The sequence below is a fragment of the Oryx dammah genome, unplaced genomic scaffold (genome assembly GCF_014754425.2).
Source record: "Oryx dammah isolate SB20612 unplaced genomic scaffold, SCBI_Odam_1.1 HiC_scaffold_3, whole genome shotgun sequence".
Classification (NCBI taxonomy): domain Eukaryota; kingdom Metazoa; phylum Chordata; class Mammalia; order Artiodactyla; family Bovidae; genus Oryx; species Oryx dammah.
In genome coordinates, this window is record NW_024070187.1 from 55176791 (window position 1) to 55305993 (window position 129203).

A 129203-nucleotide genomic window follows, 5' to 3' on the forward strand; every position below is an offset into this window, starting at 1 on the left:
TTTTTCCTAAACCAAGTAATTAAAAATACATTGGTAGAAGGAGAGCAGAGGTTAAAAAAAGTCTCAGCCCTTCATAAAAATGTGTTGGTATATTTTAGAATGAAGCTGCTAACCACGTTACTCTCTGTGTCTCTAACAGTGCCAGACATGAATATATGATTTAAAAGTTCATTCACCACTGACCTCATGTGCTGTATGTATACTGGTGACTGTAACTTCCGTGCCATCCATGTCTGCTGTTCTTACTTTAGGAAATAAGATCCAAATATCCTGTTTCTCTGTCTGAAAAGGTAGTGTTTTCAGTTTTTTTTTTTTTTTAAAAAAACACATTTTTAGAAAAGATCTCTATCGGCCATTTGATCATTTTCTGTGTGTGAAAAATGACAAGCCACCTCAGTTATGCTCCACAGCAGGTGCACAGACCTTCAAAGACCCAGCTCTCAAGTCTGCGTTTCCTTCACTCCACATGGCTTCTGCAGCATCCTGTGTAATGGTTTTATATTTTTTCCTGTGGAAACACTCATACCCACACTACTGCAAGTTCAGCCTGGGTTAGCAATCAGAATACATTGTGTCTTCCCAGTACGTTTTGCAAGCATATTAAGGAGACCACGGCTGTCATGCTTGACTGAACTTTGCTTTCTTTCACTTATAAAGGAACTACTGCTTATGCATTCATTCAGCCATGAATGCTTGGCTTTTTCATTACAGTTACTAGGACACTAAAAAAGGAAGGTTTTTTGGTTTTTCATTCATCTTCAGAAAAACAAGAAAATAAAACAGCCCTGGAAGCAGTACTTGCCTTTATACCCAAAGGTGGGGACAATTTTTTTACTAAAGTAATATTTTAAAAAAACACCAAGTTAATTCATTAGATTAGCTTCATAAGTGCAGAGAACACTTTTAAATAAAAAGCAAAACATTTATACAATCATCAGATAGGTAAATGTTTTGTTGAACCAGTTGAATTCAATAGGAACACTTATATATAAAGAACTTATAGTTTTGCTTCCATTGCCCCTTTCCAAGTATGCTTTTGGACTTACTCTGCTCCTGCCCCTGAATGAAATATATGGCTGGTCCTTAAATTTTTCTGAACTGTGTCAACAACAAGAACAATCTAGTGAATGTAACAAAAAAGTGCGGCCTGATCTAGCACAACAAATTAATTCCTGTATTGTTCATTTATTATAAAACATATCGTCCTCAGTCACCACTCCCTTTTCCACCATTTGGCTTCAGGTCTGGAAGCCTTCCTTGGGGTGGTTGGTAGGATCAGAAGGGTAGGATTTTTCCCCCTCACTTCGCCAGCTGTTCCATCAGACCCATCAAGGTTCATGTCAATGGGAAAAGGAGATTGAGAGGAAGGGTGGTGTCTTAAATGGTAGGTGCAGCTGTAATTTTCTATCTCGCTCTCTTCTAGTTCTCCCCAACTCTGTACCCACTTCACCCCCAACCCTCAACCACTGCTGGAATCTGGACTCTTACTTGCTGCTCCTGAGATGTTGGAGATAACGTCCTCTCAGCCAGCAGCTTTTGACATCCCCTCCTCAGCCCATTTTGGGTTAATTGAGTTTCTCTCTTTCAAAAGACTTAGTCCCTACCTCAAACTTCTTTCAGACAGTCCACAGCCTTTAGCGAGGTTCAGACACAGCTGGCACTCACTGCAAACATGTGAACTGTTGTGCTGCCTTCTTCAAAGCTAACTCTAACTACGTTACGTACCACAACTAACATGATGAGAATAGTGTACGAGAGCCTATGGCCAAGTATATCATGTAGTAGACACAAGTGATAAAAGGAACATGCTACTACATCAACAAGGCTGGGGTCTTGCATTTTTGCAGGAGTGCATGCATGTGAGCATGTGTGGGTAACATATGTATTAAATATTACCTATATGTACAATGGACATGAGTTTGAGCCAACTCCGGAAGAGAGTGAAGGACAGGGAAGCCTGGCATGCTACAGTCTATGGGGTCACAAAGAGTTAGATACAACTTAATGACTGAACAAAAACAATATGTTTTATTATTGGGGTCATATTTATCAACTCACATGCAATCTCAACATATAAGCCCTCTCCCTTAATCCTCACACCAACCCTATGAATTGGATTTCAGTATTAGCTTCATTTTATAGATGAGATACTTAGAGGTTTAAGAATTTAAGTAACTTACTCAAAGTCACACACTTTACAAAAGGTAGAGCTGGAACGCAAGCTTCGTACCACTATCAGATGTATAGGCCTAGCTCACTGTAAATACTACATAAGGCCATCTCCCCTTGGGCCTGGAGTATTATTAGCTTGTACAGTGACTGGAGCTAGGCTATTAAAATGGACTCTTGCATCCTTAGCCAAAGGTTTGCTTGGATAACAGACTTTAACGACAGCTTTCATCCCTGTGTTACTGATGGAAATCTTTCACTGAGCAAGGTGTGACTTGGGTACAAGCCTATACAAGACTGTAATCATCCCATTAAACAATACAAAACAATAACAACCCAAGCCTTCAAAGTAGTCCACCCACTCCCTCACACACCTTCTTAAATATTATATCAATAATAAAGGCAATGATGTCTTGATTCAAATTTCTTCTGCACAGTTTATGACATTTGTAATTTAGTTATGATTTCTAGGATGCATGCATTTTGAATTCCAGTTTTCAAAGTTCCTTGCGGCAACTTTGAACATTAAAGGGAATCTTACTACTCATGAAAACTTGTGAGGGGAAAAAATATGTTTGGTCAATAAAATTACCAGGCAAGTCATTGACCAGCCACATTACTAATATGATGAATTCAGAGCAAAAAATAAGTTTCTTGCTATTAGGCCCATTCAGTGGTCCAAGGCCCCGCTCAAGCAAATCATAGAATTAACATTTCCAAACTAGAGTTTCATAAAAGGTCTAAATAATGTTTTAAGCTACTGGACCAAGTAAATTTGGAAAACACATCGATCAATATTCTCTCCTAGAGTTTTATGACAGATGTTATCTTATTAAAGTATTCATGGGACTCCTGCAGGAAAGAAACCTGTTTAATCTTGATCAACTTAGCATTTCCTAAATTTATTTGATCAGCAAAACATCTTTTTGTGTGACACCTTTAGTTTATGGAAACATTTTCAGAACTTTTAGAAAAGCTTATCCAGTGTAATTAGGGAAATTGTATCTGATAGATAATGCTCAAAGAAGATTACTGACTATTGCTTCTTGCAGCAAAATTATCAAGAATTTTTTGGTGGACATGGTTTAAGGAAATAATCTTTAAAATGCTACCAGCATGCACACATTCTAGACATATGTTCCAAGTCCATAGACTTCAAACTGGAAAGAAGTTTGGAAAACTTCAAAGAAAATTATAGCGCCTCCAGAAGATGGACTTGAAAAAAAGTTCAGCCTACCTTTTAGTGAAAATGAAACAAGATGTCTTTATGAGTAAAGTTAAGATTTTTACTTAAAAATCAATAGCAGAATCCAATCCAACTCACAACCAAAGCATAATAAAGATCTCTAAGTTCTATACTGTGTTGTTGTTGTTCAGTACTATATTATAGAAAAATTTAACATAAGAAATTTGTGGATGGTAGCAAATGCTCATACAAGCTCCAAAAAATCTCACTGACATGGCCTTATGACATAACTAATTTAACAAGTTTAACTAGCAATATAACTTCCAAAGAAATTCTTGAATTTCTTTCTTGGCCTTATTTGCCAAAAATACATATATATCAGTATGTATTATATATATATATGTATAAATATAATATATCAAAAGTAAATGGCTCAGTGTTTGAAGACTAAAATTTTCCCACATTTTGCTTGTTTTAACAAATACACACTACCATATAGGAACTTACCACCTAGCTAGAAATAAGCCAATTTTGAAAAAAATCTTGTTTTCATATGGCTTCCACTGATATAGTTGTGATTTCTTTTAAATTTTTGTTTTTTTCAATTCCTTTTCTTTTCTTTCTTATTCAATAACCTTTTCAAATGTCTTCCCAGGTATTCATTTTTCATTGAGAAGAGTATTCCAAATATCCACAGCTTTCTTTTGATACTATTTAATGGCTTTCAAATCCCTTTCACGTGCAATTTTCATTTACTTTGTAATGAATGCATATTAATGAAAACTACAATGTTTTCTTAGAGATCTTTGAAGCTCAGCACATTTCTTCATTTTCTTTTGTTTAACTAGTGAAATCCAGGGGTTCCGATTTATGATCTTTCTCACTGATGGCAGTTCTCATACTCTGGATCCTCTAAAGCACAATGTGTAACTACTACACTTTTTCTAGTAAGTTCTTTGGACCCACAAATACAATTACCAGGAATGTAGGCCTTGAGTTTCCTTGAAGATCACGTACACATATTTTTCAACAAATAAGGGAGAAATTTATTCTTTTTCAAAGTTCTAAAACTTGAAAGAAATTTTGATGTTGAATCCTAAGAATCACAGGCCATACAAGTATTTTCTACATTTGTAGTAGTGGTCTTAGATTAAAACTTAGGTATTTTTCACCATTGAATTTAAATATGTCTGGGCACATCTAGAGGTTCTATGCTAGCAGTTTCGAACATCTTTCTGTAATAGAGGACTCCTTTGTGCAAATGAAATCTTCAGAGGAAATGAAAATAAAACATAAAACCGATGACACTCTGGCTGAAATAGGGCAGGGGTGGGGGTGAGACTCTGCCTCTGTGGGAACGTGGGTAATTCTAAGCAGTTCCCTCTATCAGTGACACAGACTGCCCTGCAGCTCAGCCCCATGACTCAAACTTCTGCCATAGGGAAGGATGTGCCATCAAATAGACTAAAAGTGAAAGCTGTTCCCCATGTGTTTAAGAGCTACTGAGAGCCCAGCACAAAAGTAACATCAAAGAAAGCAGCCTAGGAGAATGGAAGCTATATTATGCTGGGTATTTTTAGAACTAGGGGTGGGCACAGTAAAGTGAGTGGCAGAATGAGTAGAATGTTAGTCACATCTGGAACTTCAGGGAGGACCTCACCTTCAGTGCCTGTCAACAGGACCTGAGTATCGTAGCTATAGAGGCATTAGCAGCAGATATCATAAGGACCTGGGAAGAAGAAGGAAAAAACTGTATATAACCGGCAATAGCTGAGAGGATGTTTCTTGATGACATTTACAACTTACCTTGGAAACTCTCATAAAAAGCTGAGGGGAAGAAAAAGGCAAGGAAGGAAATATAAGCCCCCTTTATTTGCTGGAAGCCATATAATAGTGATTGTGACAGAGTCCAATGAGTAAAACAATTCACATCAAGAGTTTCAAGGAAGAGTTACTGCAAGGAATGATGATGTAGGCTTTGGAGGCCTTCAGAGCAAGAAGGGAACACTGGGGTAAATTCAAGAGCTAATGAAGATAAGCAACTACTGCCCCCAAAGACTCTGGAAACAAAATGGAAACACAGAAGTTACCAGAGTAGCAGCTTAGAGGTGAGGCCTCACAGAATGGAGGCTCAACCTCTGATAAGGAGTCCCCTTTTGCTGATGTGGTTTCACTTTGGCATGTGATGGGACTTATTCTGGAAGTGCCAAAAGGAGTGGGAATAAACAGTCTGTCTGGGAGTAGATTACTGCTGCCAGACAGTGCTTAGAGAAAAAGCAAGAAAGAGGAGGGAGGTCTTCTCTGCCTTTCCTGCCCCATCCTCCCATCCTCTCTAGTGACCCCTATTGGCAGGACCAAATAGGACATCAAGCTGGCAAAACTATCATACAGAAGCATATGGAAGGATAAAATTAGGGTAAAAACACAATAGGTAAATAGTGCAAGCACAGAAAAGAACAGTGTACAACTATAATTATGGACCTATGTCCTTTTCCCAGGTTGGCGTGACCACACAAATGGTGACATTTTTTTCCTTATTTGATTGTCTATTGTTCAAAATTGGGCTTCCCTGGTGGTTCGGCTGGTAAAGAATCCGCCTGCAATGAGGGAGACCTGGGTTCGATCCTTGGGTTGGGAAGATTCCTAGGAAAAGGGAACAGCTACCCACTCCAGTATTCTGGCCTGGAGAATTCTATGGACTGTACAGTCCATGGTGTCGCAAAGAGTCCAAGAGACTGAGTGACTTTCACTTTCATTGTTCAAGGTTAAAGTTGAAAAGCATAAAAAAGATAAACTGTCTCATAAAAATACTCTCAGGAAAAAGTTTCATGTAAATTATGGCAAAGCCATCATTTTTGAAAAATATTTTTCAACATTCAATTTTATATATTGATGTAGTAATATTAAATTAGCACCATTCAGTATCTTGAAGATACACTTTACAGGCAACTTTAAACACATTAGGGCTTCCCAGGTGGCTCAGTGGTAAAGAATCCACCTGCCAGTGCAGGAGACCCAGGTTTAATGCTTGGGTCAGGAAGATCCCCTGGAGGAGGAAGTGGCAACCCATTCAATATTCTTGCCTGGGAAATCCCATAGACAGAGAAGCCTGGTGGGCCACAGTCCATGCAGTTGCAAAGAGCTGGATGTGACTTAGCAACTAAACAACAACTAGACACATTAGAAATTAATTAATATTAGGGACTTGACTGATAGATAATGCCTGCTCTTAAATTTTCTTGACTAAGGTGATATCCTTTGCTTTTTAGGTCACAAAAATCTAGGATCCTAACCAGATATGATTATAGGTGTTCATATTTATTTAAATTTTTGGACAACATTTTTTCTGCACATATCACACTGTGTAACAGTGGGATGTTTATCTATCTAAAATATTATCATCATCACTTTTTGGATATTCACCACATAACAGATACTATTAAAACACTTGGAAAACTACAAGTGAGAAGCTTTAAACTGTAAGGGAATTACTTTAATCTCAATAGCTTCTAGATAAATTTTCTTTTTGCATATTTGATATTTGAAACAAATGGATCATGCTTTCTGTAATCTAAAACACAGGATATTAGACTCTGAAGCTTCATGGTATACCTCTCAATCCCTAGGCTAGGCCTCACTTGACCATTCATTTATTTTGCTATTACTCTATCAGGGCAGGTTCAGGCAGGGCAGGAGACTCACTAAGTGTTCTCGGAAAAGGAATTAACTATAAGAACTATACTTTACAATTGTGGGAGGAGCTGGGGAAGTGAAAGTCTGGAAGGGAAACTTTAGAAGATAAGAGAAGTTAGCAAGCTATCAATCTAAGAAGCCAAGTACATCCCATTACTAAAATAGACCCATAAAAGGGGATCCCATTGGGGAGCTTTATGGAATGTTCTTTCTGTGGGTCTGCAGCCAAGAGTTTCCGGGTATACATGAGGCCAACTTTGATATTCAGGGCCAGTAAGCTGTTAGAGCAGAGGAGAACTAAGACAATGCGGCAACCCACTGAACCACAACTTCATCTATCTGTTATCTTGTCTGGCTGCAAAACAACTTTCAGAGTAAAATCTGTGGCATCACTTCCAATTTGCCAATGTCTTGCAAGTTCTTCTCTTGGTAGGGGGACCAGACAGGTGAGGGGATTCTGGGAAACATAGTTCTCAATTTAATAAGGGTGATGTAATAGTCCATTGCAGCCAGTTCATACAAGAAACTCAATAAGTAATCTTCTGTAAAAGGGGAATAATAACAGGGTGTTTGTGACAATGAAATGACAGAATGCATGTAAAGATTTTAATAGTGTCTGCCACCTGGTGAATATTCAAAAATGATTGTCATTATTATAGATTAAACAGATAAAAATAGAAAGTAGAATGATTAACTCTGCTCAAGGTAAATTGAGGCCATTATATGCACATTGTTTTGGACACCCTTGGACACCCTTCACCCTTGGAGAAGGTGTCCCTTGGATCTCTGACTGCTGAGAGTATAACTAACTAATGGACCCAGCTGCTAAGCTTTGAAACCTATCGCTTCAATTCTCTTAGGCTCACACCTTCCCACTGGCCTCCAGCCAATGATTGGGTGTGGCAGCAATACTAAGGCAGGTCTGCTCCTAGGAGACAAGAAATTCCTCTCACAGTAGAGACTATTCTCAAAACCTACCAGATGACCGTGATGAACTTTCTTTAGAACTGCAAGGCCCATCTAGAAGCAGTACTTCTCTTTCCTCCCTCCATCTCTTCCTCCTTCCCTCCCTTCCTTCTTTCTTTTCTTCCTTCCCTGTCTCTCTTCTTCACCTAAGGTCAGACCAAGTTTCTTCCAGCTCCTTCCCCTTTTTTCTCATTGGAAGTTCCCTGAATGCATTTCTAGCGTGTTTAATCTGGTACTGGTGTTTGCTTCTTAGAGGACATAAACTAACACGCACGCAAAAGAAAAACCTTAGTACCTTAGGAAGATAAGATGTAGCACCAAAAAGTGAAGAAAGGAAAAAAATTAGTAAATAGATTAATTTAACAAGCTAACCTTCATAATTTTATTACACCACCAAAAAAAGCTGCGTGAGTATTAATTCTAGACTTTCTTTACAGAGTTTCAAGATAAAACTTTGTGTTTCTTTTTAATTCAATATTTTGAGAGCCCTTTCAAATTATTGTCCTTCTTGCTTAATTTAACAGAGACAAGCAAATACTCATTTCTTCAACTGCTTTAACCTCTACTTCTGTTTCAGTAGAGGTTATTGGTAATATGCATATCTAACAACTACTCCTAAGCTCAGTTCTTTTTCCATAGTACACTTTGATATACAAATATTTTCACTGATATAAGAACCATGAAGAAATTTTGATACTTTTTCAAAGCCTCTTTTGAAGAATTGATCATTGTTTTATCCTCTTTACATAAATATCAATATGTCAAAATCAGTTAGGATTCAGTACTAGAAGTGTTTTATATATCTTCTTTCATCTAAAAATAAAACCACTAGAATTCATCCCACCATAGCCTTGATGGCGGAGAAGCTCAATGTTAAGTTCAATGTTTAGGAATGATCTTATCTTTTTCTGGTTAGCAATGATCTTATCTCTTTTGTAGTAACTTATTTTCTTTTTTGCCCTGAGTCTCTTATATTTTTTCTGGTTTTATTTATAATGATCATATATTCATGAGTTTAACAATCCTAAAATATCTGAATTTTGGTGGGGAGAGAACTAGATAGGCCATAAAATTTTAAATACTTTGTATATTCCAAATACACATCTATTTACAAAAATATGCTCAGGAAATGGAGCCTCATCAAGCATTTTCTCTCAGATTAGATTTGCATGTTATAAAATCACAGAAGAAATCAAAAAAGAAATCAAAATATGCATAGAAACTAATGAAAATGAAAACACAACAACCCAAAACCTGTGGGACACTATAAAAGCAGTGCTAAGAGGAAAGTTCATAGCAATACAGGCATACCTCAAGAAACAAGAAAAAAGTCAAATAAATAACCTAACTCTACACCTAAAGCAACTAGAAAAGGAAGAATTAGAGAACCCCAGAGTTAGCAGAAGGAAAGAAATCTTAAAAATTAGGGCAGAAATAAATGCAAAAGAAACAAAAGAGACCATAGCAAAAATCAACAAAGCCAAAAGCTGGTTCTTTGAAAGGATAAATAAAATTGACAGACCATTAGCCAGACTCATCAAGAAGCAAAGAGAGAAAAATCAAATCAATAAAATTAGAAATGAAAATGGAGAGATCACAACAGACAACACAGAAATACAAAGGATCATAAGAGACTACTATCAGCAATTATATGCCAATAAAATGGACAACCTGGAAGAAATGGACAAATTCTTAGAAAAATACAATTTTCCAAAACTAAACCAGGAAGAAATAGACAATCTTAACAGACCCATCACAAGCACGGAAATTGAAACTGTAATCAGAAATCTTCCAGCAAACAAAAGCCCAGGTCCAGACGGCTTCACAGCTGAATTCTACCAAAAATTTCGAGAAGAGTTAACACCTATCCTACTCAAACTCTTCCAGAAAATTGCAGAGGAAGGGAAACTTCCAAACTCATTCTATGAGGCCACCATCACCCTAATACCAAAACCTGACAAAGATACTACAAAAAAGGAAAACTACAGGCCAATATCACTGATGAACATAGATGCAAAAATCCTCAACAAAATTCTAGCAATCAGAATCCAACAACACATTAAAAAGATCATACACCATGACCAAGTGGGCTTTATCCCAGGGAGGCAAGGATTCTTCAACATCCGCAAATCAATCAATGTAATTCACCACATTAACAAATTGAAAAATAAAAACCATATGATTATCTCAATAGATGCAGAGAAGGCCTTTGACAAAATTCAACATCCATTTATGATAAAAACTCTCCAGAAAGCAGGAATAGAAGGAACATACCTCAACATAATAAAAGCTATATATGACAAACCCACAGCAAACATTATCCTCAATGGTGAAAAATTGAAAGCATTTCCCCTAAAGTCAGGAACAAGACAAGGGTGCCCACTTTCACCACTACTATTCAACATAGTTCTGGAAGTTTTAGCCACAGCAATCAGAGCAGAAAAAGAAATAAAAGGAATCCAAATTGGAAAAGAAGAAGTAAAACTCTCACTGTTTGCAGATGACATGATCCTCTACATAGAAAACACTAAAGACTCTACCAGAAAATTACTAGAGCTAATTAATGAATATAGTAAAGTTGCAGGATATAAAATCAACACACAGAAATCCCTTGCATTCGTATACACTAATAATGAGAAAGTAGAAGAAGAAATTAAGAAAACAATTCCATTCACCATTGCAACAAAAAGAATAAAATACTTAGGAATATATCTACCTAAAGAAACTAAAGACCTATATACAGAAAACTTTAAAACACTGATGAAAGAAATCAAAGAGGACACTAATAGATGGAGAAATATACCATGCTCATGGATCGGAAGAATCAATATATTGAAAATGAGTATATTACCCAAAGCAATCTACAAATTCAATGCAATCCCTATCAAGATACCGGCAATATTTTTCACAGAACTAGAACAAATAATTTCAAGATTTGTATGGAAATACAAAAAACCACGAATAGCCAAAGCAATCTTGAGAAAGAAGGATGGAACTGGAGGAATCAATTTGCCTGACTTCAGGCTCTACTACAAAGCCACAGTCATCAAGACAGTATGGTATTGGCACAAAGACAGACATATAGATCAATGGAACAAAATAGAAAGCCCAGAGATAAATCCACATACATATGGACACCTTATCTTTGACAAAGGAGGCAAGAATATACAATGGAGTAAAGACAATCTCTTTAACAAGTGGTGCTGGGAAAACTGGTCAACCACTTGTAAAAGAATGAAGCTAGATCACTTTCTAACACCACACACAAAGATAAACTCAAAATGGATTAAAGATCTAAATGTAAGACCAGAAACTATAAAACTCTTAGAGGAGAACATAGGCAAAACACTCTCTGACATAAACCACAGCAGGATCCTCTATGATCCACCTCCCAGAATTCTGGAAATAAAAGCAAAAATAAACAAATGGGATCTAATTAAAATTAAAAGCTTCTGCACAACAAAGGAAAACATAAGCAAAGTGAAAAGACAGCCTTCCGAATGGGAGAAAATAATAGCAAATGAAGCAACTGACAAACAACTAATCTCAAAAATATACAAGCAACTCCTGCAGCTCAATTCCAGAAAAATAAACGACCCAATAAAAAAATGGGCCAAAGAACTAAATAGACATTTCTCCAAAGAAGACATACGGATGGCTAACAAACACATGAAAAGATGCTCAACATCACTCATTATAAGAGAAATGCAAATCAAAACCACAATGAGGTACCACTTCACACCAGTCAGAATGTCTGCGATCCAAAAATCTGCAAGCAATAAATGCTGGAGAGGGTGTGGAGAGAAGGGAACCCTCCTACACTGTTGGTGGGAGTGCAAACTAGTACAGCCACTATGGAGAACAGTGTGGAGATTCCTTAAAAAATTGCAAATAGAAATGCCTTATGACCCAGCAATCCCACTGTTGGGCATACACACAGAGGAAACCAGAATTGAAAGAAACACATGTACCCCAATGTTCATCGTAGCACTGTTTATAATAGCTAGGACATGGAAACAACCTAGATGTCCATCAGTAGATGAATGGATAAGAAAGCTGTGGTACATATACACAATGGAGTATTACTCAGCCATTAAAAAGAATACATTTGAATCAGATTTGCATGTTATATATCACATAATGAGCCTTTTGAAGTTCCAAGAAGTCAAAATTCCATCCAGTGACCTGACATCATGAAAACAGATTCTTCACCAGTCAAAAGAGCTAATTCATTATGGGGGAAAAATGATGCTAAAAATATCTGCATTGTCTTAGTTTTGCTGAAACTACAACCAGTTCAAAACATACTTTTTTTTAATACATTGTATAAAACAGATACTATAAGCAATAGAGAATACTCTTAGTTACAATTTGGAAGTAGAGGAATTTGTTTTCTTTCAAGCATAACTGTTAGCAATTACATTATTCTAGCAGTCAAGATAAACAAAGCAATCAGATCTGAAGAATTAGGTATTAACGTTATTGTGAAATATCAGAGAGTCTTTACATGCTGCAACAGGCTGGGAAATGGTCTTTTACCTGTAGCACAAAGATAAACTCAAAAAAATACATAATAAAGACAGATTATATAGTATTAGAAGTTGTTTACTTATGTCTATCTTAAAGAGTTGGCTAGCTAGCCTCTTCTAGTAATCTAAACAAACAGGATATATAAGTCACACAATTGAAGATCAGATACATGAGGGATGGGACTTGGGTCACCCAGTGCCTAACACACAATAGATGCTTAGAAAATATTTTTTAAATGAATGAACATGTTTGAAAGTTCAGTTCATTTCAGTCGCTCAGTCATGTCCGACTCTTTGCAACCCCATGAATTGCAGCACGCCAGGCCTCCCTGTCCATCACTAACTCCCAGAGTAAACTCAAACTCATGTGCATTGAGTCAGTGATGCCATTCAGCCATCTCATCCTCTGTTGTCCCCTTCTCCTCCGGCCCCTATTCCCTCCCAGCATCAGAGTCTTTTCCAGTGAGTCAACTCTTCGCATGAGGGGATCAAAGTCCTGGAGTTTCAGCTTTAGCATCATTCCTTCCAAAGAACATCTAGGACTAATCTCCTTCAGAATGGACTGGTGGGATCTCCTTGCAGTCCAAGGGACTCTCAAGAGTCTTCTCCAACACCACAGTTCAAAAGCATCAATTTTTTGGCACTCAGCTTTCTTCACAGTCCAACTCTCACATCCATACATGACCACAGGAAAAACCATAGCCTTGATGAAACGGACCTTTGTTGGCAAAGTAATGTCTCTGCTTTTCAATATGCCATCTAGGTTAGTCATAACTTTTCTTCCAAGGAGTAAGCGTCTTTTAATTTCATGGCTGCGGTCACCATCTGCAGTGATTTTGGAGCCCAAAAAGATAAAGTCTGACACTGTTTCCACCGTTTCCCCATCTATTTCCCACGAAGTGATGGGACCAGATGCCATGATCTTCATTTTCTGAATGTTGAGCTTTAAGCCAACTTTTTCACTCTCCTCTTTCACTTTCATCAAGAGGTTTTTCAGTTCCTCTTCACTTTCTGCCATAAGGGTGGTGTCATCTGCATATCTGAGGTGTTTGATATTTCTCCCAGCAATCTTGATTCCAGCTTGTGCTTCATCTAGCCCGGCGTTTCTCATGATGTACTCTGCATAGAAGTTAAATAAGCAGGGTGACAATATACAGCCTTGACGTATTTCTTTTCCTATTTAGAACCAGTCTGTTGTTCCATGTCCAGTTCTAACTGTTGCTTCCTGACCTGCATATAGGTTTCTCAAGAGGCAGGTCAGGTGGTCTGGTATTTCCATCTCTTTCAGAATTTTCCACAGTTTATTGTGATCCACACAGTCAAAGGCTTTGGCATAGTCAATAAAGCAGAAATAGAAATTTTTCTGGAATTCTCTTGGTTTTTCAATGATCCAGCAGATGTTGGCAATTTGATCTCTGGTTCCTCTGCCTTTTCTAAAACCAGCTTGAACGCGTTTGTAAGTTATCTTGCTCAATTTAGGATTTGTTGTTGTTGCTGAGTCAATAAATCAAGTGCAACTCTTTGCAACCCCATGGACTGGAAGCACACCAGGCTTCCCTGTACTTCACTATCTCCCTGAGTTTGCACAGGCTTCTGTCCATTGAGTCAGTGATAGCTTCCAACCATCTCATCCTCTGTCACTCCGTTTTTCTCCTGTCCTCAGTCCTTCCCAGCATCAGGGTCTCTTGCAATGAGTCGGCTCTCCACATCAGGTGGCTATAATATTGGAACTTCAGCTTCAGCATTAGTCCTTCCAATGAATACTCAGGGTTGATTTCCTTTATGTTAGATAGGTTTGATCTCTGTGCTGTCCAAGGGACTCTCAAGAGTCTTCTTCAGCACAATTCAAAAGCATCAATTCTTTAGCTCTCTGCCTTCTTTATAGTCCAACTCTCACATCCATACATAGCTACTGGAAAACCATAGCTTTGACTATATGGAGCTTTGTTGGTAAAGTGATGTCTCTGCTTTTTAATATGCTATCTTGGGCTTCCCTGGTGGCTCAGACAGTAAAGAATCTGCCTGCAAGGTGGAAGACCTGGGTTTGATCCCTGGCTGCAGAAGATCCCCTGGAGAAGGGCATGACATCCCACTCCAGTATTCTTGCCTGGAGATTTCCATGGACAGAGGAGCCTGGTGGGTTACAGTCCATGGGATCACAAAGAGTCAGACACAACTGAGTGACTAACACTTTTACACTTTTCACTTTCACTAGGTTTGTCATAGCTTTACTTAAATGGAGCAAGCGTCTTTTAATCTCATGGTTGCAGTCACCATCTGTAGTGTTTCTAATCCCAAGAAAATGAAATCTGCCACTATTTCCATTTTTTTCTGCATGTATTTGCTATGATGTGATGGAAGCAGATGCCATGATCTTTGATTTTTGAATGTTGAGTTTTAAGCCAGTTTTTTTCACTCTCCTCTTTCACCTTCATCAAAGGGCTTTTTAGTTATTCTTCAGTTTCTGCCATTAGAGTAGTATCATCTGTATATCTGAGGTTGTTGGTATTTCTCCTGCAGTCTTGATTCCAGCTTGTGATTCATCCAATCCAGTATTTTGCATGATATACTCTGCTTTTAAGTTAAATAAGCAGGGGGGAAATAGACAGCTTTGACATACTCCTTTCCCAATTTGGAACCAATCCTGTTCTAACTGTTGCTTCTTGTTTTGAACAGGTTTCTCAGGAGGCAGGTAAAGTGGTCTGTTATTCCTATCTCTCTAAGAGTTTTCCACACTTTGTTGTGATCCACACAATCAAAGGCTTTAGCTAGTCAATGAAGCAGATTTTTTTCTGGATTTTCTTTGTTTTTTTCTATGATCAAATGGATGTTGGCAATTTGATCTTTGATTCCTCTACCTTTTCTAAATCCAGCTTGTACATCTAGATGTTCTCAGTTCACATACTGTTGAAACCTAGCTTGAAGGATTTTGAGCATTATCTTGCTGGCATGTGAAAGGAGTGCAATTGTATAGTAGTTTGAACATTCTTTGGCATTACCCTTCTTTGGGATTGGAATTAAAACTGACCTTTTCCAGTCCTGTGGCCACTGCTGAGTTTTCCAAATTTGCTGGCATATTGAGTGCAGCGCTTTCATAGCATCATCTTTTAGGATTTGAAATAGCTCAGCTGGAATTGCATCACCTCCACTAGCTTTGCCCATAGTTAATGCTTCCTAAGGCTCACCTGACTTCACACTCCAGGATGTCTGGCTCTAGGTGAGTGATCACACCATCGTGATTATCTGGGTTGTGAAGATCTTTTTTTATATAGTTCTTCTGTGTATTCTTGCCACCTCTTCTTAATCTCTTTTGCTTTCTGTTAGGTACTGGATATTTCTGTCTTTTTTTGTGCCCATCTTTGGAAGAAACATCCCCTTTGTATCTCCGATTTTCTAAAAGAGATCTCTTTTTTTTAGTCTTTTAGTCTTTTCCATTCAATTTTTTTCTCTTCTATTTTTCTGCATTGTTCACTTAAGAAGGCTTTTATATCTCTCCTTGCTATTCTTTGGAACTCTGTTGGGTATATCTTTCCTAATTTAGGATTTAGAACAGAAGTAATTAGCACTCACCAAAATGGATGGATTTTATTTCTCCACAATGGATGGAACATACTTTAAAATGTGTGTGTAATTATGTATGTGTATTTAGATGCCAGTGACATTATACAGTCGAGGTGGCTGATGTTGTTCTCTTCTAAAATACTAAAAATGAATGCTCAACTTGTGGGAAATCCTTGAGTGTAAGCTTACAAAATGCTAAAAGCTCTACTTTAGCTTGGTATTGAGGTTCTCCAAAGAACATATCTCTGAAAACCTCAAAAGGAAACAACATTATACAGAGCAGGCACAATCAGTTACAGCACCACAGCAGCATTTTTCTGAAGTTTATGAGAAATTCAAAGGCTTTAAATTTGAAGATTTAGCTGAAAGGGGCTATAGGTAATTGTTTGACACTGTATACTTACACTGGTTTGCATTATTTGTATTCAAGAAATTTGTTGTTTGAGAATAAACAGGGAAAAGTGTCATGTAGGCCAGTAACATAGAGTATTACAAACCTCAGGATTCATGAGAAAAAGAAGCAAGTCCCCTGGGGATGGTTTCACCAGAAGTTCTCCTGACTTATGTACTCCCAGTTCATCTGTGGTTTCACTGTTCTTTCTACAAGTTGGGACTTTGCCACAGGTTTGACTTTGCACCTAAGGATATCTCAGTAACATCTACCATTCCAGTTGCCTGCCTGTGCTATTAGCTGTTTCTTCCTTTTGTTTCCTTGTCTAATCCATAGCACTAACTCTTTTAAAACCCTGTTTAATACATGGCTAGCTTGCTCTTTTTTTAATTTTAATTTTTTTAACATCAAAAACATTTTGTATTGGAGTATAGCCGATTAACAATGCTGTGATAGCTCAAGGTGAACAGTGAAGCAGGGACTCAGCCATACACATACATCTATCCATTCTCCCCCAAACCCCACTCCCATCCAGGCTGGCACAAATTTGATCCTTATCAAATGGAATGTTAGTCACTCCTACTACATTTTTAAGATCCAAAGGAACAAGAGCTATCTTTTAAGCCACCCAGATATCAGGGCAATGCTTAGCATACAGTAAATCCATGTTAGTTGATGGAAAGGCAAATAGTTCACATCATGGCTTCCTTCTCTGTTGTATGGAGATGTACAGGTCGATGGTAGGGCTTCCCAGGTGGCGCTAGTAGTGAAGAACCTGACTGCTAATGCAGTAGATGTAAGAGACTTGAGTTCAATCCCTGGGTTGGGAAGATCCCCTGGAGGAGGGCATGGCATCCCACTCTAGTATTCTTGTCTGGAGAATCGCATGGTCAGAGGAGCCTGGTAGGATACAGTCTGTAGGGTCTCAAAGAGTCGGACATGCACACACAGGTGGTCCTTATATTTATTCAGCAGAGGTTTGGTGATGAACACCCAGTTTCTGTAGATTATCATTGATCTTGTCTTGCTGCTTGTGCTAGTCATGGCTCATAAGTGATGCTGATTACAGTTGTTCCAAAATGGGTCACAGTATCTACTATTGACCCAAATTTCACAGCTAAATTGTAGGGAGGATATCACCACTACCACATTGAAATAGTTAGCATGTGTGGAAGCCAAAGCTGTATTCACACAGCAAACTGTCTCATAAATTCACTTGCCATGTTATATTCTGTTTCTTTGTTTATTTTGTATCATACAAAAGGGTATTGCCATAGCTGTTGGATTAAGTAATGCCTCAAAACATTAATCTTCAAGGTCATGCAAATACACTATTTCATCCTTTGTGAAAAGTTGATAAAGATTTCAACTTCTGTAAAAATCTCCTGTATATTCAAAAATAGCTCTACCATGGATCACCTCTTCTCTCCAAAAAGCATATTAAAGACAGTTTCTTGTTTTTGTTTTTTAAAATTCCTAGCATGTCCCTTGCTATCTCTCCTTGAAGCACTCTGCTTTCTGGGTTCTTAAGAATGTTAAGATTGTTTTCCAGGTATTAAGCTTACAGCTTGTTGCTGAAATGAGAGTAAATGAAGTACAAAAAAATATTTGGGAGTCTAGTACTTCAGAAAAAGTAGAATTTCTTACTAAGAATATTTTGAATGTGTAGAAAATGCATATTTAAAAATCTTCCAGCTTATTTCATAATCTAAACTCTGAAGGCCCCTATATTTCCAGTTATTGGATTAGTAATTATCAGTTCTTTAGAAATTGTTCCATTTTTACTATTCTAAGCTATCATTAACATTTTGAAGATTTAACAGATGAAACTGTGGTTTTTAAAAAGTACCCAAACAGAGAACTCAGTTCTTTCAGGGATGAATACATTACTTCCTTTGTACATTGAAATAAAAGAAGTCCTCTGATCTTGATCATTCGGACATATTCCTCCTAGTACTACCAGTCCTTCTTAGTACATGAATAAGGCACTGAGAAATTAACTCCTTCAAAACCTAAGGAACCCACTTCCCATACAAAGGCGTTGATTTACTGTACCATCCTGTATAATCAAATGACTTCATATAGCATCTTTACTGAAATGCAATTAAATTAATAACCCCCCCAATAAACCAATAACCTGGTTTATTTTCTAGAAGCAACATAAACATTAGAAAAGTACAAATCAATTTTAGACTAAGGAGAGATTACAACCACATATTTGCAGCCAAAGGAAGTATGAGAGAGATGGTGAGGAAGACAAATGAGAAAAATGGCATACAGCATTGATTATTTATTACAAGTTTTGCTTTTAAAACAAAACTAACATTCTTAAGTAACACACACAAACACACACACACTCACACCTGATTTTTTAAGACCTGCTTTACAAACAGCACTCTTAATGTCTTTGTAGGTAGCAGCCAAGAGTTAAATAAATAAATAAATAAAAACACTCTCATCTTGTGTTAGATAATACCACAGAGAGTATTTCTAACTTCAGCTTTAGCTTTTTGTCTACTGACTAGACCTATTTAAATTTCCTAACCTTTTTAATGAGCTCCAAAAATAAATGTATATTATAGAGAAAACTGAAGCACGCTCACTCTTTACAGAGAAATGACACAGAGAGGGCATTTATGCAGTATGTAACCTAAATAACCTAGATCAGATTTAATTCAATATGGGAGCCTGGGATTACATTAGGGCTGTTATCTGGGTCTACCAATAACTGTAAGAGCATCTTCAAAAGGTGGTACAATCTTGGCTCATCTGTGTCCTAACAAAGAATGAACCCTTTGTGAGAGCAGAATTCATTTTTGTTTTCAATTTTTAAAAAATCAAATGACATTTACTTAAAATTTTATAGCTATTTCTAAATAAAGAAATGAAAATTTTAAAAAAATGATGCATTTCTGACAGTGCTCAGAAAAACAGAAAGAACTATTCCCAATGACTGCCTTTCACTGCGCAAACCCAACACTTAGGTGGAGAGCTACCCAGAAAAGCATTCCATAGAAGCTTCAATTTTATCACCACAGATTCAGTCTTAAAAAATTCAAGTAATGCTGATGAGGAAACTCGCAGACCTGCCAAGACTCTAGTGCAAATGGGTTTATCCAAGTGATTTTTGGCAGATGATTCAAGGCAGCAAAAGAAAAAGAACAACACGGAAGATATGCTGAAAGGGAGAGGTGAGTGGGAAGCAGGGCCACAGAGAAGTTGCCAGTGATTATTTCATAATAAAAATGCTTGCCTAGAGCCAGCTATGGCTGTTCCTCCCACCCACTGCCACTCACCGAGATCCTAGGGTGCCTTGAACCTACTATGAGAGCAATGAGGAGGGGTAGTGAAGCAAAATAGAAAAGTTGGTAACACTTTCCTGCTGCTGAACCTGGTTAACACCTGTAGTGGATACAAATAATTTAACACAGCAGTTGATTGCATAAGATCAAATATGTCAAGATAACAATAGTCTAAGTGTAGAGAAAGTTGTGGTTCTAAGGAACTCGATAATGTCCATTTATAATAAAATTTACTTCTGAGCAACAAAGACCTATGAGGATTCAACGTGTAACTTAACTGATGGACACTGGTTGGGGAAGATCCTCAGGCAGTTCCAGCTCAGGCAAATTTAGTTCAAAGAGTTCAGTTACTTCTGAAAAGCAGCAAATTGGGAGCCTCTTAGTATGCTTTCCCCACTTTATAAAAGTGCCCAGCATGCTGAGGGTGCAGTTCATGCTGAAGAATTAGTTTCTTGTAAATTTATTTTTACAGTGTGAGGAATAAGACTTCTGATGATGATAATTCTACTTTCAAAGAGATGAGTTCTGGAATGTTAAGTCTAGGAATAAGATCTGTAAGAGATGCCAGAGTGTGGGTAGAAGGACATTCTGTGGAGGTAATATCTAGAATAGCACTGATCTGTTCCTTTGGTGGATTTCCTTGTGACTGTCCAGAGGAGAAGAGGGAAACTCGAGGTGAACTTAAAGGGTATATGTAGTGTCAACATATATCAGACCCTCCCTTTTTCTTTTTTTTTTTTTTAATATCACTTTTCTTCTTTCAGTTACTTCTTATTTCTCTTTACCAGAACTACATTTCAAATTTCTAATTATACCCTGGTAGAAATCGAGCCTTCAGGAAGGTATAGAAACTCATTCTAAACTGGGATACCACACGCTACACGGTAGCAATACACCTGGCACACCCTCGTTTGAAAATCTGTCTCTGAGAATTTTGGCAGAGAAGAAGGCTGTCTAGTTCTCATCTCACACGAAAGTTTACTTCATTGGTTTCATGTCATAGGCCCATGACTGTATAGAGTCATAGTTTTCATAAACACAACAATGACTCAACAGAGAAAGGTTGCAAGGTATAATTCAAACACTGATTTCAGAGGCCACTAAAAGGAGAGTTTTCACTAACCAAAAAATTAACACAGTTATAACATTGTGAATAACACAGTTCCTGACACCCTGAACAAACCATTTGTCCTATATAGTGACTGTAGAAGTCACCAATAAGAACTTTCAACACTAAACCTTCAGGTATGAAAAAGCATATTAAAATCAATAGTTACTGCAATCAATTGGTAAAGTTTGGGAATTTACTTAAACACAAAGGAATGAAATGATCTCTGCAAGTATGTTGGCTATAGTTTTCAAATCTGGTGACTTAGTTTGAATTAACTCCTTTACTGCTACTTCTCCTTAACACATAAAAATAACAAAAACGAAAGATAAGCTTCAAATTTATGAGGAAACTGTTATAGCACCATTTTTGTTGGCATAATTTAAAAATTATTTATTTTAATTGGAGGCTAATTACTTTATAATATTGTAGTGGTTTTTGCCATACATTGACATAAATCAGCCATGGATGTACATGTGTCCCCCATCCTGAACCTGCCCCCACCTCCCTCCCCATCCCATCCCTCAGGGTTGTCCCAGTGAACTGGTTTGGAGTGTCCTGTTTTATGCATTGAACTTGGACTGGTGATCTATTTCACATACGGTAATACACGTTTCAATCTTATTCTTTCAAATCATCCCACCCTCTCCCTCTCCCACAGAGTCCAAAAGTCTGTTCTTTACATCTGTGTCTCTTTTGCCGTCTCGCATATAGGGTCATCGTTAGCATCTTTCTAAATTCCATATATATGCATTAATATACTGTATTGGTATTTTTCTTTCTGGCTTACTCACTCTGTATAATAGGCTCCAGTTTCATCCACCTCATTAGAACTGATTCAAATGTGTTCTTTTTAATAGCTGAGTCATATTCCATTGTGTATATGTACCACAGGTTTCTTATCCATTCATCTGCTGATGGACATCTAGGTTACTTCCATGTCCTAGCTGTTGTAAACAGTGCTGTAATGAACATTGGGGTACATGTGTCTCTCAGTTTTGGTTTCTTCAGTGTGTATGCCCAGCAGTGGGATTGCTCGGTCATATTTCCAGTTTTTTAAGAAATCTCCACACTGTTCTTCATAGTGCCTATACTAGTTTGCATTCCCACCAACAATGTAAGAGAGTTCCCTTTTCTCCACACCCTCTCCAGTATTTGTTGTTTGTAGACTTTTTGATAGCAGCCATTCTGACTGGCGTGAGATGATACTTCACGGTGGTTTGATTTACACTTCTCTGATAATGAGCATCTTTTCATGTGTTTGTTAGTCATCTGTGTGTCTTCTCTGGTGAAACGTCTGTTTAGTTCTTTGGCCCATTTTTTGATGGGTCGTTTATTTTTCTGAAATTGAGCTGCATCAGCTGCTTGTATATTTTTAGATTAATTCTTTGTCAGTTGCTTCATTTGCTATTATTTTCTCCCATTCTGAAGGCTGTTTTTTCACCTTGCTTATAGTTTCCTTTGTTTTGCAAAAGGATTTAAGTTTAATTAGGTCCTGTTTATTTTTGTTTTTATTTCCATTACTCTGGGAAATGGGTCATAGAGGATCCTGCTGTGATTTATTTCAGGGATGTTTTACCTATGTTTCCCTCTAGGAATTTTATAGTTTCTGGTCTTACATTTAGATCTTTAATCCATTTTGAGTTTATTTTTGTGTATGGTGTTATAAAATGTTTTAGTTTCATTCTTTTACAGGTGGTTGACCAGTTTTCCCAGCACCACTTGTTAAAGAGATTGTCTTTTCTCCATTGTAAGTTCTTATCTCCCTTGTCAAAGATAAGGTGTCTACAGGTGCATGGATTTATCTCTGGGCTTTCTATTTTGTTCCATTGATCTATATTTCTATCTTTGTGAGGGCATAATTTTTGAATGAGTTTCTCAGTTGTTTCTCAGTTGTTTTAATTTGTATGAAAATTATTAACAAGGAGTTAGTTGCCTATGTCAGAGAAGGCAATGGCACCCCACTCCAGTACTCTTGTCTGGAAAATGCCATGGGCAGAGGAGCCTGGTAGGCTGCAGTCCATGGGGTCGGAAAGAGTCAGACACGACTGAGCAACTTCACTTTCAATTTTCACTTTCCACTTTCATGCCTTGGAGAAGGCAATGGCAACCCACTCCAGTGTTCTTGCCTGGAGAATCCCAGGGACGGGGGAGCCTGGTGAGCTGCCGTCTATGGGGTCGCACAGAGTCGGACACGACTGAAGTGACTTAGCAGCAGCAGCAGCGGTTGCCTATGTGGTCCTTTGCTGCTGCTGCTGCTACTAAGTCGCTTCAGTCGTGTCCGACTCTGTGCGACCCCATAGACGGCAGCTCACCAGGCTCTGCCGCTCCTGGGATTCTCCAGGCAAGAATACTGGGGTGGGTCGCCATTGCCTTCTCCAATGCGTGAAAGTGAAATGTGAACGTGAAGTCGCTCAGCCGTGTCCAACTCTTCACAACCCCATGGACGGCAGCCCACAAGGCTCCTCCATCCATGGGATTTGCCAGGCAAGAGTACTGGAGTAGGGTGCCGTTGCCTTCTCCATGTGGTCCTTTAGTGAAGCCCAATTGTTAGAACTTGTGTAAAAAAATAAAGCATTTGCAACTTTTATGAGATAACTGGAAATCTGAATCCAGATCAAGTATTTGATGATAGTAAGAAATATTTTTATTACATTTTTAGAAAATATTATGATGATTTTTAAAGAATTTATATATTATTACATTTCATCATTATCTTAGTCATCAAACATTTGTTGACCTTCTGCTGTATCAGAGGCACTGTGTCCCAGATGAAGTATTTGATATTGGGCAGAACCAGGTGGTAGTTATTCCACCTCTGAAGATTATGCCCTGCCCATTTAACTGCCTCTAACTTAAGTTCATTCTTGAACACTTGCCACTGAATTCCAGACATTTTCCATAATAACTTACTCATTATAAAGTCAATAAAATACGTGTTAGCTGTATGAAGTAACCCATTTGACATGAATATGTTATGTCAGCCTTAATATCATTGCCAAAGGACCTATAGTGAGTGTAACATTTGGCCTCAGTTCTTTTTAAATATGTAAATTTGGCTTATCTCAATGTGCATGTGTATGTGTGCGTGTGTATATTATATATATATATATATAAAACAAAATAGTATGACAACACTTAAGAGGACAATAACACACGCTTGCCTCTTACCCTCTTTCCAACCCACATATTCAAGGGTCTGTCAATGCCCTCCAGCCAAAGGCTACCAGGAGCAGACCTTTAATTGAACAGACAGGGCTTATTACTCATTTCAGTGAGGGGGAACTCACACCATGAGGAGCCGTGGTGTATCTCATTTAAAGGGTATTGAAAGGGATTTATTATAAGACTGGGGCTTTTGTTGGGAAGATCCCCTGGAGAAGAGAGTGGCTACCCATTCCAGTATTCTTGCCTAGAGAATTCCAAGGACAGAGGAGCCTGGTGGGCTATAGTCCATGGGGTCACAAAGAATCAGACCTGACTATCTATTTTACATACAATAGTGTGTATGTTTCCATGCTACTCTCTCCATTTGTCACAACCTCTTCTTCCCTGTCTGTGTCCATAAGTCTGTTCTCTAGGCCTGCATCTCCATTGCTGCCCTGCACAGAAGTTTATCAGTACAATCTTTCTAGACATGCATTCTCTGTCTGACTTATTTCACTGTGTATAATAGGCTTTAGATTCACTCACCTCATGAGAACTGACTCAAATGCACTGATTTTTAATGGCTGAGAAATATTCCATCGTATATATGAACCACCGCTCCTTTATCCACTCATTGGTCAATGAACATCTAGGTTGCATACATGTCCTAGCTACTGTAAATAGTGCTGCAACGAGGGTACATGTGCTGCAGCTGGGGTACATGTGTCTTTTTCAATTATGGTTTTCTCAGGGTATATGCCCAGTAGTGGGATTGCTGGATCATATGATAGTTTTATTCCTAGTTTTTTTTAAGGAATCTCCACATTGTCTTCCCTACTGGCTGTATCAACTTAGATTCCCACCAACAGTGCAAGAGAATTCCCTCTTCTCCACACCCTCTCCAGCATTTATTGTTTGTAGATTTTTTTTGATGATGGCCATTTTGACTGCTGTGAGGTGATATCTCATTGTAGTTTTTAATCTGCATTTCTCTACTAATAGGTGATGTTGAGTTTTTTGTCATATGCTTACTAACATCTGTATGTCTTCTTTGGAGAAATGTCTGTTTAGGTCTTCTGCCCACTTTTTGATTTGGTGGTTTGTTTTTCTGGTATTGAGTTACATGAGCTGCTTGTATATTTTGGAGGCTAATCCCTTGTTAATTGTTTCATTTGCTATTATTCTCTCCCATTCTGAGGAATGTCTTTTCACCTTGTTTGTAGCTCCCTTTGCTGTGTGAAAGTTTTTAAGTTTAATTAGGTCCCATTTGTTTATTTTGTTTTTATTTCCATTACTCTAGGAGGTGGGTCATGGAGGATCTTGCTGTGATTTATGTCATAGAATTGTCTGTCTATATTTTCCTGTAAGAGTTTTATAGTTTCTTGTCTTACATTTAGGCCTTTAATCTGTTTTGAATTTATCTTTGTGTATGATATTAGGAAGTGTTCTAATTTAACAGTTCAGTTTTCCCAGAAACACAGAAAGAGAAATTAAGGAATCAATCCTACTTACCACTGCAACAAAAGGTACAAAATACCTAGGAGTAAATATACCTAAGGAGACAAAAAAGCTGTATACAGAAAACTATAAGAAACTGATGAAAGAAATCAAAGATGACATAAACAGATGGAGAGATATTCCATATTCCTGGATTGGAAGAATCCATATTGTGAAAAATTACTATACTACCAAAAGGAATCTACAGATTCAATGCAATCCTTATCAAATTACCAATGACAGTTTTTACAAAACTAGAACAAATATTTTCACAATTCATATGGAAACACAAAAGACCCCATATAGCCAAAGCAATCTTGAAAAAAAAAGAATGGAGCTGGAGGAATCAACCTTTCTGACTTCAGATGATACTTCAGTGCTACAGTCGTCAAGGCTGTATGGTACTGGCACAAAGACAGAAATAAAGACCAATGGAACAAGATAAAAAGCCCATAAATGAACCCATGCATTTATTGGCATCTTATCTTTGACAAAGGAAGCAAGAATAAATAATGGAGAAAAGCTAGTTTCTTCAATAACTGGTGCTGTGAAACTCCATTGCTTTTGGAAAAGCTACATCCCTTAGTAGTTTCTAAAGAAAGGGTATAGAAGAGGCAAAAGCTTTGATATTTGCATACCTGAAATATGGCCTTTCTCTCCCTGCACACTTTTAAAAAGTGTGTTTTCTCTCAGCTTTATTGAAATATAACTGACACATAACATTGTGTAAGTTTAAGGTGTACAGTATGTTGATTTGATGTACTTTTTACTGTGATATGATTACCACTATAGTCTTAGTGAGTAACTCCACCACATCATATAATTATCATTTCTTTTTTCTGTCCCTGGCTCAAATGATGTCTTGAGGAAAACAGAATTCTGAATTAGAAAGAGGTAACTCTCAGAATATCAAAGTCACAATTGAGTGTTGCTTTTGAAAAGTCCAATGCCTTCTGATTTAAATGTGACCTTTTTTGCCTCTTTGGAGGCTACTAGTATCTTTGTCCTTGATGCTTTGAATATTCATAATATTTAAAGTAATATGAATAGTCATAATAATATGACTAGTTATGATTTTTTCTTTTTTCAATCTGTAGTTCTGATCCTATAGTTTCTTCAGTCTGGAATATCAGATACTTCACATGGGGAGTTTTCAATTCTTTAATAATTTCTTTCTTTTATTTCCTTTTTCTAGGACTTATATTAACTGAACCACTTAGATTGAACCATTAATTTTCTTAACTTCCTTTTCTTTTTACTATTGTCTTTTTGTCTTTTGTTTGACCTCTGGGATATGTTTACCCATATACCAGCTTAAAAACTTCCTGTTCTATTTTAACTCGTATGAGGTCTTTCTCATTATCTGAGTGCTTCTCTTTTTTTAAGAAAATCTTTTCTTATTGTGTGGGTGCATTATCTTCTCACATCCTAGATACTGAGTATTAATTATAGATTTATTCAATATTTTCTTCTCTTTCCTGTACTGGCTCTATTATTTCAAGTTCTTTGTGTTTGCTTTAGTCTTCAGCAGCATGTAGGAGGCTTGTTTCAAATGCCTCACCCCCTTGACTGATATTCCATACTCAAAAGTGAAGCTTTAGGATCATTGTTTGGAAGGTTTTACATACTTAGATAGGGCTTCTGACTGAGTGCTTCATCATGGACGACCTAACAGGAGCAGGGCAGTCTACTGAGGGTGAGGAGAAGGGGGAGGAGCACTCAACATTTCCTATGAACTGGCCTTTTTATTGGGGTATTCAGTCACTCTAGAAAACAAACTTCTAATCTTCTGCCTGAGAGGTTAAACTTGCTGGCCCTGTTCTTGGAGCTGAGCAGAAGAATAGAGTGGGACTTCACTTTCTAAAATTTCACTTAACCCTTATTGTCAGAATGGCACTCCCTTCCAGTTTTCTGCTCAGCCTCCTGCCTCTGCTGCAATTTTTTCATAGAGAACATCTCTAGCTTCCGATGGGTGGAAGAGAGACTGTTGCCTGACTATTTGGGGCAGAGAGGAGGGATCTTGGTATCAAATGGCTCCCCAAACTGAATTTGAATAAAACTTGTTTACATCTCTAACTTCATTCTCAGTTTCAGAGCCATTCGCTGCCTCTAATTCCTGGACTCTCCTGAGCTTCTACGGCAAGAACCAGTCTATTTTCCACCATATAGGGACAGTCTTTGCTTGATTAGGTTATTTACAACTTGTCCATCTGCTTCTGATCTTCCAAAAGTTTGTTGACGTATTTTCTCTGTCGTATTCTCACCATTTTCTTTGTCCTTTGTAGTTTACCTGTTGTTTTATCTTCCTCAGTGGCATTTTAGGAGAAAGCAGAGATAGAATATGTATTAAATCTACATTGTTTAACCAAAAAGTCTTAGCTTTTATTTTTACCACCTGTTTTACAGACATTTTAAAATTGATATGCATTGATAATTCTGATATTTAATTGCATTTCCCCAGGACAATAAGTTACTGGGGAAAGTAAAAACAAAACAATCATTTTTGCCTTCTCTTTCCACTCATCATCCAGTTGTGAGAACTTGCTCTAAATAGATAAAAGATATTCAATAAGAGTACTCAAATGGGGAAAAATTAATGTGGGCTGACTGCACCAAAGTTTGGGGTCAGTAACTACATAGAAACTCAAAGAAAATAACAAAATCATATAACAGAACTAATAGTGTTGCTAACATCTGATGTATCCACAGCTCCCCACCATAAACTAAGTGGAAAGTAGCCAAGTTCCGTATACTTCGAAACTTTACTGTGCTTCTCTCCCGCCTAGCATCAGTAGGCTGTCTGGTCTATTGCAAAGTTATATTTCTTCAGTTGTTCAATGAGTGACTGTCCTACTTACTGGAATTTCCTCTATACTCACTTTGATACTTTTGTATGAAGAACTGGAGTCTTTTCAACCACATAATGTTTTGTATGAATTCAAGACTGCATACTAATTCCTTTAATGTCAGTGGAAGCACAGAATTCTCAGTAGAGAAAGTATAGTAGTCATGCTAATCCATTGTAAAGCCCATCAAGGTGAATTTTTTGCAGTTAACTTCTGTGGGTGTCACAAATCTTGATTGCAAATGTCATTTCTTTCCATGGTTAGTGACATCAATTAATTGAAAACAAGATGCAGGAACATGCAGATGCTTGTTTTAATGAGTAAACACAGCAAGCGTGGCCTGTGGTAGGTCTCACCTTGCAATAGCACATATTTTGGGGAAGCCAGACAGAACAAGTTTAGACTTGAGGACAGCAAATGTCAATGAGGCTAAGGCAAATGTTTGGGCTTTTTCCCTTCTGACCTGAGAGAGTATTTTCCAGCATATCTAGAAAGAAATAAATGTATATTGGTTCAGTGATTTAGCATTTCACTATCAGTTTTATTCAATACTTAAAATGTACATGGTGTAAATTCACCATTAAAGTCTTCTGTTTTCAGGGGTTCATTCACTTCCTATTCAAACATGCCAATATTTTTCTGACCTCTCCTAAATTGATTAGATATTCCAAAGAATTGTCCCATGCTATCTCAAAGATGATAAATCCAAAATTAATCAAATCACCTACCTATCAAGCTGAATTTTTTTCTCCAAATTCCTTGACTCATTTGGTTTACTATCTGTTCAGTCACCTAAACCAAAAGTTTCAATCATACTCCATTACCAAGCAAAGTTTTATATCAGTGGCCAAGAAATGTTTCTCAAGTAAATAGATGACTGGGTTTTCAATACTTTCTGTTCCTCTTTTTATAAGTGATGATTTAGAAGTTATAATTCAAGTCAGGTTTAGTCACTCAGTTGTATCTGACTCTTTGCAATCACATGGACTGTAGCACGCTAGGCTTCCTTGCCTGTCACCAACTCCTGGAGCTTGTTCAAATTTACGCCCATTGAGTTGGTGATGCCATCCAATCCCCTCATCTTCTGTCGTCCCCCTTCAATCTTTCCCCAAATCAGGGTCTTTTCCAATGAGTCAGTTCTTCACATCAGGTGGCCAGAGTATTGGAGTTTCAGCTTCAGCATCAGTCCATCCAATGAATATTCAGGACTGATTTCCTTTATGATTGATTGATTTAATCTCTTTGCAGTGCAAAAGACTCTCAAGGGTCTTCTCCAACACCAAAGTTCAAAAGGACCAATTCTTCGGCGTTCAGCTTTCTTTATGGTCCAACTCTCACAACCATACATGACTGCTGGAAAAACTGTAGCTTTGACTAGATGGGCCTTTGTTGGCAAAGTAATGTCTCTGCTTTTTAACATGCTGTCTAGGTTGTCATAGCTTTTCCCCCAAGGAGCAAGCGTCTTGTAACTTCCTGGCTGCAGTCTCATCTGCAGTGACTTTGGAGCCAAAAAACATAAAGTCTGCCACTGCTTCCATTGCTCTAGTTGTAGTCCCTCTACTTCAAATCTCCTCTCAAAGCATCACCTTCCTTTGCCTGCACTGTTGCTGCTCTAACATGGACTCTCAAGTCACTTCATTCTTGTATGTCTACCATCTAAACCATCTAACTCCCTAAAGCATAGATTTTACTATAGATTTACTTGGTTCAAAAATATTTAATGTCTCTCTTTTGTCTGCAAAAACACAATTCCAACTTCACTGCTCTCCATACTTATTTCTCTTACCACTTCCCAGACTCATAAACCCTCTTCAAAAGCCATCCTTTCCTCTTTTGGATCATACAATGTCATGTCTTACTTCCCTGCCTCTGATCATATTATTTCCTATGCTGGAACATCCCTTCCCTCTGTTGTGAAGGCTGCTCAAATCCTGCTCATCCATTAGCTCCTAATTAAACATCTCCCATGCTTCTAATCTGGAGAAGGAAATGGCAACCCACTCCAGTACTCTTGCCTGGAAAATCCCATGGACAGAGGATCCTGGTAGGATACAGCCCATGGGGTAGTAAAGAGTCGGACATGACTGAGTGACTTCACTTTCACTTTTCAGGCCTCTAATCCGAGTGAAATTTTTACCCCTCAAAGCTTTGGGGATACTCTGAATTCACAGTTCTGCTCTAATTCTCAACACAGTCTAAGCTGATTTCAGTCATCTTTCCGCCTTTCTCTGAAGTTCCCATCATGTAGATAGTACTTGGGCCACAGTAAATGCTACAGAAAGTTCTCAGAATTGGGCTCAAATTGCAGCCATATACACAACATTATGCAAATTACATACATATTTCAGGAGTTAAAGGAACAGAAGTCACTGAAAAATAAGATTTCCACTGGAGAATAAGCCCACACCTTTACCCCACCCCTCACCACCCCTTCCCATATCACTCTTTTCCTTTTCCTCAGCCTCTTCAGACCACAAGAATTCTTGGGCTGTACTTAGGCCTGCAGTGGCATTCACTCTTTCTTCCCTATTTACTGGGCTGTATTTTCACATCTCATCTTCTAGGTATTCTGAGTGTTGCTCTAAGAACTCTGGTGCTTAAGATGAGACAAGGCAATGACCATGGGAGGGAGGGCAGAATTCAGGCTGTGCTTTGGAAGTTTTCATTTCATTTCAGAGTCTCCCAGAGAACAGGAGCCTGTCTGGAATGTACTGCCTTCTGCCTCTGGTGCTGTGCTCTCCCTGATGAAAGGAGGGGCTCAGAGAAGAGGTAGCAGGCTGCTCTGGGTTTCTCCTCACACCCTGGACTCCTCCCGTATCAAGTCCTATAATGCCTTGGCCTCATGTATAACGTGCCAATGGAGGGGCAGGCAGTAATGGGAACTTGCTGTGAATGAAATCTAATTATACACAGTGGAGATTTCTCACTAGTTAGAGAAAGCCACTCTTCAGGTTTGCTTTCTTTTAGTGAAGGAGCATTTTATCCAATTAGAGAGAAATTATCAAAGAGGAAAGAGGCCAAGTACCTATCTTGATCTCACTGCAGACGTGCCATAGAAGAAGGCACTAATTAAACTAATCTCCTACCCAGTGGTAATAGACTCTGCTCCAGCAGAGGAATATTTTTTTAAAATTCTTTATGGTAAAAATATTATAAATATATGCTAACTAGAGATAATCATAAGGACTCCCACATGGAACTATATCCAGCTTCAACAATTATTAACCTATAGCTAATTTTACTTCATCTATACACTACTGCCATGATCTCAGATTATTTTGAAGCAATTCAGACAACATATTAGCTCATGCATAAGTATTTTAGAGTATCACATAGAATTATTAGCAATGTTATTAACTTAGTTTACCTTTGATTAATAGACTTCTCATCCTACCACAGAATCCACATTTTGTTGCCTTAAAATGTGAAAAATACATGGAGCTTCCAGGGTATATCAAAACTGTAAAACTTACATGGCAAGTGGGACTGTGTGAGCTAACTCTGTCCCTGTGGTTTACCATTCTGTACACAGTGGCATCCAGGGTGTTGGAATGCCCCTCCTTTGGTCACCTAGTAACTTTTCACTGGTCAACAGAAGCTGAATAAACTATTATGTTGCAGGAAAGTGCTTGGCGAGCTGACTTGGATCATCTCCTAGATTTTAGAAGAAAAAGGAAAATCCATAGCCAAGATTAAATTTGCTAAACCTTTAGGCTTTGCTGTCAGGAAACATTCCACTCTTGGAGTGTAAGATGGATGCAGAAGACATGGGCTCAGGTAAACTAGGCCATATATTGAAGCAGATTTGGAGACAAAACCTGATGCTAACGCAGGTGCTTCTGGGTGAAGACCACTGTGAAAGGGCTGGTGGGGCCACTTGGATCGCCACGGTGGTCTTTCTGGGTCAGGAGCTCAGTGGGGCCCTTCACCAACTCTTGGAGCACACTGCAGGGACTCTGCGCTCCACCTGCCAGCAGCTGTATGCACTGCTTGACAAAGAGAATCATTGTACCTGGAGACAAGGCAAGTATTTATTTATTCTTTCTCTAAAAAATATTTATTAGCCACTCTGAGAGGGCTAATGAGCACACAGAGGCTAGGTTAAGGTCCTTATGAACGATTTGATGTGCACAGTAACACAACTGCACAGTAACACAAGGAACATTGAGGACAATCCCATTACAGACATACAAATGAAGTGCCTAAACAGTCTTCAGAAACAGATGAGACCACATTTTTTCAGGTGGAGAATTTTGCTAAGACAAATGCAGCATCTAACCTGAGGGTGAAGGAATGGATTGGGTTTATGCAGTGAGAACTTGGGCACCTTGAAAGAACATTCCAGGCAGAGGTGTTATCAGAAGGATCCAACACTTAGAAGTAGGAAAATATAGGCTTAGTTTGAGGAAGTTTGATCAGTTTTTCCATATTGAAATATGATATTTTATTTTTAGACTTATTTGAACTTGAACTTGCTAATCGCAAAAATATTGGGAAGTCTAAGGTGGGATGGAATATGAAATTATACCCCCAAGACACACATAAAGAGAGGTACAGTTTCTTGGGAATAAGCTAAGTACAGCATGGCAGGAAGAATGTGGTATCCAATGCCTATTATCTCAGACAACAGTTACTCTAGATAAGAAGATGGGCATCACGAAATCCAACTCTAAATAACACAGTGTCAAGGCAGGTGGGCAGATCTCATCAATTGGGAATCCAGGGAAGATAATGCTAAAAATTCAGTCAGAGAGCAGATAATGGACATTGAGGGAAATCTGTCCAAAAGCAGCATGACCCAGAGACCCTCAGCTGGAACTCAGAGACAGGAATTGAATCTCTAGAGAGAACTGAATGTGATCCTAGGCAACATATGAAGACATGATTATTCATGGAGAATGATAAGGTCAGCTCCTAGAAGAGGAGTTCAAAATAAAGACTGGTTCTCAGATACAAGACAAAAAAAAAAAAAAAAGTCAGAACTAGAGCCCCGTGATAAGGTTAGACTAGTTGAAGATGCTCTTGCCTAGAAAATCCCATGGATGGAGGAGACTGGTAGGCTGCAGTCCATGGGGTCGCCAAGAGTCGGACACAACTGAGCGACTTCACTTTGACTTTTCACTTTCACGCATTGGAGAAGGAAATGGCAACCCACTCCAGTATTCTTGCCTGGAGAATCCCAAGGATGGGGGAGCGTGGTGGGCTGCCGTCTATGGGGTCGCACAGAGTCGGACACGACTGAAGCGACTTAGCAGCAGCAGCAGCAGCACCAGTTGAAGATGATTTAGTGATGACTTTGAAAACACTGAGCTATATGGCACCTTAAATTACATATTCCTGAGTTCAGAGTTGAATTTTAAAGATTAGAGAGTTGCTAAGCCTATAAGAAGCCATCGGGTGACCCCAGCTGTGAGGAGAGGAGGAATGAATAAATAGGAAAATAATAAGAAATAGGGATGGAGTGAGAGACTATGTCAGATCAGATCACAGTGAGGGTTTACACCAGAGCAAAGAGGTTTGACTTGGTTTATTAGTTTTTAAGTAGCCAGGTTCCAAAGAGAATTGGTGTCATTAGAGCTATTCTTTGAAAGGCTTATTTGAAAATTGTCAGTGATCACAAGCCCAGCAGGATGAACAGTGTGAACCTAATTAAATCATAATAGCAAACAAAGTACTCAACAAAATATAGCATCTGCAACAGCAGAAATAATGGAGATATGGCACGCCTGCTAACCAAGCCTATTTGAAGCGTTCCACCAAACTTCAGGCAAATCATTATAAATAGATCACTGATAAAATATATAGTACATTCAAAGAAGAAAAAGGATTTTCCAAAAATCATACCAAATGAGGAATGAATGAATGGAGGGAGATGTTGACTTCAGTAGGACAGCATGTCATTGGAGGCGGCGGGGGGGGTCATGATACCTTCAAATATTCAAAGAAATTTCACAAGCAAGAGGAATTGGATTTACTCTTTGCTCTTATGTTAAAAAGATAATTTGTCCCCAATTTCTAGATGTGTTTAAAAAGTTACAGTTGAACAAATGACTTCTTTAAGAGGGATACAGGCTTTAAAGCCTAGTAAGGGTCTTACACACACAAGAGTCTTTACAGATTTCTAGGATAATTTCTCCGTAATTTATTACATGTCAGTAGAGAAACATAATGTGGTTTAGTTTTGTATTTATTCTTTTTATGTGTCTCTGTGTGTATTGTGTGTGTAGAAACCATTACGTTCATAGACTGCCTCATGAAAATAAATGAATATTTGGGGAGCACTGCTACATTTCTAAAGAAAGAAGAAAAGGAGATGTGTAATTTATGCGGCATGCATGATGAATGCACTCCACTGCAGACAAAGTCCGCCATTCAAGATATCAAAGCAACAGACATTGCTGCAAGAGGGGAACAAAATGTCATAGAAACAGCTACTGTTTCTCCCACAAATGGAGAGGAAAGTCATTACACAAACCAGGTCCAGTTGAAAAAGAATAAAATACATAGGAGTTCAGAACTAGTGGAAAAAGAAAACAATACATCATTGAATGGAGATGTAACAGGGCAAGAAGAGTCACAGAACAAAATGTTCCCAGATAATGCAGAAAATAAAGATGATAAACAAATAGAACACATGACTATTGAGAGCATAAATGGCAACAGGGAAGAGTTGCATGACATAATCCAGACAACAGAAAGAGAAATTCAAGAGATCTCAGAAAGCCAAAGAGAAGAGATTACCACATCCTCAATAACATGTGATAGCGCCAATAAATGTGTGAATAGTCTTCCCAGTGACTCAGAGAGTCTAAAGCAAAAGAATAACATAATGGAAAAGGAGTAAGTAAATACAATGTAAGAGGTGCTTGTGTACGCCTACTTATATGTGTTTCTACTTGTATATAAAACAATTTATGCACAAATAAATTTTTATATCTATATTTCATATCTCCAAAAGATATTGGCAATCATAACTGTTTATGACTCCCATAAAAATTTATAAGGCTGGTATTACTAGTACTGTTAGTTTCTTACAGCTTCCAGAAAAAAAAAAATGCTTCTTTAATGGAAGAAGGAATTGACTGTTTAAGAAAGTGGTTAAAATGAACAATTGTCCTGAACATGGACAGTTTCCTAAGTCAGTACTCTTTAGATTATCATGAGGAAAAAACAACTAGGAGACTGCAGAGTTCAAATATTAGAAGAGAATTTCCTAGCCTCTGATTTATTTTATGTATATTTTCAAATTCTCACATTTATTTTATGTATTAATATAAATCATTGTATATCTGTAACCTGTGTCTGTAGAACTCTGGGAGGGCTCATGCATAAGCTTTGGGAGATTCTTAAAATTGAATATATATTTTCACAACTACTTTATATCCTTGGAGATGGTCTAGAGCTGGCTCTAGACAAAGAGCCCATGACGTCAAAAAAATATGTTGAAATTGACTGGTCTATTTTATGAATCATCGCCCCTATACAAGGTAATAATAATCCATATTTCTCTAAATAAAATAAAATATTCACAAGCTATAGTTTCCCAGTAAAAATAAGACTCTTAGAAGACAATGGGGAATAAAAATATCATTGGTTTAGAAGACAGATAGACATAAATTTATCTCCTGTTTTATTCCATACTAGTTCTGTGACCCTGAGCAATTTGTTTCATTTCTTAGACCCATTTTCTTATTTGTAGAAATTATGTATACTTCCTGGGATTATTTGATAAGATCAAAGGAGAAAATCATCTAAAGGGTCTAGTACCTTGTTGCTTGGCCGACCTTCACTCTCAGCTAAACATCTCTATGTTGATTTATTTCACCACCACCAACCCTCACTTTCTCCACCACACACACCATCAAACATCACTTATCCCATCTGTGCTCTTTCAGACACACAATACCATTTCCAGGACAACACCACAAACGAGTCTATGGTCTCAGGCAAGTCATTTTGCTCACTTTGACTTAGTTATCTCATCTATAAAAGGAAAGGGTTGAGCTCTGAGGTTCCCTACATGTCTGAAAGTCTGGTCAATTTCATAGATGTCACAGGAGCACGTTCAAGGCATGAAAGATCCTCCCCCCCCCCCCCCCCCCGCCCCGCCCCGCCCCGCACCCCGTGCCCAGGTTTGAAAGACTTACGCTTCTGAAAAACAACTGGTAAAAGCAGTCAATATGCAGTTCCCATTTCACTTGAGAAAAACATTAACACTTTGTATCCTCACTTTCAGAAATGACTCAGTGCATCAACTAATGAGTCACTGCTGAACCTCTCCCTCTAACACCTCCTTTAGGTGTTCCTTGTTGGTGATTTCCTCTCTGTGGCAATGTAACCAATTTTGCTTGGCTTGCATGTTTCTTAAGATGACTACTCACTGAAGCTCCTCAGGCTAGGAAACCATGGTGCCTCCAGAAAGATGAGTGTCATAAACAAAACCTAGTTTGGAATCTGTTGTGATTCCTCCCTGGAGAATATTTTTTTAAAAGTCTCTCTCTTTCAGGGTAGTTGTCCTAGTGCATACAGACTCAAAGGGAAACAACACTGGAATAAACCAATATGATTATTTTGGTGGCTGGACTAGATCTGCTTGATTAGATCTAGGGGAAATGGAAGCATTAACAGGTCTCCTCGCTCTACTTTGTCTGTCAGTCTTTCAGAAGGACAGTGTATTGAGTTGGGCTTCCAGAGCAAAGAAGAGAGTCAGTTTTGAAGTGATACAAGGCAGAATCATTGCACCTTCCATTAAACAATGTATCTAATTTTCTTAAGTACCATTATCATCATGATTAGAGAATATTCAAACAGACCAATGACTTGAATAACTTTCTATTCCTTCTAACTGTATGGGTTCAGAATTGTAAATATAAACAAATAACCTTCTCTTCTATTTCAACATATTTTTTAGATTTCTGTGTTACAGGGCACTTTAAAGTTAAATTTATTAATTGAAAATAGTTAAAACCTGATTATTTTAGAACTGGGTATTTATGCTGTATTTCATAAAGATCCTTTTCTTTTTTAAAAAAATATTTTTTAAAGATTTTCTTATTTCTCTTTGACACTATTTATGTTTCAGTCATGTCACTGGTAGGAAACAAGAAATAGCAAGAAGAGAAGAAGTGCAAGCTGGTAGCTATAATGTAGAGATTTAATGTTTATTGAAAACTCATTTTATGTTAATTCACTATTATAAGAAGTTGAAACATTTAATCTCATTCAATCTTCACACTATTGTGTATTTGATATTTGTTTCCGTTTATAATGGATAATGAAACCAGTGTTTTAGAATCATTTGAGGAAGTCTGATATAATAGACAGTTTGAGCTTTTGTGTTAAAGATAGATGGATTCATTTATTGACTCTACAACTTACTATCTGTGTAATTTTCAGAAAGTTAAAATTTCTAAATCTCAGTTTCTTTATTTATAAAATAGTAATGACAGTAGGATATGCCTGACCCCATAGCATGGGAATTTAAATGAAATAATGTATAGCACAAAACCTGATCATATAAAGAGCTAAAATATTATTAATAGCTATTTTAATAATTATTATTGATGTTAAAGATCAAACAGTAAGTAACTAATATCAAATTTGAATTCAAATCTATAAGATTCTAAAATGTGTGGCAAAGCTGATGGTACAGAAAGTAAGAGTAAAACCAAATGTAAAAATAAGCTTTTGGATTGATTCTTTGAAGACTGTGAATATTCTGTTTCTATTCACCTTGATTAAATGTACATTCACAGTACTTTTATACTTTCTCAATTTTTCTTAAAAATGTAATATGCATCATCACTTGATTTATGACAATAAGACAATTCCAGGACTATATATATATATATATATATATATTTCCTTTCTTCAAAATTTAGAAAACTATCCAGGTATTAGTTTTTGATTTATCAAGAAGTTTCAGCAATCTTCAGATTTATATTTGAAGTGAGCAAAACTGAGAGATGAACTGACCACCTAAATAATAACTGTGATAACAACAATAATAATGGATAACTTACATGGTACTTACTATGTGCCAGGCATAGCTTTTAAATCACTTTCCTGTATAATTGTTCATTTAATACTCACAGCCTTCATATGAGACTGCTATTATTTTTCACTATTTTACAGTTGAGGAAATTGAGGCACAGAGAAGTTATGTATCTTGCCCAAGGTCACAGTGTCAGAAATGGGAGAGCTGGGATTCACACAGCAGTGTGACTCTAGAACTGGTACTCTTAGGCATTTCACTATATAGTTCATGAATCAACTAACTGAAAAACAATGATGTCCGCTTTCCCCCTGCAGGTATCTTGATGTGCTGAGTGATGATACTGTCCCCCAAGTGTCTTGTTATATTACAGCACCAGCCTATGTTCTACAACATTTACAATGCAGGATAATTAATAGCATGAGTTCTTTAATAGTGAGTGAGAATGAAGAGTTGGTCAGCAATGTCATCACTGTGGAGGGCTCAGATACGGAAAAGAGAATTCCATTTCCAATATGCATTGCGATTCCATTTACTGCACGTTACAGGGGAAATTACAGAGATATCATGGTGAAAGTGTCTGACATAAACCTTCAATCAAGTTATCTAACTCCAAATTCACTGGAAGGAAAGAGAGGAAATTACAAGGTTGGTCAATCCTTGATTACACCTATATTTGCTCTTTGACTCTTCTTCTAACTAATTACTCAGACTACCAAATCATTGTATAGATACAATTGCTTCACTGGTAAAAATAGAAGGATTGATGAGATTATGCTGGTCAATTCATGTGTTATTTTTGTTTGTTTCATTTTTCTATACATAAAGATCAAACAGCAGAGCTTTTTGGTCAAATTTGGGAGTAAAACACTTGATTCTAGGAACCAGCAAGTGTTATATTTTTGCCTGGAAAGCAAAACCAATGTCATTGTTTAATTAGCTTCATATCTTAGACTAGTTTAGACTAACATTTTTAATGGGATGAGCTTCTGTTTAGAATCTCTAGATGACAGTAGCTTTATTTTTATCATTCATGGGTTGAGAAAATATTTGAGTGTCTTTGTGTGCTTGTATGTGTGTATGCACTGAGATAAATCATGTTTAATATAAATCATGTTTAGTATATATATGGAAAACAGTAAATGTGGTAGTTAGGATATGGATTGTGGAGGAAGACTGGCTTGGGTGTGAAGTTTGGTTCCTACATCAGACTTTGGTTGCTTGCAATGTCAACTTGAGTAAATTATGTAACCTTGCTATGACCCAATTTTTTCATCTAAAAAGTGAATACAATAATAGTATCTACCAGGTAGGGTAATAAGGATTAATGAGAAAATACACTCAAGATGATATAAGGAAGCCCATAAACACATGATAGTAGTTAATAAACTATCACTAATATGGTAGACTTTATTATAATAACTCTAAAGTCATCTATTCCATTCCAGTCCCAAAGAAAGGCAATACCAAAGAATGTTCAAACTACTGCACAGTTGCACTCATCTCACATGCTAGCAAAGTAATGCAAAAAATTCTCCAAGTCAGGCTTCAACAGTACATGAACCAAGAACTTCCAGATGTTCAAGTTGGATTTAGAAAAGGCAGAGGAACCAGAGATTAAATTGCCAACATATGCTGGATCATTGAAAAAACAAGAGAATTCCGGAAAAACATCTAGTTCTGCTTCATTGACTATGCTAAAGCCTTTGACTGTTTGGAACACAACAAACCTTGGAAAATTCTTCAAGCAATGGGAATACGAGACCACCTTACATGCCTCCTGAGAAATCTGTATGCAGGTCAGGTAGCAACAGTTAGAACTAGACATGGAACAATGGACTGGTTCCAAACTGGGAAAGGAGTACGTCAAGGCTATATATTGTCACCCTGCTTATTTAACTTATATGCAGAGTACATCATGCAAAATGCCAGGCTGGATGAAGCACAAGCTGGAATCAAGATTGACGGGAGAAATATCAATAACCTCAGATATACAGATGACACCACCCTTATGGTAGAAGGCAAAGGGGAACTAAACAGCCTCTTGATGAAAGTGAAAGAGGAGAGTGAAAAAGCTGGCTTAAAACTCAACTTTCAAAAAAACTAGGAAATGGCATCCGGTCCCATCATTTCATGGCAAATAGATGGGAAACAATAGAAACAGTGAGAGACTTTATTTTCTTGGGCTCCAAAATCACTGTAGCTATGAAATTAAAAGACATTTGCTCCTTGGAAGGAAAGCTATGACTAACCTATACAGCATATTAAAAAGCAGAGACATTACTTTGGCAACAAAGGACAGTTAGTCAAAGTTATGGTTTTTTTCAGTAGTCATGTATGGATGTGAGAGTTGGACCATAAAGAAAACTGAGCGCCAAAAAATTGATGCTTTTGAACTGTGGTGTTGGAGAAGACTATTGAGAGTCTGTTGGACTGAAAGGATATCAAACCAGTCAATCCTAAAGGAAATCAGTCCTGAATATTCATTGGAAGGACTGATGCTGAAGATGAAGTTCCAATACTTTAGCTACCTGATGTGAAGAACTGACTCACTGGAAATGACCCTGATGCTGGGCAAGATTGAAGGCAGGAGGAGAAGGGGATGACAGATTTGGTGATTTGATGGCATCACTGACATGATGAATATGAGTTTGAGCAAGCTCCAGGAGTTGGTGATGGACAGGGAAGCCTGGCACGCTGCAATTCATGGGGTCGCAAAGAGTCCGACATGACTGAGCAACTGAACTGAACTGAATGACAGGCCATCTGTGGTGACAAAATCATATGCTTTGAAGAAAGAATACATGCACAATTATTAAACTGAGCATAGAGTCAATGGGAACTAAAATTTGAAGTTCTTCTCTGGACCACTGGAACTTATTTTTAAATAATTAAAATTATGTACTTTTCAGCTTTATATAAGTTGTCATTATTTGTAGACGAGGGTAGGGAATAAATGTAAAAAAATGCCATACATACAAAGAATTCTTGACTCATCTCTTCCTCTTCCAATTTGGGTCTTTTCTGAGTTATAAACGAGATTATACAGTTGAATATGAAAGCTGTGCCTGTTCTAATTATTTACTCCAATTCATGCAACTAAGACATTTTCTATTCAGTCTAAGAAGTCTGTAAGTAGCTTGTGACCTTTTACCATTGACCTATCCAAGTGACTATTATAATAATAACAAAAACTGTTCATAGAACATATGCTTTTCACCAAATAGATAGGAAGGTGGTTAATAAATAGTGCAAAAGAAAAAAAAGGGAGAACATTTCTACTGAGAAAAATAAAAGCATACACTTTTCTTTTAATAGTTTTCTAATGGTAGTTATCCCTATATTTAGCTTAAGAAAATTTAAACTCTGGATTCCTTCCAAATTTTTATGTGGTTCATACGACATTTAAGAAATCTAATTCTGGAGTCAGATAAACCATCATCAGAATTCTGCTCATGACACTCCTCTGCTTTAAAATCCTTCCGTTTCCCGACTATCTGCCAAATATACTTTTTAACTGCATGGCAACCATCATGAGTTCCGAGAAAACCTTTTTTCTTACCTCTCACCATTTTCCCTCTGGCCAATTAAGAACATTCATCATGCCGTGAATTTTCCCAGCAACAGATTCATGCAGAGATATTGTGAAATCTCTTCCTTAGTCTGTTTTCAAATGATAGATTATTTTCCATTGTGATTGTCCCTGAAATGTTTGTGTGTGTGTCTGGATGATTATCCTCTCATGCCTGGGTGGAGCTCGGCTGGTGTTTGGGGAAGCATTGAATAGACCAGATTACTTCTAAGTCCTCCTCTTCATTTTAAGCTTTGGTGATTATATTGAGTAGATAATTATGTTTTCATTTATGTACACAGTTTCTTTCTGTGTGATAAAAAAAGCATGAATATGTCCTTGCATATATGCATTCCAAATTTAAATGTCACTATATAAAAAAGAAACACAAGTGTGTCTCTTTGCAATCATCTGCTCCCCCTGCATGGAAGAGAGAAATAGAGAAAATGACTTTATCAGGAGGTTATGAATTGTCAGAGGAAGGAATTTGCTGACAGTACAAGTGCGGTAGAATTTGTGTAAACTACCCAAATGATGAAATTTTAGCCCTCGGAATTTCTAAAACTGTTAAACTTTCTGGATAGAGGCCAGTGCTTAAAGTCCATTCTGCTAAAAGAGGATAGGATTCCAAACATGATTAATATTTGTGGAAACACTAAATGTGGTTGCCCATTATCCATTTACCTTTTCAGGGAAATAATTTAAATTTTAAAATATATTTATTTCTCTTTTTTTTCTATTGTGTGGTTTGAATTTGAGAAACTCCTAGTAACTACTTCTAGTTTATCTCACGAAAGGACCATCCATTTGGGGTTAATGAATAAATTCTCAATGACAGGAACAGTATATAGCTGTTGTTTTTTCTTTTTTCCCCAGAAATATACTTCCAGAATAATGCACTACTAATGTGTTTTAATGTCATTGTCTCAATATCCTTCAATCCACACAGGGGACCTGTGCTGAAGTGAAAGTTTACAAGTTGGGGATGTTTTCTGTTGTGTCTTGTTTAAAGAAAGAGTCTTTTACAGTAACAAAGAAAGGTCTTACTCATAAGACAAGCGTGGATTCCCGAATATCCTTAAATTACCCTCCAGGAGTTTTCAACTCATCAGTGCTTGTACAAATAAAGGTAAATATTAAAAACTGGTGAGGCTTTTTTGTGGGTTATCAAACTTTGTCCTAAAAGGGAAGAAGATACAAATATTTAATATAGCAATAAATGAATTTTCATACTTTTAATGACCTAACTTACAGAGTCACTAGTGAAAAAGTGATGGTTTAGAGCATATTAAATCTCTTTCCCAAAGAAATCCCTGACTTATTTTAAAGCCTTTTCTAGCTATTTTTTGTGTTGTTTTGTTGTATTGTTTATGATATTTGTTGACAAAAAAATGTTGAATATCTATGATAGAATTAATGTCGGACTTTGGGGCTTTCATATAATTCAAGAATTCCACCTGAGAGGATGTTTAAAAAAGAAGCTAATCAATTAAAACATTTATGATTATGAATATTTGGTTATATTTAATTATAAAACAGTTCTTTGGGGATGAGGATTTAATTCATACAAGCATTATTTACAAGACGTACAACTATGTATCAATATACATTTTAGAAAACATATTTCCTCAGTATTTCCTAACTCTCCCTCATGCTTTCCTAATTTTTCCCAGTTGTTACCATAATGGATAAGAGAAGAAAAGTCAGGAAGAAAACATATTATAAATAATTGATTCATAAATATTTTCTATAAACTGTGAAATTTTGAAATCATGCTAGTTATTTTTATTAGCGCTTCTTATGTGAGAGGAAACAAATAAATGTAGTCTTGTTTGTCTATTTTCTGAAGATCACTTGATCTAACAATAGTTCTAATTAGAAATTATGTAAAATGTCTATGTTGTTTTCTGGGTCATTTTGTTGCCTACAATTAAGAGTGATCTCAGTTATTTATACCATAGAACAAGAAACCTAGATTTTACAAAGGCTTTGTAAAAAGAGGACCAGTTGTTATGATCTTTCATAAGATAGTATTGATTCTAGCCAACAATGCAGAGAAAAATGTATAATACTATGTTCTAGTAAATTTTTAGAAAATTGACTTAGACATGTGCTGATACTTTGCATCTTCTGCTATTAAGATACAGCAATGTATATCCTTTATTTGTCTTTGGTTAGGTTCAACCAGTTGACCCATCTCTGGTGGCATATTTAAAAACTCAGCAAGAGACTTCTTACTCAGTATTATCCACAAGCCCTGTGATTCATATTCAGCACCCATCAACACATCCTTTTCAGAAGCCAGTCACTGTATTCCTACCTTGTTCTCCACACCCTGACAAAAAAAATCTTGGATCTGAAATAGATCATAAAAGAACAGCTTGTACCACAACAAACAGAATCATACCTTTATACTTCAACAGGTAAGTTTGACCCTAATGGCTCTAGTTGACTTGATGGTAAACAAAGAAACATGATTAAAAGTGTAATCAGATATAGTTAAGTATCACCATTGAAATACGATGAAATATTTTTAATATAGAAATAAAATGTGGACCTGGAAGGGTAATGGTTTTAGCTGTCATGGGTCCAAAAGTATGCTATGAGAAAAGACTGACACAAAAGAGGCAAAATTAATCCTTGCTTTCAAAAAATTTATGATATGGTTAATTACAAAGATGTGATATGATGATTTTAATTTCTATATTTAAGTGTTCCATTAATGTAGAAAAAAAATAAACTGATCTTTAAAAAAATAAATTTGAGTCTATATTTGCCACATAGGCAGTTTCCTTTCTGTCCTAATTTTTATAATTAAAAAAATTCCCCACAAATGAGACTAATATACATAATGAGTTGCCAGCCAGAAATAAAACAGATATGACATTTTAGCAATAAATAGTGGGCACTAAATAATAGTTGGGGTTTGCTTGGTGACTCAGTGGTGAGAGAATCCGCCTGCCAATGCCTACCAGTGTAGGAGATGCGGGTTTGATCTCTGGGTCAGGAAGATCCCCGGGAGAAGGAAATGGCAGCCCACTCTAGTATTCTTGCCTGGAAAGCCCCATGGACAGAGGAGGCTGAAGAGCTACAGTCTGTGGGGTCGCAAAAGAGTCAGACACAAGTTAGTGACTAAACACACACACACACACACACACACACACACAAATAGCAACCGTAATCTTTGTTTCTGTCCTTTCATTTAATAGTTTGGTTTTTTTTCCTAATAAGAAAGGTAAACCGGAACCTTTACATTCTTTGATTCTGAAGACAATTTTTCTCTTTTTGGAGAAAACATTAGAGGGAGAAACAACTTCAGACAGAAATAATAACAATTATTAACTGAGAAGCTAATTTTTTAAACCAGATTTCTTATGTATATTATCTCATCCAATCTGCCCACCACCTCACCTTCATTTTATCACTTGGAAGTCTGAAACTCAATGAGACTAAGAACTTGTATTACAATTATCTGCAGGTTGTACATCTGAGGATCAATCTATCACAGGTAGATAATATTTTTTAAAAATTCTAGCAAGTTCCTCAAGTCAAAACTTGAATATGCCATGCACTGGCAACTATTTATATACCATTTACACTGTATCAAGTATTATATTTAGTCTTGAGATGATTAAAAAGATGTATGTCTAGGTTATGTGCAAAGCCTACACCATTTACAAAAAGGACTTGAATATCCATAGAGTTTGGTACCTCTGGCAGTCCAAACTATATGATTATACAGTAGAAGTGAGAAATAGATTTAAGGGACTCGATCTGATAGAGTGCCTGATGAACTAAGGACTGAGGTTCGTGACATTGTACAGGAGACAGGGATCAAGACCATCCCCATGGAAAAGAAATGCAAAAAAGCAAAATGGCTGTCTGGGGAGGCCTTACAAATAGCTATGAAAAGAAGAGAAGTGGAAAGCAAAGGAGAAAAAGAAAGATATCAGCATCTGAATGCAGAGTTCCAAAGAATAGCAAGAAGAGATAAGAAAGCCTTCCTCAGCGATCAGCGCAAAGAAGGAAAACAACAGAATGGGAAAGACTAGAGATCTCTTCAGGAAATTAGAGATACCAAGGGAACATTTCATGCAAAGATGGGCTCGATAAAGGATAGAAATGGTATGGACCTAATAGAAGCAGAAGATATTAAGAAGAGGTGCAAGAATACACAGAACTGTGCAAAAAAGATCTTCATAACCCAGATAATCACAATGGTGTGATCACTCACCCAGAGCCAGAAATCCTGGAATGTGAAGTCAAGTGGGCCTTAGAAAGCATCACTACGAACAAAGCTAGTGAAGGTGACGGAATTCCAGTTGAGCTATTTCAGATCCTGGAAGATGATGCTGTGAAAGTGCTACACTGATTATGCCAACAAAATTGGAAAACTCATCAGTGGCCACAGGACTGGAAAAGGTCAGTTTTCATTCCAATTCCAAAGAAAGGCAATGCCAAAGAATGCTCAAACTACTGCACAATTGCACTCATCTTACACGCTAGTAAAGTAATGCTCAAAATTCTCCAAACTAGGCTTCAGCAATACGTGAACCGTGAACTTCCAGATGTTCCAGCTGGTTTTAGAGAAGGCAGAGGAACCAGAGATCAAATTGCCAACATCCGCTGGATCATGGAAAAGCAAGAGAGTTCCAGAAAAACATCGATTTCTGCTTTATTGACTATGCCAAAGCCTTTGTGTGGATCACAATACTGGAAAATTCTGAAACAGATGGGAATACCAGATCACCTGACCTGCCTCTTGAGAAACCTATATGCAGGTCAGGAAGCAACAGTTTGAACTGGACATGGAACAACAGACTGGTTCCAAAGAGGAAAAGGAGTATGTCAAGGCTGTATATTGTCACCCTGCTTATTTAACTTCTATGCAGAGTACATCATGAGAAATGCTGGGCTGAATTAAGCACAAGTTGGAAGCAAGATTGCCTGGAGAAATATCAATAACCTCAGATATGCAGATGACACCACCCTTATGGTAGAAAGTGAAGAGGAATTAAAAAGGCTTTTTTTCTCAGTTGAATATCTAGATTTTTATTAAAACATTTTCCTAACTATTTCACTTTCAGTTCAGTTCAGTTCAGTCACTCAGTCGTGTCCAACTCTTTGCGACCCCATGAATTGCAGCACGCCAGGCCTCCCTGTCCATCACCAACTCCCGGAGTTCACTCCAACTCACGTCCATTGAGTGGTGATGCCATTCAGCCATCTCATCCTCTGTCGTCCCCTTCTCCTCCTGCCCCCAATCCCTCCCAGCATCAGTCTTTTCCAATGAGTCAACTCTTCTCATGAGGTGGCCAAAGTCCTGGAGTTTCAGCTTTAGCATCATTTCTTCCAAAGAAATCCCAGGGCTGATCTCCTTCAGAATGGACTGATTGTATCTCCTTGCAGTCCAAGGGACTCTCAAGAGTCTTCTCCAACACCACAGTTCAAAAGCATCAATTCTTTGGTGCTCAGCCTTCTTCACAGTCCAACTCTCACATCTATACATGACCACAGGAAAAACCATAGCCTTGACAAAACGGACCTTAGTAGGCAAAGTAATGTCTCTGCTTTTCAATATGCTGTCTACGTTGGTCATAACTTTCCTTCCAAAGAGTAAGTGTCTTTTAATTTCATGGCTGCAGTCACCATCTGCAGTGATTTTGGAGCCCCCCAAAATAAAGTCTGACACTGTTTCCACTGTTTCCCCATCTATTTCCCATTGATGGGACCAGATGCCATGATCTTCATTTTCTGAATGTTGAGCTTTAAGCCAACTTCTTCACTCTCCTCTTTATTTTCATCAAGAGGCTTTTTAGTTCCTCTTCACTTTCTGCCATAAGGGTGGTGTCATTTGCATATCTGAGGTTATTGATATTTCTCCCAGCAATCTTGATTCCAGCTTGTGCTTTTTCCAGCCCAGAGTTTCTCATGATGTACTCTGCATATAAGCTAAATAAGCAGGGTTGCAATATGCAGCCCTGACATACTCCTTTTTCTATTGGGAACCAGTCTGTTGTTCCATGTCCATTTCTAACTGTTGCTTCCTGACCTGCATACAGATGTAAATCATTTTATATAGATTTTCTTCCTTTCTATCTTCCTTTCTGACTTTTCCCCTCTCTTTCTCTCTCACTCTTTCATTAAGTAGTTTTAAATCTAATTTTTTTCTTTATTTTACTTTACAAGACTGTATTCGTTTTGCTATACATCAAAGCCTCTTGATGAAAGTGCAAGAGGAAAGTGAAAAAAATGGCTTAAAGCTCAACATTCAGAAAACTAAGATCATGGCATCTGGTCCCATCACTTCATGGGGAATAGATGCGGAAACAGTGGAAACAGTGTCAGACTTTAGTTTTTTGGCTCCAAAATCACTGCAGATGGTGACTGCAGCCATGAAATTAAAAGACGCTTACTCCTTGGAAGGAAAGTTATGACCAACCTAGATAGCATATTCAAAAGCAGAGACATTATTTTGCCAACAAAGGTCCGTCTAGTCAAGGCTATGGTTTTCCCAGTGGTCATGTATGGATGTGAGAGTTGGACTGTGACGAAGGCTGAGCACCGAAGAATTGATGCTTTTGAACTGTGGTGTTGGAGAAGACTCTTGAGAGTCCCTTGGACTGCAAGGAGATCCAACCAGACCGTTCTAAAGGAGATCAGTCCTGGGTGTTCTTTTGAAGGAATGATGTTACAAGTGAAACTTCAATACTTTGGCCACCTCATGAGAAGAGTTGACTCATTGGAAAAGACTCTGATGCTGGGAGGGATTGGGGGCAGGAGGAAAAGGGGGCGATAGAGGATGAGATGGCTGGATGGCATCACCGACTCGATGGACATGTGTTTGAGGGAACTCTGGGAATTGGTGATGGAGAGGGAGGCCTGGCGTGCTGCAATTCATGGGGTCGCAAAGTGTCAGACATGACTGAGTGACTGAATTGAACTGGGGGGTCCTGGAATCAGTCTGTTGCACCCAGATACTGAGGAAGGACTGTGCCTAAGAAGTGTGTGAGCTTGGTTTGGACTCACATATTTTATCTCTAATCGTGACTCTATATAGCACATGGATCTGCCATATATTTATTCTGAGGCTGTAAGATTAGAAATTGAGTTAGATTTTTTGCTCTTTACCACTGTGTTTCTAATTAAGTAAGCTGACAATAGTAGAATATTGGCCAGGCGACCAAGTTAAACTTTTCTTAGTATTAGGTATGTGAGAGTGAACATAGAAATATAGACACAATTCAACTGTATGTGCTTTTGCTGTACAAAATTTTATGTATTATATCCTAACTGCCATTGAGTTAATCCATGTTCTTGTATATCAAGGAAATGTAAGATTTAAAACCAGAAATATCCTGGAGCTTCCTATTTAAACATATTAGTCTTAACAGATTAAGACATTCTCTTTCAAATATCCTCACATTTTATATACATATATTTTATATGTCTGTATATATATATATATATATATATTTAAAGATGAGAGCTTAACTCTAAAATTTGATTCTTACTGGTAACCTATTGCTAAAATCTAGTAAATGTTTCCAGAGAAGGCAATGGCACCCCACTCCAGTACTCTTGCCTGGAACATCCCATAGATGGAGGAGCCTGGTAGGCTGCAGTCCATGGGGTCGCTAAGAGTCAGAATGACTGAGCGACCTCACTTTCACTTTTCACTTTCACGCACTGGAGAGGGAAATGGCCACCCACTCCAGTGTTCTTGCCTGGAGAGTCCCGGGGACTGGGGAGCCTGGTGGGCTGCCGTCTGTGGGGTCGTACTGGGTCGGATGCGACTGAAGCGACTTAGCAGCAGCACAGCAGCAGTGTTTCAGTTGTCTCTAGGGTAGGTTGCAAAGGATTAATAAAAATAAATTTGCGTTGACATGTACTTTATATTATAAAATAAAGTAGCTACATTTGCCAGAAAGATAATAATAAAACAATTTCCTGTTCCCAACTGTTGATCTTATTCATAGTCTATATTCACCAGTGAGAATAAAAATGTATCCCTGTCATACGCAAATATCATTTGTGCAAGTGACTGGATCAATATTTCTTTTGCCTCTCCCTTGCTGTATTTCCACATCCCTCAGAAGCAACAAGGCAGAATGTGGACAGAAATTGGAGGCAGTGTATGGCACTGTCAAAAATGAAATCGCCAAAATATAGGAATAACAGTAGAGGCAATAAGATCTCTAAAAGATACGCATACTGGGGATGGCACATTTTCACACACTTCATTGACTCGAAGTACTGGAAATCTAGTCAATATCAATAGGAGAAGTTACACCTTTGTCCAGAGAAATTATACTCAGCAAAAATGACTAGACACTGAAAACTGGTTTAGAAATTTTGCCCTCTAGATCTATGAAAGATTCAAATGGCAACCAAATTGAAAACGGGTGAACAGATATTCACTCGAAGATAAGAAAACACCCAACTCCTCCATGATTTTTGTAAGGGAAAAAAATAATACCAATCAACACCAAGACTTCAAAGAAGAACAAACATAACAACGAAAAAAATATAGAAATGACCATCAGGATGGAGCAGAAAAGAATAAAGAACAACAGGATGAGATACAAAGATAAGAAACTGAGATGAAAAGTCACCAAGGTATGATAAGGACTCATCTAAAGTGATATAACTTAAGAATTTTAAGTACCATTGAGAAAGAGACCAAAACAACCATGAAAGAAGTAATAATCAAAGGCATAGAAATGCAATTTTCTGAAACCTTGAGTTAGAAAGTGTTGATTTCAAAATTTATGAAAAAAAATAAACCTATACTTTAGATATAACATAGCAAATTGAAATGTATTTTTAAATAAAATGTAAGTCCATAAGCATTCATTCAGCAGAAATAAATTAAGTAAGAAGGAATAAAATCAGTCTAGCCCGAGGCTCATTCTGTAGCATGAAATATCAAGGATAAATGGACTAAAGCCTTCAGAGTTTTGAAGGGAAGATGTGGAATTAGGGTTTTCACCTAGCAAGCAAGTTTTTGTTTTTTTTTTTTTTAGTACAAGTGCTCACAAAATGTACTACTCACTTGTTCTTAGCAATATAAATAAATAGATAAGAAAATTAATGAATTGAGGATAAAATAAAATTTAACAGATCAAGAATAGGACATTAACTCATTTTCAAAAATCTAGAATTGAATATAAATAATATAAAAGCAAAAGAAAAGTAAAAATTCATATGGCAAAGTGGTAACAGAGCATGGTGAAACTAAAGAGAAAATATTATATAAATAAAATAATCATTTATATTAAGTAAATATAAATAGGTTAAAGATAATGTATATGAATGTCCAACTTAATCTTAAATATTTTTAATATTTTACATGCTACATTTGTGGAGATTTCCTTAGATTTATCATATATTTTACCAATTTTACAGTCAATTGTTTAACTTGTTCATTTTAATAATTATAATTCTCTTCTAAATGGCTATTGCTATATTTTAAAATTTTTTACATATCTTTTCTGAGGTTCTCTATTTTTTCATTATGCTTCCTATTTCTTCTTTTATTCCTTTAATCATTGTAAACACTTCCATTTTAAGTCTCATTCAGATTATTTTACCTATGAGCATGATTTTAACTGTGATATCTATTTACATGGTGTAAACTAGTAAATTGTCTTTCATACTAATTCTACTCTATGAATCTTAATCTTAGAAATTTATTTATTGATTATAATTGTTGATCAGATCAACTGTTCTTCTCCCTTCCTTTCCACCCAGAGAAGCTTGTGTATGCTTCTTTGTTGCTTTCTTGAGTCAGTGTTCAAAGGGATTTTGGTTGTTTTTGTTGTTTCTCATTTCAAGGCCAGTACTGTCCTTCTGGGGATTCCAGTTTTATGACTGAGTTAGTTCTAGCGGACAGCTGGAGGCTGTATGTAATGTGCCTGAGTGCGTGTTAGACTCCAGACCCCACACATCTGGTGTGTGTGCGTGGCTGGTGGGATTGGGGCAGGCTGATTCATGGAATCAATCCCTTGTGTTCTCTAGGGAGCAAAAAGAATTCTAGCTTTTTGAGATTTTTTTCGCCCCCAGACTTAGGGGATTTTCTTTCCAGCTTCAGAGTTTGTCTAACTTGTGTATTTGTGTTGTGTCATTTTGTCTGGTGTTCTAAGATTGCCATTTGTCATCAATTCAACCAGCCAAATTTCTTTTTTCTTCTCCATTTCTTTGCCTTAGTACACAATCTCTCTGCTTTTTCTACCATGATTAGCTGAAGAACTCTCATTTGTTCTATAAGTTGAAGCTCAGCTCTCTCCTTATGTCAAGATAGTCTATGATCTCCAGAAGGAATTGACTGTTCCTCTCTTAGTGTCAGCCCTGTTCTTTTGTATATCTTAAATCACACCATAGTGTTATTAAATTCTCTTTTCCACTTATAATCACTCAGCATAATTACAACATAGTTGGTGCCATGTTGAATTAGGTGAATTAAATAAATAAATGAGTAAATTTGTGGAAAAATAAATCATGCCATTAATTTTCTGTACTTTCTGACAATACTAAATTGATAAATTATGATATGCTCTGCTGCTATTAGTGCTAGACATGGGAGATGCATTTTCTCTATCTAGAGGAGCATAAAACAATTAAGTAAAAACCTATATGTACTATTTATTTAATGTCCTTATATCAAAGAGTAAAAGCTAGCTGAACATTTTCTGTGGAAATAGAAACACAATGAAGCAATCCATGCCTCAGAATATAAAAAAGATAAAATAATTTGATGTCAAAATATAGTTTGAAAATAAAGAATAAAAGGTTTTTGTTGTAGTACATTCCTTCATGTGTGAATGATTTCTGGGCAAAACATGACAGTTATTTAATTATGAGCCAGAAAAGATTTCTAAAAGCCTCTTGATGAAAGTAAAAGAGGAGAGTGGAAAAAGTTGGCTTAAAGCTCAACATTCAGAAAATGAAGATCATGGCATCCGGTCCCATCACTCCATGGAAAATAGATGGAGAAACAGTGGAAACAGTGTCAGACTTTATTTTTTGGGGCTCCAAAATCACTGCAGATGGTGACTGCCGCCATGAAATTAAAAGACGCTTATTCCTTGGAAGAAAAGTTATGACCAACCTAGATAGCATATTCAAAAGCAGAGACATTACTTTGCCAACAAAGGTCCGTCTAGTCAAGGCTGTGGTTTTTCCTGTGGTCATGTATGGATGTGAAGAAGGCTGAGTGCAGAAGAATTGATGCTTTTGAACTGTGTTGTTGGAGAAGACTCTTGAGAGTCCCTTGGACTGCAAGGAGATCCAACCAGTCCATTCTGAAGGAGATCAACCCTGGGATTTCTTTGGAAGGAATGATGTTAAAGCTGAAGCTGCAGTACTTTGGCCGCCTCATGCAAAGAGTTGACTCACTGGAAAAGACTTTGATGCTGGGAGGGATTGCGGGCAGGAGAAGAAGGGAATGACCGAGGATGAGATGGCTGGATGGCATCACTGACTCGATGGACATGAGTCTGAGTGAACTCCGGGAGTTGGTGATGGACAGGGAGGCCTGGCGTGCTGCGCTTCATGGGGTTGCAGAGAGTAAGACACGACTGAGCAACTGAACTGAACTGAACTGAACTGAATGAAAGGAGAAATTAATTTATTAAATAGAAGCTTATTCCATATTATGCAAGAAATATTTTAGAGAATTAGATGGGAAATTGTGTTTTTTTTGCATGAAAAATGCCATGTCTACAAAATGCTATTGGTTTTAAGATCACCTTATCAAAATATATGTGAGTCATATACAAGAATATCTGGACAATATACATGTCATATAAAACATAATAAAATGGAGAAACTGATAAAACTATCTCATAACTTAAGAAATTATATATCATCAATAAAATTACATCTCCTTACTTGTCTCTTCCCATCCTATCCCTTACCTCCCTACCCTAATTACTCTTCATTTTCACCAAAGTTAACCACTATTAGAAAATTTTGACTCATTCCTTTGCTTTTAATTTTTTTTACTTTCATCAATATATTTTTATTCATCCATATATAATGTCTTGTTTGGCTTTGTCTGTGCTTGCCATTTGTAAAAATGCTACCCTTCTGCATATAGTCTTATGGTCTTGCTGTTCCATTTATAATTGTATAACGTTTGTTCTCATTTTTGTATAATATTCTATTGAATAGCTTTGTATTTCAATTATCACTGTTCTTATTGGGGTTATTAGCATAATTTCAATTTTTGCTAACATGGATATTACTATTTTGGTTATTCTTCACTCAAAGTATATTTGTGTAAGCACTTCTTCAGAGTATCTACCAGTCTTACTGCTGGGCATAGCGTATGCACATGTACAATTTTACAGGTTGTACAAACTGGTAGAACTAAATTTCATCCTTCTCATATTTTTTATATTTTTTAGCCTTGCATATTGCCAGATTTTGTAATCTGAAAACCTAATAGTTGAAAAATGGAGTTTTGTGGCTTTAATCTGCAGTTCTCTGATTAAAGTAAAGGTGACATCTTTCATAATGGCTTTTATTAGATATTTGTGTTTTCTTATATGTCAGGTAACTGTTAATTTCTTGCTCATTTTTGAACTTTTTACATTGATTTGTAGGATTTTTTTAATGGTCTCAGTGCTAAACCTTTGTCAATTTGTGGCCTGTATTTCTATATTTATGTGACTAATTTATCGTATATTTCTTTTATTATCAGTGTTTTTTGTCCCAGTCCTAAAATACTTCTATCGCCTAAATTATAAAAATGTTCTTTATTATCTTATAATTTTAAAGGTTTGGATTTCATGTAAGTCTTCAATCCATCTGAAATTGACTTTTACATACAATATGAGGTAGGAATTCATATATTGTTTTTATGTGGATAGACAGCATGATTTATTGAATGGTTTCCCTAACAATCTGAGAAGCCTCCTCTGTCATATAACGGATTTTCTTCTGAACTGTTCCGCTGGTCAGTCTTGTTATATAGTTTTGAGCTAATCTAACACTGTCATAACTTTTAAGGCTTTATGATAAGTTGATCCCTGATAGGTAAGCCATATCATATTATTCTTATCCGGACACATTTTTGTTTGTTTGTTTTCCTTGAAACTTTCCCACTCATATAAAATTAAATCAGTTTGTTAAGGTCCACAAAAACAAACTGTTGGGGTTTTGTTGGTAATTGCCTCTGACATATGGGTCAGTTTGGAGAAAGATGACATCTTTAGTATATTGTGTCTTTAAATCCATTACCTGTAATATATGCTTCAATTTGTGTTGTTTTCCAATGTCTTTCAATGAAGCATTGCCAAAGTCTCCACATATGTACTATATACATTTTATTAAGCTTATTCCTAAATACTATATAGCTTTGGTATGTGGATTAGGAAGTCAAGTAAGAATTTAATTTTCCAAATCAAAAAGAAAATATCAGACCGGCCAACAGGATACAGTAAGTCTCCTACATACAAACGTGTAAGTTGTGAACTTTCAAAGATGTGAACATGTGTCTGTATGTCCAATCATGTAAGTTAGTTCACATGTTTGGCATACGTCATCGTGTGTATGCATTCTCTACAAGTGGCTGTGATTGTGTGTACTTTATTGTTCTATGGAGTATTCAGTAGGACAGTATCTTTATTTCAAGTCCAGGGTGTATGGAAAAAAGAGTAAAAGCAGTGATGATACAGTTGGTACTGCTAAGAAGTGCCAAGAGATAACGATGGAAACAAAAGTGAAAATAATTGAGAGTGGAGCGAGGTGAAAAGACGATAGACATCTCTTGTTCTTATAACATGAATTGTTCTGGTATGATAGAACGTGTGAAGTCTGCTTTGCTGATGATGTCGATGATGTTGGCAATAATATTTAAGAAGCATGGAAAAGTGATAGAGGAAATGGAGAAACTTCTAAATGTGTGAATGCACGCATGCTAAGTTGCCTCAGTCATGTCTGACTCTTTTTCACCCTACAGACTGTAGCCTGCCAGGTTCCTCTGTCCTTGGAATTCTCCAGGCAAGAATACTGGAGTGGGTTGTCATACCCTGACCCAGGGAATCTTCCTGACCCAGGGATCAAACCAGTGTTTCTTATGTCTCCTGCATCAGCAGGCGAGTTTTTAACCACTAGTACCACCTGGATCAGCATCAAGTCCTACTTAGCTTAATGCTGCCTGGGAGTTTCCTGAAATACTTTGAGAAATTATTGATGAAAGCAAGTATTTACTTAGTCTTCCCTGGTGGCTCAGATGTTAAAGAATCTGCCTGCAATTCAGGAGACCTTAGTTCAATCCCTGAGTTAGGAAGATCCCCTGGAGAAGGAAATGGCAACCCGCTCCAATATTTTTGCCTGGAGAATCCCATGAACAGAGAAGCCTGGTAGGCTACAGTCCACGAAGCTGCAAAGAGTCAGACACAACTGAGCAGCTAATGCTTTCATTTACGTAAGCAGGTTTTTAAATGTGGGTGAGACAGCGAATGTGCAACAGAGAAAGAACAAAGACAAACCAAAGGAAAAAGGAGTAACTGAAAAACCAAAGAGATTCATGACACAGGGAATGGCAAGGAGATTTTCTTTATTTGAGGAGGTACTGTTTGTTCTTGAGGGACAGGACCCAGATGTAGAATGGTACATGAAGGTTGCCGCAGCCATTGCAGAATGCAATCCAAAGCTACCTTGTCATCTATGATGCCATCTATGAAAAAAAGAACTATGTCCAGAGACATCACTGGATTTTATTTTTTTCAAGAGGGTAGATAGAATTTAATCCAGCAAGAAACCAGAAACTGTGCCATCAATGATAAGCATGAGTGAAATTGCAGCTTGCCCTCCAACTCCTATTGCTGATGATCCTTCAGTTCTACCATCTCCCACTTCTTCTCATTGCTCTAGTCAGTAACTCTTTTTGCTTCTTTACTAGATGGCAGCCCCTGTGTGCAAGCTATTGTAATCTACTACAGTACTTTTCAAGGTACTTCATGATTAAAAATGATTCCTTTACTTTTTGTGTTTGTTTTTTTTATGTATTATTTGCATGAAAAATACATTAAACCTATTACAGCATAGTACTATATAGCTAATCATGGTAGTTGGGTACCTAGGCTAACTTTGTTGGACTTATAAACTTTCTCTCCGAACAGAACTCATTCATATGTAAGGGACTTACTGTATTAAGGAAGATCAACATTGAAGGACTGACCCTCCCTGACTTCAAGGTGAACTATAAAGCTACGGTGATCAAGACAGTGTGGTAGTGACCACTTAAGAATTGACACATAGACCAATAGAACAGAATAGAGAACCCAGGAAATACAACCAACTTGTATACATCTTTGACGAAGGGAAAAAGGCAATACAATGGAGCCAAGTCAGTCTCTTCAACAAATGGAGCTGGAACAAGTGAACATTCACATGCAAAAAGAATGAATCTAGACACAAATATTATACCCTTTACAAAAGTTAGTCCAAAATAGTAGCAGGTAAACATAAATATGAAACACAATAACATACAAAACTCCTAGAAGACAACACAGGTGAAAATCTAAATGATCTTGTGTAAGGCAATGACTTTTTAGATAAAACATCAAAGCTATAGTCTGTGAAAGAAATAATTGATATTGTTGGACCTCATAAAATTGGAAACTTCTACACTGGGCAAAAAATGCCAAGTGAGTAAGAAGACGAGCCACAAACTGGGAGCAAATATTTGCAAAATGTACATCTGATAAAGGACTTTTATCCAAAATTTATAAATAAGTCCTAAAACCCAACAATAAGAAAACAAAGACCTGATTCAAAAATAGGCCAAAAATGTTAATAGATACCTCACCAAAGACAACGTACAGTTGCCAAATCAGAATTTGAAAAGATGATCCATATCATATGTTATAAGTGAGACTCAAAGATATCACTACATACCTTTTGGAATGACCAAATTCCAGGACATTGGTAACTTCAAATGCTGGTGAAGATGGGGCAAAACAGGAATTCTCATTCGTTGCTGGTGGAAATACAAAATGGTACACTTCAGAAGATAGTTTGTTGATTTCTTACAAAACTAAATATAATCCCACCATATGATCCAGCAATAGCACTCATTGGTATTTCCCCCAAAGGAGCTAAAAATGTATACACACAGATGTTATAACAGCTTTATTCTTATCTGTCAAAACTTGGTAGCAAGCAAGATGTTCTTCAGCAGGTGAATGAATAAATAACACCCACACAATAGAATATTATTCAGCACCAAAAATAAATGAGCTAACAAGCCATAGGAAGACATGGAGGCACCTTAAATGCATACTGCCAAGTGAAAGAAGCCAATCTGAAAAGGCTACCTACCTACTGTCTGATACACACTGTATGGCATTTTGGAAATGGCAAAACCATGAAGATAGTAAAATATCATAGCTATAGGAGTTTGGCATTGGAGACAGATGAACAGGCACAGTACAGAGAATTTTTAGGTTGGTAAAAATACTCTGTACAATACTATAATGATGGATATGTGTCAATATGTATTTGTCCAAATCCACTGAAGTGTTAGTCACTCAATGTTCTATTCTTTCGATCTCATGGACTGTAGCCCACCAGGCTCCTCTGTCCATGAAATTCTCCAGGCAAAAATAATGGAGTGGGTTGCCATTTCCATTTCTAGGGTTCCTGTAGGGGAAATTAGAATTGGATGCCTCGTCTAAGGAAGATTCCTGGGCATGTTCATTGTCAGAACATTCCTCTCCTTTGAAGCACTTAGGGCTTCCCTGATATCTTACCTGGTTAAGAATTCGCCTGCAATTCAGGAGACCCTGGTTCAGTTTCTCAGTTGGGAAGGTCTGCTGGAGAAGGGATAGGCTATCCACTCCAGTATTTTGGGGCTTCCTTGGTGGCTCAGCTGGTAAAGAACCTGCCTGTGATTTGGAAGACTTGGGTTCGATCCCTGGGTTGGGAAGATCTGCTGGAGAAGGGAAAGGCTACTCACTCCAGTATTCTGGGCTGGAGATTTCCATGGACTGTATAGTCCATGGGGTCACAAAGAGTTGGACAGATTGAACAACTTTCACTTTTTAACTGCCAGATTGTTTAATTGTGAGCCGATCAGTGGAACACAAAGAGTGGACTCTAATGAAATTATGGACTTTGGGTGGCTATGCTATGCCAATGCAAGTTCATCAGTTATAGTGAACATACCACTCTGGTGGGGAATGGGGAATGGGGATAAATGGAAGTTATGCATTTGTGGGAGTAGGTGATATATGGGAAATCTCTGTACCTTCCTCTCCTTTTTACTATGAATCTAAAACTGCACTAAAAATATAGTCTAATAAAAAAATAAAGTATCCTTGAAAAATCCCCTGTATTGTCTATTTGCAGAGACAAAATATTGAGGTACTTTGGGAAGGATATTTTTATCTTGGAGAAAAATCTTTAATTGTGTGGCACTAAGGCATGTGTCTGGAAATTATGTTATCAATACACTGTAAGACTTGAAAAGGGCAGCCTAGGGCGGATATGTGCTGGTTTGTGTATCCTTCTACTTTTTTTTAGATAATTATACCAGATATTCTAGAAATTGTCTTTTCCATCCATGTGGAGCTCATAGAAGTTTTCATGTTCTTCAGTGTTCAGTGTAATTGAATATTTAACCCCAAATGGGCCAAACATAATTCCCTCAATGCCTGGAATTTTGGACATGGAAAGTCTTGAACTCAAGAAATAGCAAAGTCAGCTGTTCTTGAATAAACAAGTTGATTTAATAAAGGTTGATTATGTTTTATGGAACTATTAATATATCAAAACCTCATCTTTTGTGGAGTCTGATCAAGGGCTATTCACTGCCAGGTAATACTACTTGTCAAAGTTTGCTAATGGTATGTATAAAACAAAGAGTTTAATTGCAGAGTTGTTAAGAACATCTGGGATAAATAAGGATGTCATCAAATTATGAATACAAGTTGTGTCTATTATCATATTAAAGACTAAATTTTAAATGATAGATGTACTAACTAACCTAATTATGGCAATACTTGTCAATATATACAAGTATCAAATCATCACATTGTACATGTCAAACTCACATAAAGTTATATGTATATTGTATCTCAATGGAAAAAATAGTCTAAATTTTATCTTCATATCATTAAGGACTTTTTTGATTTTAAGTGACAGAAAAACAAACTCAAAGTGCTTAAGAAATGGATCCTTTGCTAAGTCACTTCAGTCGTGTTCGACTCTGTGCGACCCCATAGATGGCAGCCCACCAGGCTCCCCGCTGGGATTCTCCAGGCAAGAACACTGGAGTGGGCTGCCATTTCCTTCTCCAATGTATGAAAGTGAAAAGTTAAAGTGAAGTCGCTCAGTCGTGTCCGACTCTTGGCGACCCCATGGACTGCAGCCTACCAGGCTCCTCTGTCCATGGGATTTTCCACTCAAGAGTACTGGAGTGGGGTGCCATTGCCTTCTCCAATGTAAATTACAAATCTAGGAATACTTTTATTTTAATATTTCACTTGAGCCATAAAGAATAATATTAAAATATTATTTTTAAGTATTTCTTCTTTCTGCCTTTTTCTGTGCTAGTTTCGTTCTTTGACATACATATTCCTTATGCTGGCAATGTTTCTACATCTTCAAAACTCCAAGTTCAGTAGAAAAGGAGAATCATCCTTTCCCCATGACTATACATAAAAGCCCTGGGTCTTATTCTTACTCCAAATCTGTCACAAACCCGTCACTAAACAGATCACTGAAACCAAAAGGAAGATGTGCTATACAAGGCAGGCTCGCCCAGTTTATCATATGATAACAAAAACCTGATTCATCAAAGACAGGCTGCCTCTTGGTCATCTCTCTCTCAGACTTAATTTGAAGGGCAGTCATCATTTTGTTGCTGTCATGGTTGTAGAAAAAAAAAGAGCTTTCGATACACTTAAACTAGCAGTTTACTTAGCCTGAAAATGACAAAATGACATTTCTCAATATTCATTAACCAGAACTGGTCACATAGCCCCACTCAACCATAGGGAACAAGGAAGTACAATTCTATCATGTGCTCAGAATGTGCAGAAATCGGGTATTTGGCAAATAGCACTGATGAATGCCAAATGTACTATGTGGCTCAAATCAAACACCCACCTAGACCTGGGAGTAGGGTCAATCCCACCACAGTTGATAACATGTAGATTTTCATAGAAAACTTAGGCTATTAGCAGGGAAAAAGTAGTTTTTAATCAGAAAAAATTAATATTACACATAATCAAGTCAATGTATAGTAAATGACTAAAACTCTGGATTCAGTATATCTTCCTGTGTTAATAGATCATTAACTTCCAAGTGTTAAAAATTTACCATATTTGTGGTTATAAGCCAAAAGCTAAAAACTTACATTTTCCCCTATCCTCTTGATTTTAATCTGGGTTGATCAACATAGTCTAAATTTTTAAGGGTAGACATTTTAAACTTAGTTCAGTTCCTCATTCCGGTTTCTAAGATAGCTCAACCTGTGAAACTAAAGTGGTTTTAAACACATAACTAATTCTATTCACAAATGAAGATGTGAGATTCATTCTTTTTTTTTGTTTGTTTTCTTTTCTTCTTTCTTTTTTTTTTTTTTTTTTTCTGTTTTAACTTTTTTGGCCCCATAGTATGGCATGTGGGATCTTAATTCTCTGAGCAGGGATCAAACCCACATCCCTTGTCATGAAAGGGAGGAGTCTTAACCACTAGACCTACAGGGAAGTCCTTAATTCTTTTAATTTTTTAAAATGTAGTTTCACTTATTTATTTTTGGCTGTGCTGGGTCTTTGTTGCTGGGTAGGCTATTTATCTAGTTGTGGTTAGCTGGAGCTACTCTCTAGCTGGGGTGTGCAGGCGTCTCTTGTTGTGGAGCACAGGCTCTAGGGCATACGGGCTTCAAAAGTTGCCGCAGGTAGGTTCAGTATTTGCGGCTCCTGGGCTCTAGAGTACAGGCTCAACAATTGCAGCGCTTGAACTTGGTTGCTCCACTGTATGCAGTATCTTCCCAGATCAGGGGAATGAGCCCGTATCTCCTGCATTGGCAGGTAGTTTCTTTACCACTGGCCCATCAGGTATGCCCCCTGTCTTCATTCTTATGGGATGTAGAGCTAGAGTTGTTCTATCCTCTTATGGGATGTAGCATCATTAGATCAGGTTTTGTTTTTCTTTTTCCAGCAAGATATTCAGTATCAAGGAATTTTCTTTCTTTAATTGTGAGGAACGGGTATCTCTTTCAGTGAATTTAAGAAAAGAAGAACTTATTGTAAGGCTTCAATACTTAATCTCTGCTTTCTCCATCTCTAAGCTTACACTACTTGATCATGTTTTTTTTTTGTTTATTGTTTTTCCTTTTCTCTCTTCACATCTGCTCTGGCATTTCTTTCTTAATAATCTCTCTGCTTACTCATTTTCATAGCCCAGGACACTACAACCAAAGGGCAACAAGTTATAATACAATCTCTGGGCCTCTTTATTAGTTAAATTTCAAAGACAGGAATCAAATTGTCTAGGTGTTGGAAACTGATCCACTGTTAGCAAAATCAGCTCTGGTTAGGGGAAAGTATCACATAATACATATAACTGCCTCTTTTAAGGCTTTAAGGTGGGGCAGGTTAGCAAGGAGAACTGTACAAGAAAGCTAATTGACCATGCCTGCTGTAGGAATTAGGATGAGAATATCAATACCATTTACACTTATACAATTTTTTGTGCTTTACAAACTGTAACTCATTTAATCCTATAAGATTGATAGTATCACTATACTCATATTACAGATGAGAAGACTGAGATATAGGGAGGTCAAGGCAGAGCCATCCTGAATTTGGAAGTAGGTAGCATTGCTCCAGAATTTATGGTTGCTATATCATGAGTCTTGGCTATCCTAAAGTATTGGTTTACATCAGTGAGTTTACTGTCTTGGGATATTCCTTTAACTTTTTCGCTAGGAGCAAAATGCTTCTCATTCTCCAAAGCTCATCTTGAATATTAGCATTGCCACTTTGCAAGCTCTCCTTCTGTTGTTAAACCGTCTCATACATTCCCTTCATTCCTACACAGATCACCTTGTCCTATGATTAATACTGTGAGCTTCTGTTGAGCAAGGGCAAAATATTTCTTACCTTTGTGTTCTTGGTGCATGGTATAATGACTGGCACACAACATATACTTAAAGAACTGTTATTGGATCGTTCACTTAATGAAAGAATGAATGAATTAAATATGATTTATGCTACACAAATCTTACAAATTTCTCTCCTGCTACTGTAATATAGGACAAAAAGCACTTCCATAAGAAGACCCAGGAACAATGCTTGCGAATCTTTGAAATTATTGGGATTCAGAAGCCGGGAGAGTGGTTGGTTTGTGCTTGATGATGTCGTGGTGAGATCTGTGCAGAGTGGCTTGATATCATTTGAACTGTGTGAACATCTAGAGAGGTAATACAATAGTAAACAATAAATGTTGATGATATTCTATTCTGATGGCTTGTAATTGATGTTTATAGAAGTAGAATCATAGGATTAGATTTTTTTTATTTCTCAGATAGAGATATGAATAGTCCTTTAGGGTGTATTTAAAATGCAAACTAGATCTGACATGAATACATTATCTGTAATTTCATTCATGATAGTTTAATAAGTGCTGTTGGAAACCACTCTTAACTTAGATTTATTTTTACAGCTTTCTTCTAACTCCAAAATAGTTCTAAAATAGTGCCTTCATTTCTGAAATTCCATGGAGATAGTAATTAACTGTTCTTATTATGCTCATCTCCTACGTATGTATTAACTGAATTTGTTATTTCTGTGTCCTCATTTTGCTCTCTCATTTCCATGTTTTCTAGACAGCTCACTACAAGAAGAGTTTTAGACATTTTAAAGTTCATGAGAAGTAGACACTCATAAAGAGAGGGCCATCACATGTCCAAAGAGAGCCTTTATCTTACAAAGGAAGAGCTTACATCTATAATTGTTGGGGGTCAGTTTCCCTAGAAAGGGTCTAAAATAAGAATGCAGGTGATAGACTGAGAGAAGGCTCCCAGGGGACTCCTGTTGAGGAGAAAAGCAGATAGGGGCAAGGGAAGAAACGGGAGAAACTGTGGCTTAAGTTGAGGTTTTACCTCAGCCTGCCACCTCAGGAGAGCCCTGATGTGAGTACCGAGGAGACTGGCTTTACACCCTTTCATCAGTTAGTCTTCATCTGTGGATGTGGGGCTGTGCTGGGGAGGGGGCTCTTTAATGACCTCACACTGATTTGATTACCTCTGTTAAGAATATACCTCCAAATAAGGTCACATTCTGAGGTATTGGGGATTTGGCCTCCAATGCAGAAGTTGGGTGGAGATGACATAATTCAGACCATTGGAGGTACACCATAACAACCCTTATCACACAGTGAGGAGATGAATATTTAAATCCCCGCTGAATATGAGGTATATTTTTATACTATTGATATTAGGATATTATCGATAATAAATGGATTATCTTGATTATCTTTCTCTTTTTGAAGGGGTACTCTTTGGTAATGCTAGGTAAAATGTCATTTAAAATATGCTGCCACAGGTAGAGCTAAGCTGAAACCGGATGATTTCTTTGTTTATGAGCATCTGTTTTAGATTTAGCTTGATTTAAGCTGGTTTCCTGACTGCCAAGAGTTTTATTCAAGTCATTCATTCAAATTCATTCCATTAATGAATTTAATCAGTCTTTAGAATGCTTGATTTTTAAAGGAGGTTTGGTTTATAATGGCTTTTTGGAGGTGTTATTAGTTATTTGCGATATTTTTGAGACTGGTTGTTTTCCCTCAGGTCACTCCTCTTTACTTCCATGCAGGTTTATCGTGCTTCACTCTTCTTCCAATGTGGACAACAGCCATTTGGTTTCCTTTGTGAAGTCTTTGGAGGAAGCCATGTTCAGCACCACCGCCTGTGCTATACTTTATTACCGGAAAGACAACCCACATAGAATTGTTATTTTAGTGGTACCTTCTAAAGATTTATACCAGGTGCTTGGGAACGTGCGCTCAGAAGCCTCTAGTGGTCCTCCAGAACCATCTCGCCATTTCCAAGTGAAAGAAGGAGAATTGCTTCTTTTACGATTTACTGGAAATATATTTGCTTCAAGTAAGTATCATGAAATTGTTTTGTATATGCTGCGGGCTATCAGCCACGTGCTTCAGATGGAGTTCACTAAATGTGCTTCAAAAGAGTCTTCAAAGGACTGAGGGAAGGCTTTGGAAAAGCAGGAAAAGGAAAAGGACTTATTTACATCTTTCTTTCCAGTCTGTTTCTTCTCTTTCTAGGGCATGCATGTTCCCTTATGGGCCTACTCTAAGTGACACTCTTTTGGAAATAGTCTTTTCTCCATAACTGCTCTAGCTGAGACTATGCTAGGATCATCTTTCCAACACCAATGTAGTTGCTTTCTAAATATTCCTTTGCTTCTACTATTAGCCATGTGAAACAAAATGTATTTCCATACAGTAACAACAGTGATCCTTTAAAAATATAAATCATACTTTATTACTCCCCCCAGTTAAAACTTTATAATTAGGTCCTATTCTACTTCAAACAATATCAAAACTTTTTATGTTGTCCTGCAAAGAATCTGATCTGGGGTCAGTGTACTCCCAAGAGATGTATGGATAGAAATATGTTTCAGTATAATTGCTTTATTTATAATTCCATTTCTTTTATTTTATATACCTAAAAGACTACACTGAGAAGGAGTCAGTAAGTTTCACCACACTCAAAAAGGTTTCGAAAGTTGCTACAAACCTCAAATCCAGATGACATACCCCTGCTTACCTCTTATCTTTACATTTATCTAGTGATCTTTTATTACTATTACAAATCTTACCACAACTTGAAATTATTTATTTGTTCTTATACTTTTCATTCCTATATTTGTGTTCGTGACTAGAATGTAGATTCCACGAGGGCAGTGACTGTGTCTTTCTTGCTATGCATCCCTGAGACCAGAATAGTGCCTGGCACTTCAAGGGCTTTCAGTAAATACATAGTGAATGAATGAATATATGATGCCAAGGAAAACAAGGTAAATGACTATGAGAGGTGACAGGAGAGGCAGGAGAAGTAAGGAAATGACTGAGGTAGAAAAGCTAAAAAGAGATAAAGAAAAGGAAGCAAAAAGAACACAGAGAGAAAACAGCTGTGTGAGAGAAGAGAAGAAAAGATCTTTGGGGGTGCTGCCATCACAGGCATTTATTCTTATGAAAAAGACTGCTTTCCCTTTCTAACACCCTACCTTGAGTTAGAATAAGATCTAACAGTGTGCATGTAAAAGGAGGAGGTGTGGTGGGAAATTCAGGAATGGGTTTTATGGGGATTTCTGGCCCAGGAGTCCCATTATAGACTTGACTTAAAGTAATATTCTCTGTATATTTATAAATTAATATAGATCTCATTGATTTTTTAATGGTTTCTGTTTTCTAATTTTGAAAATTACTCCAAGCTCCACTGTTCTTTTGCTCTTTATTGTTTCCAAAATGATGTGGCTTAAAGCTTCAGCTGACCTTTTTTGGTTTCTCAGAAATAAGTGAGATTCAAAGTATCCCAATTTGAAGTATCTCTCCCACTGTTACAGACATTGTCTCAGCCATCTGAGCCAGCTGTCGGGACCTAGGAAGTAAGTGACACAATATCAGAAAAAGGGGAAGGGAAAGGAGAGGAGGAGAGGAAGGAAGGGTGAAAGACATCCCTGCTACTTGGCTTCCAGAGAAGAAACCACCCTGGGACAATCTCTCTAAGAGACAGTCAAAACCTGGAAGTGTCTCACCCAAACTAATGATGCAAAAGACTTCCTGTAATACTTGGGCCAGCAGCTGTGTTTACTTCCTGCCCTAAACAGGAGAGAGTTACTGTGATTCTCATAGGCAGTGGTGAAGTGTACTGTCATCTGTAAGGGGGAAGTGAGGAGCACAAGCTAAAATAAAAGTGCCTGGAGACAGCCAGTGTGTTCACAGTTCCTCAATATAGGAATGAAATACTCCTCTTCAGTCAGGGAAAATTCATCAGGCAGAGTGCCAGGATGCTTCCTGCTTTGCCTTTTTTAGAGATGTAGATTCAGACCTAGAGCTTCACGGGATTTACTCCATCCATCTTTTTAGTGTATCCCATATAAACCCCCAGTACTATCTAAGAGGAGCAAGTCCCTCAGTAAAGAACTGATACCTCTGTTTGATTCCCTTTGTTGTATGGCAGAAAGTAACACAACATCTTAAATAAACTATGCTCTAATAAAAGTTAAAAAACAGAATTGATACCTAATCCTTTCATCGGGGCCTGTGGTAGCCTCTGTGAATCTCAAATACAAACAGCCAGAGGTTGTCTGCCTGCGGGTCCATCTCTCGACCTATCCCCACTGGCTTCTGCAGTTATCTCCTACTATATTTTCATCTCTCATTTATAATGATCATGTTCAGAGAAGCCTTTCCTGTCTTTCCTGATTATGTCAGTTCATATTTTACTTTTTCAGATTTCTATGTAACTCATTGGAAATGGCCATAGATTTAATCATCTATTTATTTTTTAATTGCTTGATCAACATCAGCATCTCTGACTACAGTCCCAAGAGAGGACTATCTCTTTAATTAGTGAGAACTATTCAATTCCCAGCACCTAGAATGGTACCTAAAAGCTATAAGAAGTATTTGTTCAAAGAATGAAGAGAAAACCTTGGGGATAAACTCAACATTATAGTATTGTGTGATTAAAAGTATTTAAAACTTTAATAAATTTAGATGGCTTCTCTCTGAGAAATATCAAAATCTATAAATTCATTCATGTCTGATTCCATGGACTTTGTGACCCCATGGAATATATAGTCCATGGAATTCTCCAGGCCAGAATACTGGAGTGAGTGGTTATAAACTTCTCCAGGGGATCTTCCCAACCAGGGATCAAACTCAGGTCTCCTGCATTGCAGGTGGATTCTTTACCATCTGAACCACCAGGGAAGCCCAAGAATACTGGAGTGGGATCTTCCCAGCGGATACTTCCCAGGAATCAAACCGGGGTCTCCTGCTTTGCAAGCAGATTCTTTACCAACTGAGCTATCAGCTGGAGCTGTCAGGGAAGCCTGGGCTACCAGGGAAGCCCTCTAAATTCATTACATGGAATACAGATTATTCTTTTGACTGAGGGTCTTGCTACATGGAGATTATTTCTACTTCTAAGAGAAAATCAGACATATAGGTGTTCCCCTTTACATTGGCCTTTGGCATTCCTCTGGACACAGCTAGAATCTGCTTTCTTTCTCTAGGTTATAGATGTTGATATAGCACGTAAGCTTTCTAGTGTGTCACATTTAAGCCCCCAGTGCTCATAAAATTCATAAAATGCTGGGAAAGGGGCAGAGAGAATTTTACATAATGATACCTTAGCACAACTCACTCATAACACTAAGTAATGCCCTAAAGAGGTTTGTGTGTGTCCAAGTTTCCCCAAATACCCTTTGGCCTAGAGAAGTAGTTTTCCCAGACCCAAGTGTTAGAGTGTTAAAATGACCATCCTTTTATTCATTTAACAAAGATTCCTTTCCTTTATTACATTGTATTTTACTGCAGAGTGACATAGAAGAAGCAAATAAGTAAATAAAATGTACAGCTTAATGAGATGGAAGCTTCCTTAAAGAAGAATAAAGCAGGGAAGGGACATAGAAAGTCTCAGAGAGAGTGGCAGATTTGTAATTTTAAATAGACTCATTCAAGAAGATCTTTTTGAGAAAGTACCATTTCAGCAGAGGCTCAACGATAAGAGAGCAAGCCATGGTCCTATCCCAGGAGAGTCTGTCCCACACAGAGCAAGAAGGCTGAGATGGCTGGATGAGGGAGGGAGAGGAGACTTGGAGGAGATGAAATGGATACTGTTCCTGCCTTGAAGGGCATTTCAAGGACTTTTCCTTTTATTCTAAGTGAAATGGGGAACCCTGAAGAATTTTCAACAAGGTTGTCACACAATCTGGGTTAGATTATATCTGCGTTGATATTAGATGATGTAAGGCAAGTTAGCAGCAGGAAAATAAATCAATAAGCCATTGCAATGAACCAAGCAAAGAATGCTGGAGGTTTAGAGACAAAGATATTGGAAATCATGTCTGGTATTTTTGTCATAGACATCTTTGCTGTGAGCATTTTTACTGAATAATTTATTGACCATAAGGCAATTTTGCCATAAAAGATATATTGACAAAAAATAAAAAGGGACATTTAAAAGCAAATTTTAAAAGCTAGTGGAGGTGATGGAATTCCAGCTGAGCTATTTCAAATCTTAAAAGACAATGCTGTTAAAGTTCTGCACATAATATATCAGCAAATTTGGAAAACTCAGCAGTAGCCACAGGACTGGAAAAGGTCAGTTTTTATTCTAATCCCAGAGAAGGGCAATGACAAAAAATGTTCAAATGACCATACAATGGTTCTCATTTCACATGCTAACAAGGTAATTCTCAAAATCTTTTAAGCTAGACTTCAGTACTACGTGAACCAAGAACTTCCAGATTAACAAACTGGATTTAGAAAAGGCAGAGGAACCAGAGATCAAATTGCCAACATATGTTGGATCATAGAAAACGCAAGAAATTCCAGGAAAAATATGCTTCATTGACTATGCTAAAGCCTTTGATTGTGTGGATCACAACAAATTGTGGAAGATTCTCAACCAGACCACCTTGCTTGCCTCCTGAGAAACCTGTATGCAGGTCAAGAGGCAACAGTTAGAACTGGACATGGAACAATGGACTGGTTCCAAACTGGGAAAGGAGTACATCAAGGCTGTATATTGTCACCCTGCTTATTTGACTTATATGCAGAGTACATCATGTGAAATGCTGGGCTGGATGAATCACAAGAAGGAAACAAGATTGCTGGGAGAAATATCAACAACTTTATACATGCAGATGATACCACTCTAAAGGCAGAAAACAAAGAGGAACTAAAGAGCTTCTTGATGAAAGTGAAAGAGAGTGAAAAAGCTGGCTTAAAATTCAACATTCAAAAAACAAAGATCATGGAATCCAGTCCCATCACTTCATGGCAAATAGGATAAAGTGGAGACAGTGACAGACTTTATTTTCTTGGGCTCCAAAATCACTGCAGATAGTAACTGCAGTCATGAAGTTAAAAGACACTTTCTCCTTGGAAGGAAAGCTATGAAAAACCTATTAAGCAAGTTAAAAAGCAGAGACATCAATTTGCTGACAAAAGTTCTGAAGTAAAAGCTATGGTTTTTCCAGTACTCATGTATGGATGTGAGGAGTTGGATCATAAAGAAGGCTGAGTGCAAAAGAACTGATGCTTCCAATCTGTGGCACTGGAGAAGACTCTTGAAATTCCCTTGTACAGCAAGGAGATCAAACCAGTTGATCCTAAAGGAAATCAATTCTGAATATTCATTGGAAGAACTGATGCTAAAGCAGAAGATCACCTGTGGCCACCTGATGTGAAGGGCCGACTCATTGGAAAAGACCCTGATCCTGGGAAAGACTGAGGGCAGGAGAAGAGGGTGACAGGATGAGACAGTTGGATGGCATCATTGACACAATGGACTTGGGTTTGAGCAAATTCTGGGAGATAGTGAAGGACAGGGAAACCTGGCATGCTGTAGTCTGTTGGGTTGCAAAGAGTTGGACGTGATTTAGTGATAGAACAACAACAAAACCACCTAATGAATCATGAGAAATGAATAACAAAATTATAAAGACTTTATTGTAAAATATGAAATATTTAAATACAATTAAAATGTGTGTAGTTTCATGCCAATGCTGCACAGATAACTGATTTTATTTTGTGAGTTGTACCTAAGCACTTGTCTCTAAGTATTTGTTCATTGTTTTTTATATATTTTTTACTTGTTTATTTATTTGGCTTTTTTTTTTTTAATTCACTAAAACTTCACCCATCACTGCAAGAGGTATCAGTTTCCAAATACTGGGATGCATATTTGTAACTGAGCTTTGTGGTGGACTGCAAAAATCTTCTATACTGTCTGTCCTTGGCATATTGTCACATGTCCATTGATACATGTTCCAAAGTTCTATGAGAAAAGTGAAAGTGAAAGTCACTCAGTCACGTTTGACTCTTTGTGACCCCATGTATTATACAGTCCATGGAATTCTCTAGGCCAGAATACTGGAGTGGGTAGTGTTCCCCTTCTCCAGGGGATCTTCCCAACCCAGGCCTCCCACATTTCAGGCAGATTCTTTACCAGATAAGCCACAAAGAAATATGTGTTCAACTCTGGGTCTGTCAGGCCCGTGGTCTCAGCCTCTTTCTACCCCAATGTAGTGTTTCAAAGAAAAAACAACAACAACAACAACTCATGGGGTAAGTCATTGTCATCTGTCATGATTTTTTGGTTGTATATGTCAAATGAACCTATTAACCAGGTATTTTATCTCTTACAGCAAAATTGTCTTGTGGCCTGATCACTAAATCTGTGCTGTGCTGTGCTTAGTCACTCAGTCGTGTCTGACCCTTCATGACCCCTTGGACTGTAGCTCATCAAACCAGAGATTGAACCCAGGTCTTCTGCATTGCAGGTGGATTCTTTACCATCTGAGCCACCAGGGAAGTCCAAGAATACTGGAGTGGGTAGCCGATCCCTTCTCCAGGGGAACTTCCTGCCCCAGGAATTGAACCAGGCTCTCCTTCATTGTGTTCTTGCCTGGAGAATCCCAGGGATGGGGGAGCCTGGTGGGCTGCTGTCTATGGGGTCGCACAGAGTTGGACACAACTGAAGTGACTTAGCAGCAGCAGCAGCAGCAGCAGCTGCTTCATTACAGGTCGATACTTCACCAGCTGAACTACCAGGGAAGCCCTATGGCCTGAGAGTTATATGGCAAAAATGTTTGTGGAGAAAGGCTCTGAGAAAGATGTCTATAGCAAATATGCTTACAGTGAAAGTACTTATAACTAGTAGAGATGTGTTAGGACACAGAAAGATCCCTAGCCAGTGGTTTTCAGTCTTCTGGTTCTCTGCGTCCCTAGCCTGTTACTTCCTCATCTTACCTTTCTAAGCAAAAGCACGTATTACTTACTACCTTTGTACTTCCTATGTTTTCAGTGAAAAATACTCCAAACCCCACTACTGAGAAAATATATTGCTATAAGAAATATCTAGTAACTTACAAAATATAAATAAATCTCGTTCTTCTTTCTATGACAAATTTTTACTGTATAGTTACTATCCTATTATTCCGACTAGGAACTGGATACATAATATGCACAAGGAGAAAAGTTCTCAAAATGTCAACTAATGATTGCTTTTATAATTTTGGTATGTAATGAATGACTTTTGGTTTTACTTCTCTAAATATGACAGAGTAGGAGAAAAAAAAATAAAATAGTGCAATTTTCTGTGCTACTCATCCTCTTTAGGTTCTGTGTTTTTTTTTTTTTTTTAAACTGTGACAAAGGGTCTTCCAAATATAGTGTAGTATATCTTAGGGACAGTGAAATTCCAACTTTAAAAAGCTACATAATGTTTTCTATATAGAACAATAAGGTAATGTTATTTATTACTAGTAAATACTCAATAATTTTATCCTTATTTCATAAGTAAATGTGATTCTTAGAGATTTACATTTTAGATCTTTAGTTTTTTTTTTTTTTTAATTAACTGGCAATAAAAGGTCGATAAGGTTTAGGTCAAAATAGAAATGTGACTATTTCTCATCCTCAATCTTTATACAGTGTATGTATGTAAATTATTCCTTATGAGTAATTGTGTACCTGGCAGGGAGCACCATTCATGAGATGGAAGGAGAAATTTAGTAAATTATATTCTACTGGGACAAAAGTAGCAACATTTTCCTTGCTAGTACTCTAGAGGGATGGAAGTAGGAGTTTGTTAGGTGCTCCCCCAGTGATCCAGAAACTCTAATTTATTATTTTCAAGATGGCATTTCAGTTTCCGTGACTCCAAATAATTTTCCTCCCCACTACCCCCATTTTTTTTTTAACCAGAGTGATTCTTTTAAGGCAAATCTGTTTAGTCATGCTTATCTTAGAATGTCTTAGGAATCTGTTTTGCTCAAGGAACCAGGTTGCCCCTAAAACACAGACTTGTGCAAAGGAACATACTGCTATATTTTCCATAACCTGGAGTTATTCTAATTCGAGATTTAACTGTGCTTTAGAAAGCCACCAAAATGACCTCTAGCAGTCACAACAATGAGAAAAGTATTGATGTCACCTACATCTCTCAACTCTTATTTCATTGGGAAGATTGGAAGTTTCCAGTCAGAGAGATAGCAAGGTAGATAGAGATAGGTAGATAGAGATCTTGGAGTAGTCAACTTTCAGGCCTCTCAGAGCAGCAGGAAGTTGCTGCTGATATAAAAGCTTCATACTGACATTTCTTTAGGAAATTTAAGTGGGCTGTTTTTGTCATAAATACAAATTCAAAACAATGTAAGAATCCCATCTGTTTCTTCTCATTTACTGTCTTGCTCTTGTTTACTGAGCTCTTATTACGTGCCACATCCTTTGCTAATCATTCTATCCACACATTATCTCATTTCATTCCCAGAACAATCCTAGGAGGTAAGTTTTATTTCTCTTGTTTTAAAGGTAAGGAAGTGAAAGCTCTAAGACGTTCAGATGTGAAAGAACTGGATAAATATTACCATGTGAATAAATACTAGAAGCTGAACTTGGATCTAGATCTTTATGTCAGAAACATACTATAACTGTGACTTTATAGCTTACTTTTAAATTTGTGACGGGTGATCACACCTGCCTTAGTGGATGTGACAGTGTCTGTTTCACTATTGCAATGAGAAGGTGAAATAGCCTGATAGTCACAGTAAAACCCCCATGAGTGAAATGTTATATTCACTAAAGTTCCATCATTTTCAGTGGATCATTGAGAAGACTTTTACATATCCTTGTATGGGGGGATTCACTAGGTTTTAATAGAAATTTCAGTAACTATTAAATCTAGAAACTATTACATTTGAAAGTTCTAGAACAGCACTGTATTTCTGCCATGGTGAATATGTTTTATATATGTACTCTCCAATAAGGTAGCTACAGACAGATGTGGTTATTGAACATTTGAAATATGGCTATTTCACTTAGAATGCCTAAGGAATTGAATTTTTAATCTGAGTGTCAACTTTAATTTTAAAAGCTACATGTTGCTACCATATAGGAGAATATATTTCTAGAATGTCTATTGTGAGGTCATGATAGTGTGCAATGTGATATGGATAGTTAAGTGAAAGGAAAAAATGTCATTGTTAAGAAGTGAAAACAATTTTCTAAGTAGAGAAACAGCTAAATATTTCCAATGGTTTCTTGTAGCAAAATGTAACAGAAAGTGAAAATCAGATCAATGATGATTCCCACAAATGCATAAAAAAAGAAAACAACCAAGGATATGAGATCTAGAAGCAGCCAGAGAGAACAGAGTTCAAGTATAGATGAGAATTCTTTTAGCATTTACACAATCTCAGTCTAGTGCCGCTTTGCTAGGTTATGTTTTGACAAGAAGTATTTACACACAACAGATAAATTTTAAAAATGAATGATTATTTGAATTTTTAAAAATTAAGTTAGAAATGTGGTCTGTATTAATAGTAACAAATACATTTTACTTTTATTTAGGCAATGGGAAGGATTATGGGAAAGACTACAAGCTTATTTTTCATTTACAAAGGAAACCTAGACTGGAACTCCAAATCAAAGAAGTGGATGAATTTGGAAACTATAGCTGCCCTCATTATAAGGGTGCCATTGTAGTTTATAAAGTACCTAGAGAAAAGATAGTCCACAACTTGGAAGAATCTCTTATATTTAATGAAAACAATTATCAGTTGCCAATTTGCAAATTAGCATTGAAATTACCAAAGGTGAGTAATTTTACCTCCCTAATTACTATATTTTGTTAATTTCCTATAATTCTCTACAAATTCAATATTGTAGACATATGGATATTTATGGTTAAAAGGAAAGCTAGGAATAATGGTGACAGGGAAGGAGTAAGTAGCTCCAATTTAAGAATAATAGAATACATATCAGTATATAAAGTTCTTTCATATCATCATTATTCTAGGAACAGTTCAAGTTGGTTTGATCCTGACAGGATGTTGTTAATGACTATTGAAAAATGTCATTCATTTTCTATAACTGCATCTGATTAACTAGAAAAACCAATTATAAAAACATTGAAAATATTTGGAACACAACATTTAGAAAAATCGTGTGGTGAGCAGAAAAATTGTTTTGAAATACATTCAGGATAAAAAAATCCTGCACACTTAAGACTTAATTGCTCTTTCATTTCTGATTTTACTTGGGTTCTTTTTTTCTTGGTTAATCTAGTTCATGTTTTTTTTTTTCAATTTTATTTATCTTTTCAAAGAACTAACTCTTAGTTTCATTGACCTTTTATACTGTCTTTTCAGACTTTATTTCATTTATTTCCACTCTGAAAAAAGGAAAAGTATTAATCACTCAGTTGCATCCAACTCTGTGGGATCCCATAGACTGGAGCCTGCCAGGCTCTTCTGTCCATGGGATTCTCCAGGCAAGAGTACTGGAGTGGGTCACCATTCCCTTCTCCAGGGGATTGTACCAACCCAAGAACTGATCCTGGGTCTCCTGCATTGCAGGCAGATTATTTACCATCTGAGCCACCAGGGAAGCCCCTATTTCCATTCTAATCTTTATTATTTCATCTCTTCTGTTAACTTTGGGCAGTTTTGCTCTTCTTTTTCTAGTTTTTTTAGGTATAAAACTAGATTGTTTATTTGTGATTTTTCTTGTTTCTGAAGTAAGCCTGTTTTATTATCATGAACTTTCTTCTTAGAACTGCTTTAGCATAGATTTTTGTGTTTACATTTCTGTTTTCATTTGCCTGTGTATTTTGTGCTTGTGTCTTTGAATTTCTATTTGGTTATTGGTTATTCAGTAGCATATTGTTCAATCTCCACAAATTTGGTGATTTTCTGTTTTTTCTTATGGTCGATTTTTAGTTTCATGACATTGTTGTTTAGAGAAGATGCTTGACAGGATTTCAGTTTCCTTAAATTTATGGAGACTTGTTTTGTGACCTAAGTGTGTGGAAATGGTCCATGTACACTTGAGAAAAATGTGTATTCTGCTGCTTTAGATGGAATGCTTCTTTTTTTTCTCTATATATGTATATCTAATCTATTAGTTTCATTTGGTTTAATGTGTTGTTTAAAATTGATGTTTGCTTATTATTTTTCTATATGGATGATGTATCCATTGATGTAAGTGTAATATTAAAGCGGGACTTCCCTGGTAGTCCAATGGCTACGACTCCAACCTCCCAAGTATTGCTGTCAATTTCTCCCTTTAGGTCAGCCCTAATATTTGCTTTCTTTATTCTAGTGCTCCTCTACTGGGTGCATATATATTTATAAATGTAACATCTAGAGAAAAATTACAATTGACACCATAAAATAAAAAATATCATAAGAAACTACTATAAACAATTATAGACCAGCAAACTAGGCAACCTACAAGAAGTGGATAAATTCCTAGAAACAAACTATCTTCTAAGACTTAGTCATGGATAAATATACTGAATAGAAGATACTTAATCATGAAGAAAATCTGAATAGATTGATTTCTTGTAAGGATATTGAAATGGTGATAAAAAAAAATCTCTCAATAAACTAAAGTCTAGGATCAGAAAGCATTAGGGGTGAATTCTCCCCCACATTTAAAAGAATATTTAATACTATCCTTCAAACTCTTCCAAAATGTTGAAAAGGAAGGAATGCTCCTAAACTCATTTCATGAAATCAACATTACCCTGATACCAAAACCAAATGAGGATACCACCAAAAAAGAGAAAAGTACAGGCTAGTATCCTTAATAAATGTAGATGTAAAAATCCTCATCAAAATATTAGCACACTGAATCCAACAATAGACTCATACAGCAGGATCAAGTGGGATTTATCCCAGGAATGCAAGAATAGTTCAAGATCTAAAAATCAATCGATGTGTTATACCACATTAACAAAATAAATGATAAGAATCCTATGATCATCTCAATAGAAGCAGAAAAAGAATTTGACAGAATTCAACATCCATTTATGAAAAAATATCAATAAAATAGGCATAGAGAAAAGGTACCTCAACATAATAAATGCAATACATGACAAATCTACAGCAAACACCACACTAAATGGTGAAAAACTGAAAGCATTTACACTAAGATCAGGAACCAGACTTTTACCTAAGAAGATAAGCAGAGGGTTGATACGCATATGAAAAGATGTTCAAGATCACTAGTTATTAGGGAAATGAGATTCAACACTGCAAAGAGATATACCTCAAATCTCTCATCTAGAATGATTGTTGTCAAAAAGACAAGAAATAACAAATGTCAAAGAGAATGTGGAAACAAGGGAACATTTGTACACCTTGGGGTTGGTGGGAATGTAAATTGATGGAAATCTAAATTGGTCCAGCCACTGTGAAAATCAGTATGAAGATACTTTAAAAATTAAGAAAAAATTACTATATGATTCAACTATTCCACTTCTGGGTATTTACTCAAAGTATACAAAAATATTAATTTGAAAAGATATATGTACCCTATCCTCATTTCAGTATTATTTACAATAGCCAAGATATGGATATAACCTAACTGTCCATCAATAGATGAATGGAAGAGGAAGATGTGGTATATATTTACAATGGAATACTACTCAGGGATTAAAAGAATGAAATATTCCATGTGTAATGACATGGCTGGACTTTACGGTACTTAGTTATATTATTGACTAAGTAATATAAGTTGGACAAAAGAAAGACAAATACCATATGATTTTACTCATATGTATAGTCTAAAAAACAACAAAAACATGATTAAACAAACAAAAACAAAAATAAATTCATAGATACAAATAACAGATTGGTGATTACCAATCAGAGGGGAGGGGGTTTTGGGGAATGAGCAAATGGTTGAAGAATGTCAATTGTATGGTGATGATTGATAACTAGATTTTTGGTTTTGTGCACTTTGCAGCATATAGAAATATCAAATGGTAATACACACCTGAATCATAAATAATGTAACATAGCAATTTTACTTCAATTAAAAAAAGAGTCCATTACTTTTGTCTAAAATTCTTTGTATTGGAAAGTAGGGTTGAATTTGTTCCCTTCAACTTATGAAGCAAAAAGTCAATGATGTTATTGCTATACATACTATTTCTTTTAGTGATCCAGGACTTGTACTTAACTATATTCTAATGATAAGTGAAAAATGTTTCACTCCAGAGGAAAAACAAATTTTTTATCCTTTAAAGAAAGTTGAGTAGTTTTCTTAATTTATGGTTTTTATATTTTTACTTGTGATATGAATAGCAGAAACATGTTTCCTATGGGACAAGATTTTGTATTTACTTTAAATAGATTAGTAAAGTAATTGTTTTGATAAATATTAATTGAAATTCTGAAATAGAAAATGTGCTAAGTTAGGCATTATGATAAATACTGAGCTATATAGGATAATACAAGCCTTAAAACTGCATTGTTCTGAATGGTAGCCACTGTCCACATCTTTCCATGGAACACTTGAAATATGGCTAGTCCAAACTGAGATGTACCTTAAATGTCAAATACACACTGGACTTCAAAGACCTAGTACAAAAATAGAAAATATTTCATTAATTTGTTTATAATGATTTCATTGTAAAAGATAATCTTTTGGATATGGAGTTAAAAATGTATTACTAAAACTCATCTCACTTGATTAAAAAAATTTTAAGTAGAATATTTTAAAGTATATTTCTATAGGATATCATTGCTCTAAATTATTTACAATCTAGCAGAGTAGCAAAACATGAACAAAATTATCTTGTAAGATTGTGAATAATTAGATTAATGGTATAAACAGTGTATTAATTGTTATTCAGAGGGGGGAAATTGTTTTCCTGAAAGTTAAACTCAAGAAAAATTTCAAGGTGGTTATGGCAATTTATCTGAGCTTTATAAGTATGTAGAAATTTGGCCACTGGAAATGAAGAAAACCTGTGTTAGGCTGAGGAAATGGAATGAATTTGACTGGGGATTGTAGGCATAGTTTAGCAGGAATTCAGAATTCATATAATAAGCATTATAATAATTTATAAAGTACCAAAGATGTTTCAAGTGTTTTCCATTCATTGCATTATTAAATTCTCATAAAAATCACATGAGGCATTATCATTTTATAGGAAACTTAGGTACAGAAATTTTAGGCAAGTTGTCCATGGACCAAAAACTAATAAGTGTCAGAAGTGGGCTTCTGACCCATAAAACCTTCTTCACACATGGGCAACCACAGAGCACTACTGCCTCTTGAGCAGGTAACACAAGGATTTTTATTCAAGGATGCAAGATGGATTTTAGGACACTCAGGTTCTCCCTGGAAGTTGTAAAACAATTTCATGTATAACATGCTTTAGTGTAGAGGTGACAGGACATAGATTCTGGTCATTGGCACTGAAAATAGCCATTTGCAGGGGCCCAGGGACATTAACTCTACTTGCTGATTTCAGAGAGACATCCTGAGGTTCTTAAGAGGCATGAGTAAGTTAGCTGACTGTAGCAAACCAATGATACTGAAAATGACATTTTAAGAAAGGTATAGCATCTTCCCTGGTGGCTCAGAGGTTAAAGCGTCTGCCTCCAATGCAGGAGATCTGGGTTCAATCCCTGGGTCGGGAAGATCACCTGGAGAAGGAAATAGTAACCCACTCCAGTATTCTTGCCTGGAGAATCCCATGGATGGAGAAGCCTGGTAGGCTACAGTCCACGGGGTTGCAAAGAGTTGGACACGACTCAGCAACTTCATTACTTACTTACTTACTTATAGCTAGCGAGGTGTATATTCCCTATCGGTTGTGCATTTTCATTTCCATTTAGGGTCCTTGCCCTTGTTTCTCCCTATGTTTGGGGGTCTCTTCCCTCTGATAGTCACATCAGTTCAGTTCAGTTGAGTCATTTAGTTGTGTCTGACTCTTGGAGAACCCATGGACTGCAGCATGTCAGCCTTCCCTGTCCATCACCAACTCCCAGAGTTCACTCAGACTCACATCCATTGAGTCAGTGATGCCGTCCATCCATCTCATCCTCTGTCATCCCCTTATCCTCTTGCCCCCAGTCCCTCCCAGACTCAGAGTCTTTTCCAATGAGTCAACTCTTCGCATGAGGTGGCCAAAGTACTGGAGCTTCAGCTTCAGCATCATTCCCTCCAAAGAAATCCCAGGGCTGATCTCCTTCAGAATGGGGAGTGGTTGGATCTCCTTGCAGTCCAAGGGACTCTCAAGAGTCTTCTCCAACACCACAGTTCAAAAGCATCAATTCTTTGGCTCTTAGCTTTCTTCACAGTACAACTCTCACAACCATACATGACCACAGGAAAAACAATAGCCTTGACTAGACAGACCTTTGTTGCCAAAGTAATGTCTCTGCTTTTCAATATGCTATCTAGGTTGGTCATAACTTTCCTTCCGAGGGGTAAGTGTCTTTTAATTTCATGGCTGCAATCACCATCTGCAGTGATTCTAAAGCCCCCCAAAATAAAGTCTGACACTGTTTCCACTGTATCCCCATCTATTTCCCATGAAGTGATGGGACCAGATGCCATGATCTTTGTTTTCTGAATGTTGAGCTTTAAGCCAACTTTTTCACTCTCCGCTTTCACTTTCATCAAGAGGTTTTTTAGTTCCTCTTCACTTTCTGCCATAAGGGTGGTGTCATCTGCATACCTGAGGTTATTGATATTTCTCCCGGCAGTCTTGATTCCAGCTTGTGATTCTTCCAGCCCAGGGTTTCTCATGATGTACTCTGCATAGAAGTTAAATAAGCAGGGTGACAATATACAGCCTTGATGTACTCCTTTTCCTATTTGGAACCAGTCTGTTGTTCCATGTCCAGTTCTAACTGTTGCTTCCTGACCTGCAAACAGATTTCTCAAGAGGCAGGTCAGGTGGTCTGGTATTCCCATCTCTTTCAGAATTTTCCATAGTTTATTGTCCACAGTCATAGTTTATTATCCACACAGTCAAAGGCTTTGGCATAGTCAATAAAGCAGAAATAGATGTTTTTTTCTGGAACTCTCTTGCTTTTTCCATGATCCAGCGGATGTTGGCATTTTGATCTCTGGTTCCTCTGCCTTTTCTAAAACCAGCTTGAACATCAGGGAGTTCACGGTTCACGTATTGCTGAAGCCTGGCTTGGAGAATTTTGAGCATTACTTTACTAGCGTGTGAGATGAGTGCAATTGTGCAGTAGTTTGAGCATTCTTTGGCATTGCCTTTCTTTGGAATGAAAACTGACCTTTTCCAGTCCTGTGGCCACTGCTGAGTTTTCCAAATTTTCCAAATTTGTCACACTGTAGGCACTCTAAATATTTGTGACTGGTTGAATGACAGGATGTCTACAGAGTCCCTTAGCTTCTACTAAAGTTTAGGAATTACTGACTTAATGGAATACTTGAGTACTCCCATATCAGTGATTTATAGGCTGTGTTCAAACACTTGGCAGGTAGGCCAAGGGGTTGATTTGGATCAATATTGAAGATTTGAGAGCAGAGAAAGGATTCATCAGGGGTGCCCTCTAGACTCTTTGATTTAGCACTTTACTTCCTAAGATCATTATGTTGTTCTAATGCTATGGGGTAACAAAGAGGGAGACAAGTGACGGAGGCTGTTGGAATTCTCTGACAGGATTTGGCCAGAGTTTCACCATGATGATGACAGAAAATGGAAAGAAAGGCTCTTATGTGAGACAGGACAACTTGAGGTACAAAATGTGACCAAATTCAGTTTCAGTTTGCAGTGATTTCTCTGTAGCCCAACTTCATGAATTAATTAGTCAAATTAGCCAAGCTAGAAAATTAAGAGGTTTATATAGGATTTTTCTCAATGAAAGTCTGTTTAGAGATTGTCCAGATCTTTTGCATGAGCTCTTCCTTTGCTTTGATTCTAGAACAACTTCTCCACCTGTTTGCCTGAGCAATTCCTGCTGGCCATCCCTTATAGCTCTGCTGAAGTGTGACTTCTCTCTGGAAGCCTTCCCTTACCTCCTTCTCTACCAAGTTAGGTGCTCCTGGCATGTGTTTCCACAACATTCTATGCTAACCCTATCACTGGAGTTATTATATTTTATTATAATTACTTGCTTTCCAATAGACAAGTGTTTCTCAATCTCTTTTCTCTTCCTAAGGGATCTTCAGACTGTATAACTATTTGTGTATTGTATGTGTGTGTGTGTGTGTGTGTGTGTGTGTGTGTGTGTGTGTGTATCATACATTAAAAGTTTAAGGTTTTTTGTCTTACCTGACAACAAATTTTCTCTCCGTAAGATTGATGGGACCTTGGTTGGGAAGGAGTATAGTCAACCATGCAGATGTGTCTACTACTCTGCTCAACTTTGGATTGTTAGTGCCATGTTTATAGTACACATTTGATAATTATTTACCTGGAGAAGGAAATGGCAACCCACTCCAGTATTCTTGGCTGGGAAATCCCATGGACAGAAGAGACTGGCAGGCTACAGCTCATGGGGTCGCGAAAGGGTCAGACACAACATAGTAACTAAATAATTAGATAAATGAGATAATTTTTCAAATCCTAAAATTGTCTAACCTTGAACTTAATCATCTTGAGACTATATTGTCATGTTAAAAAATACATTTTAAATGTCTGCTGCCTTTCTTATATAAATGTATAGCAAGTATGCCATCTCTTTTTTTTCCCTCTGAGATAGATCTGTATAGGGATTGCCAGATTCACTCTTTTGACCTTTTCTCACAGTGTAGCCTGGCAGGCTACAGACCATAGGATTGCAAAGAGTCAGACACAACTGAGCATCCATGCAAACTAACTCTTTACAAGTAAGTTTCTTGGCATTGAGAAAGAATCTGTGGCTGGAAAATTATTTCCCTCATTTAAAACTAACACATCTAAATGGGAATTGAAACCGTGACCTCTATTTCTGTGAGAACAGACTTCTTCCATAAAGTTCAGAATTTAAAAAAGTTCCGTCTCAGCTAGACAGTACTAGGATGTGCTATTTTTCAGGAAATGGAAGTAGCCACATTACATGGAGCTTGGCATTAATGCATACTACAATACACATACATTTATAGATGTGGTATAAATTAGGTGAAAACATCTGTCAAAATTCAAAGTGTTTTCCACAGAGAAGGTAAGCGGTAAATATTCATATCTATGTATATAGATATAAACACACACACACTGGCATACAAATAATTATAAGGTATGACCTTAATGTTCTACCTCTGTTTTCCAACAATGTGAATATATTACCCATTACTTCATGCTTTTAAGTATCTCTGTTTATCTTATTCTTCAGCCTCCATATTCCATTTATTCATATTTTAATTCATCTAACACACATCTTTTGTCTCCTAGGGCCATGCATACTGTGGTGTTCCAATATATATGGTCTCATTCGTCCCTTGTATCTCTACAGACTACTTTCAAATCAGAGTGTAGAGTAGCCTTTAAACCATCAGTCAGATCACCTCCTGCCTCTGCTCCAAACACTACAGTGACTTTCGGTTTCACTCAGAGTAAAAGATTCTATATGAACTTGCCCCCTTGACACTAAGACTTTTGTTTCCTCTTTACTTACTTAATTATTGTCACAAGGGCTCTCTGACTATTTTTGGAACTTGCTGCTAACGCATAGGCTTTAGGTCTTTGTATTAGTGGTTCCCCCTGCCTGAAATACTCTTCCAACCATTAGATACCTACATGGCTAACACCTTTGTCTCCTCCTTCAGTTTGATCAAATTTCAGCTTCCCTGAGGCCCCCCTTGATTCTATTTCTTATTGCAGTCATTTCCTACCCATACAACCTGACACTCCTGATCCTTCTGAAATTGCCCTGATATTTTTCTTTCCTCTAAAGCACTGCTACCTTCAAACATCTATTTCCTCGTGTATTATGTTTATCGTAGGAGCACCTCCACTCCACAGCCAGGACATAAGGTCCTTGAGGGCAGATGTCTTTATCTGTTTTGTTCACTGATGAATCACAAGGAACTATTATAGGATAGTATCTGGCATATGTTAAGTCCTCAAGAAATGTTTGTTGCATGGGTGAATTCATAAATAGAGCTTGCATTTAAAATACCAGAAGTGTAAAGAAGAAAGTAAGAAGCAACAAGAAGAAAACCAAATTAGCATCAGAGGGTTGACAGAATTGGCAGCGGCTGCTTACGGATGAGATGGCCAGTAAGGGCTTCATTGTGGAGGTGTCTTTTGGGCTGAAGAGTCACAGTGACAAGAAGTCTGTGTGCTGTGTGATCAGGAGTGCACCCAGGGTGACAAACAGCAGGTAACAAAACGGCAGTGGGCACGAGCTTCTCATCAAGGATTGGAAGGAAGGATACTACAGAGAAGGCACACATGAGGGACAGAGAAAGGGCCTGAGGTTTGAAAGTTAAAGAGGGTCCTAATGATAGTTGGCATGTCAATATGATCTTCTGGAAATGGTTACATAATCAATATATATGTGAAAATGTATGGCTGAAAAAGGTGATTATTTCCAAGTTTTTCTTAAGATGTGCTTCAAACTTCCTCCTTTTACAAAATACTCAAGCCAATTCAGTTCACATGATGTCTATTCGTGCTTTGGTGGAAACCAGGCAAGTTTCAAAGAAGTGTCAAAGGTTTTTAGGTGGCAGGAAGTAGCGTGTGTATGTGCTTCTGAAATCACATCACGTAGGTGGCTGTCTGTGCAGTTCCGTTATTTGCACCAGCTTGAGTTGTGGCTGCCTTTGAGTGGTGACTCTTCCTGTCTGCTCAGAGGCTTTGCTTTGAAGGAGAGAAAGGCTCCAGGTGGCTGCTTCTGCAGGACTGTATTCAAGGTTCAGTCATACCTAACCTTCATATTTACGTAAGCCAGCCGTTGACCCAAGTTTTGCTTAGCCTGAACTTCCTCTTTTTTAAATTTTTTTAAAATAAACTCCTGACATGTGATTTCTAGTAAATAATGGTATTGCATCAACCCTTACTTTCTCACCACATAAAATAACTTGCTGTGTCAAAGGGAGGAAGCATGCAGAGGCTGGTGCAACATTCAGTTCTTCAGAATCACCACTTTCTTACCATTTAGGACTTTCATTAGCATCTCCCTGCCCTGCAAGGGCTGACTTTCTTTTTTTTTAATTTTTATTTTTACTATATTTTGCTTTACAATACTGTATTGGTTTTGCCATACATTGACATGAATCAGCCACGGGTGTACATGAGTTCCCAATCTTGACCTCCCTCTAACCTCCCATCCTATATGTCATCTCTCTGGATCATCCCTGTGCAACAGCCCCAAGCATCCTGTATCCTGTATCAAACATAGACTGGCAATTCATTTCTTACATGATAGTATACATGTTTCAATGCCATTCTCCCAGATCATCCCACCCTCTCCCTCTCCCACAGGGTCCAAAAGTCCGTTCTATACATCTGTGTCTCTTTTGCTGCCTCACATACAGTGTTATCATTACCATCTTTCTAAATTCCATATATATGTGTTAGTATACTGTATTGGTGTTTTTCTTTCTGGCTTACTTCACTCTGTATAATAGACTCCAGTTTCATCCACCTCATTAGAACTGATTCAAATGTATTCTTTTTAGTGGCTGAGTAATACTCCATTGTGTATATGTACCACAGCTTTCTTATCCATTCATCTGCTGATCGACATCTAGGTTGTTTCCATGTCCTGGCTATTATAAACAGTGCTGCGATGAACATTGGGGTACACGTGTCTCTTTCAATTCTGGTTTCCTCAGTGTGTATGCCCAGCAGTGGGATTGCTGGGTCATAACTTTCTTTGCTGTGTGATTGTTTTTTTTCCCCCAACAATATGACTACTAAAAAATGACCCTGATTAAATAAATGAGATGTTTCCACTATTGAAAATGTTTATATTCACAGGTACTACAGTTCTATCCAGGCTTTTTAGTTGTAACAATTTATAAAATTATATTACGTTTCAACAATGAAATGGAACTTTTAATGTTATTGGTAAGAAAGCAGATTAGAAAAAAGAATTAAAAAAAAATAACCTGTGAGAGAAATCAGAGTTGTGTGTGTTGGGGGGAATGGTAAATTTAAAATGGTAATTAAACATTTTTTGATAACTTAGTCTCATGTTTTCCATACTAATTACAATACTGTATTGCTTCATATTCCACCCCTACCAATTATAGAAAAAAGGCACTAGAATCTTGGTAAGTAGACACATCATGTCAATGTCTTTATCCTCTGAAAGTTTTAAAAGCCTTCTCACTCTTCCCAGTGTTTCAGTGCTGGCATCCTAGGTGCTGCCTAAACATGCCTTCCCAGCCTGTAGCCTAACCTTCCTCTAAGCCATCAGAATGACCTTCAAAGACAATTTTGCCCAGGTCACTGAAAAATGGACTTTATATTGTACATGACACACCAAAGGGAGAGAATGAGCAAAACTGGTTTAGTCAGCAACAGGATCCTATATGTTTTGGAAAGTGCTTTGCCCACCAGTCTGATCAGAAGAGAATAACTGCCTTCTCTTTTCCTTCTCCTTCCACTTGTCTTCCCCTCCCTTTCCTTGTCCCTCTCCTCTTTTTGCCTCATCTCTCCAATCTCTTCCCCTTGCTCTTCCCCTTTCTGTCTCCCCTCCTCCTTCCTCCTTAACCCTCTGTCCTTAAAAGGCAAGGTTTTCTCTGCTCAGTGGGCAGTACAACTAAACCAAGTATTGCACAGTGTTTGGCCATATAGTTTTTAATGATTCTTTCATGAAGGAAGCACATACATTCCTGCCTGTCTGGAAAAATGTAACAAAAATAGGTTAATCGCTATACTTCAATTTATTCTGTTAAGATTATAACATTTAATAAGTAAAAAATGATGTTCATTAATTCAAACAGTTTACTAGGTCCTGAACTCTTTACTGTGGCTCAGCAGTAAAGATTCCATCTGAAATGCAGGAGTCACAGGAGGTATGGGTTCAATCCATAGTTCAGGAAGATCTTCTGGAGGAGGGCATGGTAACTCACTCCGGTATTCTTGCCTGGAGAATCCCATTCACAGAAGAGCCTGGCGGGCTACAGTCCATAGAGTGGCAAAGAGTCAGACATGACTGAAGCGACTTAGTGCGTGTGCACACACACGCACACATATAAAATGAAGAGCTTAAAAAATGAATACAGGTCAGTCCTAACTTTCAAGGAAATTATGCTCCAGTGAAGGAAATAAAGCATAAACACTTTAAAAGTTCTAAAACAATGCAAAATATAAATAATAATTGAATACAATAATACAGTAATATCCCAAGACAGGAAGTGATGATAAATTGCAAATAAGTGACTGAGATGGTAAGTGCTAGGACATTTCAGAGAATTTCCAGTAGACTGAGGTGGCTTGGGGACGTTTCACAGAGCAAGACAGATGTAGAGAATGTTTACGTTCTGGAGAGGAAGAGAGAAAGAGGCAGTGTGTTCCACATGAGAGGGATGGCATGGGCTGAAACTTACAAGTATCAAAGCACAATGTGTGTTTCAAGAAAAGACAATGAACAGAACAGCATGGCCTGAGTGAAAGATTTGGAAAAATCATATTGGAAATGAGTTGAGGAAAGATCATAGAGGGATCTGAATGCCTTATTTAGTTCATCCAAATGTCTCTGTGAAATTGTTATGGGGGAACCTTTTTGTCAAAATTTGTCAAAAGAATGTGATTGATTTAATCATAGAGAGATCATGTAGAAAGGAGAAATTCAAACCATACATCCTTAGGATATGAGTAAACAGCAAAATCTCTTAGCCATTGGATTCTTGGAATGAGTCTGGCCATACTGAGGACAGGGAAGTAGGTATCTAACTAGTCATCATTGAGCTTATCTTTTGTCCTATAAGTAGTGGCTAGTGATTGGAAAATTTTAACCAGGAGGGTGATGTGATCAAATTTTGTTAGCTTATTACTGTGACAGCCTATAGGTATATATTAGAAAGAGATGAGTTTCAGCTACAGTAAAATAGAAATATAATGAGGCAGTCTTTGGACTAGATGGTGGTAGCCTGATGTTCAGGCCACAGCAGCAAGGATGGCAAGTGGAGAGCAGGATTGGAGCTTGGTGATGGAGTCAATATGTGTGGGGATGGGAGGCAGATGACACTGGGAGATGGACAAAGTTGCGGAGTGGGCTCTTCTAGGTGGCTCTCAGGACACTGGATCGAGCTGCTGTCCTTTAACACAACTTCATGTTTCACTGATTTTAGTTTGGGGGTGTGTTCAAACTTCCATTTCATCTCCATTCTCTCTAACGTCTCACCCAGTAGATCACTGCAACTTTCTCCTTGAAGCCCTATCACTAGTCCCTTTTTCTATCAATACTTCTAGGCTACATGAGTGATAGGTAGTTTTTCTCAAAAATAAATATGATTTTATCTTTTCTCCTAAAACATCTCAATTGGTACTTTATTGATCAAAGTCCAAGCCACTTACCCATATATAAGACCCTTCACAAACACCCACAACTTACCCTTGCAACTCTTCATATTACATTTACCCAAAAAACATCTTTGCTCCACTTCCACTTAAGCTCTCACTTTTTCACACATTATTGTCTTAATTGCCTCATGGCTCTTCCCAAAGTTGTCCGTGTGAGCACTGACTCCACACTTAGCTCTATTATCATCTCTTTAGAAGAAGCTCTTAAATTTCCCAGGCAGAATAAGGTACTACACAGTAGCTAGAACCAAAGAACTTTGAATATGTACTAACTTCTGGTTTGTTATTAATTTAATTTATATAATAATAAAAGTAATGATAATATAGCTAATATTTGTTATTCTTGGATAGCAACTTGGTAAAGCACTTACACATATTAAACCATTTACTGAAACAGTCAGTGGTTGAAGAACCTGAGATATAGAGAGTTTTGAGAACCCAAATTTGTCTGATTCCAATGACGGCATTCACAACCCCTCTACCCAGGGATGCCTTTTGTGTTAGAGCTCCTCAGAGCTGGGCGAATAGCTCATTCAATTCTTTAATCCCATCTCTAATACACATTCAATAATGTTTTGTTGCACTATCAAAGGATAAATGAATGCATGCTGAGGAAATTGATAAAACAATTAAAGGTGGAGTCTTAATAGCTGACCAAAGCTTTACGTGCTTCCTTTCCCAGCTAACAGTTACATTTAGCAGAAGCCTTTCATGCCTACAAAGGAATGACTAATGTGGGGATTTCACACACTGGCCACAGATGGGAGGAAGATGTTTGTAGCTATCCAGGCCCTTCCCAGCACACTCATATCATCACCCTTTCTGTTAGAAAGGTTATTCCTATCTAGAAGCAGGAAAAAGCAAGCCAGGAAATTAAAAAAAAAAAAAATCTGTTAGAATATTCCAGAGAATTTTGTTGAACAGGAACTATGACAGATATTTGTGCCTGACAAAAACTTCAGATTATAATTTAAAAGTGAAACAATGAAGAGACAAGGTGAAAGCTTATACAAGTTCTAATAGTGCTGTGTATCTTTGATTTGTTGAGTTGTTCTTTAAAATCAATATGGTCTCCCACATAGCCGCATCTATGCATCAAAAGCATCTGGTTTGGCCAGAACTGCTTGGAATATTGAGCAAGGTTTTAACCATACTCACAATAGTTAACACTGATATAGTACTTGGTAAATTCCAGCTATATTTGAAGTGTACTATGTGCATTAAGTCATTTAACCTTCACCGCAATCCCACATGTTACGTCTACTGCCTCACCCTTCGGTAGATAAAAATATGAATCTGGAGATACTAATTTATATATTAGGTTTATCTATTCCAGGCTGCTCTTGATGACTTTCCTTTACTGATTCCATGTGTCCTCCATTTTATTGTTCAGTTGCTAAGTTGTGTCCGATTCTTTGCGACCCCATGGACTGCAGCATACCAGGCTCCTCTGTCCTCCATGCCCTTCTGAAGTTTGTTCAAATTCATGTCCATTGAGTGCATGGTGCTATCTATATTTCCTGAGTTATCCAGGACCTTACTTTACTTTATGCTTGCAGTTATCCCTAAGACTCCTTCCTTCTCCCTGTTGCCAGCTCTTTTGATCATTTAGGGTTCTTTGGATTGGTCTATCTGGTTTCCTGGGTCCTCAGGTTGTCTTCTTTTGTGATGGACTCCTTCAAAGGTTGAGAGATAATCAATTCCTTCCTCTTGAGAAAGTCATAATCAAATTGAAGCCTTAAATAGAGTCATTTTCTAATAAGTAATATAAAAAAATAATGAAGAAACAAAAGTTTGGCTGCAGTAAAAACTGTACAGTTTTCAAACTAAGAGAGATCTGAGCAAAACAAAATGGACATTTCTAGGACTGGTAACAGCCTGATTTCATTTCCTAAGATCTTAATTTCTAGATTATCTCCAAGTGAGACCAATCTGGGTCAGTTCTTTTAGCTCTAAACTCAGTTTTAACTTTTTTTCCACAGTAATCTTACTTCTCTGTGGGCTTATTAGGATCTTCAGATCTTTCTATGTAGAAGCCCTTCCTTTCATTGTGTGGACCAAGCCTTGAGGAAGTTCTACACTGTGCAGTAAAAATAATAACTGTGATGAAAACAATAACAGGATATTTATTGACTGATGCTTGTGTCTTTTAATCTCTATGTGTGGGTGTGTATATATATATATTTAAAGGTGTGAGTGTGTGTAAATTTTCAGAAACACACAAAAATAGAGAAACTACAATGAAACTACATGGACTCATTACTTTTTTTTGCCCTTCTTGTCTCATCTAATAGGGAATTTTCATGTGTTTATTTGAGTATTTTAAAGCAAATCACAGTTATTCCATCACTTTACTTATAAATAATTCTGTATGTTTCTCTAAGGGTAAGGATTTTTTAACAAACAATGGCAAAACCCAATAGAATTAGTAGTTATTACTAATAGTATCTACTACCCAAGCCATGTTCTATATTTACCTACTGACTCACGTTCCTCCTTTTACTATGAATTTGTTCAAAAGACGAGTTCTGAGAAGTATCCGTACGTTGCACTTGGCTTGTGAGTCTCCTCCTCCATTTGTTGAATTCTCAGTGTAGGTAACATCCTTTACAGACATCACCTTAATCTAGCCTCAGAGCATACTTCGGAGGTTAGAGCCATCATCTCTGTTTCACCAATTTGAGATTTTAGCAAGAGTTTAGGTGACTTGGCTCAACTTGCTTGATCTCCCAGGGCAGAGGTTGTGCGAAGACCCAGTGTTCAAAGCCATTCCTGTCCCATGCTCTTCTGCTTCCCCCTTTCCTTACATAAGCTGGGTCTTCTGTTTCCTTTTGTCTTCCACTTTTGCCACTACATCATATTTCCTCTCATATCTTTTGCCCCTTTCAATGTATTTGGCAACTCTAGATCTTTCAGGAAGCCAGGGTGCTTGAATCTTTTGCTGAAACTAATGGAGCAACCTTAGTCTCATAAGGTGGTTTCCTTTGTTATCTGGAATTTTAAGCTCCTGAGGCAGAAGCAGATTTCTCTGTCATCTTGGTTTTACATACACAGTGACTTCTGAACAGCCCAGTAGGTTCCTCTGTTCTATCCACATAGATAGCTCATAGCTCCTCATTTTCAGAGCAGAGACACTGCTATCCTTTCTAGCATGATGAAAGCTCCAGCTTCCTCTGGCTCAGGTTATGAGTTCACATTTTTAACTTTTTGTTGCTGACCTATCACTCAGTACCCTCAAAATGTTCTTTATGGTTTTAAAAGAACAAAAATACTTTCCTTGCATGTTTACAATAAAAGACGGTAAAAGGTAAGATTACTGGCAAATAAAAGTCGATACTCAGTTACATTTTCCCTAAATTTTAGAATTCTAAGTACTTTATTTTTTGGAACAATAACATACAAGCTTTGAATAAAATGGATTCACATAGTGAGGCACTTATTTTATTTTTAATCCTTTTGAATCCCTGATCCTCTCAGTAGATCCTAAATTGGTGCTTACATGTTTTTTAGCTCTCTCAAATACCTGCAGAATTAACAAGCAGAGAGCAACTCTCAGGCTCAGAGATTTTGGCTGGCAAGATAATAAGATTGTTTTAACTGTATTTGTTTTTAAGATTTCCATGTGTTTATACAAGTTAAATGGTATTTCCACTTATGCCTGAAATATGATTTTTTAAATGTATTTGTGTAGGTAAAAAAGTAATTTTAAAGAAAAATGTTAAGTAATAGCTATTATCTTAAGTACTTATTACATGCAATGATCTGCTCAAAGTTATATGATGTAGCAAAAGATTTCTTTTAAGGGCACTCTGAAGCAGATACTATATATCATCATGTCAATTTCATGAATGAGGCAAATGGGACACAAACTTTAAGATCACAAGGTTGATAGTATTATTAGGAATTGACCTCTTTCCTTCTATCTAATACTGCTTCCAAGTCCAGAACAGTGATGATATTTGTGACTGGTGAACTTAATACAAAAGGTACTAGAATGGCCAAGGGAAAGCCTTGTCTCACATCCTTCCCTTTATATACACAGGTTATAAATAAAGGATCCATAGTCTTACAAATTTTAGCGTTAGTATGACTTCCCTGGTGGCTCAGATGGTAAAGCGTCTTGCTTACGATGCAGGAGACCTGGGTTTTACATCTGCTACTTAGTATGTATGCTTTTGCTCAAGTTATTTAATCTCTCTAAGCTTCAGTTTTCTAGGGAACGCCCCTCTACTGCTGGTGGGAATGTAAGTTGGTGGGAATGTAAGTGGTGCAGCCACTGTGGAAAACAGTGTAGAAGTTTCTCAGAAAACTAAAAAGAGAATTACCTCCTGATTCAGCAGCCGTACTCCTGGGCACATGAAAGTGAAAGTGAAGTCGCTCAGTCCTGTCCGACTCTGTGACCCCGTGGACTGTACCCCACCAGGCTCCTCCGTCCATGGGATTCTCCAGGCAAGAATACTGGAATGGGTTGCCACTTCGTTATCCAGGGATCTTCCTGACCCAGGTCTCCTGCATTGCAGGCAGACGCTTTAACCTCTGAGCCACCAGGGAAGCCCTGGGCATGTAGTTGGATAAAACTATAATTCAAAAAAGATAAATGCACCTTTATGTTCATAGCAGCACTATTTACAATACCAAAAACATGAAAACAACCTAAATGTCGATGGACAAATGAATGGATAAAGATGCAGTTCATGTATACAACAGAATACTACTCAGCCACAAAATGTGATGAGATAATGTTCTTTGTAGCTCCATGGATCCAACTGGAGATTATCATATTCAGTGAAATAAGTCAGAAAGAGAAAGATGAATAATATATGTTATCACTTATATGTGGAATCTAAAACATGACACAAATGAACCTATCTTCAAAGCAGAAACAGACTCATGGATGTAGAGAAAAGACAAGTGGTTGCCAGGGGAAGAAGTGTTTGGAGGTGGGTTGGAGTGGGAGGTTGGTGTTAGCAGATGTAAGCTGTTATATAGAGACTGGATAAATAGCAATGTCCTACCATATAGCACAGGGAACTATATTCAGTATTCTAGGATAAACCATAGTAGAAAAGAATAGAAAAAAATGTATACCCTGAAGAAGGGAATGGCTACCCACTCCCGTATTTTTGCCTGGAGAATCCCATAGACAGAGGAGCCTGGTGGGCTACAGTCCATGGGGTCACAAAGAGTCAGACACAACTAAGTGACTAACACACACACGTATGTATAACTGAATCACTTTTCTGTAGAGCAAAAACTAACATTGTAAATCAACAATATCTCAGTTAAAAAAAATAAACTTCAGTCTTCTCATTTATAAAGTAAGTATAAGAATTACCTCACAAAGTTATAGATATACTAGACTCCACCAAGGTTATGTAATATATTTTCAGTTATTAAAGTTATTACTGGTACATGATAAGTAATTAAAACTGCAGCTAATATCATTATCTGGATGAAATAATATTAATGTTTAACTCAGGGCTTTAACTGGAATTCTTTAAGACAGGGCTTTAGACAGAACTGGATTTCAAGATTAGCTCCATGTTACCTTGGAGAAGTTACATCTGTGAAAGGGGAATAGCAAATTTTCAAACTTGGTTTGGAATGAAATAATATAGTTACACATTTAGCCCAATTGTTGCCACCAGTCCTGCTTGGTATTCTCTGAGCTTCCTGAATCTGTGGTTTGGTGTCTGATATTAATCTGGGAAACTCTCACCCATTATTGTTTCAAATACTTCTGTTTCTTTCTCTTTTTCTGGAATTCCTATTGCACACAGGTTTTCATAGTCATTTCACAGTTCTTAGATGTTCCATTTTTATCTTTTTTCTCTTGATTTTCAGTTTGGGGTTTTCTGTTTAGATATCCTCAAGCTCAAATTCTTTCCACGGCCATGTCCATGTACTAATAATCCTTCTAAAGACATTCTTCATTACTCTTGCAATGTTTTGATCTCTAGCATATCTCTTTGGTTCTTTCTGAGACTTTCCATCTCTCTGCTTACATTGCACATCTGTTCTTTTATGCCGTTCACTTTTACACTAGAGCCTTTAGCATATTAATCATAGTCTTAAAAAATTCCTATCTGATAATTCTCACAGTACTGCTATATCTGACTCTAGTTCTGATGTTGACTTGGTCTCTTCAAACTGCTTTTTGCCATTTAGCCTGTCTTGTAATTGCTTCTCTTGATGGCTGAACACGATGTACTGGGTAAAGGGAACTGCTATAAATAGACCTTTAGTGATGTGGTGGTAAGCATGAGGGAAGGCACGTGTTCTATAGGTCTATGACTTGGTCTCAGTCTTCAGCGAGCCCGTGTCTCCTTCCCGTCCGCCTTTGGTGGGACAGGATGGCTAGAGGGACCTGAAGTTGGCCATTTCCCTCCCCCAGGTCAATTATGCCCTGATAAAACACCAGCAAATTAAGCTTTGGTTAAATAGTTTCTTCTGAGGGCAGGCCTTCTACAGAACAGAGTGCTCTGGGGTATTTCAAAAGTCTTCCTTTCCCCTCTCCCTACAAGAAGCACAATGGGATTTTTCTCAGATATTCACTATAAGAATCTGGTTGAGTTCCTAGAGGTAAAATTCACAAAAGTGTGGACAATTTCCCCATGACTGGGTCCTCCTGGAGTCTTCTCCTGGAGCTCTTAGACTTGTCCTCACTGAGCCTCCAGCAATTTGTCAGTTATAGTTCAGGTTTCCTTACCCTGGCCCTAGTTCCTGTGGTTGTTTGTGCTGTGGGTTTCTGCTCTGGTTAGTTGTGATTCTCAGTAGCTCCTTGTCAGCCTCTTCAAATCTGACAAAGAGGTTTGCCCCTATGACCTTGTTTCTCTGACAAATTTAAAGACAGTTGTTGATTTTTCAGCTTGTTCTGCTTTTCACTCTTTAGGACAGAATGGCAACTTCTAGCCTCTCACATGCCTAACTGGAAACCGAAAATCTAGCCTAGTTCTTCATGCCTGTGGATCCTCACTCAGTGCTACTATAAGCTCTTATTTGATTTGTATTATGTTAGACTCATAACTGAAGCACAGAGATTTTATGCTAACATTAGTATTTTATATCAGATTACTTCTTTGATCAATATTCTATCTAATGTATTTATAATATAAAATCTCTAAGAGTTTTATAGGAGTCATACATTATGAAGTTTGAGACTCTACAGTTTATTACTATGATGTGATAAATGAACTCAAGTTAAGCAAATGGCCGCTATTACTTAGTTGAAGAGGCATCTATATGAAATAAATAAGGAGTAAAGTAAGCAGTTAAAACTTGCATGTAGCTATGATATCTTAAAGGCTTCTGGCAAAATCCATGCTAAGGATACACAAAAATATACTAATTATATATATTTCCTTGATTTATTATTCATACCATTTCCACTTTTATATCTTTTGACTACAAAATAAATGACCTATTTATCAGAAAAATCTACAATAAGTGTTTGGGGATGGGAGAGGTATGACGGTTAAGGCTGGATGGAGGAGTTGTTGCCACAAGATATTATCATAATTACCTGTGAAAATCTCTCCATGAATAATTGCCTTAAGGTAAATGATAAAAATGCTAATATCAGCATCACATTTTTTTTTGTTGGATGTGTAATGCTGCCCTTTAGCTATAATTCTGTGTGGCATCCATGTTAGATGGTACTTAAAGTATTGGAAGGTTTTTAGCATGTTACTTTACACAAAAACTGGTTCTTCAGTAGAGACTCCAAGAACTAGTGTGTTTGTTGCTTGCTCAGTCATGTCTGACTCTTTGCAAACCCCGTGGACTGTAGCCAACCAGATTCCTCTGTCCATGGAATTTTCCAGGTAAGAATACTGGAGTGGGTTGCAATTTCCTTCTCCATGGGGCTTCCGACCACAGCTCTCCTGCATTGCAGGCAGATTCTTTACTGTGTAAGCCACCAGGAAAGCCCCCAAGAAATAGTAGGTGTGTGTAAATTAATGAAGAAAAGTCTATAACTTGTTATTTCTATATCCACCAAATAGCAATAGTAAGATATTCATGACCCAGATAACCATGATGGTGTGATAACTCACCTAGAGCCAGACATCCTGGAATGTGAAGTCAAGTGGGCCTTAGGAAGCATCAGTACAAACAAAGCTAGTGAAGGTGATGGAATTCCAGTTGAGCTATTTTTGAAATCCTGAAAGATGATCCTATGAAAGCACTGCACTCAATATGCCAGCAAATTTGGAAACTCAGCAGTGGCCACAGGACTGGAAAAGGTGAGTTTCCACTCCAATCGCAAAGAAAGGCAATGTCAAAGAATGTTCAAACTACTGCACCAAAGTAATGCTCAAAATTCTCCAAGCCAGCGTTCAACAGTACATGAACTATGAACTTCTGGATGTTCAAGCTGTATTTAGATAAGGCAGAGGAACCAGAGATCAAATTGCCACCATCTGTTGGATCATCAATAAAACAAGAGGATTCCAGAAAAAAACACCTACTTCTGCTTCACTGACTACACCAAAGCCTTTGACCATGTAAATCACAGCCAACTGGAAAATTCTGAAAGAGATGGGAATACAGACCACCTGACCTGCCTCCTGAGAAATCTGTGTGCAGGTCAGGAAGCAACAGGTTAAACTGGATGTGGAACAACAGACTGGTTTGAAATTGGGAATGGCATACGTCAAGGCTGTATATTGTCACCCTGCTTATTTAATGTATATGCAGAGTACATCGTGCAAAATGCCAGACTGGATAAAGCAGAAGATGGAATCAAGTTTGCCAGGAGAAATATCAATAACCACAGATAAGCAGATGACAACCACCTTTATGGCAGAAAGAAAAGAAGAAATAAAGAGCCTCTTGATGAAAGTGAAAGAGGAGAGTAAAAAAGCTAGGTTAAAACTCAACATTTAAAAAGCTAAGGTCATGGCATCCAGTCCCACCACTTCATGCAAATAGATGGGGAAACAGTGAGAAACTTTATTTTGGGGGGCTCCAAAATCACTGCAGATGGTGACTGCAGCCATGAAATTAAAAGATGCTTGCTCCTTGGAAGAAAAGTTATGACCAACCTTGACAGCATATTGAAAAGCAGAGACATTACTTTGCTGACAAAGGTCCATCTAGTCAAAGCTATGGTTTTTCCAGTAGTCACGTATGGATGTGAGAATTGGACTATAAAGAAAGCTGAGCACTGAAGAATTGATTCTTTTGAACTGTGGTGCTAGAGAAGACTCTTGAGAGTACCTTGGACTTCTAGGAAACAAACCAGTCCATCCTAAAGGAAATCAGTCCTGAATAGTCATTGGAAGAACTGATACTGAAGCTGAAGCTCCGATACTTTGGCCACCTGATGCAAGGAACTGACTCACTGGAAAAGACCCTGATGCTGGGAATGATTGAAAGCAGGAGGAGAAGAGGACACAGAGAAAATGGTTGGGTGGCATCACAGACTTGATGGACATGAGTTTGAGCAAGCTCCAGGAGTTGGTGATGGACAGGGAAGCCTGGCATGCTGCAGTGTATGGGGTCAGAAAGAGTTGGAAATAACAGAGCAACTGAACTGAATTGAATTATTGTAGGTACCCTTGAAATTAGTGACCACACACGTTATAACTGGGGGCTTCCCAAGTGGCACTACTGGTGAAGAAGCTGCCTGCCAATGCAGGAGACATAAGAGACATGGGTTCAGTCCTTGGGTTGGGAAGATCCTCTGGAGGAGGGCATGGCAACCCACTCCAGTAGTCTTGCCTGGAGAGTCCCATAGACAGAGGAGCCTGGCAGGCTACAGTCCATAGGGTTGCAAAGAGTTGGACATGACTGAAGCAACTTAGCACGCAAATAACTGAGTCAGTGTACCATTCACTTGAAACTAACACAGCACTGTCAATCAAATATAAAGTAAAATTAAAAAAACAAAAGAATAGGATATTACTTTAGGTGCAAAAGATGTCATTTTATGTCACTCTTTCTATTTTTCACTTCAAAATATGTTTTATTATGATAAGGATTTATAATTTTCCTGACTTCTTTTTTACTTTCAATTTGGTTTTATGGGTTATTGTAGTGAACTTGCAGAAATTTCACCAACAACTTTGTTTAATTCCCTAATTTTACCCATATTTGTCATTTTAAGCTGGAATGGAAGGCACAATGATGAGCTACTGGAGATCAGTGCAGAAATAACTCCAGAAAGAATGAAGGGATGGAGCCAAAGCAAAAACAATACCCAGCTGTGGATGTGACTGGTGATAGAAGCAAGGTCCAATGCTGTAAAGAGCAATATTGCATAGGAACCTGGAATGTCAGGTCCATGAATCAAGGCAAATTGGAAGTGGTCAAACAAGAGATGGCAAGAGTGAATGTCGACATTCTAGGAATCAGTGAACTAAAATGGACTGGAATGGGTGAATTTAACTCAGATGACCATTATATCTACTATTGCGGGCAGGAATCCCTCAGAAGGAATGGAGTAGCCATCATGGTCAACAAAAGAGTCCGAAATGCAGTACTTGGATGCAATCTCAAAAACAACAGAATGATCTCTGTTCGTTTTCAAGGCATACCATTCAATATCACTGTAATCCAAGTCTATGCCCCAACCAGTAACACTGAAGAAGCTGAAGTTGAATGGTTCTATGAAGACCTACAAGACCTTTTAGAACTAATACCCAAACAAGATGTCCTTTTCATTATAGGGGACTGGAATGCTAAAGTAGGAAGTCAAGAAACACCTGGAGTAACAGGCAAATTTGGCCTTGGAATGCGCAATGAAGCAGGGCAAAGACTAATAGAGTTTTGCCAAGAAAATGCACTGGTCATAGCAAACACCCTCTTCCAACAGCACAAGAGAAGACTCTACACATGGACATCACCAGATGGTCAACACTGAAATCAGATTGATTATATTCTTTGCAGCCAAAGATGGAGAAGCACTATACAGTCAACAAAAACAAGACCAAGAGCTGACTGTGGCTCAGATCATGAACTCCTTATTGCCAAGTTCAGACTTAAATTGAAGAAAGTAGGGAAAACCGCTAGACCATTCAGGCATGACCTAAATCAAATCCCTTATGATTATACAGTGGAAGTGAGAAATAGATTTAAGGGCCTAGATCTGATAGATAGAGTGCCTGATGAACTATGGAATGAGGTTCGTGACATTGTACAGGAGACAGGGATCAAGACCATCCGCGTGGAAAAGAAATGCAAAAAAGCAAAATGGCTGTCTGGGGAGGGCTTACAAATAGCTGTGAAAAGAAGAGAGGTGAAAAATGAAGGAGAAAAGAACAGATATAAGCATCTGAATGCAGAGTTCCAAAGAATAGCAAGAGATAAGAAAGTCTTCCTCAGTGATCAGCTCAAAGAAGTAGAGGAAAACAATAGAATGGGAGAGATTAGAGATCTCTTCAAGAAAATCAGAGATACCAAGGGAACATTTCATGCATAGATGGGCTCGATAAAGGAGAGAAATGGTATGGACCTAACAGAAGCAGAAGATATTAAGAAGAGGTGGCAAGAATACACAGAAGAACTGTGCAAAAAAGATCTTCATGACCCAGATAATCATGGTGTGATCACTCATCTAGAGCCAGACATCCTGGAATGTGAAGTCAAATGGGCCTTAGAAAGCATCACTATGAACAAAGCTAGTGGAGCTTTGGAATTCCAGTGGAGCTATTTGAAATCCTGAAAGATGATGCTGTGAAAGTGCTGCACTTAATATGCCAGCACATTTGGAAAACTCAGCAGTGGCCACAGGACTGGAAAAGGTCAGTTTTCATTCCAATCCTAAAGAAAGGCAATGCCAAAGAATGCTCAAACTACCGCACAGTTGCACTCATCTCACATTCTAGTAAAGTAATGCTCAAAATTCTCCAAGCCAGGCTTCAGCAATACGTGAACCACAAACTTCCATATGTTCAAGCTGGTTTTAGAAAAGGCAGAGGAACCAGAGATCAAATTGCCAACATCCGCTGGATCATGGAAAAGCAAGAGAGTTCCAGAGAAACATCTATTTCTGCTTTATTGACTATGCCAAAGCCTTCGACTTTATGGATCACAATAAACTGTGGAAAATTCTGAAAGAGATGGGAATACCAGACCACTTGACCTGCCTCTTGAGAAATCTGTATGCAGGTCAGGAAGCAACAGTTAGAACTGGACATGGAACAACAGACTGGTTCCAAATAGGAAAAGGAGTACATCAAGGCTGTATATTGTCACCCTGCTTAGTTAACTTCTATGCAGAGCACATCATGAGAAATGCTGGACTGAAAGAAACACAAGCTGGAATCAAGATTGCTGGGAGAAATATCCATAACCTCAGATATGCAGATGATACCACCCTTATGGCAGAAAGTGAAGAGGAGCTAAAAAGCCTCTTGATGAAAGTGAAAGCAGAGAGTGAAAAAGTTGGCTTAAAGCTCAACATTCAGAAAACAAAGATCATGGCATCTGGTCCCATCACTTCATGGGAAATAGATGGGGATACAGTGGAAACAGTGTCAGACTTCATTTTTTGGGGCTCCAGAATCACTGTAGATGGTGACTGCTGCCATGAAATTAAAAGATCCTTACTCCTTGAAAGAAAAGTTATGACCCACCTAGATAGCATATTCAAAAGCAGAGACATTACTTTGCCAACTAAGGTTCGTCTAGTCAAGGCTATGGTTTTTCCAGTAGTGATGTATGGATGTGAGAGTTGGACTGTGAAGAAGGCTGAGCGCTGAAGAATTGATGCTTTTGAACTGTGGTGTTGGAGAAGATTCTTGAGAGTCCCTTGGACTGCAAGGAGATCCAACCAGTTCATTCTGAAGGAGATCAGCCCTGGGATTTCCTTGGAGGGAATGATGCTGAAGCTGAAACTCCAGTACTGTGGCCACCTCATGCAAAGAGTTGACTCATTGGAAAAGACTCTGATGCTGGGAGGGATTGGGGGCAAGAGGAGAAGGGGATGATTGAGGATGAGATGGCTGGGTGGCATCACTGACTCAATGGACGTGAGTCTGAGTGAACTCCTGGAGTTGGTGATGGACAGGGAGGCCTGGCGTGCTGCAATTCATGGGGTCGCAAAGAGTCAGACACGACTGAAGACTGAACTGAACTGAACTGAAACAAATCAGTGCTGAAGCCAGCCTATAATGGCTGTTTCCACTGCTTTATTTTTCACTCTAGTCTTTTTGGTGTATATTCCCAGATCCCTTGGAAAAGGAAATGGTTACCCACTCTAGTATTCTTGCCTGGAGGATTCCATGGACAGAAGAGCCTGGCAGGCTACAGTCCATGGGGTCACAAAGAGTCAGACACAACTGAGTGACTAAACACTTCACTTAACACACTCCTAGCGTGAGGTTACCTTACTTAACTATGGCACCATCCTAAGATTCCTCAAAGCACATTATAATAAGGGTGAGCCCTGACCAAGATTGAAACTCTGAGCTTCTTTCTATCAGAGATTTGATAGTCTGCAGCTGCTGAACCCAGGTGGGCTATGAGAACACAGGGAAAGGGGCTATCTCCAATGCCATTATGTCATGGAACACTTAAGTTGTGTCTCACTATACATAAAGTTATAGGATTTACCTTATTTAGAAATGGATCTTTTAAAATTAATTTTTATTGGAGTAGAGTTGCTTTATAATATTGCATTAATTTCTACTGTATAGCAAGATGAATCAGCTGTATGTATACATATGTCCTCTCTGTTTTATATTTCCTTCACATTTAGGTCACCACAGGGCACTGAGTATGGAGCTTCCTGTGCTATATGTAGGTTCTCATTAGTTATTTCTTTCCTTTTTTTTTTTTTTGATTGATTAACATACCAATTTAAAAGTATTCCCAAACCTCTATTTGTGTTAGAACTAAATTTATTTATTTTATTTGGAGGTTAATTACTTTACAATTTTGTATTGGTTTTGCCATACATCAACATGAATCTGCCACGGGTGTACATGTGTTCTGAATCCTGAACCCCCCTCCCACCTCCCTTCCCATACCATCCCTCTGGGTCCTCCCAGTGCACCAGCCCCAAGCATCCTGTATCCTGCATTGAACCTTGACTGGCGATTCATTTCATATATTTTATACATGTTTCAATGCCATTCTTCCAAATCATCCTACCCTTTCCCTCTCCCACGGAGTCCAAAAGACTGTTCTATATATCTGTGTCTCTTTGGCTGTCTCGCATACAGGGTTATCGTTACCATCTTTCTAAATTCCATATATATGCGTTAGTATACTGTATTGGTGTTTTTCTTTCTGGCTTACTTCACTGTGTATAATCGGCTCCAGTTTCATCCACCTCATTAGAACTGATTCAAATGTATTCTTTTTAATGGCTGAGCAATACTCCATTGTGTATATGTACCACAGCTTTCTTATCCATTCATCCGCTGATGGACATCTAGGTTCCTTCCATGTCCTGGCTATTATAAACAGTGCTGCGATGAACATTGGGGTACACGTGTCTCTTTCAATTCTGGTTTCCTCGGTGTGTATGCCCAACAGTGGGATTGCTGGTTCAGTTCAGTTCAGTTCAGTTGCTCAGTCGTGTTGGACTCTTTGTGACCCCATGAATTGAGGCAGTTCTATTTCCAGTTTTTTAAGGAATCTCCACACTGTTCTCCATAGTGGCTGTACTAGTTTGCATTCCCACCAACAGTATTTATTTCATACATAGTAGCGGTAGTGTATATATGTCAATCCCAGTCCCCCAGTTCATCCCACTGCCCGTCCTTTTGGTATCCATTTGTGTGGTCACTACATCAGTGTCTCTGTTTCTGCTTTGCAAATAAGATCATCCATACCATTTTCTAGATTCCACATACATGTGTTAATATAGGGTATTTGCTTTTCTCTACAAATGGATCTTTGGACAGTCATTTATTGTACTGAAATTTGAGAGGTATCAAAACATTTCTGATACAAAATGAGACTCTAGGTCTATCAGGAATTGTGTGACAAAATTAAGTGACACTGAGCACACACTCTGTGCAAGGAATTCAATGTAAGTATTCCATTTTATTTCATCTAAAGTATGTCACACATTGTATTTCATTTAAAGTTCACTACACATCTAGGAAGGAGATAAGATGATGATAGAAATTTTAAAGTTTAGGGATCCAAGGCATGAATTGACTCAGGAGTCAACAATTGACAGAATGAGGTTTAGACTCAGTCTTACCCAAGGGCCCTCATGCTTAAGCAGCCTTGTATTAAGGAAAGCATATGTTTTGGAGTTCATCAGAGTGGTACTGAGGCCACAGTTCCCTCACTCTGAAGTCTTGGCCACAAGACCTCACTACTTTTAAGCCTTGATAGTCTCTTTCATCCAAGAGGAAAAGAGTAAGAACTCCTCATCTTCCTCACAGCATTTTGGGAAAAGACAGATGAGATAACCCAGAAGAACACACTTTGTAAATAACTCTGAAGCAGGCTCAATTTTGAGAGTTTCAGACAAGCCTGATATATAAGTGCTGAGATTCATCCAACTCATAAGATTATTTGCATAGAAGCTGAAGTGATTCCTAGAGTAAGAAATTAAACTATATTCACTGCTGAGTCTGAAATAACTGAATCTGAGATATGACTTGACAGAGTTCTATTTGCAGAGGACTCAGAGTGTGTTTGCCCTCCCCTACACACATATTTATATATATTAGAATATAAATAATTTTTATTAAAGACATCTAAATATATACCAAATATTCTGTTAAATGTGTCACATATTAAAATATATTTAAAGCATACAGGCCATCAGATGTTGAGAACAGAGTACTATAATTATTAATGAAATCTGAGTCTCAGTTCAGCTCCTTGTCCTAAGGGGAATGATTTTAATCTAAAAACAGAAGATATATTTAATTGAGTCCTGTGACACAACAGGGCAAAGTTCATATTACCGTAATGTCATGTAATCCAAGGGGTAGGGAGACACTTACTTCATTCTATCACATTTCACCACACCATTTACACACCAGGAGAGCTCAGAGTGGTCACTGATGGAGAACTGCTTTGCTCAGGAGAAAAATAGGAAAGACGATGGGCTTCATGCGGAGCAGGTTAGAATGGGGTCACTGCTGAAGGCCCCAGCAGAATGGTAGTGGGGCTGCAACAGAACAAAGCCATGGTAACCACTGATACAGAATCACTGCACCTACGTGAAACCTTGGGAGCAAAAGTGTGGTATGGGTAGAACACTCAGGACACATGATAGACTCCATGATATACACAGGAAGGGAAACTGCTGTGCCCACACAAAGAGCTTTGATGCTTGTGTCGCCTGGCTGACCATTGTGCTGAAGCTGGGGGAACGTGTGGATACCAACAGAGTAAAGCCCATAAGACTGCCAGAAATACCTGGATGGGACTTTGCCTGAGTTGGAGTTTCTATGTGAGGAGGTATGCACCAGAGTTAAGTCATCTGTGCAACTCCTATGAAGCAATTTTTGAGTGAGAAATTAATTTTATTACTGTACCTCTATAGCATCGGTTGTATAAGAAGCAATCAGAATCTCACTTTGGCCCTGATATGATATTAGATATCTCCATTATTTCTTGGATAAAGATATGTGTTTCACTCTTGCATGCATTGCTGGGATACATTTGGAATGCTAGTTGATAACTGATGTTAAGTCCAACTCAATGGTGCTTTTCTAACTGGAGCCACCATACTTCGGAATAAGAACAATCTGTATTACAAATGTGGCCTTATCTGATACCAATTCAAAGTATGAATTTAATTTTTGCCTTTTTCTCAAGATTCATTTTCATGAATGCTATGGTTTGAGAACACTGCCTTATTTTCTCAGTGAGTAGAAGATAAAGCCCCTTGCTGAGGGTATCGGGCAAGGGTGAGATAGAAGTCTTGCAAAGAGTGGTAAATGTGTGCGATAGTTTCTGTAAGCAATGGTGGAAGAGGTCTTCAGGGACATATAAAAATATTGCTGAGCAGTCCCAGTCCCCAGCTGAAACAACAGACTTTAAATTTGTGGTGATAACAATCTTCATAATTGTCCACAGAGAATCCCCAGAGCTATGAAGAATTGAGGCTTGAGGGTATGGTGTAGTAACCCTGTGGTAAATAGAAGCACTGATATAAAAGAAAACACAGAAAATGATACAATAGGATCTACCAATGTACGACTGTAAAGGAATTTAACAATGGTTAAAGAAGACAGCGTAAGTGATACAAGTAAACTTTGTTTAAGACTTCATGAAGTGGATGGTCTCCTTTCAAGGAACTACAAAATGGGGCAAAGAGTAAAAAAAAAGGCAAAAAAAACCCCACATTTATAAGATAAAGAAAAAGAGCAAGGATGAGACAAACAGAAAATATCCAACTGGCTGGGGCCACAAAGTCACCCTTGATGTGCATGAGAAGGCCTGGACTGGGCTTGGCCTTTATGGACTGGCTGACAGGATACACTGCATGTCTGGTCAAGCAGAACATTTATGAGGACATGAATGTTTTCTAAGTTTTGCTTTGCTGATGTGGCATCCTGGGAAGGAGTGTGGATTCTTCTTGGGCCTAGAGATTTATTTCAACAGAGGCACGGTCCTGTAGAGAAAGAGGTCATGACACTGAGAGCTCCGGTTGGCCTCTGGGGTCTCCATGTTTCACGGCTTCTGTGCTCACATCCATTCTGTGGTTGTGAAGTAGCAGGGGAAATACAGCTCTTGGGTATCATGGAACTAGAGGAACCAGAGAAAGTGGAAGTGTTGCAGCCTGAGGAACATTTCAAGCAGTTTCTGTTTCCAGTCATCAGTGAGGGCAGGAGGCTATTGTGCCTTGCACTGGCGTGCACAGGAGAGCATATGGACATAATAGAATCAGGTTGTAGGACATGGACAATAAATTCTTCCAATAAAAGCACAGGTGGAAAGCCTTGGGAAAAGCACTCTGAATTATCTTCAGAATCCAATCGATGGAGTCAAGGGCAGAGTGACCAAAAGGTACAAGAAGGAGGAGAAGGCAAAGGAGATTGCAAGGGTGACAGAGACAGATGTTGGCTGCCCTAGTCAGGCAGGTAAAGAAAGGCAATTGTTCTGAAGGAAGGTCAGCCATTTATGTCTAATGGATTCTGCTCAAGGAGTGGAGATTGGCTGAGACCCTAAAGAAGCTGAAATCATAGACTCTTTTGTTTCCTCATTTTCTCTCTGTCTACACACTGTCCTCGCTTACCCTAATGTCCTGCTATGGTCTGTGGTTAATGACCTCAATATGAGTTGTAACTAACTGTTAAATAATTTGGTTTGAGGAAGTAACTTTTGTTTGGAAAATGCCCTCACATAGGAGAATTAGTGATAAAGGCTCTTGCAGGAGTAAGAGAAGCTAGCTACGTTTGTTTCTGGCTTTCAGTTATTTCTCATTCTTGAGGTGCTTTGCAATGGCACCCCACTCCAGTACTCTTGCCTGGAAAATCCCATGGACAGAGGAGCCTGGTAGGCTGCAGGCTCCATGGGGTCACGAAGAGTCGGACGTGACTGAGCAACTTCACTTTCACTTTTCACTTTCATGCATTGGAGAAGGAAATGGCAACCCACTCCAGTGTTCTTGCCTGGAGAATCCCAGGGACGGCGGAGCCTGGTGGGCTGCCGTCTATGGGGTCTCACAGAGTCGGACATGACTGAAGTGACTTAGCAGCAGAGGTGCTTTGCTCTTTCTTGTGTGACCAGATAGCTCCTAGGAATACTGAGTCTGTGCTGTGCTGTGTGGCTCATGAGACTCAGAGCTGGAGTTCTGTAGTTCTGGAGGTGTCTGCCAAAGGAGCTGTGCTATTTTTGAAAGATGATTTCATGCAGCAACTGCTAAAGAAGCTGTACAGGGGACCAGACTCTTACAGAGAGTGTGAATATGGTTGACTTGGCTAAGACTGATGAATCAGAAAAAGGGGTAGAGGATGGTATTGTCTGTATTTGGGGACTTTAATTTCTGTGTAACACCTAAGAAGGAGATATGTATTTTGTTGAAAATTTAAATTTTGTGTGGCACACTATCTGATGTCATCAGTCTCATTGTTTTGATAGCCTAACTCAGCTTTTTTGACATGGAAGTTTCCATGTCAAAAGATGGAAAAGTCCTTGTCAAGATTTCAATAGGAGATGAGCTCTTGGTATTCTGTTCAAGTTGATATTATACCTTGATGCATTTCAGGGGATCCTGGACGTAAAATAAAAGAGGTATTTGCAAAGGCCCTTGAGAGGCTAGGGAAGGAAAGTGAAGACCAGGGCAATGGGCCCTAAACTGGACAGGGAACAGTATCTTCAATGTTCCATAAATCACCCAACAATAAGTTCATTTGAGTAGCAGACCTGACAATTATTTGAAGTCAAAACTTTACCATGAGGGAAAATATTATTATGGTAATAAAAATAATTATTTTATTGGAAATACAAGGATACAAAAATTACTGAAAGTCTAACTGGGAAGGGAAAACAAACATATGCAAATAATGGTATATGAGTGGCATTGATGACAGCACAAAACATGAAGAGATAAATTGAGGGATAGTACATAAATCCTCAAATAAGAAACCAGGAACCAGAGGAGTTGATAAAAGCAGTGGAAATGATCAGTGGTCTTGGAAACATGGTAGGATATGAAAGAAGAGATCATTCAAGTCAAGAGAAAGTATCACAGAAGTTAAATAGTTCTTACTACCCTATGTGTACATGTTGATACCATGTAAAGCGTTAATATAGGAACAATTAATACTTTAATATTAATATTAAAGAAGAATTAATATAGGAACAAGGTACTTTATTGGCCCTCAAAGAGATGATAGTCAAATAAGCAGAGCCCAGACTGATCATGACTGGTTTCTGGAGTGGTGAAAAGATAACAATGAAGGGAAACTTTTAGGTGCATCACTAAAAATAATGTTGGATAAAATAAAGGATGTGCTCAAATTAATATTTTTGTTGTTGCGCATAAAAGACCAAGTTGGTATAAACTCAACTAAAAATGTTTCCTAAGTTTTAAAAATTCAGTAACAGGGTTGTATTTAAGGAACATGGAAACAATAGTAATTGAAGGAGTCTTAAAAGCAGTGGCCTGTAAGACTTAAGACACAATACCCCTTCCAGGTGTAAGTGACTGTTTTTAGTTCCAATCTTTTAAAAACACTTCCAAGTCAATGAGAGCTGTGTTGTAACAAGACATACTTGTATATATTTGAATTATTTATACTCTTATACTGATGGAGTATAGTGAAAAAAAAAACTACCCCATAAACCCCACTACATCCTTCTACAAGGTATATGCGTAAAACTGAAAACTTGAGAGTCAGGTTTAGATTTGCTAGACAGCCTTCCTGAGAAGTAACATGTTGAAAGTGGCATTTTAGAAACTTTATTTGGCAAAATAAGGACTATAATATTAGCATAAGAGCAGGTTACCTGAGAAGAATAACAAAATTTCCTCTAGCAAATAGTAGACCCTTTAGGGGATGCAACAGAATAGCATTTGTTGATGCGAAGAAGAGAAGAAAGATAAGTAGGGAAAAATCAGAGTCAATCCTGCCAGTGAAGGCATCCAGGTAACCCTGTGTAGACACAGAATCTGTGGGAGCGGACACTGTAGGACAAGCATTGGCTTCCCTGCTTGGCTTGGAGCTGACCCTGAGCACCAGTGAGATTTTAAAGGTGGTATGCAAGGCAAAAATAGTGCAGAGGAAAAAAAAAAAGGAATGAAAAGAAAAAGGAAAGAAAGAGAGAGGGAAGGAATAAGAAGGGTATTTGAAAATCCCTGAATGATGGGAATATATAGGAGACCAGCAGAGTGCCTGGAAGTATAAAAGACCCAAGATTTCCCATGCATCCACAATTCACTGCTTCTGCAATTGGGTTCCAGATAAAGAACATGGCTTGAATTTTCACATATGTCAAAAAATACATATGCTTGAACACCAGAATCACTCTCGGTGTATCAAGGTGCTATGAGCCATCTGTGAAGAAAGAATGACTGGAAGGGTGGGTGGTAAATTGTTTACATACAATAAAGAAAAAATCCACTGTGTACCTCTTGTCCTAGACTCAGTCCAGGTCATATGTCCATTGGTGGGAATGACAGAATCTGCTGCATGATTTAAACTGGCATTTCTCATTTTTTTTTTTTTTTGGAGAGGATTAAGTGCAAAGTTAATGCCTCAAAAATCTGTGCACTTCTTTTGAAATACTACGGTATCAATATTCTTGGATTTATATTGTTCTTATGTTGATTCTTAATCTCCTCCCATTAAAACTTCTTACTGTAAGGTTTTTTTTTTAAATTTTAGGTATACAGCATTAGAATTCAATATGTGTATACATTACACAGTGATCACCACTCCAAGTCTAGTTGCCCTCCGTCTTTGTACAGTTCACCTCCATCACCCATTTCACTAACCCCTCCAGCCCCCTTCTCCTCTGGAAACCACAATTCTGATACCTGTATCTGAGTTTGCTTTGGGTTTATTTTATTTATTCCTTTGGGTTTTTCTTTTGAGATTGGACATATGGATGAAATCATATGGTATTTGTCTTTCTCCATCTGATTTATTTCACTTAGCATAATACATCTGAAGTTCATCCAAGTTGTCACAAGTGGGAGAATTTCATTCTTTTTTATGGCTGAGTAGTATTTCACTGTATTCTTGGGTTTCCCTGATGGCTTGGATGGTAAAGAATCTGCCTGCAATGTGGGAGACCTGGGTTTGATCCTTGGGTTGGGAAGATCTCCTGGAGGAGGGTATGGGAACCCACTCCAGTATTCTTGCCTGGAGAATCCCCATGGACAGAGGAGCCTGGTGGGCTACAGTCCAAGGAGTCTCAAAGAATCAGACACAACTAAGTGGCTAAGCACACAGCACAGTATTTCACTGTATATATTTGTGCATGCTAAGTCACTCAGTCATGTTCCACTTTTTGCGACCCCATGGACTGTAGCCCACCAGCGTCTTCTGTTCATGGGGATTCTCCAAGCAAGAACACTGGAGTGGGTTGTTGTGCCCTCCTCTAGGGGATATTAGTGACCCAGAGATCGAAACTGTTGTCTCTTACCTCCCCTGCACTGGCAGGCAGGTTATTTACCACTAGGGCCACCTGGGAAGCCTCAGGTATATATATATAGATATATAAATGTATCTTCTTTATCCATTCACCTATCGATGGACACTTAGATTTTTTCCATATCTGACAACTGTAATATATTGCAATAAACATAAGGGTGCATCTATCTTTTCAACTTAGTGCTTTTATATTATTAAGATAAATACCAAGAAGTGGAAATATGGTTAGTTCTATTCTTAATTTTTGAAGAACGTCCATACTGTTTTCCATAGTGGCTGCACCAATTTACAGTCCCACAACGAGTGTTTTCTTTTTTCCTGTCCTCTCTAACATTTGTTAGTTTTTCTCTTTTCAATAATAGCCATTCTGCAAATAATATCTCATTATAATTTTGATTGCTATTTCCCTAATAATTAGCAGTGTTGAACATCTTTCTATGCCTGTTAGCCATCTCTATGTCTTCTTTGCAAAGTGTCTGTTCAGATTCCCTGTCCATTTTTAAATTATTTGTTATTGAGTTATGTGAGTTTTTAAAATGTATTTTAGATATTAACCCCATAGATAAATAATATCTTCTCCCATTCAGTAGGCTGCTATTTCATTTTGATAACCGTGTGCCTTAACTCTTCAGAAGTTATTTTTTTAATTTATGTAGTCCAATTTGCTTATTTTTACTCTTCCTTTGCCTTTGGAGTGAGATCCACAATGTTACTGCCTATGTTTTTGTCTAGGATTTTATGATTTCAGATCTTACATTTAGACCTTTAATCTATTTTTAGATCTGGAGCTTCCTATGCCACCATTTTGCTTGTAAGCCGTAATGGATGTTTTATATACATGTCTATGTAGTATATATGACAAAAATACCTACAAAGTATTATATTCCGATTTAATAAATTAGTGCTTTTAATGAAGCAGTTTATAATGCATTAATATAGAGTTCTACATCATTCTTGTATCATTGCTATGAGAAGACTTTTTAAAAAATCAGTTTTATTTTGAAATAATTATAGATTTACAGGAAGTTGCTAAATATAGTACAGAGAGGTGCTAGATATTCTCACCCAGGTTTCCTCAGTGGTTACACCTTAATATAACTATAGCAAAATATCAAAGCCAGGAAGTTGACATCAGTAAAACATGGGTATATAGTACTGTTACTGTTTTATCAGATGTGTAGATTTGTGTAACCACTGCATTCAAGATATACAGTTGTTCTAGCATTACAAAGACCTACCTTGTGCTACATTTTTATAATCTTCTACCAGCATCCTAACCCCTGGAAATCACCCATCTGTTCTATATCTTTGTAATTCTATAAGTTCAACAATGTGATATAAATGGAATCAGAATATATGACCTTTTGAGACTGAAATTTTTCACTCAGCACAATACTCTGAAGTTCATGCAAGGTGTTGCATTTATCAATGACTTATCCTCTTTATTATTTAATTGTATCCCACCTTGTGGACGTTCAATAGATTTTTTAGCCATTCACCTGTTGCAAAAAATTTTAGTCATTTCCAGTTTTTAACTATTACAAATAAAGTTGCTATGAATATCTGTGTATAGGTTTCTGAGGTGTGTGTGTGTTTTTATTAAATCATATTTCAGAACTGAGGATGAAAATAAATTGTCCAGAGCACTGAACAGGTTTTCAAACTTCTATATTTTTACTTACTCTCCTGTACTATTTTTCCTGATTCTATATTAACTGGGAACAAACCATTCTGTGGACAGTGTAGAAAAGTAATGATTATATATTTGATTTATTCTTGACAAAATGTTGATTTCAGAATAATATTGGCTTAAAGACTTGATCGTTTTTAGCATTATGTCCACACATTGATTCACTCATTTATTCACAAAAACTAATTTTGAGTACCCACCAGGTACCAGGCCTGGTGCTGAGTATTGAGCAAGGTGCCTGGTCCACAGGGGCTTTTACTAAATATTATGTTTGTATCATAGAGGTAGCTTGCTCTTTGTTAGTTGTATTACCAGTTTTAAATTTTAGTTTAGAAAGTGTTTATTCAGAGTTAATTAAACTGCTATAATAATATTTATATGCATATTCCTAATTTATATTTTCTGAAAGATTTGTTTGTTAATTTATGTTGCCTTATCTTGGGAAAGTAATTGCTGAGCATGCAGACACAAATACACAATGTAATTTTGCAAGGCATGCAATTCAGGACTTTTCCCAAACAGGGGTGAAGTTCAGAAGGACTTTTATGTGTATCTTGTTCATAAATTAATGATTTCTTCTGCTTATTCTGTGTCCCTTTCTCCCCAAAGCATGAAAAATTAATCAACCGTCCACAGAGTACCAAAAGAATTTCTACAGATCCACTCGGTAAGGAATATTTGCTGTGTCCTCATTATGATGGTGCTCTCTTCTTCTTATATTTTATATTTTATGTGAATCTTAGAAAAAACAGAGAACTTTGCTATTAACAATAGTTTGCTAAATAATCATTTCTTATCAGCCAAATAAATAAGTATTCCTTTATAAGTCATGCACATATGAACAAAATTCTTACATGGAGATGTAGTTACATTTTTATGAAAGTCTATAAGAAATATAAATTCTACTAAGTACTGTTTAACTAAGGTAACTAGTAATTGCTTTATTTGGTAAACAAACTACTATGGTTTGTTCTGAAATGTTGACTATTAGGTTTTGAATCTTAAAATAGATTTTATTTTATTATTATTATTTTTTTAATTTAAATTTTTATTTTTACTTTATTTTACAATACTGTATTGGTTTTGGCATACATTGACATGAATCCACCACGGGTGTACAGGAGCTCCCAAACATGAACCCCCCTCCCACCTCCCACCCCACATCATCCCTCTGGATCATCCCCGTGCACCAGCCCCAAGCATCCTGCATCCTGCATCGAACATAGACTGGTGATTCGTTTCTTACATGATAATAAAATAGATTTTAAATAGAGGTGTATATAGAGGTATGAAACCACAAGAGAAATATAAAATTTGATTGTGGTTATGGTTAATCCAGCTACATAACAATGACACATATTTCAGGATTTGACACTTTTATTCTTTTTTAGTCTCTGAAATGATTCATTTTGTGATGCTAATAATTACTATTGTGACAATTTATAGGTCTTCAAAATATATCATTGAGTGTGTCTTGACTATTGTGTCAGTCTCCCAACTGATGGCATCACATTTCGTTTAGGGGTGAGGTGTATAAAAACTTCACAAGCTTTGCTGAATTAAATTAGAAGTAAGTAAGATGGGCATAATAACCCTTAGCATTATATACTCTCTCAGAGGCAATAAAATTGATATTTGCAGTGAGAGCAGGAGATAGAGCAAAAAGAAAACACGAAAGCCCAAACCCCCCAAACCAAACAAAAAATCCCCACTAAAACAACAATAGCAGTAGATGAAAACCCAGCAGGTTGATAATGTTAACTCTGAAGAACTTGGTGTTCAAATAAAAGCTCTCCCACTCCCACTGGTAACAACCACCAGCGTGGACAAGGGTATAGTGATCTTTCTTAAGTGTACCAGGGAGTCCTAAATTGTTATACAATGTGGTCTTGCATGGCCAATGTGATCTAAGCTGCTGCAGGAAGATGGTAGATGAGGTTAGAGCAGGATAAAATTATAAACAGCTTTAAATGCTAAGTTGAGAAGTTTAGACAATGAAGGAGGCCCCAAGAGATGTATTAACAAGGAATGAACAAGATCAGATTAGACTTTGAAAACTTCTTGTTGTTAGTTGTGTAGGAGACAAAAGTCAGCCTACATTGATAGCAGGGGTATGAGTTATAACCCTGGTTCTTGTAGTTTTACAGAAAAAAGAGGTAGGGCATGATTGAATCCATAAGACTATAAAGTGGGAGAAATATCTGAGATATGATTACAGTTAGAGCCAATAAAACTTGAGTGTAGGTGATAAGATATAATAGGCTTTGAGAAACTGGGATAATCTTATGTGTGTTAGTATACTAAGCTGAGTGGTCCCATTTACTAAGATAGTGAATAGAGTAAAGGATCAGGTGGAGGGAGGGAAAAACTAAAGTTGATTTCAATTTTAGTAATGTGGAGTTTAAATCGGCTGTACTATAAACTGGTAAAGATAACCAGGAGATGAATATTGCAGATGAGTGTGGGTTTGATTTCAAATCATCGCAATAAAGCAAATATCATGATAAAATCACATGAATTTTGGGGTTTCCTAGTACATATAAAAGTTACATTTACATTATACTGTAATCTAAGTGTGCAACAGAATTGTGTCTAAAAACTAATGTACGTATGTTAAAAATACTTCACTGCTAAAAAAATGCTGACCATTTTCTGAGCCTTCAGTGAGTCACAATCTTTTTACAATAGTAACACCAATGATCACAGATCACAGATCACCGTACCAAATAAAATAATGAAAAAATTTGAAAAACTGTGAGAATGACCAAAATGTGATACAGAGACACAAAGTGAGCAAAGATGTTGGAAAAATGGCACTCATAGATTTCCTTGACCCAGAGTTGCCACAAATCTTCAATTTGCAGACAACAACAACAAACAATGCAGTATCCATGAAGGGCAATAAAGCAAAGCACAAGAAAATAAGGTGTGCCTGCACTGGGATTTAGGAAAACAGAGTTAAAGATGAAGATACACTAGATCTGGGATGTTTCACATCTCCCAGAGGAGGTGGTTACGGCAGATGGTGAATTTCAAGGGGAGGGGCAGAAATAGAAGGGACCTGAGCTAGGAAGCAGTAATTCAGCACAATTAGGAGGAAGAAAGTCAGCACAGAGGGAAGAGAGAGAAAAGAGGAACACCAGGGCAGGCCATGGAACCCAAGGGAAGGAGTAAAATGCTCTGTGGAAGCTGGAGAAGATGCAGAATCAGTTGCTATAAGTAGTATCTAGGAGGGCTCTAGAAAGATAGGAAAGAAAAGCTTAAACACAGTTTTAAAAGAGGATATCAATACGCTGTGATAAACTATATGGAAAAGAATATGAAAAATAATGTATATATATCTGAGTCACTTTGCTGCACAGTAGAAATTAACACATCATATAAATCAACTGTACTTAAATAATTTTTTTAAAAAAGAGGCTATATAACCCCAAAGCAAGGGCCTAGGAAACAGTTAATATTGATGGATTTAAGGCATCAAATTTACGTTAGGCACAAAAAGGTTTTATGGAATAGGAAGCAGAGAGAGAGCCTGGGAGCTAGAAACAGTAGGAGAAACAAGGAAGGAAAGCCTGATAGTACTTGTGGGAAGGCTGGAAAGAGCCTGATGGAAGAGTGGTTAAGGAAATGGTGTGAAGGGAAATTATTTGATGAAAAACACTGTGGGGATGGCACCTGTCAAGCATGGTGGAGTGAGATTCTATAAGAGAGTGACTTTGAAATGAAAGTGAGATTATGAGAACTCAGGTCAAATGGCTTTGGGGAAAGTTAGGAGGAAGAGCCGCTGGCTAAGTGAAACACAGTAAGAGTGAGACTGAGACTTGATCGACATTCCTGTGGAAAATTTTAAATTGAACTCGGGAAACAGACTTTTTAATGAATTTGTAAGCTGCTGAAGACTTAAAATGTGTGCAAAACATAGAACTTGAGGATCACATTCTGTTTCTTTTATAACCTGGGATATCCCAGTAGTTGATTGCCATGTAAGTAAGACAGAATTGATGGCTGACAAACTGAGAACATTGAAAGCTAAAGAGGACAGCAGATTTTAAGGAGGATGCAAGCCCATTACTGACATATAGAGCTGATTGTTACGGGTGGTATGTGTTCAGAGGCAGACATGATGGAATGGTGTGGGTGTCAAAGGATTTACTGTAATGGGGCAAGAAGCCTATTAAGCAGGAGCAAAGGAATAAAAGCTGTGGAGGTTTAGGGGCAGTGGTTAGCAATAATACTGAGCAGGTGAAGCCAAGGAGACAGAATAATTCTGGCTGGTGATGAAATGTAAGGATTGGCCATGAAAGTCAGTTTCTAATATGGAGTCATCACACAGGTCAGTGATGTGGACAAGATTTAGAAATGAAGAGGTCAGAGGTGCAAATAGTTATCAACAGGATTGCTGATGATGGGGCCTGCCAACGGCAAGAGACAGATGATGCAGTCAGGGAGAAAAAGGCCTACCCATGTAGCATGGGCATTAAAATGAATATATTGCAGGAAGGAAGCAGAATGTTGGTATGAAAGTGACAGTGGAGAGGATGGATGTGTTGGCTCCATTTCCTGAGTAGCTTTCACAGAAAAGTGGTATGATTTATAGTGTAAAAGCAGGTGCAATCTATGTGAGGAGGTAGATAGAATCAAGTAAAAGGTGGCAGACAGAGAGCTCTTTTCTGACACCAAACCAGGGAAACTGGTGCAGACTTTTGCATGAGTGGGAGAAAGTGGCTGTGATGCAGGTTAGAACTTACATGCAGAAGGAGAGAGATTATGGGGTCTGAGGGGTTTTCTGAGAGTGAGGGCTACACAATAAAATAAGTAACAACAACAATAGAAAATTGGAATCATACATTTAAGTGGTAGCAGGAGTCACAGGGTAAGGGAAAGGGTAAGCCGAACATATAGGATATATTCAGAGCTGTTTATGGTTCTAAATAGTCCAGAAGCCAAGGGAAGGACATGCAATGGACCTTCTGTAGAACTCATCTTTGGAGAGTGGATCTTGGTGAGTTTATGTGTGTGTGTGTGTGTGTATGTCTGTAGTTGGGGGACTGGGGTGTGAGGATTGCCTAACTGCTGCTATAGTTTATGTATTAGGTTAGCACTAGTTAAGAGAAGTATTTTTTGAACCTAAAAATGTCTTTTAACATAGTAGTACTATTCAAATGTGGTTGGGGACCTCAGCATCAGCATCATGTGGGTGCTTGTTAAAAATGCTAAGTTTTGCCCATATCCTAGTCTTATTTAGACTATCCAGGGTGGGGACATGAGTACCATGTTAACAAGCCCTCCTTGATCTCAGGGAAGTTAACATTGGAGAAGCATTTCTAACCCTCTGCAATAGGTGGTTCCCTCAGAAGAAGATCCCAAAGGCTCTCAGCTGTTCTGGGTGGGCTGACATCATTCTGCTGCCGAGAGGCCAAACCAGAGATTGAGTAGGTTTCCTGTGAACAGGTGGAGGGTTGGATGAGCACACCCCCCAGGAAAGGGTTCTAACTCTGAGTGTCCCCTGTGTGCCTGGCAGAAGCCCTCTGGGACAACTTGCTCTACTGGCTGGCGGACGAGCTCTCAGAGGAGAATGCCCTGTGTCACTCCTCCTCACTCCCTCTTCGCCGCAGCACCATTCAGCTCATCAAACTGAAGAACCCTGATGATCTCACAGAACAGACCCATGAACTTCTTTGTTTTTGGAAAAGATCACTCCCAAATTCCACCGACAAACTTCGCCTCCTAGCTCGCCATCTCCGCAAGATCGGCAGGAATGATCTTGCAGAAGAGCTCAAATTCAAGTGGGAAAATAAAGTGTTCACTGAACCACAGCAGTGGCCTGAGGTGGCCAAATTAAGCCCCACTGCTCTTGCTTTAGCCCTAGAAAAAAGGTCGTAGATGGTTTGAAGATGGTTTCCGTTAACATTTTACTAGAAGTTTCCCAGTAGTGTTGTTTGAAGTGAACTGTTTGATAGATGAAATATTGAGACAAGCAGAGTGCTGACAAGCACTAATCAGACCATAAAAAGCATCTGTGGGTTTGAGTCCTTGCTCAGGGTTCAGTAACGTATGTTCTGCAAGCAAGATTGTCTTAAGCCAAACTAAATAGCATTTGTAATAGAATATGTCCTGTGTATATTTTAATAGCTGAGGTAGCATGTTAAGTATAAAGGAAAGGTAATACATATATATATATGTGATATACAGAATTCCTTTTTATTATAATCTACATAAAAGTAAACTAGTCACTCAGAACTCCAAGTAGCTAATTCACATTCTAGTTATACTGTGGAGCCCACAGGTAACAATGCAGAATAAATTAGGCTGCAGAGGCCTGATGTTGATGATAGAAAATCACTTTTAAAAAACAGCCAAGGTTTAAATAAATCAAAAATAGACTAACACTCTAGCCATTGACTGCCACAAGTTTTTAGTAAGATAGAGCCTAGAATCTGGAAAGCCTCATATTTTATTATTAGTGAAGTGAGGCAGCAGAGAGATGATGGAATAGTGGTGTCTTTTGCCCAGATTTAGGAAAACAACCTGTTACTAAACCAGTTTGACAGAAACCTTATTACATAAGCCCTATAGGATCACTATTTTTTTTAAAGTTGCCTTAAAAAGGAAAAAATTAAAAGAAAAAATAGTAATAATTACCTAAGCCACTCCATCATTGATAATGCCTGTTAATATTTGTGTTTACACTTTGAGGCTTTGGTAACCCTAAAGCACTTTAGCTCCCGAAATAGCGTGACATGATGGTTCATTAGATTTTTAATGCCAATCCACTAATGGAAGACCACAGGGCCTTGGATTGCAAATACCAATAACTATTAGTTTTGATTATGGGAACAGCTGAAAATTAATGAAATTATATGAAGAATTAAACATTTTTATGGTTCTCATATTTAAAGACAGGATCTCATTCTATAAATTAACCAGAGACTTAAGATATCTGTATGGTTATATGTTAAGAGAGAAGTCCAATTTTCAAACACATTCCTGTCAAGAAACCTTATAACAGTCAAGATTTTTTATTATTTTTACCTGTTTCCAGAAAAGTACAATATTTCCCATGTGCTCTGGGAATGAAGGAAACAGACTGAAATGTTCATTGTTTTTTTGACTACAAAATAACAGAAGAGTCAAGAAAATTAGATTTGCCTCTTATTCCACCACTAGAGATTACTATTATGAAAATATTTTCTTCCAGTTTTCTATTTTCCTTGAAGGAAATGTTTTTACTTCTGTGTATACAGATGTATCAATATATCAATACACCTATGTGCATGCATATGCACGCACACACACTAATACACACAGATCTCTTCACACATAGTCTTACTCACCCGCCTCCCTCTCACTCATACACGTCTCACACACCCTCTCTCTGTCCTCACAGCCCAACGAGGATACTCACTCATATAAATGCATACGTCCCCTCGCACACACCTGTCACAAACATGTCTGCCCCTTATAGGGACAGAAACTCCCATCCACCTGTACAACATTCTCACATGCATTCACACTCACACACTTGTTCACATACAACTCCCCACCACAGACAACCTTATGCACATGCCACCTCGGATCCACTTGTGCACTCTCACACACGGGCTTCCACAAATGCATCCACACTTCCCTCCCACAACTCATACACACACACACTCAGTAACATTCAGACCCCACAGACGCATCCACAAGTACACCATCTCACACTCCCTGTATACCCCACATCCACACTCACACAGACCCACCTGCACTGTCTCTCACACACACACATAAATTCCTTTACATTCATAACCTCACAGGCACACATCCCTTCACACACTCGGACACACATTTTCCCCTAGAATTAAAAACCTTGTATATTATTGCAACAAATAGACAGATACATAAAGAACAAAATGGGTCTTCTCTGAAGCCCCTGCTGCCCCTTTGGCAATCAGAGGGCATGTGTGCCATGCCCACACCCTCCCCGTGCAGCCTGTGCTCTTCCTGGTGGGCTGACCTGTAAGGACCACAGCCATGACACTTTGGCTTCAAGGTTAGCAGGGAGCCCCAGTGGGAGGCTGGGAGGATGGAGGAGAATGAGTTAAATGTTCCCTTCCTTCCTCCCTTGAATTCACTGCAGCCAGGCTGCATCTTCACCCAAGGGCCAGTGACCCTCTCCTCTACGAACAGCTCTCTCCTGGCACTGGGAGCCTCTCCTGCTCATGTCTCATCAGGTCTCAGGTAGTAACAACTCTATTGCATCGCTGTCCCTTGTGCTCCCCCACACCCTGCCCAGGCTTTTAAGACAAAGCCTCCTCTAATTATCCTAATTTGAGTGTGTCATATATTTCCTATTGAGATCCTGACTGATGTTTCTCACAGCAACTTTTTTTTTTTTTTGGCAGAATGGGGATCATATATTATTTATAGTTTTAAATGTTATTGTCTTTTATTAAATTATGAGCATTTTCCAATATCTTTAAATGTTTTAATAACTATCTCACTTCACAATCATCAGTCAGTCAGTTCAGTTGCTCAGTCGTGTCTGACTCTTTGCGACCCCATGAATCACAGCACCCCAGGCCTCCCTGTCCATCACCAACTCCCGGAGTTCACTCAGACTCATGTCCATCGAGTCAGTGATGCCATCTAGCCATCTCATCCTCTGTCGTCCCCTTCTCCTCCTGCTCCCAATCCTTCCCAGCATCAGAGTCTTTTCCAATGAGTCAACTCTTCACATGAGGTGGCCAAAGTATTGAAGTTTCACCTTTAACATCATTCCTTCAAAAGAACACCCAGGACTGATCTCCTTTAGAACGGTCTGGTTGGATCTCCTTGCAGTCCAAGGGACTCTCAAGAGTCTTCTCCAATACCACAGCTCAAACGCATCAATTCTTTGGCGCTCAGCCTTCTTCACAGTCCAACTCTCACATCCATACATGACCACTGGGAAAACCTAGCCTTGACTTGACGGATCTTAGTCGGCAAAGTAATGTCTCTGCTTGTGAATATGCTATCTAGGTTGGTCATAACTTTCCTTCCAAGGAGTAAGCGTCTTTTAATTTCATGGCAGCAGTCACCATCTGCAGTGATTTTGGAGCCCCCAAAAATAAAGTCTGATACTGTTTCCACTGTTTCCCCATCTATTTCCCACTTAATTTTAGTATTATCAAGTTTAAAAAAATTTAAAAAGTGGAATAATACGTTATATATTCTTTAATGTCTGGCTTTTGAATTCAAATTTACTTTGTTGAAATTCATTCATCTCGTTTGTGTGGCAATTGCTTGCTCCTTCTCATTAATAAAAACTATTTCATTATATGCAGATACTATAAGTTACATATCCATTTCACTGTAACTAGGGATTTCAGTAGATTCCAGTTTGCACCTCTCATGAGCAGGGTTTTTATTAACTTTCTGTAGATACCTATTGGTATTGGTGACCATGTATATTAATTGCTTCTAAGCCTGTACTTAAGATGACTGTAATTGTTTACCCTAATTTATTCATCCTTTCTTCCCTTGTTGGGTGTTCAGATGATTTCCTTCTTTTCAAAAAATGATGCATGATCAATTTCTACATGGGTATATAAATTATTTCATTTGGATACATTTTTGGAAATGAGATTACTTACCAGGAAAACTTGTAAGGCTCTTGATACACATTGCTAAGTTGCCATTTATATTCTAATTGTCAGGTTATAAAGATTCATAGGAAAACAGCATATTTAAATATATTTATATAAGTTTATAATTTAGATAAATCAATAAAATTAAATGCTTTGATTAATTAATAAATTTATTAATCAATTAACTAATCACTTTTATATAAATTCATATTAATGTATAGAATCACTTTGAGGTGAATAACATGAAATTCTACATCATAGGTAAGCCTTTGGATTGTCTTTAATTGCTCTATTGGATAAAACAGATATCAGCTTAAATCTTTTACAATATTTCTTCTAGGAATGAAGAGATCATATCCTATTGTCATTGCCAGTTTAAAAAAAACTATATGAAGGGAAGTAATATAGCAGGCATGGGCAGATTCCAGGATGTCAGAGACTTTAGCAAATATATCTAATTTTCAATGAAAAAATGTTAAATCCATTTATTCAGTATGTATGTACTACTGAATACGAACCCTAGGTCAGGCAATCTGTTTAATGCCAGAAGCAAAGAAATAGAGTAAGAGATAGTCCCCTGGTTATGCTTTATGGGTTAAAAAAAAAGAAGAACCAAGGAATGAGATCAATATATTGTTCATTGCCTGTAATGAACCAGGCTCTTTTGGCTTAGTCTTTTGCAAGTATTTACTTCTTTAATTCCTCCAATGCCCTAAAAGGAAGGTACACAGCCCAGTTCTACAAGAGAGGAAATGAGATTATAAAGATTGAGTGCCTTGATTAATTTCACAGTTGAGTGACATAGGATCCAAAGGTAGGTTGTTGGCTTGGCTCCTACCACATCATGTTGCTACTAACCTAAGGAGAATAAAGAAGGGAAATCGATATATCTATTTTTTCCTAAACTTTCTCTATTCCTACTTCTTATTTTGAAAAACAATATCTCTAATTCATATCAGTGGTACAAACAGATACCGCTTTTGAGGATAGGAATGGGAAAAGGCCCAGGAGGTGGGATGGGTTATGATTATTGATATGTGTCTCAGCTCAGTTAGTTAAATGTTCCCTTAGACTTAAGAGACTGACAGATTAGGATAATATTGCATATTGACCTAACACAAACAGGTGATGCCCCAATACTGGGCTATTTGCAGTAGATACCAGTAATCACCCATAGTTAGAGCCATATTACCATAACTAGCTATTCAGACACATGGAGAGCTCTTGAAAATAGTGGCTGCAAAACAAGGCCATTTAGCAGTGAGGTCTTGGGCATTATTGCTGTGTACAAATGAGGACTTCATCTAAGGGACATAGGCTCCCTGAATTTAAAAAAACAGTAGTTCAGAAGAAAGGGAAGTGTCAAGTGAGGTCGAAAGAGTAGCTGACGCAGGACTTGGGTTTCCCCTGTAGCTTAGTCAAGCTAGCTTCTTGTCCCTAACCTCATCAGATGCCCCTGGACTATGTCAAAGGGTTTTTTTCTGACTTCACATCCTTAAACCTCCACTCGCCATTCTCTCTCATGCCCTCCACTAGCACTTTCAATTTTATCCACTCTGCATTTATTACCTAATATACTAAATCATTTATACCTCAATTATAGTTATTATTTTTGTAAACCTCCACCTTCGTGCATGTTATTCAAGGGTCAGGGAGCTTGTTTCTTTTGTTCACTGATGTAATTTTATTACTCAGTACTCTGTGTGGCACTTACTGAATGTGTCTCTGTTTTGGTATCCTTATTTTACAGATGAGAATACTGCAGTTCAGGGTTACAGTGATACCCAGTCTGATAGAGCTGGGATCAGAGCCTAGATGATTCTGTTTTCAAAGTCCTTTTTCCTCTGCTTCCAACATTTTGCCCTTGACTCCCTTGCCCCCTTCCCCTCCGTAGCCCTCTCTCTTCCATAACCTAGGGTAAATTTTTCCAGTCCCCTGAACCACCAAGACTCAGTTAATTGTCCTTGGTAGCCTAGACTTAGGTCTAGTTACAGCACCTATACCCTGTTGTATTTGTGTATTTATCTGTTTTTTCTACGAGTTTGAAAATTTCTTGAGGGAAGAGACTGAGTTCTGTTCATCACGGAATTTCCAGTACTCTGCACAGGCCCCAACACGTAGTAGGGACTCAGTAAGTCTCTGCTGAATTAATGCATGAATCATATTTATACGCTGTCATGCTTGGGCCCTCTTTCCTGTGCCATCTTCCTTCTGGAAGCAACAGAGTTGGGGCCAATATTCTGTCTGAAAAGGTAAAATTTAGATCAGACTCTGCTCTGTCATTCATCAAGCTGGAATAACTGACACAGATGAAACCAGTTGCAAATTTACCAGGATTCAATATTTCTTCACTAAATATACTGCAGCTGTAAAGTGTCCACTTTGAGTGACTGCTGCTTTCTTACATACTGAGAAACTTTGTTATCCCAAATCACAGACTATCAGAAAGTTTGCTGTTTGAAATCATATCAGTAAGAAGGAAATATCCCTCTCTTGTCTGGAGGATGTAAGTCATTTTGACACAGAAAAATGGTCTTGATTGACAACCTGAGTGCAGAGCCTCTGATAAAGGGTTTCTGGATACAACATTGCCCCTCTGTCTCAATGATACTGTGTCCAAGGAAACAGGACTGTAGGCGCACTTTGCAGTGCAGACCTGCTGTTGATCTCTTTATACAAGCTGTTTTGCTTTGAGTCTATCAAAACACTCAACTCCACCCTATACCCATGACCTAAAATAACCCTGTCTTTGCCTTTCCTCAGTGAAACACCACTGTTCCTTCAGTGTGCAATCTTCCTCATTGCAATGAGACAATCAACCCAACTTTGTTGAACTTTAAGTGGGTACCTGGTGGTCCTAGGCTGTTCAGGCTACAGCACATCCATGCTTCTGTGCTCTGTTTCAGTAGTTCTCAAATTAGTTGCATGTTAGAATCAGCAGGAGGTGCCTGGACCCATTCTGAGAAATCCTGATTGAAGTAATCTTGAGTGAATCCTAGGAATCAGAATTTTAAAGTCCCTCAGTTGATTCTATAGCCAAGACTAAGAATTATTCTTGTAGCCAAATGGACCTAAAAAATCTGGAATGGGTATTAAAATTGAGTTTCACAGGACCCCTAAGTCAGAAATTTTGGCTACAGACCTGAAGAATCTATATTCTCAAGTGATATTTACATACAGAGAAGCTGAAGGTCACTGCCCATTCTACATAATTCCTGCTCAAAGTACTCTCTCAATTATTATTTTCATTTTTCATGGTTAGCACAGACCCTAGAGTAATATACGAGGAAAAGAGAAGAAAACAGAGCAGGCTGTGTGCTGTGCTAGATATAAAAGATTTTTTATTTTAGTTTATAGTCTTTTGAGACAATTCATCTGTTCACAAGACTAGGCAGGGTGGCATCAGGAATTGAGGCAGGGAACTGGGACAATTGGGAAAGAGAAACATTTGACCCAGAGGAACTAAATATTAAGTTTTACTCATCTGTGTTATCAGAAACAGTCATGCCAAAATCACAGAGATAAACTGACTCCCCTGAAAGCTGAGGATTGTACACCTTTAAATTTGATTCTGTTGATAGACTACACACCCAGTCATACACTGTGAATTAGTATTTTTGATCTTTTCTCTCATTTTAAAGAGCAGATTTTTATATTTCATTTTAGTAGGTGTGCTAAAAAGTTTAAATGAACTACATTATATTCTTTGTAGACATCTTTTTGGCCATTTTTATACATGCTGAAGACCTCAAAAATTTTAAGTGACCCAGGACTTAATTCATTTGAAAAGCCATATCTGTGCCAGACAAGTTGAAACTTAAAAAACAGTCACTGCAAATGCCTAGATATCACCACAAGAGGGCCTCTGTATCTCAGATAAAACTAAGGAAACGTTCAAGACTTTACAGACAAAACTCTTTATACTGTCAAATAATTGTTTTGCATGATACTTTAAAAATATTTGTTATAAGTCATTTTGGAGTGTAACCTCATTCATGATCAGTATATTGTTAGTGTAACAGTACATCATTTTGTGGCTAAATTATGCTCTAATATTCTGAAATGTCTAATTCTCATTTGATATAAAGAAACAAAATATATAAAGACTCTTGCGTTATAGAGACCTTTATGTTACGTTGTATTTTCTGTTTCTTCAGTCAATGCAATAGACATGAGAGTGCAATCTATTACTGATCATAGGAAATGATGTAATTTCTCTGAAATTATCTGGAAATAAAATTTTAAAGTATAAACTATTAAAAGTATTACAGAGTATATGTATTTTTGACTCACTTCACTTTCAAATAAATGTGATTAAATTATTTGATTTCTCAATAATTACCTTCTTGCTTTTGAAATATTTGAATAAAGTGTTGCTATGGTTTGCCAGCAAATGAAAATGGGTTACGTATATTCAGAGTATATTTCTGAATTAAGATTATATAAAAATATTATTTTCAGAATGTTTTGGTTGCAATTTTAAAATAATGTACTTCTGAGATTAAATTATAAAAAAATAATGAATATTACCCTTTCCACAAAGCATCATAAAACACAGCATGATAGCCATAGAACAGCCCTTGAACATAAAGAAAAAATGGGCATGACAGCTGAAAATAGTTGAACTACAAAGATGACCACTGAAATGTAACTGATTGTACTAAAATACTTGCCACTTCTCTCTGTGGAAAGGCAGTGAATTCCTGCCCCATTGTTTTCACTCTGATCGTATAATTTAGAGTGCCCAGTGATATATGAGTATCATACTTAAGCAGAAGCTACATGAGCCCTCCAGTGTTTCCATTACGTTCCTCTGAGATCAGTAATGTCTCAAATAAGAAAGTATGATCAGTCTGGATTCTGGAGCATGGAAGAGAAATTCATAGCCTATTTGTAACAAAGAGCACAAAAATTATGTGAGAAAAATATGTTTCATTGTAGATCCCTATTATCCTGATTGAGGTAATTAATTTATCAAGCATAAACAAGAAAATACTGTGATTATCAGTCCTATCAGATTTTAAGAAAAGGAATACAGCCTTGGCTTTACAAGCAAGGTAAAAAAAAAAAAAGTGATAAGAAGGGCAGCAAAAATGCAAAGATTAGAATCACTGGTGTTAATAGCAGACTGCTATAGCAAATGGGGGGAAGAGGAAATCACTTATAGTTATGGCAAGCCCAAATACTTGCCACTGAAGAAAGATTAATAATAAATACCAATTTATTGAATGCTGACTGTGTGTTAGTTAACCAATCTAATCACATGGACCACAGCCTTGCCTAACTCAATGAAACTATTGAGCCAAGCCATGTAGGGCCACCCAAGCTGGACGGGTCATGGTGGAGACTTCTGACAAAATGTGGTTCACTGGAGAAGGGAATGGCAAACACTTCAGTATTCCTGCCTTGAGAACCCCATGAAGAGTATGAAAAGGCAAAAATATAGGACATTGAAAGATGAACTCCCTAGGTCGGTAGATGCCCAATATGCTACTAGAGATCAGTGGAGAAATAACTCAAGAATGAAGGGATGGAGCCAGAGCAAAAACAACACCCAGTGGTGGATGTGACTGATAATGAAAGCAAGGTCCTATGCTATAAAGAGCAACATTGCATAGGAACCTGGAATGTTAGGTCCATGAATCAAGGCAAATTGGAAGCGGTCAAACAGGAGATGGCAAGAGTGAACATTGACATTTTAGGTATCAGCGAAGTAAAATGGAATGGAATGGGTGAATTTAACTCAGATAACCATTATATCTACTACTGTGGGCAAGAATCCCTTAGAAGAAATGGAGTAGCCATCATAGTCAACAAGAGTCTGAAATGCAGTAACTCGATGCAGTCTCAAAAACAGCAGAATGAACTCTGTTCATTTCCAAGAGAAACCATTCAATACCATGGTAATCCAAGTCTATGCCCCAACCACTAATGCTGAAGAAGCTGAAGTAGAATGGTTCTCTGAAGACCTACAAGACCTTTTAGAACTAACATCCAAAAAAAAAATGTTCTTTTCATTATAGGGGACTGGAATGCAAAAGTAGAAAGTCAAGAAACACCTGGAATAACAGGTAAATTTAGCCTTGGAGTACAGAATGAAGCAGGGCAAAGGCTAATAGAGTTCTGCCAAGAGAATGCACACAGCAAACACCCTCTTCCAACAACACAAGAGAAGACTCTACACATGGACATCACCAGATGGTCAACACCGAAATCAGATTGATTATATTCTTTGCAGCCAAAGATGGAGAAGCTCTATACAGTCAGGAAAAGCAAAACTGGGAGCTGACTGTGGCTCAGATCATGAACTCCTTATTGCAATTTTCAGATTTAAATTAAAGAAAGTAGGGAAAACCACTAGACCATTCAGGTATGACCTAAATTAAATCCCTATGATTATACAGTGGAAGTGAGAAATAGATTTAAGGGACTAGATCAGATAGACAGAGTGCCTGATGAACTATGGACAGAGGTTTGTGACATTGTACAGGAGACAGGGATCAAGACCATCCCCATGGAAAAGAAATGCAAAAAAGCAAAATGGCTGTCTGGGGAGGGCTTACAAATAGCTGTGAAAAGAAGAGAGGTGAAAAGCAAAGGACAAAAGGAAAGATATAAGCATCTGAATGCAGAGTTCCAAAGAATAGCAAGGAGAGATAAGAAAGCCTTTCTCAGCGATCAGTGCAAAGAAATAGAGAAAAATATTAGAATGGGAAAGACTAGAGATCTCTTCAACAAAATTAGAGATACTAAGGGAACATTTCATAAAAAGATGGGCTCGATAAAGGACAGAAATGGTATGGACCTAACAGAAGCAGAAGATATTAAGAAGAGGTGGCAAGAATACACAGAAGAACTGTACAAAAAAGAGCTTCACGACCCAGATAATCATGATGGTGTGATCACTCACCCGGAGCCAGGCAGCCCAGAATGTGAAGTCAAGTGGGCCTTAGAAAGCATCACTATGAACAAAGCTAGTGGAGGTGATGGAATTCCAGTTGAGCTATTTCAAATCCTGAAAGATGATGCTGTGAAAGTGCTGCACTCAATATGCCAGCAAATTTGGAAAACTCAGCAGTGGCCACAGGACTGGAAAAGGTCAGTTTTCATTCCAATCCTAAAGAAAGACAATGCCAAAGAATGCTCAAACTACTGCACAGTTGCACTCATCTCACACGATAGTAAAGTAATGCTCAAAATTCTCCAAGCCAGGCTTCAGCAATACGTGAACTGTGAACTTCCAGATGTTCAAGCTGGTTTAAAAAAGGCAGAGGAACCAGATATCAAATTGCCAACATCTGTTGGATCATGGAAAAAGCAAGAGAGTTCCAGAAAAGCATCTATTTCTGCTTTATTGACTATGCCAAAGCCTTTGACTGTGTGGATAACAGTCAACTGTGGACA

The 129203-nt window shown here is 37.7% G+C and overlaps 1 protein-coding gene across 1 annotated transcript; it reads left to right on the forward strand.

Annotated features, from left to right (window-relative positions):
• Positions 1 to 31994: 31994 nt before the first annotated feature.
• Positions 31995 to 119707, forward strand: DTHD1 (death domain containing 1). The gene is made up of 10 exons (XM_040237995.1): positions 31995 to 32418; positions 34623 to 35235; positions 38707 to 39037; positions 42910 to 43089; positions 44139 to 44383; positions 63236 to 63400; positions 64796 to 65085; positions 74592 to 74836; positions 112801 to 112858; positions 117713 to 119707. Exons 1-10 carry the CDS (start codon positions 32148 to 32150, stop codon positions 118072 to 118074), a joined length of 2760 nt encoding a protein of 919 aa, XP_040093929.1. The 5' UTR covers positions 31995 to 32147; the 3' UTR covers positions 118075 to 119707.
• Positions 119708 to 129203: the final 9496 nt, after the last annotated feature.

Bases quoted from the DNA above. Each gene is read 5' to 3' on its own strand.
- DTHD1 (XM_040237995.1), top strand. From the start codon at position 32,148: ATGGATGCAGAAGACATGGGCTCAGGTAAACTAGGCCATATATTGAAG. The intron at 39,038-42,909 runs GTTGGTCAATCC...CAATCCACACAG, and splicing joins GAAAGAGAGGAAATTACAAG to GGGACCTGTGCTGAAGTGAA. The intron at 65,086-74,591 runs GTAAGTATCATG...ACTTTTATTTAG, and splicing joins TGGAAATATATTTGCTTCAA to GCAATGGGAAGGATTATGGG.